This window comes from Monodelphis domestica, chromosome 2 (genome assembly GCF_027887165.1).
Source record: "Monodelphis domestica isolate mMonDom1 chromosome 2, mMonDom1.pri, whole genome shotgun sequence".
NCBI classification, from domain to species: Eukaryota; Metazoa; Chordata; class Mammalia; order Didelphimorphia; family Didelphidae; genus Monodelphis; species Monodelphis domestica.
In genome coordinates, this window is record NC_077228.1 from 541,151,620 (window position 1) to 541,289,772 (window position 138,153).

Here is a 138,153-nt window from a genome sequence, read left to right on the forward strand (position 1 = left end):
TGGGTCCCTTCCCCGCACTAGCCAGGTCTCGGGTGTCTCATGCAGGAAGCCAGGAGCCCTTCCAGTTCCAAAGACATCTCGTCCTGGGATGGTACATTCCTGCTGGGTCGCCGTCCTGTCTGTGGGATCCGAGCTGTGAGCCACCAAAGGCTTCCATGGCGGACGTGCTTCCCTGAGGGCAGCGGGGGAGATGCTCCATGCCTGAAGCGGCCTCCTCCGAGCCAAGCCTTTTCTCACCCGCTCATTTTCCGAGTCACTCTAGGGGAAGGGAGGTGGGGAAATGACCGGCACCCCCCCCAACTGGGCCTCCCCCGGGGATCCCGGTGGGACAAGCTGGGCCTGGGCCCCCTCACGTGTCTCGCCTCGGGGAGCTTTGAGAAAAGCTGGCCAGGCTCAAGGAACGGTCCACAGAGCCGTATATAGACTGTGGCTCAGGGCCCCCATCGACGTGCTGCCATTTGCACGTCACTGGGGAGGGGATTGATTTAAAGCAAAAGCGCTGCAGGACAAGCGCGCGAAACCACTTCCTGCATCCCGCCAGGCCACCTTCTCACTCCTGCCGGGCGCAGCATCGGTGGGAGCCTCCGGTGGCTTCTTGGTGGTTCTCCTCCGTGTCTTTCTCACATGGATGCCTTTTCCTGACCCAGAGACAAAACTAGCCATTTGGGCAGCATGACCCGAGGGAGAGAGCCAAGCTGGTTGGGCCACTCGCTCACTCCTTAGCCTGGAAGCTTCTGGAGGCTTCGCTGTCCCAGGCAGCTCTGGAAAAGAAGCGCCTAAGAATGCGCCTTAAGAAAAAGAAGGAAAGCCGGGAAGGAATGGCTCACTTGTGCCCAGGAAGGCTGGGAAGGCTTTCTCTGGGGGGGGGGGGGGGGAAGGGCACGACCACACTTTCTCTCACTCCTCCTGGGAGGCTCCTCAATTTCATTGCTTCCCAGGGTTGGCCGCCCTGGGGGGGGGGGGCGCGTGGCCCCCCTCCGGCTGCCTGTTACTGCAAGCCGCTAATAAAACCAACTTAGCACCAGGAATGTCTTCATGGTCCTCCAGACAGATCAGGGCAGGGCCTTCCGCAGGGGCCCACAAGGACCTGGGGGGGGGGCCCTCCTGTCTGCTTGTGCCAACCTAGGGAAGAGGGAAGCCGCTGCTGAGAGCGACTGGCTCCCAGGGAAGCCCCAAGCCTGGCAGCTCAGGAAGAACCCACCTCCCACACCCTGCTGACCCAGCGGGGCTCGGGCCCTCCACTAGCCTGATCCAGGGGGCTGCAGGGACTTCCCAGAGATCCGATTTGTAAGGCAGAAGAATGTGGCGTGGAAGATGACCCTGGGAGACATCTACACTTGCTCAAAGCATTTGCAAGGTGGCTAACTGGGGAACAGCAGCCTCTGCCGGCCCTAATCCGGCTCTGCATTTCTGGGGCCCAGATCAGCACATCTGGAATATTTCCTCTGGTGGCAGCCGAAGCTCAACGCTTCTAGAGTGGGTCGGACCATTCATGGCTCCGAGTCATGTCCAAAAGCCTGTGGACAGAAGCTTTGGCCCCGACGACACATTCTGGGGAAATCAATTCTTTAACCCTGCGCAAGGCCTCTCTCTGTGGGCCTTGTGGTCCGTGTTCTGCAAGGGGCCTGAATGGACTGGCGGGACTTCCATTTCCAACAGGATCCGCTGCTCCTCTTCCCCTCCCTCCCCCCTGTGGGTTGGGAATATTTTACCGTCAGTCTGGAGCCCCTTTGGCCAATATGGCGGCCCAGTTGTTTTCCAAGCACATTCCCAACCGGAAGGGCTTCTATTCCCAACCAGGAAGGGCTTCTATTTCCCAGAGGGAGGGTTTGCCACGATGGTCAGTCCCTCCCCCGCCCACCCACAGGCCACTTGGGAGCGGACTGGAACAGCCCAGGACGCGGCTCTCAAGGTTGGGTCCCGGAAGTTTGGTGGGGCTTGCGTAGCACCAGGGTCACCTCTCCATCAAGAAGTCTTCGGTGCGCTCACAGGTGCGTGTGCACACGCACGTGTAGGCACGGGGTCGTGTGTGACTGTCTGGCTTTCTGAGGGGAGGGAGGGGAAGCGAGAGTCGGCCTGCAGTTTCCGGGGGATGCCCCGAGGTACGGCTGAGCCAGAGGGGGATGAGCCGGTTCCCAGGGCCCGAGGGCTGAAACGGGGAGGCGGGACAGAAGACCAGGCGGGACCACGCGAGCTTTTTTTCTTTTTATTTACACCACAAGAATAACAAGTTGTCATAATGTGGTACAAAATACTGGACTCCTAAGAAAATCCCAATAGAAGTCGGTACTGTCGGAGAAAGACACCGTTGGCCAGTGGGGGCTTAACCAGAACGAACCGAGGATGAGAAAACAACAGCGAAGACCCCAAAGAAAAAAAGACCTCCAAGTGGGCTGAGCAAAGGCGAGGGCCGCGGGAGGGCCAGCCGGGAGGAGCCCGTGGGGAGAGGCTGGAAGGGCGCCACAGCTCGGGATACCACAGGTCTGGAAGAAGCGCCGCCCCTTGGCCACACCCTCCGCGTACATTGCATAGCCATCAGCGCGTCATCCCCAGAAATGAAAACTCTCGCCTCCGCTACGGAGCGCGCACGTGTGCGTGCACACGTACACACGCGCCCCCCCCCCCACGCGAGGTTCATTTCTCTTTCTTCATGGCGTACTTTGCAAAGCAGCCTCCAAGCCTCCAACCGGCCCGACTAGGGAAGGAAGCGGAAAGGTTGGGCTTCCTTTGATGCCGCTCTTCATCCCAAGGAACCCGAGGTCAATCAATAAAGTCAACTCAAAGTCACTTAAAAAAAAGCGGGGCGGGGCGGGGCGGGGCGGGGCGGGGCGAGGAGTTAACTCTTTAGGTTCCGCCTCATTTTTTCCCGCCCAAACAAAGTAGGGTCAAGAGAGGGGCGCGTGCGGCTCCTCCCCCGAAGGACACAAAGCCCCAAAGCGGCCTCCCCCAGCCCCACCCGAGGAAAAAAAAAGAAAAAAACCCTGTGAAGAGAGCCAGGCAGTTCCCATTCTGCGCTCCGCGTAGTTCCTCTAAAACACTGTTTCCACATAAATACAATAAACTCTATTATTGGTATGTCACAAGTGCTCGATAAACGGCTTCGGAAACGACAAGGCTTAAGTAGTCCTTTGATTTCTCACAAGAAAAGCACAAAGTCTTGGGACGCGCTCAGTAAGACGCGAACGCCCTCCCGCTCTCCGGCCGCCCGCCTGGGTCCCATCTGCCCGCGCGAAGGCCCCGAGAGGGGGCGGGGCTCGTCCTGGCGGCCCCCAGAGCTGCCACGCGTGGCGTGCAAAATCTGTATACAAGAGAAAGACATGCCGACCTCACAGACCATGCAACCTCAAGGTGTAGGAAACTTAAAAAAATAGATTCATATATATTTCTATATATTTATATATATATCAACGCCCGGAAAACACGGGGCCCGAAGTGTACAAAAAGCAGAATGGAATGAGTACATGACGGACGAATACAAAGGAATGTTCCACATCCAAAAGAAAAACAAGCCCCAAACGACCCCCAACGGCCCGCCCGCGTGCACCCGGCGGCTCCTGCAAAGCTGCCCCTTGCCCGGCCCGGGGCTGTGGGAGACCCCGGAAAAAAAGCAACCGCCAGCCTCCTTCTGCCGTCGGGGAGGGGCAAGAAGAGTGCAGGAACGCAAGAAAGAAAAAGGCTTTGACAGGGCGGCCCTCGGAGCCCGGGGCCCAGGAACACCTACCCCGCCGGCCCGGGGAGGGGACCCCCCCCCAGGCTGGGAGCAGCCTTGGCGCTCCTGCTGGTGGCGCTCCGGCACTTCCCGGAGGGTCCAAGATGCCGCGGCTCTGGGGGCAGGAGAAAGAAAAGGACGGGTGGGGGGTTGTGGCTACAAGCCCCCAGGGGCTCCAGGAGTGCCAACGGCAGCGCCCCCCCTCCCTGGGGCCAGTAAAGTGCTCACTCGCCGACCCTGTGGACCAACATTTGAAAAAAATGCCCCAATGGCCTCGGCAAAGGTGCAAGTGAGAAATGGGGTGAAGAAAGCATCCCCCATGGCCAGGCATGAGGAGGGAGAGCTAAAGGAAGCGCCGGCTAGAAGGGGAGCCCGGCAACCCCACAATGGGAAGGCCAAGGGTGGCCCGTCCTCACGGAAAGACGGAAACCAAAGTGAACCGAGAGAGCCTTTAAGCGGATTGTCAGGGGCGGAGGAGGCTGAGGAACCAAAGGGGGAAGATGGCACTCGACGGGTTGCTCCAACATGCAGTAAATCCCTCCGCCAGCTGGCTCGGTGGGCACAACAGTCAGAAAAGGATGGCCGGGAGCTCCCAGCTACCACCAGCATCTTGTAAAAACGACAAACCACCCCTTTTCCTGGCTACTCCCTGCGTCCAGGGCAGGGGGAAGCCTGGGCGGACTCCCTTCGCTGCCTGCCGGCACTGAGGAGCGGCTTAGAAAAGTCAGCAAAGGGGATGCAGGGGGACCCGGCCCCCTTTCAACTCTAACAGGGCAGAGGAGAAAAAACGATTCCTTCCTCTCCTCCGAGCCCTCCCAGACCACAGAAAAGGAAAACCTCAAAAGAAAACCAACAACAACCAGATCAGACATTGCGAAGGTGGGATGAGGATTAGGTTTCTGCCCCAGGAGAAGACGGGGCGCAGTCTGGAGTCCCATCCGGAGGCCCGGGCAAAGGAGGTTTCTTTCTGCACCCAAACCTTGCCCTTTTCAGTGGGCTGCATGCACATCTAAGGCTCAAGGATAAACGAAGAATTCCTCCCGTGCCGTTAGGGAAAAGCGGAATCGTAAACTCAAGACCAAGCCTCGAACATTCCTTGGCGGCCCCTTTTCTATAGAGGGGGCCCCCACCCCAAGTTTCAAATTCTTTCCACAAGTCTGAATTCAATCAATTTTGGAATGAAAATGGTGACTCCAAATGTCACAACAAAAGAAAAAGATGAGTTGTCCAGAGGAGTGAATCGTACTATTCTGTATATTTTGGGAAAAAAAGGAAGGAAGGAAGGAAGGAAAGAAAGAAAGAGGGAGAGAGGGAGAGAGACAGAGAGAGAGAGAGAGGGGGAGAGAGAGAGAGGGAGGGAGAGACAGAGAGAGAGAGAGGGGGGAAAAAGACCGAGAGAGATAGAGAGGGAGAGGGAGAGAGGGAGAGAGGGAGAGAGAGACAGAGGCAGAGAGGGGGGGAAAGAGAGAGAGAGAGATAGAGAGAGAGGGAGAGGGGGAAAAAGACAGAGAGGGATAGAGAGAGAGGGAGAGGGAGAGAAAGAGAGAGAGGGAGAGACAGAGAGAGAGAGAGAGGGAGAGACAGAGAGAGAGAGGGAGAGGGAGAGGGAGAGAGAGAGAGAGACAGAGAGAGAGACAGAGAGAGAGAGAGAGAGAGAGAGAGAGAGAGAGAGACAGAGAGACAGAGAGAGACAGAGAAGGAGACAGGGAGAGAGAGGGAGAGAGAGAGACAGAGAGAGACAGAGAAGGAGACAGAGAGGGAGAGACAGAGACAGAGAGTGGGAGAGAGAGAGGGGAAAGAGAGAGAGACAGAGAGGGAGGGAGAGAGAGAGACAGAGAGGGAGGGAGAGAGAGAGTACATGTGTCAATTGGCCTCCTGCAGCCCCATACTCCACAAATAAGCATCTGGCGCTTGACAATGAGGGTCTAAACCAGATGGCAGAATGAAAGAAGGAAAGAAAGAAAGAAAGAAAGAAAAACAAACGTGAAAAACCACCCTCCTCGGCCCGGTCAACGTTCTGGAAAGCATTTCCCCACAAAGGTCTTCGGAGAACAAAGGTTACGATTCTACGGAAGAAGTCTCGAAGTGACATCTGCTGATGTGGACGCGTCTTCCCCAGCGGAGCTCTGTGTGCCACTGCCTGGAGGGGAGGCGTGGAAGGTCCAGAGCACCGGAGCGCCTTTCAAGAACAGGCTTAGGAAGAGGGTCTTGGCTGGTGTCGCCCACACTCCTTCTCGTTCAGTGCTCCATTTGTGAAGACAAACTCCTCAGCCGGGCAGAAAGATGCCAACTGTACAAAAACCCAAAACAACCCCCAATAATAAAAAATCAAGACCGTAAAAAGTGAAAAAAATGTTCAAGCATGGACTGAGGCAAGAAAGGCCTTCGGACATCAGGAACTGCCCAATGGGAAACGAACGTCAAATCCACACAAACGAGGTTCACGACTGGGAAATATCAATAACAAAATCCACACTGAAGTTCTCTAGTTCTTGCTACCAAACCTTCCCCCACTCCAACCCTCTCAACCCCCCCCCCCAAAAACAAACCAAAACAACTCATGGTGGGTGTGTGCGGGCAGGGGCAGGCGAAGGTCCTGTCCGAAGAGAAAGCAAACCTAACAAACAGAACCGGAAACGAAAGAGCAAACATCGAGGGTAGTTGCCCAGTGGCAAATGTGTCGGCCATCTGAAACGCTTCCAATGGGCGAGCAGCAGGCGCTCGGCCGTCCCTTTCCCTAAGCACCGGTCCGGTCCGGTCCGATTCCCAAGTCAGCCATTCCTAGGGCCCTTCCAAGGTGCCTTTTCCAATCTGCACTTCTTAGTTACCTTTTCATGTCTTCTATAAATGCATTATAAATATTTTATCGAGATCTCGTAAGAATCAAGTGTCTAAGCGTGGAGTACATTTGGAATATACATTATACATACATATATATATATAGATATCTATATCTCTATTTATCCTACAATTCCAGCAAGGCTTCATGCGAGATTGCTCTCAGGGAAAAGCAACCCAATGCGAAAACTGTAAATGTGTCTATCACATGCGTCAACAACCAAATTGCTGTGTTTGACTGTTAGATAATCAAGGCCGGAAAGAAAACGCCTGGGATTCTTTTCAATTGCTCGGACTGCAGAACACCCAACGGTATTTGCCACTTTGGGGCAACTCCCTAACAACAATGAAATGAAATAGAACCACAAAGAAAGCAAACGAACAAAATCCCGAGCCGAGCGGGGCCGAGCCGAGCCCAGGCCCCCGGCGTGGGAGGCTCTGCAGGCAGGGGACGTCCACCTGCCTTCAGCCCTCAGGCGAGCCAGCAAGGACAGGCCCGAGGCTTCCACACACTCTCTCTCTCTCTCACTCGCTCCCTGGCTCCCTGGCTCTGGGCTTGCTGGCCGTTCTGGGCTCTGCTGTCAGCCAGAGGAAGTCACTCCACAGAGTCCTGCTTTTTCTTTTCTTTGAAACTTAAGGCATTGTCCTTCAAACTTCTGAAAAATCAGCCACTCCAAGTCCACCGGATCAATTTTTAAAAGGCACAAACTCTCATCTTCAGGCAGCTCTGAAAAGCTAAAGCCGCCTCCTCCCGGGTGGGCGCTCCTAACTTTGTCTGTTTGTCTTCTGTTAAAAAAGAGAGAGAGATTAGTCTCCGGGCCCCCCGCCCTCCCCATGAGAAGCACTCCTTCCACACGTCCCCACATCAGGGTTTGTCTTCTGACTCCCAGGCAGGCCGGAGTCTTAAACCCTTTTTCTCCTTTGCTTCTTCTTAAAAAACAAACAAACGAGCTACAGGATGAGTTGAGTGGTTTCAACGGAGACTGTGGAATTGTGGGTAATCAAACCTTAAGCACCAGTTTTAACAAAGTTTATTTTCTGTGTTATTAGAGTTTGGAAAACTCGGGTCTCCTTCGCGGCTACTCGGTTGTCCCTTTCCGCGCCACGCGGCCCCTCTGCCCAAAGCCACCACCGGCTGCTTCCTGCTCTTGGAGGGGCCAAAGAGAGCCTGGTTCCCCCCACGTCTCACGTGGAGCAGGCCCCTGGGTCAAGGCGGACAGGCCGTAGATGTCTGTGGGTGGGGGTGGGGGCACACCCGCCAGTGTCTCTAGATCTATGGACGTCGATATGTCTCTCTAGAGGGATGTCGATATATCTGGAGATGCAGAAAGACTCGTTGTCTGTATCCACAAAGACCAGTCCTGTGGTTGCGTCACGTCACACCTGGCTGTCCTTTTGTATTCTGGGAGAACACCCTGACAGGACGCAGGAGGAACGAGAGGAGTTTTCTTGGCAGAGCTTCAAGACAAAAGACGCACAAACGAGAGACCAGCAGATTCGTGCTGGAGGCTACAGTGGGGGCTCCTCTTCCATGGGCTCCTCGTCTGACCTGTGAGCGCATCCCAAAGCCATGGAATGGGGAGAAGAGGCAGTTAAGGAGGGGAGAGAAGCCAGAGACAGAGGAGGGAGGAGAGAGGGGAGGGGAAGAGGCAGACAGATGGGGAGGAGACAGAGAGAGACAGAGAGAGAGAGACAGAGAGAGAGAGAGAGAAAGAGAGAGAGAGAGAGAGAGAGAGAAGAGAGAGAGAGAGAGAGAGAGAGAGAGAGAGAGAGAGAGAGAGAGAGAGAGAGAGAGAGAGAGAGAGAAAGGGAGAAGGAGAAGAAGGGAGAGAGACAGAGAGAGACAGAGAGAGAGACAGAGAAAGAGGGACAGAGAGAGAGAGAGAAAGGGAGAAGGAGAAGAAGGGAGAGAGACAGAGAGAGAGACACAGAGAGAGAGAGAGAGAGAGAGAGAAAGGGAGAAGGAGAAGAAGGGAGGAGAAGAAGGGAGAGAGACAGAGAGAGAGACAGAGAGAGAGAGAGACAGAGAGAGAAAGGGAGAAGGAGAAGAAGGGAGGAGAAGAAGGGAGAGAGACAGAGAGAGAGACAGAGAGAGAGAGAGAAAGGGAGGAGAAGAAGGGAGAGAGACACAGAGAGACACAGAGAGAGAGACAGAGAGAGAGGGACAGAGAGACAGAGAGAGAGAGAGAGAGAGAGAGAAGGGAGCCGTCAGTGCAGGGTCGGGGTCACGGATCCTCTACAGGCATTGTACACGCTGCCTTTTCTGGATCAGCGACATCTCCCTCCCTCTACCACCCAGCTTGCTGGCCCTCCCCCGGCCCCCCCACCCACAAAGTCTTTCTTTTACGAAGTCAATCTGTTCTGGATTAAACGTGCTTCCACGTATTTCTGCGAGTCTGTCACAACTGGAAGCACTTAGCGCTGCCGCCCCTGCTTTCTAGAGTCCGATATTGGCCTCTGGGGTCCGCAGAGCCCAGCGGACCAGGACGGAGGCCGCTGGGCCTGCCTGCCTCCTCCTCCCGGGAGCGCGGGCCCTCGGACCATGAGGGGAGGAGGCCTGGCCAGGGAGCAGAGCAGGGACACCCACCTCTTCTCGGCGTGCTTGACCCCCACAGACAGGGAGGCGAGCGCCGTGACGGTCTCCGCTTCTTCGTTCTCACATTTCTGAGCCTCGAGGAGGGAATAGCCCACCGTGGAGGAGAAGCGCTGGAGGGATCGCCAGTACTTGCCTGCGGGACGAGGGAGGAGCGGCGTGAGGGCGGCACTCGTTCGCGTTTGCCGCCTGGCCGCTGGCACGGGGCACCGAGGCCCAGAGGTCTATCTGGAGCAGCCTCCAGGTCCCTGCGGGTCACCTGCCTGGCTTTGTCCCGTCTGTGCGCGCCGGCTCAGGGAGGGCACTCTGGGCCCGGCGGCCCCCGCAGGGTGTGCCGTGATGCCAGGCAGGGCCCAGAGGGCAGGATGATGGGAACACGTCCCAAAGCTTCAGCGGCCCTTCACTGGCCTCCTCCTGGCACTCAAGGCCCTCTGGGAAGCCGGAAGGGGCAGCAGGGAGGGCTCACAGAGCGGGCGAGGGGAGAGGTGTCATCACATACCTTTTGGGGTGTCGTCTGTCTTTGGTGGGGGCTGGGTTGGAGAGCTAACAGGGACTGCCTAGACCTGCGGCTTCGTCCTTCCAGGAAGCCTCCCTTCTTGGCCCCCCCGTTTGTACCTCTCGGCTCCCTGAGGGCAGGCTGGCCGACCCGGATGGTGGCACTGACTCAGCCCCATCCGGCCGCCCTCACCGGGCCTCCCTGATGCCGGCGCTTCCCTCCCATTTGTCCTGCCTGCAGCTCCTGCTTGTCTGCCTTTTGTCCCCACGGCCTGGCCCGGGGTCTGTGCCGGACTCCGGACCCCTGCTCTGGCTTCTGCCCAGGTGGGCAGAGCGCCCCTCCCCCGGCTGTGGGTTCACGGCTAGCCAGCAGGTACTCACTGTGGGTCTCGATGACTTTCTCCATTGAGTGGATGGCATTGATGTTTGGCCTTTGCTGCAGAACCTTGTCTGGGAGAGGATCGAGCTGGGAAGACAGAGAAACGGGCACATTAGGGTGTCTCTGAGAGTGCCAACCAAAGAGCAGGGGCAGCAGGTGGTCAGGGCGGATGTCCCGCTTCGGCGGGATAGTCACTTCCCTGCTCCTTCGGGCCTCAGTTTCCCCCTGTGTGCCCTTCTGGCTCTAAGTCTGCGGTCCTGAGCTCAGTTCCGATAAAGCTGCTCTTCCTGAATGTGCACTTGGAGAGGCAGATCCAGCAGCTGGCTGGGCACGAGGAGGACCCAAGGGGCAGCCGCCGCCCACAAGCTGGAGTGGCAACTTTTTCAAACATTCACCCATCCTGTCCCCTTCCAGGTGTTTCAAAAGCATCTCTGACACGGTCCCCTCCTAGCCTCGGAACAAGCGCGGGGGCTGGGGAGGTTATTCCCATTTTACAGACGAGAAGTCTGAGAGTCAGAAAGGCTGAGGGCGAGAAAAGACTCGTGGGTGAACCCCTGGGAAGAGAATTGGAAACGGAGGGAAATAGGTGCACGGGGAGAGAGAGAGGGAACATCATAAAGGAAGAGCCTCAGAGAGAGTCCATCGGCTCCTCTGCTGATGGTGGTGAGAGCGAGCAGCACGGCACGGCACGGCACGGCACGGCACATGTGCTCCAACTTTTCTTGGAGAATCCAGGGATGTGGAGTGGGAGGTGGCTAATAAACACGTGACATGGCCTAGGAGTTCACACTGGCTCCATCGACAACCACATGATCATGGAGGAGGAGGCTGATCCAGCAGGTGACCTTTGGACTGAAGATCTGCACACAATGATCTGGCAGCAGCACTACCCAAGCACAACATCAGGGCCTTGAGAAGATGCCGGAGGCCACAATTGCTGTCATTCGCTCCTGTCTTTCCCTCAGAGGGCTTTTCTGGTGCCCCAGGCTGGCCCCCACCAGAGGGGTCGAGTCAATGGGTGGGAAGGAGGGAGGCTTCTTCCAGATACCCCAGAGAGACTGACATGCAGGACCTGTTGGGTCTGCCTGCCCATTATTAAGCCCACTCCAAAGAGCCAACCAGTACCCACAGTCCTTGGGGATGGACACGAGGGAGGGCACGCTTCCCTGGACAGCCAAAGAAAGCGCTGGAGGGGAGCCTGCCTGGTGGAGGATGCTGGGTGAGACCCGCATGGGCACTTGTCCACACCGCCAGTCTCTCTTTTGTACTTGGCATCCCTTCTCTGCCTGCCCTGGTGCCACGGAGCACCCAGTAGAGGATGACGGGCATAAAGAATGTGAAGAAGGATCGCTCAAGTCTTCGTTGATGACATTTCCTTCCCTGGCTCCTGGGGCAGGAACGTGCCCACATCAGCCGAAACAGCCACCCGGGGGGATCACTTGGGGGCTCTAATCCACCTGCCTTTGCTCTCCCCAGCGGCCTTCATTAGCCCCTGGGGGCGCTGTCGAGCTCCAAAGTGTGTGCAGGGGGCCTTGGAAGAGTCAACTCTAGGTGGCATCTGGCGGGAAGCTGGCAGGGCTGTCTAAAGCCATTTTACTCCTGAAAATGGCGGCCTCTGGGCATCTCCTGGAGCGGGATGGGGAGGGTGTGTGCTGCGGTCACGGTGAGCTCACAGGGGCCCTGGAGGCTCCCCAGAAAGGGCATCCAGCCTGGGGCCGTGGAAGGGACTTCATATGAGGACTGTCTGCCGAGGACTCTCCGTGCAGAGCTCCAGCCCTCTGACCAGGCTCTCTGCCTCTGGATCAGAGACTGCATGCTGGGTGTGCCCTGCCCCCACCCTTACCCCACCAGGGGAGGGAGGAAGCGCTCTCATTGGGTCCTGGGCAGAGGGACGGGGGAAGTGAAGAATTTCCTTAGCCAGTGTAGAGGGGGAGGGGGTGACCAGAGTGCTCTGCCACCTGTGAGCTGCCCCTCCTCACCCCTGTGTGCTCCTATTGGCTGCTGGGCGGAGGGGAGGGGAGGGGAGCAGCTCTGCCTGAGTCCCACAGAGAGCTCTCTGCGTGCCATCTTTGGCATTCATGCCTTCAGCTTGCCATCGTGGCTCAATTCCATCCTTCACACCCCTGACAACGTTGATCCATCAGCAGAGCCTTCATTTCATGCCTCCTGTGTGCCAGGCATCGGGGAGAACACGACAAAGAACGAACGATCCCAAGGGGAGGCTTAGACGCCGAGACCTCACTCCTAATCCTCACTGGCTCCCCATGCCTCAGGGATCCAACGCCAACACCTCACGTCCACAGCTTGCTTCTCCCCTTCCAGTGCCCTCCGGTTCAGTCAAACGGACCCACCGTCTAGTGCCCAGGTGTGCACCCCATTCCCTGGGTCTGTTTTTGCCCAGAATCTCTGGCAGCTGGTGGAGAAGCCCCTCTAGACGTTCATGGGGTTGGTGCTCTCCCCCTCCATGGGACATGGGCTCCTTGGATCAAGAAGGGAGACAGGAGTTAGAATCTCATCTGGAAAAAGGAGTTTCTCGGACGTACGGCCTCTTCAAATATGTCACATGCCGCCTTGAGACTGTTTTTCCAGATGTTGGCAATCGAATGAGGTGATGGCGAGCCATCCAAGGACTAAGGCTTGTTGGGCCAAGACCCACAGACAGCCTTACGCGGCTCAGAATTCCCCAGGGCAGGCCCCGTCCTGGGGAAGGTGGCGACGGAGCTGTCATGGTGCTGCTTTACACTCCCTCATGCCAAAACACACGGCCAATCCAGTGCCTGCCAGGGCAGACTGGTTGACTAAGTGAATGAGGCTCCCTTTTCCACAACCAGTTGTAGCACTGGGTTTGGGTTGTTTTTCTTGTTAATGTGATTATGTTAATTGTTTCCTAAGGTTGAATCATCCAGGCATCCCTGGCACAAATCCGATGTGTCCCAGCAAAGTTTCCGCCTGTTACTATGGCCTTTTGGTGAGTATTTGAGGAAGAAATTCAGCATCCATCATCCGGGGAGTCACTTGTTGGATGTTCTCTTTCTTGGCTTTATCCCTCCCTGGTTTAGATGGTGGGGCCAGGGCTGCCTCGGAGAAGGTCAGGGAGTGCCCTTTCTCAGTGAGGGAGAATTGGGTGACGCTACACCATCTGACCGAATTCCCTTCTAAATTGTTGGGGAGGCCACTCTCTGCTCTCTCTTCTCCCTCCCTCCTTCCCTTCTTTCTGGCCTCCATCTCAGAATCAACGCTGCGTCTAGGCTCCAGGGCAGGAGGCAGGAAGGGCAGGGAAGGAGGATCCAAGGGACTTGCCCAGCCAGCCAGTGCCTGAGGCTAGCCTGGAACGCAGGCCTTCCCACCTCTGGGCCTGGCTCTGCATTCTCCCAGCCACCTGGCTGCTCCTGGAATCCGCTTGGAGTCCCCACTTTTTTCCTAGTTTTACTCAGAGCCAGCTCCGGGCTTTCTCCCCTTGGGAATGGGCCGATAGAAGGAAGGCCGCCTTCTGCCCTCCTGAGACTGGCAGCCCTGGCGCTCCGGATAATGCGGTCGTCCCTCTTCAGTCGGCGGCCTCCCCCTCCGGCACACAGCTGTTCCTGGCTGGCTGCCTGTGTGTGTGCGTGCGCACGCATGGAACCGTCCGGCATCAAAGGCCTGCAGGACGGAGGGGCCGCCGCCGGCCGCCAACGTTCTTGCATTAAAGAGATTTCGTAAAGTCCTGGATAAAACGAGGGTTTCCTGCTTTTTGAAGTGCGTAAGCAGAGAAACGTTTCCTCGTTTCCTCCCTAGGAGGGCAGATGCACATCCCGAGGCCTGGCAGGTCCCCTGCAAAGCTCCAGCCTCCCTCCCGGCCATCTGGATGCCATTAGTGCCCGCCATCCTAGGCCCAGATCAAAGCCTGGCTTCCTCCTGGAGGAGGCGGTTATCTCTGTTGCCCAGGGGACAGTCCAAGCCTCAGCCATCCCAGCAGGCTCCTCACCGGCTCAGAGGGAAGCGCTGCTGGCCCAGATGGGCGCCGGGGGCTGGCGGAGCCGCCCGCCCCGTCCTCTGCCCTGCCTGCTTGGGCCAACCTGGAGGTTTACAAAACACTTCGGAGTCTCATTCCCAGGGCTGAGCCCGTACGGGGGGGCCAGAAGGATGTGGCGTCCTCGAGGAGCCCCAACAGCCCACGGCCGGGAAGCGGCCCGTGCTCCAGGGCAGGCCGGAAGTGCCAGGAGAGGAGGAGGGGGAGGGGGAGGGGGGAGGGCAGCGCCTCCAGGCACGGGCTAGCCAGGGCAGAGGAGGCTGTGGGCTCGCAGGCCTCGTGGAGGTCTCCCGCGGCAGCACTGGGCCGGGCATCTGAGTGGGGGGACTTCTTGGGGAGGGGCGAGGCCGGGCAGTGATGGCCGATGTGGGGCTGCAGATGGGTAGACTGAGTCAGGCAGAGGGCGCTTCCAGGGTGGGGGGCGGCTCTTCCGGCCCTCCCACGTCCGAGTCCAGCCTGACACAAGCCAGATTTCAGAGCGAGGCCGGGCCTGGGAGAGCCGGCCACGCACACGTACGCACACACACGTGTACATTCACACACACGTGTACACACTCCCACACACGTGCCAGCCTGGTCGCAGGATGCCTGATGTGGGCCTCAAATTCTCTCCTTGTGGCTGCCTCAGTCTCCTCATCTGTAAAGTGGGGGCCGAGGGGCTGTGCCGGCCGGGGGAGGGGCACTCCCTTCTTGGGTTGGAGGTGGACGCCACCAGAAGGCCTGGGTTCGAGGCCGCCACTTGGAAATGTGAGTCCAAGGAGGGAGAGGCAGAGGAAAGAGGGCAGGGGTAGCACGCGCCCTTCCTTCCTTCACGTGGGCAGCCCCTGGCCCGGATTCGGATCCTGCCTCGGCGCTCCTCCCTCCTTTGGGTTCCTCCCCTTTCCCCTGAACCACACTCGGGCGTCTCTGCTCCAAAGGGCTCCGGTCACCCCCCGGCTTCCGGCCCCCCGGGATGCGGCTCCCTGTGAAAGCCGGGACCTGCGGCCAGATGCCCCTCCAGGGATGGGGAGCCCCTCAATGCTGGGCCTCAGGTGGCCGGGCAGGGAGGGGGTGCCTGGCTGTTGCCCCAGAATGCTGGCTCCTGAGGAAACCCTTGTGTAAACATCCTCTAGAAACGCTGGGCAAGGGGAGTCGGGCCCAACGGGGAAAGGCCTGGGGCTGGCATCAGGAAGCCCCGAGTTCAAATCTTGCCTCAGATACACAAGCTGTGTGGCCCCGGGGAGCCTTGCTTTTCTTTAATGGTGACCCCAGTGGGCCCCAAAGGGAAGAGAAGGTGCCCTGTGGAACCTCTCCCAGGCCTTCCAGAGCGCCGCCTCAATGGGAGCCGCCATCCTGATGGGCCTCCGTGCCTCAGTCTACCCAAAAGAGAGCTTGGTGTCGGCCGGCCCAGAGAGCCCGCGAGTGCTAAGAGGAGTCTGAAGAGAAGAAAAAGGCTCCACGGGCCGAGGAATGACCAGCACACGCCCCCCCGTTCCTGCCCCCCCCCCCGTACCTCGTTTCCCAGCAGAGCAGACACGCAGGCTTCGGAGGCGTCGCAGATGGCCGTCAGGTCGTGGCCTCCTTCCAGGGCCAGCACGACGCGGCCGCCCGCCAGGCCCATGAGCTGCTTCGTCAGGTACCCGAAACCTGTGGGGGCAGAGGGGGGAGGGCAGAGCCGGCTGCGGGGGGCAGCCTGGGGGCGCCCCTTTTACAGAGGCCGTGAGGGGGGCAGCCTGGGGGCGCCCCATTTACAGAGGCCGTGAGGGGGTCAGCCTGGGGACACCCCATTTACAGAGGCCGTGAGGGGGTCAGCCTGGGGGCCCCATTTACAGAGGCCGTGAGGGGGGCAGCCTGGGGGCGCCCCATTTACAGAGGCTGTGAGGGGGTCAGCCTGGGGACACCCCATTTACAGAGGCTGTGAGGGGGTCAGCCTGGGGGCGCCCCATTTACAGAGGCGGTGAGGGGGGCAGGACCAGCCATCACTCCACGCGGGCACCGCTGCAGGCGGCGCTCCTGTTTGCTTGGGCCCTGGCAGGGGTGCCACCATGGAGGCCTGCAGCCGGAGGGGCGTCCGCAGGGTGGCACCATGCATGGATGGGGCAGGCTCGGCCCCTGCCCGCGTGGAGTCCCCCAAGGCTGGGCATTGCCCCAGGGCACAGCGCCCGCTCCCTGTCTGGCGGGCTGGTGGCCGTCTCCTCTGCGCTGCCAGGCGCCCAGCAGGGACGCCGAGGCACGGGGGCGCCCCCAGGCGGCCTCCTGGCAGGGAGGGCAGGACTCCGTCGGGCCCCGGGCAGAGCCTGGCATACGGGAGGTGCCCGATGGCAGCTTCTGGTCAGACCGTCGGCGAATAGGGGCCGCCTTCTGGGGGGCCTCTCGCGGCCGGCCCTTCTCAGGCTCGAAAGCCGGGAGGCCGCGGAGCGGGCGCGGGCAGAGGGGCCCCGAGGACGGGTCAGGCTGGCCGGAGGCCCCACTTACACTTGGCCGACAGGTTGTAGCCTCCCAGCGGCGTGGGGTGGCCTTCGACGGCATCGAAGCCCGAGGACACGAGCACCACGTCGGGGGCGAACTCGTTGGCCACCGGCATGACGACGGTCCTGCAAGGCCAAGGAGAGCGTGTCAGCCCCGGGCTGCCCCCAGAGGCGCCCCACGTGGCCCCCCCATCCGCCCTGCTCCGGGGGGACAGAGGCCGCCCGGACCCGGCTGCAGCGTCAAACTCGGCCTCTGCGGTGACAGATCCTTCGGGCAGCTCCCTGGAGATGCCACCATGCACGGAGCCCCTGAAGGGAATCGGAAGCCCTGGGTTCGAGTCCTGTCTCTGTGACCCTCAGGCGGCGTTCTCGGCAGCTGAGGGTGTTCCGATGCCCTCCTCAGGGTGGGGTGGATAAGGAGTCGCCTCGGAGCCAGCGGGCCCTGAATTCGAGTCCTGCCTCAGTCACATAGTGCCGCATGACCGGGGAAGAGGCCCCGACCACGTGCTCTGGGGCTGCCGCATGCAGGACGAGGACCGGCGAGCCTCGGCAGAGGGGACTCCCGTGCCGGGAATCACCCGTGAAGCCGAGGCCAGCCTCCACGGCTCGGAGAAAGCGGAGGCCAGAAGCCGGGGCCCGAGCCAGCCAGGGGGCCCCTCGGCGGCCCCACAGCCCCGGGCTGGGCGCAGAGAGCCAGGCGGGGCGCCCCGGGCGGAGCACCAGAGGCAGGCGGCGCGCAGGGGCACCTTCAGGAGGGCTCTCGGGGGCGTCGAAGGCCACTGCCGAGGGTCCGGCCCCGCCGGAGACGGCTCATTCCGAAGCGTCCCTTTCAGGACGGCCCCGGGAGGCCGGCAAGAGCTCGGCCTTCGGGCCCGGCCGCTGCCGCTTTGCTCTGCGGCTGCTGTGTCCGGAGCGAGCGGGGAGGTGGCGGCTCCTGCTCAGGCTTGGGCCATGCCGGGGGCCTTCGCGGCCACGTTCGGAGCCTGGCCAGGGCCGGCCGGACACACAGACGGCCAACCTCTCCGTCCCCGCTTTGGCTGCCCGAGGCCCGGCCTGCCCAGGGCGCCGGGAGGAGGCCTCCGTGCGGCCTTCCGGCCTGCCCCGGCGTCAGCCATTCCGACTCTCCCAGAGCCCGTCTGGGCTTTCTTGGCTCCCACGGAGCGGAGGCAGAGCAAAGCGTCCGGCCCAGCGGGACGGGGCAAAGCAGGGCTCCAGGGCACCGACGGGGGCGGGGATCAGCTACGGGATGTCCGGGCCGAGGCCGGCTTGTGGCTGGACATGCAGATCGGCACCCGCAGAGGGAGGACCATTGACTCGAGGGAGGGAGGGAGGGAGGGAGAGAAGGAAGGAAGGAAGGAAGGAGGGAGGGAGGGAGGGAGGGAGGAAGGAAGGAAGGAGGGAAGGAAGGAAGGAAGGAAGGAGGGAAGGAAGGAAGGAATGAAGGAAGGAAGGAAGGAAGGAAGGAAGGAAGGAAGGAAGGAAGGAAGGAAGGAAGGGAGGGAGGAAGGGAGGGAGGGAGGAAGGGAGGAAGGAAGGGAGGGAAGGAGAGGGAGGGAGGAAGGAAGGAAGGAAGGAGGGAAGGAGGGAAGGAAGGAAGGAAGGAAGGAGGGAGGGAGGGAGGGAGGGAGGAAGGAAGGGAGGAAGGAAGGAAGGAAGGGAGGGACGTAGGGAGGAAGGGAGGGAGGAAGGAAGGAAGGAGGGAAGGAAGGAAGGAGGGAAGGAAGGAAGGAAGGAAGGAGGGAAGGAAGGAAGGAAGGAAGGAGGGAGGGAAGGAAGGAAGGAAGGAAGGAAGGAAGGAAGGAAGGAAGGAAGGAAGGAAGGAAGGAAGGAAGGAAGGAAGGAAGGAAGGAAGGAAGGAAGGAAGGAAGGAAGGAGGGAAGGAAGGAAGGAAGGAGGGAGGGAAGGAAGGAAGGAAGGAGGGAAGGAAGGAAGGAAGGAGGGAGGGAAGGAAGGAAGGAAGGAGGGAGGGAGGGAAGGAAGGAAGGAAGGAAGGAAGGAAGGAAGGAAGGAAGGAAGGAAGGAAGGAAGGAAGGAAGGAAGGAAGGAAGGAAGGAAGGAAGGAAGGAAGGAAGGAAGGAAGGAAGGAAGGAAGGAAGGAAGGGAGGGAAGGAGAGGGAGGGAGGAAGGAAGGAAGGAAGGAGGGAAGGAGGGAAGGAAGGAAGGAAGGAAGGAGGGAGGGAGGGAGGGAGGGAGGAAGGAAGGGAGGAAGGAAGGAAGGAAGGAAGGGAGGGACGTAGGGAGGAAGGGAGGGAGGAAGGGAGGAAGAAAGGAAGGAAGGAAGGAGGGAAGGAAGGAAGGAAGGAGGGAAGGAAGGAAGGAAGGAAGGAGGGAGGGAGAGGGAGAGACAGAGACAGAGAGAGACAGAGATGGCGAGACAGAGCAAGGGACGAGGGAGAGCTCGGGGTCAAAGCCGCCCCTTCTAGGAAACGGCCCGAATGAGGCTGAGCCTCTGTGTGGACGGCTCGGGGGGCCTCGGCTCTGCCTTGGCACACACGGCCGGGCTGCTCGGGGGTCCCGGGGGGGCCTCGGTTGGAGCCAGGGACGTCGTGGACTGGCGTTCCTGGGGCGGCCGGCGGACAAGGGGTTAACCCGGCCGTCTGTCCATCACTTCAAAGTGTGGGCGGCTGTCGGGGATGCTTTGAATTAGAGGCGGCCAGGCCGGGGCTGGGGGGGTCCCATGAGCCGATTTGAGTTAGAGGCGCCTCTGGATCCCATTAGCCGCCTCTCTTGGATTCTCTTATCTTGGCCTCGTCTCGGCGCGCTCCCGGCAAATGCGACGTGGCAGCCGTGGGTGCGCATAACAAGGTGCAGCCTGGGCTCGGCCCGCCGCCTCTGGGGCTCCCCAAAGGGGGGTTCGGGCAGCCCCTTCTCCCCCCGGCCATAAATCGTGGACATCAAAGGCCGTCTTCCATTCCAGTCCACAGAGGGCGGAGGAGCCTCGTCTTCAAAGAAGCCGCTGGCCGGCCGCGGTGCGCTCGGGGGGGCAGGGGGTGTCCCTGACACCGGCGGGGGGGCGGAGCCGAGGCTGCCCCCCCGGGATGGGGGCTCGGGACTCGCATCTGAGTCCCACATGCCAAGGAAGGGCTGCCAGACGGAGGAGGGGCCTGCGGGGCGCCTCCGGCCCTCTCTAGGGCTGCCTGTCCACACGCCTAGAAGCCTCTCTGTGTCCAGGACGGCCTGAGACTCAGACCCGGCTGCTCAATGGCCGGCGTCCGTCCCCACCGGGCCAGTCGGGCCCTCTCAGGGACCCCGCAATTCCCCGAGGCCTGAGCCGTGGCCAGCACTGGGAGACAGAAGCCCTCCTGGGGATCCCCGGCTCAGAGGCTCTCCCATCCCCCCCCCCCCCCCGGGCCCGGGACAGCTGGGGGTGTGCAGGGGCCGCCAGGAGACAACGGGGGGCAGGGAGGGAGGGGCTGGGGGGCGCCTGGCTTTGGGCAGAACGAACCCCCAAGAGGAGGTGGCCGGGGCCAGGGAGGGTCAGGCGATTGCCGGGCCTGCCCTTCCCTCCTCCCCAGCACCCCCTATTCCCGGAGCTCCCAGAGATGAAGAGCCTTAGCCAGGGCCAGCCGGGCCTGCGCCTGAACCTCCACGCCATCCCCCCGTCTCTCCCGGCTCTCCCGTCCATGCCCGGGGCCTTGCCTGTGTTCCAAAGGCCTCCTTCCCCACCCGAAGGGCTGAGGCAGCGGGCGGGCGCTCACCTGAAGGCCGTCAGATACTCCGTGTCTCCCATGGGTGGGTCCAGGCCGCCGGTGAACGCCATGTTCACGTTGAAGCCGACGCCGGGCCCCGTGCCAACCTAGGACGAGGAGGGGCCACGGTGAGCCGAGCCTCTGCCAAGGCCGCCCCGGGAAGGAGCCGGGCGGGCGGGCAGAGGTCGGGGCCCCCCTCACCTCGTCGGGGGCTCCGCTGCCCGGGAAGAAGTTGCCGTCGTCGTAGCGGTGCAGCGACACGTAGAGGACGCCGGGGTCGCCGTAGAAGGCCTGCTGGGTCCCGTTGCCGTGATGCACGTCCTGGAGGGAGAGACGAGGTGACGAGGCCGACCCCGAGAAGCCCCCGAAGCGCAGGGGCGCCATGGCCCTGCTGGGGCTCCAGGAGAAGGCGCCTTCTCGAGACCGCCCCAGAGACCGCCGGCACCGTGTTCGAGGGGATGCCCAGGGCAGAGCGGCCACCGGGGGGGTGGGTACGCGGGCGTGCTTGGCACCAGGCAAGGGGGGGGCTGCTGAAAATGGGCTCACAGGGTCTGACAGGGAAGGAGTCCTTCCGACGAGGCCCCGGGGACCCCCGAGACCCAAGGGGGGCCCCAACCCCGGCTGCTGAGCCTCTGGGGAGCGCGCGTCGAGGCTGGTCACCCCTGAAGGGATGAGCTGGATTCTCTGCTGCGCCAGGCGCACAAGGAGCCTTCCTGAGGCAGAGTCTCCCCCCGGCAGGCCTTTAGCGTGCCCAGGGCCGGGGGGCTCTCTCAGGATCACGCTCATCTCCAGGCACCTGGCATTTGTCTCTCTGCCCCACTGTGCCCCCAACGGAACCCTGGGCTCCCAAGGGTGGCACCTTTGCTCCCAATGCTGCCCTGGAATGCGGTGGGTGCCCACGCCAGGCCGCTGGCTCTGAACCACCCTGCTCTGGCAGAGGCTCCCCAAGATGCCCGGCCTGTGCCCGGCTCTGCTCCACTCACCCAGTCCACAATGAGGATCTTCTTCACATTCAGCCTTTGCTGGAGCAGCTTGGCCGCGATGGCCACGGAGTTAAAGTAGCAAAAGCCCCTGGAGGAGAGGAGAAACGGGGTGCACGGTGTCAGCCCCCCCAGACACACCCACAGGGGCAGCCCGCAGGCTCCCTCCGAAGCCTGTCCCATCACCAAACCCCGGAACCTGCCTTCCTGTAGGGGCCACGGCCGACTAGGACAGAGGCCGGGGGAACTCCCACTCTCCTGCCTCCCCACCTTGGCACCAGCTGCCCCCTGCGCCTGGCATGCTCTCTCCCCACCCACACCCCACATTTCTTAGCCCCCCTGCTGGGGCTGCCCTTCTTCTGGCCCCAGAGCCTGGCACATGGATCGCCACTCTACTCCGAGGGCCAATGGTGCCCGAGGCAGAGGGCACCAAGACAGCCGTGTGCCAGCCGGGCCCTGTCAGGGCTCTGGGTGGAACCTGCTGGCAGCTCTCAGGTGCCACAGACCCCCCCCCCCCCGGCTCCCCTAACGTGCTGCCAGAGGGGGCACCAGTAAGTGGGCCCGGCGTGAGCCACCTCAGGCTCACTCCTACAGCTACACGAGCACAGGCCCCAGGCATTGGGCACCTCAGGGGGCCCATCCCGCTCCCCAGGGACAGCCCAGAGCCTCGACAGGGCCGGCTTCAGCATCTTCATGTCTGGGGGCGCCTCCCGGCAGGGTTCCCTCCCAGCCCTTCCTGCCACGTGGCTGAGGCAGGCCGTGGTCCCGGGCCCAGACCTCTGACGGGCACCACGGCTGCCTGGAGGGGAGGGCGGCCAAGTCTGCCTTCTGGACTCTGTTCCTGGCTACAGCCCAGCCCTGCTCAGCCTGCTGGCCGGGAGGTTCTCACGTGATCTCCAGGTGGTCTTCGTGGGACCAGTGGGACCTCTGCATGACCTCCACAGGACCATGTGGCCTCTACACAACCGTCACGTGACCAGTGTGACCTCTACACAACCATCACATGACCAGTGGGACCTCTGCATGACCTCCACAGGACCATGTGGCCTCTACACAACCGTCACGTGACCGGTGTGACCTCTGCATGACCTCCACTGGACCATGCGCCATGGAGGAGCCCCAGAGAAGAGGGGAGCTGTGGGGGGCCAGAGCCGGGCGGACGGTACTCACATGGGGGTGCTCTCCTCGGCGTGGTGGCCCGGGGGCCGTACGACAGCAAAGCCGTTCTGTAAAGGAAACCAGAGCGAAGTGGCTCAGTGGATAGAGGCAGGCCTGGAGACAGGGTGTTCTGGGTTCAAGTCTGCCTCAGAGGCTGCTTGGCTCGGTGACCCTGGGCAAGTCCCTTAACTCCTCTTGCCCAGCCTGGACGCTCCTCTGTCCTGGAGCCGATTCTTAGTATCGATTCCAGTGTTGGGGGGCGGGGGAGGGTTAAAACAAGGAAGAAAGGAAAGTGGGGAGCCGGGCCTGCACCCCGACATGCGCTGGGGTGGCCCAGGGAGGCTCTGTAGCCCCAGTGGCGGCAGCGGGTCCGGCCCGAGGAGATGTCTCGGGGGAGGGAGAGGGCCGGAGGAAGGCGGAAAGCTGCGCGAGAGGTGGGGCGCCGTCTACACGGCCGGCCGGGCCCACCTTGAGCTCTCCGGTGGCCACTTTGAAGACCAGCTCCACGACGCAGCCCACGGCCAGGCGGGCGGCCCCGGACGAATGCACCTCGTTCCAGATGGTGTCGCTGTCCACCTGCGGAGACAGAACGGGCCTCGGGTGGGTCTGGCTCGCACGCCCGGCCCCCGCCCCTGCGCCCCCCCGGCCCCTCCCCCTCGGGCGGGCAGCCCCTCGCCGGGGCCCGACGACGCCATTTCCAGGCTCCAGCCGGGCCTCGGACGGACACTCCGTCTCGTGAGTCCACACTTGGGCCAGCCTCTGGCCGCTTCGGCCCTGCCCAGGGTGGGTCTCAAGAGGGAGCCGGGGGATGGCGATGGGCCACTCCGGGAGGCTCCGGCCGCTTGGACCCGCCGGTCCCCGTCCATTTGGGCCCATATCCGAGATGCACGCTCAGAGGAGGGATGAGGGGGGCGGCTTTGCCATGGCCACGTCGGTGCTGAGTGCGAGGATCACCCCCGCCTCAAACCCCGGGCCGGCCCTCTGACTGCCGAGAACACCCCGGACACGCGGGCTGCTCGCTGCCTGCATCATCTTCCAGGCTCCGCCAGAGGCAGGCGATGGGCCTCCTCTGCGCTTACAGACCAGGAAGCTGAGGCTCCGGCCTTGGGGAGGGGTCTGAGGTCCTTCGGGGCTCCCAGGGGGCTCAGCTGGGGACGGCCGGGCCGGGTCCACAGCGGGGGCCTCCGATGGTCAAATGCCAAGTGCGCTTCGGGCCGAGCACACACGCGCACGGGGGACGCCCCACACGGCTGCTGGCCCAGGATCACAGCCGCCAGGATGGAGGAAGAGCAACATGGCGGCGTCCGGCTGAGGGGGAAAACCTTCCGGGCTCCCAGAAGACGAGCACCCAGCTCTGGGGCTGAGGCCCTGAGTTCGAATCTCGCCTTTGCTCCTTTCCACATGCATTAGTCCTTCTCCTGGGTTCTTCCTCCATCCCCTTCGGCTCAAACCTTGGAGCCCGCGGCCCGGCACCCTCTCTCCAGGAAGGGCGCGAGGCAGATGGGCGAGCTCGCTCCGAGGACGCCACACAGAAAGGGACCGAGCGAGGCCTCCGGTCAGCTCTGTGGTGCTGCCCCTTGTCCGTGGGGCGCAGCCCCGTGAAGGCCGACCCCCCCCCCCGTCCACTCTGCGGTGTTTGAAGCCTGAAGTAAAGGGGCCCGTGTGCCTCGGTTTACCCCCGGTGCCCCTCGTCCCCATTCTGTCTGCGTGTGAAAATCGGAGACGCGGCTCTGGGCTAAGCCCGGAACGGAGGCTGGGGGGAGGCTGGGGCGCTCCCGGGGCGCCTGCCGACGGATGAAGCTCGAAGCAGCGACGTTGCCTCATTTCTTGATGGCATCCGGACGTCGGGCCTCGCCGGTCACATGACAGTCTTTGCGGGGGTGCTCGGACCGAGGCGCCTGGCGGGAGCGATCCGGGCCGACTGGCGCTGACGAGGGGCGGCGTCCCCCCTTCTGGGACGTGGCAGTGCCCGCAGAGCCCGCTCTGTGCAGAGACCCCCCTGCCCCGTGCCCAGGGGCAGAGATCCACCCTGGCATCCCGGGTGACCTCCGGGCAACCGTGCCAGGTCCGAAGCGGCCCGGTGGAGAGGACGTCCACGCTGGAAGCTCCCCACACCAGGGCAGGACCGCCGGCCGGCCCAGAGCAGGGGGGTCCCCGAGGCCGGGAGGGCCGCTGCCCCCCCGAAGCAGAGCCGCGAAGGAGCCGACACTTACCCCGACGCCGCCGCAGGGCAGCCGGACGAACATGGACGTCAAGGAGCCTGCGGGGAAACAGGAGCGAGTCAGCCGCGATGCCAGCCGGCCAGGGAGCCTCCGCGCCCACCGAGCGGGCAGATCCCGGGCAGCCTCTCCCTGGCCTGCTGGGGGGCCCCGACCTCGCCACGCTCTCGCCCACCCGGGGGGACATCGAACTCCCCGGCAGAGCCCAGCCTCAACCAGACTGACCGCTGACCACGACCGGCCCGGGGAGGGCAACTCCTGCCCCCCTCCAGGAAGCCGGAGCCCAGAGCCGCCAGCGCCCTCCGGGAAGAAAGCTCCGGCCTTTTGGAGCAGGCGGACGGCGCCGGACGCCCGGCTCTTGCCCGGCCAGTGGGGTGGTCAGTGGGCATTCCGGGCCAAGCACGATCCCCAGGATGCAGACGCCAGCGGGGCAGGACTGGGCCGGCGGCGGCCCGTCTCCTGAGGGGGGACGCCCAAACTGGCCAGCGTCGCCAGCTGCCCGGCCTCCGAGCCTCCGCGCCCTGGCAGTGAGGGCCCGGCTAGGATTAGCCCCATTTTATGGATGAGGAAACGGAAGCCGAGAAGGAAGGGTCCAGGTCAGGATCTGAACTCGGGTCTTCTCGGCTCCAAGCCCGGGGCTGCTGGGGCCGCGACCCTCTTTGGCAGGAGCCAGAGGAAGGCTCCGGCCAGGCCCGGGGGGTCAGAACGCGGCCTCCTCGGGGACTGGGCCTTCTCGTTTTCCACCCTGGCCTTCTGCAGAAGTGGCAGAGCCAAGGGACTCGCCAGGGTCACCCGGGCAGCAGGTGCCTGAGGCCAGACTGGAACCCAGGACCTCCGGCTGCCTTGGGCCCCCTCAGTAAAAGCGGGGCGGGGCTCTGGGAGTGTCTAAGAAGTGCTTCCGGGCCTGCTGACTCTCCTGAATCCAGAACCGGCCCGGGAAGGAAGTGCGGTCGGCGTCTTGCGCCCGAGACCCCAAGGGGGCACCATGTGGTCCCCTGGGCTCCTTCTCTGCCCTGCCAAGAGCCCAGCTAAAGGGGGTCGGGAGGGGGGGCAGAGCCAGGCCTGGAGGCGGGAGGTCCCGGGTTCCAATGCAGCCTGGCACCCTTCCTAGTCGGGGGAGCGCACCGCCGGGCCCTCGCCTCACTTCGCTCTTGGAACACAGTGCGGATTCCAAGGGGGAAGGGAGCGGGCCGAGAGCCACAGGATGAGCTCGGGGGGCGGCGGCTGGGCCACAGGACTTGGGTGGCAGGAAGGCCCGAATTCAAATCCAGCCTCAAACATTCATGAGCCACGGGACCCTGCTGGCGCCTCCCAGGGCTGCAGTGAGGACGAAGGGAGGAGAGGCTGCCTGTAAAAGCGCCTGGCACACAGCCGGCGCTCCATAAATGCTCATCCCCTCCATCTGCTACTGTTCATTTATTCCCAAGGAAAACATCCTCACGGGTCTGCGGTGTGCCCACACGGGGGCAGTGATGGAAGGCCATAGGCACGGGCGGCCAAGGACCCAGGAGAAAGTGCTGGGCTCCGGACGTTCCCGAGGAGGGCAGTGACGGGGAGCTCACTCCTCCTCGTCGCCTCCCCATCTGGGCTTTCTCTACTCTGTCCATCCAGGAGCGAGCGCCGTCACAGAGCGCCTCGTGCGACCCCGGGGCGGGAGTGAGCGAGCAAACGGGGCCCCACAGCTGCCCAGGGGCTGGGCGTCCGGCAATAAATACCTAGAAGTTTCTTACTGTCCAATTTCTGTCTGTTCAGGGGGTTGGTGCCATAAAGCAGGGCGTGCGCCTCCGAGTGGACCGTCTGCAGCTCCTCCAGGGTGGCCTTCCGGCCCCGAATGCACTGGAAAGGAGCAGGGGAGGGAGGGTTAGTGCCAGCGGCCCCGACTCCAGGGTCTCTCCAATCGGCCAGCTTCAGGGGATGGAGTCTGCTGGACCCTTAGGAGAATGTGCAACAAGAAAGCCCCAAGGCCAGGGGGGGTAGACCATGGCAGACCCCTGTCCCACCAAGGGTCTGGAAGGAATCCTCCAAGGGCTGCTGTCCATCTGTCCACCCATCTGTCCATTCTTCCAACCATCCATCTGTCTGTCTATTCCATCCATCCATCCATCCATCCATCCATCCACTCATTCATTTGTCTGTCTTCATCCACCCATCCATGTCTCCATCTGTCCATCCGTCCATCCATCCATCCATCCATCCATCCATCCATCCATCCATATCTCTATCTGTCCATTTGTCCATCCATCCATCCATCCATCCATCCATCCATCCATCCATCCATCCACCCACCCACCCATCCATCCTTCCATCCATCCATCCATCCATCCATCCATCCATCCATCCACTCATCCGTTTGTCTGTCTTCATCCAGCCATCCACCTATCCATCTGTCCAACTGTCCATCCATCCATCCATCCACCCATCCATCCACCCACCCATCCATCCTTCCATCCATCCATCCATCCATCCATCCATCCATCCATCCACTCATCTGTTTGTCTGTCTTCATCCAGCCATCCATCTATCCATCTGTCCAACTGTCCATCCATCCATCCACCCATCCATGTATCCATCCATCCATCCACTCATCCGTTTGTCTGTCTTCATCCATCCATCCACCTATCCATCCATCTATCCATCCATCCATCCATCCATCCATATCTCTATCTGTCCATTTGTCCATCCATCCATCCATCCATCCATCCATATCTCTATCTGTCCATTTGTCCATCCATCCATCCATCCATCCATCCACCCATCCATCCATCCATCCATCCATCCACTCATCTGTTTGTCTGTCTTCATCCAGCCATCCATCTATCCATCTGTCCAACTGTCCATCCATCCATCCATTCATCCATCCACCCATCCATGTATCCATCCATCCATCCACTCATCCGTTTGTCTGTCTTCATCCATCCATCCACCTATCCATCCATCTATCCATCCATCCATCCATCCATCCATCCATATCTCTATCTGTCCATTTGTCCATCCATCCATCCATCCATCCACTCATCTGTTTGTCTGTCTTCATCCAGCCATCCATCTATCCATCTGTCCAACTGTCCATCCATCCATCCATTCATCCATCCACCCATCCACTCATCCGTTTGTCTGTCTTCATCCATCCATCCACCTATCCATCCACCTATCCATCCATCCATCCATCCATCCATCCATATCTCTATCTGTCCATTTGTCCATCCATCCATCCATCCACCTATCCATCCATCCATCCATCCACTCATCTGTTTGTCTGTCTTCATCCAGCCATCCATCTATCCATCTGTCCAACTGTCCATCCATCCATCCATTCATCCATCCACCCATCCATGTATCCATCCATCCATCCACTCATCCGTTTGTCTGTCTTCATCCAGCCATCCACCTATCCATCCATCTATCCATCCATCCATCCATCCATCCATCCGTCCATCCATCCATATCTGTTTGTCTATCCACCCATTCACTCATCCATTTGTCAGTCTTCATCCAGCCATCACCTGTCTGTTCAACTGTCCACCCATGCACCCATCCATGTCTCTGTCTGTCTGTCCATTCACCCATCTGTCCTGACAGCCAGCAGGGCTGAGCTCTGGGAGGGGGATGCCCTGCTCTCCAAGGCAAAGTGGGTTTTCCTCAGTCAAAGTCTCGTTCTAGCCCTTGAACCCCTGCCGCCCCACCATCCCCCCAACTCCAGCAGAAAACCGCTCGGTGCCCTCCATGATGTCAGTTCTGGTCACCTAGGGGCCAGGCACCCTTTACTTCTCCTGGGGGGCCCTCTGGGATCCCTCCCTTCCAATTCCACAGCCTGGGGAATGGTGGGGCCGCCAGGGGACCAGAGCAGGACAGGCTGGGCACGGCGGTCCAGGGCTGGCTGTCCCGTGTAAAGGCCCAAGTTCAATCCCAGTGCTGGTGCTCCTGGCCGGACGGTGCAAGGCCTCCCCCCCCCCCCCTCCAGGCTCTGGATCTGGGTGCCTCCCAGACCGCACAGAAGGAGGCCGGAGGCAGAAGGCTGCGTGCTGTCGGATCAGTCTGGAGTTTCTTCTTGGACCCTCCCCTTCCCTCTTAGCATCCATGCTGGGATTGCTTCCAGGGCAGAAGAGCTGTTGGGGCCAGCTGGTGGCGGGTAAGTGACTTGCACCCAGGACGTCCCATCTCGAGCTGGCTCTTCTCTCCATCCACTGAGCCACCTGGCTGCTGCCAGGATTTTTCTTTCTAAGCAGTGGCGAGAATTCTGGGCAGGGAGTCAGAGGACCTGGGTGTGAATCCAGACTCTCTGGGCCAGGCCAAGGCTCTTTCGGTCTCTTGGCGGCAGTCGTGTGCTCTGTCCGGAGGGGGCCCCCGAGGGAAGCAGCTCTCGCTGGTGGGGTGGGGGGTCCGAACCCCTCTGGTGACAGGACGGGTAACAAAGAAAACGGGTTCCAGAGGAGGGAGTTCCCTCAAAGGCTCCCCTGGGAAAGGAGCGCCGGAAGGCAACAAAGATGCTTTTACGCGCAGCTTCCCCTGGCCCTGTGGGCCCAGGAGGGCGGGACGGTCCGAGTGGGGGGCGGAGCATGTGGCCAGGGGCCAGGACCCCCTATAAACAGCAACAGGCCCCCTCGGAGGGGTTGTTTCAGTGGGGAAGGGGGGACGGTGGAAAGGCTTCTGAGATCCCCTGGAAGTTGGGGAGAGCGTCTGGACGGCGGCCATCCTGAATCCCAATTCCCTCCTGTGGCCGAGAAGCTCGGGTTGGGCCTGACCAGCAACAGGCCGCCACTGAAGCTTCTAGGAGCAGCCGAGGGCCTAGCGGGTCCCCAGGCCGGGCCCTCATCCCTCAGGTGGGAAGACTGAGGCGCCCCAAGGGGATGGGTTCGGGCTCCTGGCTCCCAGCCGGGCACATCGTCCACCTCTGACCACGAGGACCCTCAATCCACTTCGCCCTTTTCCTCCATCCTTGGATGCAGCAGAAGACAGACTTCTGGAGGAATTGACGTCGGCAACAGGGCCCGATTCACACACGCAACGACTGGCCGCTCCCGTTCAAGAAAGCTGTGATGGAACCCTAGACCCTCCTCCTCCTCCTCGCTCGCTGCTCCAGCCCCACGGAGGCAAGTCAGCAAGAGCTTCCAGGCACCACCAGAATCCCAGGAAGGAGGCCCGAGGGCTCTGGACACGCCGTAGATGCCCAGGCTGGGCTGAGCCATTGCTGGCTCCCCGGCTGGGCATCAGACCTTGCCTGCCCCAAAGGGAAAGCCTGGATGAGGCCAGGGTGTGAGCGTCTACTGTCCTTGTGGTGCCCCAGGAGGGTGCCTGGGGGCACATGTGGTCCTCCAGGGCTCGTGGCTTCACGACCTGCTCCTGGCATGGTGAGTCCCCACCAATGGGACAGCTGCTTGTCTCTGCAAAAGGCAGAAAGACATCAGACTGGGCCTCAGTCTCCTCATCTGTAAAACGCAGGTCACAGGGCCACTGACCGAGGAGACACACGCCAGGTGCTCTGCAAGTCTTGAAGTGCTCCATGGACGTCTCGGGGCAGAAGGGACCCCGGGGCTTCCTGCCAGGCGGGGTTCGGTCCTGAGTGCCTCTGCCAAGGTAACCATGAGCAAAGGGCAGGGAGGCTCCTTTGGGAGGACAGTCTGCCTATCTCAGCAAGATGGGGGCCATGGATTGGGGGTTCCCGAGGTGCAGCGGTCGAGGCTGTGGCCTACAGCCATGATGATCGATGAATAGCCAAGACCACGCTGTGCCCTCACCATTGGACCGAGCCTGGCATCTGCGCCCTCTCAGACGGCTGACCATGTCCCTCCTTTCTCTGGGCGAGTCACAGATAGGGGCTCGGGGCCTTCAGGCCCCAAGAACGTCAGCAGCCCAGGACCTCAGACGGAGAGCTAGCAGGGAGGCCCAGTGCCAGCTGGTTCCACCTCCCCCTGAGGAGTGGGGAAACTGAGGCATGGGCCAGGGAGGCGCTTGCCCAAAGCCACTCTGGCCCTGAGCTCCTCTGGCTTCGTACCTTTCCTCCTGGCAGGATGAAGCGGGGGACACCTGGCCCTGACCATGCAGTGAGAACAGGCCTGCCCAGGTGCCGGGGGAGGGCACAGAGCAGGGTGCTGAAAGGCTGCTTGGAAGCTCCTTTGGGCTGGTTGGGATTCCACCATGTGGGCAGCAGGGACAGCTGGAAAGCTCAATCCCGGACCAATGCTGCCCTCCAGTGGCCACAGCCAGCAGAGGCTCTGGCTCAGCTTCCTGGGGAAACCTTGGGGTGTCTTGGGGGCCCTCAGGGCCCCACTGGAGGGGGGACCAGCCACCCCAGACTGGTCCGGCCCCAGCCAGATTTTGGTCTTTCTTGTCCCAAGGAGACATTGGGAAGAAGGAAAGAGGGAGGGAGGAAGGAAGGAAGGAAGGAAGGAAGGGAGGGAGGGAGGGAGGGAGGGAGGGAGGGGGGTAGTTGCTCTCCAGTCCTGTCTGCTCAGACGTTCAGGCCCACAAACTGTCCCCCTGGCCAGGGGCCTTTGGCCAGCCCTGACACAAAAGCTCGGGGGGAAGGGCAGAGGCACTACGGGGGTGGGGGGGGCAGAATCACATTTTATGCCCCAGAAAATCATCTGAGCTTTGAAGAGCTAGAAGGGGCCTCGGAGGCCAACTGCTCCCAGAGCCTGGTTTTATGGAAAAGGAAACCAAAACCAAGTTGAAGCCTCTTCCGAGATACTGAAGGCAGGACGTGGTGGGGGCAGGATTTGAACCCTGACGGAATTCTTGGGCTCCTCAACACTTTAGTGCCCCCAGGTCAGTGGACTGAGGACGGCAGGCAGGAGGCTGCCCATGGTTCGAGGACAGACCTGGGGCGGGTGGTCAGGGTGGGCCGAGGCCTACTCCACACATTCCTTCTGGCCTCTCCTGGGAGGTTTCTTTCTTCAGGTTATTTTTTGGGTGTGGAGAGAGGCAGGAGTGGGCGAGGCTGGGTCTCCTTCAGTCAAGTTAATGTTGACTTTGGAAGCTGAAGGGAGAACTGTCTGGGCTCAGAATGACCCAGCTTCGGGCTCCCCCTGGGCTCTTGGGGTTTCCTCTATGAAGGGGCACTGCTGCCGACCTTTGCCTTCCCTGGCTGCCTTCTCAGGCCCTCTCCTGCCTCCTTGTCCTTGTCCTGGCTGTGCCTCACACCCGACGTGCCCTCCCTCCTCCCCTCCACTTTGTATAAGCCCTGGCTCAGGCGCTGCCCCTCGCAGTGTTGTCTGAACAATCGTCCTGACCATAAGAGTCACCGCTTCTCCTGCCACTGCGCTAGCCATGGATGGACAGAGCAACTTCGCAACATCTGGGCAATGGACGCGACAGCAGACCCCCCAGGTGGAGGTGGGAGGGGGGGCCGGTCTTGGCACTGTCGTGTCGACACCAGAGAAGGGTCATGGCGTCCTCTGCCTCACAAGGCCCTTTGGCCCAGGTGCCTCGCCCCCCCGCCCGTGTGCCCCGCCGCCGTACCTCACACTTGCCCCTCAGGCCGGTCTCCTGCAGCCGTGACCAGATGCTCTGGATGCGGCCGGCGTGCTCGGGGTGGCTGTTGGTGTTGCCGCACGTGCACTGGTGCTTCAGCATCAGAGTGTCGTATACAAGGCCTGCAGAGGGGGAGCGGCTTCGTGGAGCCCGGGGCCCGGCTCTCCTCTGCAGCCCCTCTTGAGGGGCTCCTCCTGTCCACTCTGCCCTATCTGTGCCCACTCCACCCCCCCTTCTCCCCTGCCAAGCAGCTCCCACTGCCCCTGGGATAAAGCCCAAAGGGCCCAGGGTGGCCTCGAGGCTGACCTCCTCCTCCAGGGAGCCCTCCCGCCTTCCTCAGATGTCTCAAGTGTCCATCATGGTTTTCTGAGCCTGTCCCAGGCTCCCTGACAGGATGGAGGCTCTCAGAGGGCAAGGCCTGGCATGTGTCCTTGATGTGGTCAGTCCCAGGGCCTTGCATGGACTGGGTGCTCCTGGGTGTCTGCCTGACCAAATCCCTTTTCTAGGGAGGAGGTCAGTCCCAGGGAAGAAGAGGCCACCCCCAGCCCTCCCTCCAGTGCCCGCCCTGGGCCCTGTACCTGTTGTGAATCGGGGCTTGGCGGGCGGCTCCTGCACGGACATGGGGAAAGTGGCCGAAGCAGGCGACGACTGGGCCCGGGACAGGGGCCGGTGGCCGCCGAAGGAGACGGGGATGCCCGCAGCCTCCATGGAGGCCTGGTAGTTTCTCAGCTGATGGATTCGCTGCTGCTCGAGCAGGAGGGCTTGCTGCAGGCGGGAGAAAGGCCGGAGAGGGCCTGGTCAGGCAGGGCTGCTGCCTTGGGGGGCTCTGAAGGGCCCCCATTCTGATAGGGTGCCATGAGGATGCTGTGAGGGGGGACGCTGGCAATGCTGGGACCAAGACAAGAGGGGCCTCCATCCGCGGGCACTCACTGCCCAGGAGCCCAGGGGCTCAGGAGCTGGGCAGGGGCTGGCTGGTACCCGGAGAGCCTGAGGCCGGCCTGTGGAGGGTCCTCGCCCTGGAGCCCACAGGAAGTCGGGGCCACATAGGCCAAACCCCTCATTTGACAAAGGAGGAAACAGGCCTAGAGAGACCAGCGAGCCCCAAGGCAGTAAGCTGGGATTCGCACTCAAGGCCTCGGACTCCATTCCTCTGTCCAGACCCCCCAGCCCAAGTGGCACCCTTCTGCCTGACGGGGGGGGGGGGGGTCAGGCCGGCCCCGGAGGGTCCCAGCCAGCGTCTCCGCACCTGGCGGAAGAGCAGCTCCTGCTCGGCCTGTCGCTGGCCCGGCTCGGCCTCGTGGGCGGCCGCCTCGGCCTCCTCGCCATCACTCTCGATGGGCTCCTGCTTCACCTGGACGGCCTCCTTCTGGCCGCCGGCGCCGGGGAGCCGCTCGGGGTAAGGCTCGTCCAGGAGCGCCTGGTGCTCCCGCAGCTCCTCCTCCGTCTCCTCGGGGTGGCTCTCGTGCTGGCGGGCCGGCTCGGCGGGCTTGGGGAGCATCTGCGGGCACGAGGGCGCGGGGAGAGGTGACGGGCGGGCGGGCGCCCACGGGCACGAGCGCCACCCTGAGCCACAGGGCGGGGGGGGGGGCAGAGCGCCTGGTTCGGGTCAACTCTGGCCTCCATCTGACACATCCTCGCCGTGTGACCCTGGCCCAGTCACCTAACCCCGGCCGGGCCTCTCTGCTGCCTTAGAGCCAGCGTGGAGTCAGAAGGGCTGAGAGGAAGTGACGAGGCCCACAGGGGGCATCGCCAAGCTTTTGCCAGGCCAGAGAAGGTGTCCAAAACAGAGTGGGCGCTTCAAGGCTGCATGCCGGCACCTTCCCGACAAGGTTCTGTGCCACCTTTCACCCCCATCTGCCCTGGGGAGGTGTCTCTGGTGAGAAGGCCATTGTGGGTGATGGGTGACCACCCAAGACGCCCATTCGCTGCCCCTCAAACCCTGCTGCCTCCCTCGCTGCCCCCCCCGGCCCCGCTGCCCCCCCGCTGCCCCCCAGGCCCCGCTGCCCCCCCGCTGGCCCCAGGCCCCGCTGCCCCCCAGACCCCGCTGCCCCCCAGGCCCCGCTGCCCCCCCGCTGGCCCCCAGGCCCCACTGCCCCCCCGCTGCCCCCCAGGCCCCGCTGCCCCCCCGCTGCCCCCCAGGCCCCGCTGCCCCCCCACTGCCCCCCAGACCCCGCTGCCCTCCTCTCTGCCCCCAGACCCCGCTGCCCCCCAGACCCCACTGCCCCCCTGCTGGCCCCCAGACCCCGCTGCCCCCCTCTCTGCCCCCAGGCCCTGCTGCCCCCCAGACCCCGCTGCCCCCCCGCTGCCCCCCAGACCCCGCTGCCCTCCTCTCTGCCCCCAGACCTCGCTGCCCCCCAGACCCCGCTGCCCCCCAGGCCCCGCTGCCCCCCCGCTGCCCCCCAGACCCCGCTGCCCTCCTCTCTGCCCCCAGACCCCGCTGCCCCCCAGACCCCACTGCCCCCCCGCTGCCCCCCAGACCCCGCTGCCCTCCTCTCTGCCCCCAGACCCCGCTGCCCCCCAGACCCCGCTGCCCCCCAGGCCCCGCTGCCCCCCCGCTGCCCCCCAGACCCCGCTGCCCTCCTCTCTGCCCCCAGACCCCGCTGCCCCCCAGACCCCACTGCCCCCCTGCTGGCCCCCAGACCCCGCTGCCCTCCTCTCTGCCCCCAGACCCCGCTGCCCCCCAGACCCCGCTGCCCCCCAGGCCCCGCTGCCCCCCCGCTGCCCCCCAGACCCCGCTGCCCTCCTCTCTGCCCCCAGACCCCGCTGCCCCCCAGACCCCGCTGCCCCCCAGGCCCCGCTGCCCCCCCGCTGCCCCCCAGACCCCGCTGCCCTCCTCTCTGCCCCCAGACCCCGCTGCCCCCCAGACCCCACTGCCCCCCTGCTGGCCCCCAGACCCCGCTGCCCCCCTCTCTGCCCCCCCGGCCCCGCTGGCCCACCTTATTAAGGTGCATTTGGTGCTGCTGGAACTGCTGCTTGTGTTTCTCCAGGAACTGCTGGTGCTGCTGCTGGATGACCAGCTGCTGCAGGGCCTGCGTGCTCTGGGGCAGGGGGGCCGACTGCGTGCGCCCCAGGGGCCGGTGCTGCCGCAGCTTGTGGATGGAGGGCGACAGCCGGTCTGCGCCCACCAGGGACTGGGCGTGCAGGGGCAGCGCCCCGAGGCCTGAAAGACAGCGGCTCGCGGGTGAGGAGGCCGGGGCCGCTGACCGCCGCTGACCGCCACAGTGGGCCTGGCGAGTGCCCAGGAGTCAGGGGGCCGGGCGGCCCTGAGCGCAGCCCCAGGGGGTGAGCAGGGGCCCCGGGCCCCCATCCCTCCAGGGCGCGGGGCCAGTTCAGCGTCCCTCAGACGCTGGAGGGCCGGACTCTAAAAGGCTGACCCTGGCCGGGCAGCCGGATACCCGGCGCGGAATCCCCTCCCGCGGCTGACGGCTTCCCGGTGCAGCCCCAGAATCCTGGGCGCGGCGCCTCCTTCTCCTTCAGTGACTCAGAACGAGGCGCCGCGCCCAGGATGACGTCGCCGGAAGCAGGGCCGTGCGGGGGCTCCTCACCGACCAATGAGACGGGCCCTTCGGGAAGGGCGGAGGGGCCTCGGCCTCTCGAACCCAGAGCAGGTGGCCCCTGGCCAGCCGGGAACGCCTGCACCCCGCGCTGCTTCCCGTCCCCCCGAGAGCCCTCCCCCCGTGCCTGCGTCCCCGCGCCGCCTCCTCGGCGAGCTCGTTGCGACTTTCGTCATCATGAACAAGTCAGCACCAGTGACTCGAGTGACTGAATGTGAACTTGACGCCCCCCCCCCCCCGCCAGAGGAGCGAAGCCTCGGAGTGTCGGGGGGGGGCCTACGGGCCTCCCCGCTGCTGCAGGGGCGTCGCCCCGAATCCCCGGCTCTGCCTCCCCCATTTCTCGGGGGAAGAAGGTAGCTGACCAGGGCCCAAGCGGACATGGGGGGAGCCCAGTGCCAGGCTTTGGCCCAATGGCGGCCCCAGCTCTAGAACGTACAGAGACCGGCAGCACCGAACAGAAGGGAGAGGAGACCGCGGGCAGCGCCCCAGCCTTATCTGTGCCGGCGCCATCTGGGCGGGCCACGAGGTGGTTCTAACCGGACAGCCTGGAGGCCGGGAGAACCCGAGCTCTGGGAGGGCGGGCATCTCCCTTGTGCCCACCATGCCTGGCACGGGGTTGCCAAGGATTCCAGGGGCTGGCACTCCGAGGGCCTACGTGAGCCTGGGAAGGTCGCTGGGCCCCGAGGGCACTGGCTCAGGCGGGCACAAGTTGGCCTCTGTGGAGGGGGAGAGAAGTTCTCTCTAAAGGTGAAAGTTGGAGGCAAGAGTGCGGTGGTGGGTTGGGAACCTGCGGGAGGAGCCAGGAGTCCCCCAACACCTGCTGCCCAATAGTGCTGGCCCCAGTCCATGCCAAGCTCCATTCGGAATGCCCTTCTGCCCTGGCTGGGAGCCAGCTTTGCCAGGTGGGCCTGGGGACAGGGGCAAAGGCCTCGAGTCCCACTTTCAGGCTTCTGCTCTGCATGGCGGGGCACGTTCACTCGGCTCTCAGAGATGCCCACTGTGCATGGAGGGAAATCAGGCATTTTTGTTCCTGGAAACGAGGTCCATGATGGGAGGGCAGTGAGCAGCGCCAGAATGGGAGAAAGATTAGGGCAATGGCGGGCATCAGCCTGAACTGAATCAAAGTGCCTGGCTCCCAAACCAGCAAAGACTTCAGGCCCAGACATTCCAACGGTCCACATCGATGCCAAGGCAGAGGGAACAGCGGTGACGTCTTTATTGGTCAAAACCAGGCAGAGAATTCTCACCAAAGAAAAGCCCACGATCTCCGAGCCAGACGTGGCTCCAGGATGATGGATGGGCACTACACTGGCACTGTGCCACCCTCCCTGGCCAACAGTGCGGCCACAGAAGACAGAAACCAGGGCACAGGCAGGAAAAGGCTGTGTCCCAAAGGGCATTATCCAGAGAAGCTGCCCCTCCTCCTTCTCCTTCGGCAGATGAATTTAGAACAGAAACTGGCCCTGGGATAGCGGCCCGAAGCCTCTGTTGGCCCGGATTCCACGGCTCTCTCCCCAGATGCCCCAGTACATCCATGGGCACCTGCAGCATCCCTACAAGGCTCCAGGTAGGCACTCTCAGAGCTGGGAGGAAGATTCAGACTGTGCCAGTCACGGGCACCTGCAGGGTTCATCCGATCGCCTTCAAGACTGGAAATGCCAGTGGAGCCTCCCCATAGCCTCAGCTCCAGCCATTCTGCTTTTCCTGACCCATCCAGCCTCCACCAGCCTCTGGGCAACAGCTGCCCACGGCTACTCATTCTGGGCTCCAATGAAAGGAAGTCCATTCACAGCCTTCCTCCTTAGTGTCAATGCTGAGTGCCAGCGCCAAGGCAGCAGGCAGGGTGGGCCAGGCCCAGGTCTGCGGCTGGACAGGAACAGAGGGTGGGTGGCTGCGGGCCTGACGGGCTCCATCCACTGTGCACCACATTTAGAAAAAGAGCTCAGGGAGAGAATGCCCAGAAGCAAAACGGCAGGCGCTTCCCTGAGGCCTGGGGGTTCAGGGGGCCGGCTGGTCACTGGGCCTGAGACTTAGAGCAGGAACAGCCTTGCAGACCACTTAGCCCAATGCTCCCATTTTACAGATCGGGCTATGGAGCTCCATTGCACAACTAAGGAATGGTGTGAGCAGGATCCCGGGCTGGTCCTGCTGACCCCAGGGCTGTGCTCCTTCAGAGCGACCCCTGTTATCTAGACACTCCTAGAGCCAGTCTCTAGGGAGCTGCCTTTCTCCTTTGTCTCTCCAGAGCCTGGCACGGTGCCTGGAATCCAGTAGGCATTCCTCGAGGGTTGGGTGTCGGGGGCTGTGGCACATCCGGAACACTCTGGAACGTGGGATCCTTCGGCAGGGCTGGGGACTAAGTGGTGCTGGAGGACAGCCTTAAGGGCCAGGAGAAGAGAGGGGGATGGGGGGCCGGGCCAGAAGGAAGAGCAGCGGCTAGCCTGGGGATGGTAGGGGAGGGGCAGCTGTCCTGTGACAGGCTGGACTCCAGGCCTCTGAGCCCCCTTCAGACAGATCATCTGTGGCTGGGCTGGGCTCGGGGGAGATCTTCAGGAGTCAGGGTCACTGGTGGCAGTGGGTGACCCCCCACCCACGTCGAGAAGGCGCGCGGAGATTTTCAGAGCTCTCTGAGGCAACGGGAAGCATCTACAGACATCACTCCCATTTTCCAGGGAGGGAAACTGAGGTACGGAGCACTATGGGATGTGGGCAAGGAGTCATTTCAAAGCCAGGATTCACACCCAGCATCAAAGCACAAAAGTGATCAAGGCCAGGGCCAGACAGAGATGGGCATCGCCCTGGGGGTAAATGAACGGGGACTGTAGGGAAGGCCTTCATGGGGACACACAACAAAAGCCACATTCACCCACTCCTCAGCCTCAGTTTCCTTATCTGTAAAAAAGGGGAGAAGCATAGCAGCTGCCTCTCAGTGCTGTTGTGAGGATCTAGAGACAATTAATCTATGGAAAGTACTCCAAGCTGCTAATACTTAATTCTTTCTCTAGTTATGCAATTTCTCCTGTATATTAAAGAACATCCCAATGCCAAAGGCCAAGCCCGTCTTGGTATTAGAGTAGAAGCCTCTGAGGCTAAGAGGCCTCCTCTGTCTTCTCTGTTCATGTGCAACAAGTCTGGGACAACAGCTGACCTCAGGCACCAAGAGGGAGCCCCGGCCCATCTGGGTTGCCAAGATGGGACACCAGCCCACCTGGGGCACCTAGACAGTACACAGGACTGCCTGGGGCGCCAAGACAGAAAACCGACCTACTCGGGGCGCCAAGACGGGACACAGGCCTGCCTGGGCCACCAAGAAAGAAAACTGGCCCACCTGGGGCGCCAAGATGGGACACAGGCCTGCCTGGGCCACCAAGAAAGAAAACTGGCCCACCTGGGGCGCCAAGATGGGACACAGGCCTGCCTGGGGCGCCAAGAAAGAAAACTGGCCCGCCTGGGGCACCAAGATGGGACACAGGCCTGCCTGGGGCGCCAAGACAGAGAACCGACCTACTCAGGGCGCCAAGATGGGACACAGGCCCACCTGGGGTGCCAAGATGGGACACAGGCCCACCTGGGGCGCCAAGAAAGAAAACTGGCCCACCTGGGGTGCCAAGATGGGACACAGGCCCACCTGGGGAGCCCAGACAGAAAACAGGCCCGCCTGGGGTGCCAAGATAGAAAACTGGCCCACCTCAGGCGCCAAGATGGGACACAGGCCCGCCCGGGGTGCCAAGATGGGACACAGGCCCGCCCGGGGCGCCAAGATGGGACACAGGCCCGCCCGGGGCGCCAAGATGGGACACAGGCCCGCCCGGGGCGCCAAGATGGGACACAGGCCCGCCCGGGGCGCCAAGATGGGACACAGGCCCGCCCGGGGCGCCAAGATGGGACACAGGCCCGCCTGGGGCGCCAAGATGGGACACAGGCCCGCCTGGGGCGCCAAGATGGGACACAGGCCCGCCTGGGGCGCCAAGATGGGACACAGGCCCGCCTGGGGCGCCAAGATGGGACACAGGCCCGCCTGGGGCGCCAAGATGGGACACAGGCCCGCCTGGGGAGCCCAGACAGAACACAGGCCCGCCTGGGGTGCCAAGATAGAAAACCGTCCTCCGTGGGGCTCCAAGACGGGACTTGGGCCCCTGACCTCAGTGGAGGACAGCATCCCACGCACCTGTGACTAAGGGTGTTTGGGCGGCCGGCTGCTCTAGGAGGACCATGTGCTGCAGAAGGGGGTTGTGGGTGCTACTTCCGTCCCTGTCCAGTGCTGCGGCCGTAGTGCTCAAGTAGGGAGTGAGGTGGGTGCTGGGAAAGAGGGAGATGCGCTGCTGGAGGGCCGGGATGGCGAGTCTCTCGGCGTCCTGCTGTGCGGACGTCCCCTGGGAGGGAGAGAGGAGGGGACGCTCGATGAGCTACTCACGGGGAGGACACCACGGCGGGCTCACCCCGCCCCTGACCCGGGGGCCTTACGCTGGCGGGGCCGGTGGCAGGCAGGCCGAGCGTGATGTTGGGCAGGGAAGGCGACGTGTAAAGGGGCAGCTGCGTCACGGAGCCTTCGCGGGTCACCAGTCGATGGGCCAGGTTGGTCTGAAAACGAGACAACAATCAGGCAGCAGACAGAGGGAGGAGCTAGAGCCCGCCCACGAGCCGACCACGTGACCACTCCTTGTCGAGGACCAAACCTGCAGCTGTCCCAGAAAGCCGCACTCAGGTCCCCAAAGGACGCGGGTTGGGCCTGCTCTCCTCTGCCCCCAGTGCAGCAGGGACCCCAAAGCCCTTCAGCGTGACGTCGTCTATTTGCATCGACCATCCCTGGTGAGGGAGGCTCTGTGGTGAGCCCCATTTTACAGATGAGAACACTGAGGCTGAGAACAGCTAAGGGCGCGGCTAGGGGTCATCTAGCCCATAAGGGATGCATCAATGGATGGAGCCTGAGGCGTGGGCGGACCCTCACAAGGACATGGAGGGAGGCCCCAGGACAGCCCTTTGGGGAGTGCCTGCAAAAGGCCTGACTGGAGGCCGGGAGGGCTCTGCCTCTCCTTTTCCTGGTGCTCCTCTTCCCATTCCCCCCTTCCTTCCTCCAAGCCGGGCCTGCGGGCCTCTTCCCAGAATGCCATTCCCCATGGCGAGAGGGAAGCCGATTCCCTGAAGTGCGGCGCGCCACGGTCCGTAAGAGCGCCCAGGGAGGCGTCTCGGCCCGGCCCCAAAGGACCCCGAGGACCAGCCCTGCCCGCCCACGTGCCCACGGGCGGGAGCCCCCTCCCCAGCCGGGGGCAGACACCCACCTCCGCCTGGATGCCGGCCACGGAGCCGGCGATGCCGTTCTCGGCGCTGACGTTGTTGGAGCTGTTGTTGGGGGAGCTGGGCCCGGAGCCGGGCGCGCTGCTGCACGCGGAATCTGAGGACAGAGCACGAGCGTTAGACGTGGGCTGCACGCACGCACACGCACGCGCAGTCTCCACCCGGCGGGCTCTTTCTCGGCATTCAGGGCCCCTGAAGAAAGGCTCTCTGGGCCACGTGGGGGTCCCCCCCAAGCGGCCCCAAGCTCAGCGGGCACCACACCCGGGGCCAGCGGGCAGAGAGGGGGGGAAGGGCCTCGCTGGTGACCCTGGCCAAGGCCGCATGGCCCTCCACTGCTCTGCTTCAGGGAAGCCCCCCCAAGCTCACCAAGCCCGAGCGAGGGGGCCCGGCGGCCCTTAGAGCGGCGCTCCTGTTCCCCTCCCCCCAGCCTCCTGCCTCTGCGCCCACAAAGGCCGGAGCTCTTCCGGATGCGCGAGGAGGCTCCCAGGAAGGGGAGGCCCGTTCTGGCGGGCTGAGGCCCCGAGGCCCAGCCTCACCCGGACCGAGCACGCCAGGAGCAGCAGACAAGCCTTCTGGGAGGAGCCATCTGGGAGCCTCCCCACAGCTGCCCGGCCACCTCCTGGAGGCCTCTAAGCCCTGGTGGGCTCCCTCAGGCCAGCTTCTGGAAGCGCCTGCAGCCGCCCTCCCGGGCCGGGCCATCCCGGCACACTTCTGCGCCTCTGCTGGTGTGGGGGACACCCCGGCCCCCGCTAGCCCGGCCTGGCTCCCCTCCACCGTTCAGGAGTCTCAGGAGGGCTGCCTGGAGCCTTGGGGGGCGGGGGGGGCCGGTCAGTCAGCGGGTGTCCAGGCCAGCCCCACCCCCACCCCCGCCAAGGAGTCCTCGTGGGGCGTCTCCCGCTTCCCCTCTCCGGCCCTCCCTCCGTCTTCCACTGTGGATGGGGTCTTCGGGCCTCCACCCCAGGCTGCGGCGGCCTCCGGTGCCCCGGATCGCCCTCCAAAGCGGAGTTGTCCCCACGGGGCCTGGGATTCTCCTCGGCCTTCAAGGCCCTGCAGCCTCCCCGCCATCTTGTCAGGCGTCCTGCTCTTCCTCACACCTTCCTCTGGATGATCCTGGCCCCAAGCAAGGCCTCCAGGGCCGGCCGGCTGCCTCTGATCGGCTCCGTCTCTCTTCAAATCGGAGCCTCCCTCCCTGCTCCAGGACCAGGCACAGCGCGGGTCTTGCTCCACCCAGTGGTGCCCAGGCCCAAGGCCACCTGGACAATGGCCTCGGCTGTCCATCTGGCCTCAGAGGCTGGGACAGGTCAGCGGCACCAGAGCTTCGGCCTTCTGCGGCCCCCAGCTCAGTCTCACAAGAGGCAGGTTCTCCTCGAACTCAGGGCTGACCTCTGAGACCTTCTTGCCCCAGTGGAGGCCTGGGGAGGTGAAGGGTTGGGATTTGAATCCGGATCCTTTGAGTCAAGGCACTGGGGAATCCGCCCACTCTTAAGCATGTCGCAGAACCTTCCCCGAGATAGACGGGACCGGACAGATTCGGGCTCTGTGGCCACGAGCCACAGCTTCTCGCCTGTGCTTGTGCCACAGGGACGATGCTCTGTCATGCCAACGACAGGGATTCCCCAGAATTCCCTGCGGCGGGGCGGGCTCCCGAAAACCCCCGGATGCCCCCAAACCCTGAGTCCCCCGAGAATGGCTCTCACCAGTGGCAGAAACCTGGCCTGGTGCCCTGCACGCACCAAGGACACCAGAGAAGCACCAGGTGGTCACAGCGGCACCCCAGGAACGCCACCCTGCCCTTCCGACACCATCCTCAGGCCAGCCACTGAAATCACAGAGGCTGAGAGGAGGAAGCCTGGGAGGGGTCAGCTGGTGCGGGGTGCTTGCCCACCTTGGCTCCCGGCCTTCCCTGGGCTTCCAAAGCAAAGCTGTAGGTGGTGCCCCACACTAAGACGTCCAGCAGCCAGGCCGAGCAAAAGAGGCCTAGAGAGAGAGGCCTAGAGAGAGGCCTAGAGAGAGAGGCCTAGAGAGAAGCCTAGAGAGAGAGGCCTAGAGAGAGAGGCCTAGAGAGAGAGGCCTAGAGAGAGGCCTAGAGAGAGAGGACTAGAGAGAAACCTAGAGAGAAGCCAAAGAGAGAGGCCTAGAGAGAGAGGTCTAGAGAGAGGCTTAGAGAGAGAGGCCTAGAGAGAGAGGCCTAGAGAGAGGCCTAGAGAGGCCTAGAGAGAGAGGCCTAGAGAGAGAAGCCTAGAGAGAGAGGCCTAGAGAGAGAAGCCTAGAGAGAAGCCTAGAGAGAGAGGCCTAGAGAGAGAGGCCTAGAGAGAGGCCTAGAGAGAGAGGCCTAGAGAGAGAGGCCTAGAGAGAGGCCTAGAGAGAGAGGACTAGAGAGAAACCTAGAGAGAAGCCAAAGAGAGAGGCCTAGAGAGAGAGGTCTAGAGAGAGGCTTAGAGAGAGAGGCCTAGAGAGAGAGGCCTAGAGAGAGGCCTAGAGAGGCCTAGAGAGAGAGGCCTAGAGAGAGAAGCCTAGAGAGAGAGGCCTAGAGAGAGAAGCCTAGAGAGAGAGGCCTAGAGAGAGAAGCCTAGAGAGAAGCCTAGAGAGAGAGGCCTAGAGAGAGAGGCCTAGAGAGAGGCCTAGAGAGAGAAGCCTAGAGAGAGAGGCCTAGAGAGAGAGGCCTAGAGAGAGGCCTAGAGAGAGAAGCCTAGAGAGAGAGGCCTAGAGAGAGAAGCCTAGAGAGAAGCCTAGAGAGAGAGGCCTAGAGAGAGAGGCCTAGAGAGAGGCTTAGAGAGGCCTAGAGAGAGAGGCCTAGAGAGAGAAGCCTAGAGAGAGAGGCCTAGAGAGAGAAGCCTAGAGAGAAGCCTAGAGAGAGAGGCCTAGAGAGAGAGGCCTAGAGAGAGGCCTAGAGAGAGAAGCCTAGAGAGAGAGGCCTAGAGAGAGAAGCCTAGAGAGAAGCCTAGAGAGAGAGGCCTAGAGAGAGAGGCCTAGAGAGAGGCCTAGAGAGGCCTAGAGAGAGAGGCCTAGAGAGAGGCCTAGAGAGAGAGGCCTAGAGAGAGAAGCCTAGAGAGAGAGGCCTAGAGAGAAGCCTAGAGAGAGAGGCCTAGAGAGAGAAGCCTAGAGAGAGAGGCCTAGAGAGAGGCCTAGAGAGAGAGGCCTAGAGAGAGGCCTAGAGAGAGAGCCTAGAGAGAGGCCTAGAGAGGCCTAGAGAGAGGGGCCTAGAGAGAGAGGCCTAGAGAGAGAAGCCTAGAGAGAGGCCTAGAGAGGCCTAGAGAGAGAGGCCTAGAGAGAGGCCTAGAGGGGCCTAGAGAGAGGGGCCTAGAGAGAGAGGCCTAGAGAGAGAAGCCTAGAGAGAGAGGCCTAGAGAGAGGCCTAGAGAGAGAGGCCTAGAGAGAGGCCTAGAGAGAGGCCTAGAGAGAGAGGCCTAGAGAGAGGCCTAGAGAGAGAGGCCTAGAGAGAGAGCCTAGAGAGAGGCCTAGAGAGGCCTAGAGAGAGAAGCCTAGAGAGAGAGGCCTAGAGAGGGGCCTAGAGAGAGAGGCCTAGAGAGAGAAGCCTAGAGAGAGAGGCCTAGAGAGAGGCCTAGAGAGAGAAGCCTAGAGAGAGAGGCCTAGAGAGGGGCCTAGAGAGAGGGGCCTAGAGAGAGAGGCCTAGAGAGAGAAGCCTAGAGAGAGAGGCCTAGAGAGAGGCCTAGAGAGAGAGGCCTAGAGAGAGAGCCTAGAGAGAGGCCTAGAGAGGCCTAGAGAGAGGGGCCTAGAGAGAGAGGCCTAGAGAGAGAAGCCTAGAGAGAGAGGCCTAGAGAGAGGCCTAGAGAGAGAGGCCTAGAGAGAGAGCCTAGAGAGAGGCCTAGAGAGGCCTAGAGAGAGGCCTAGAGAAAGAGGCCTAGAGAGAGAAGCCTAGAGAGAGAGGCCTAGAGAGAGAAGCCTAGAGAGAGAGGCCTAGAGAGAGAAGCCTAGAGAGAGAGGCCTAGAGAGGGGCCTAGAGAGAGGGGCCTAGAGAGAGAGGCCTAGAGAGAGAAGCCTAGAGAGAGAGACCTAGAGAGAGGCCTAGAGAGAGGCCTAGAGAGAGAGGCCTAGAGAGAGAGGCCTAGAGAGAGGCCTAGAGAGAGAGGCCTAGAGAGAGAGGCCTAGAGAGAGAGGCCTAGAGAGAGGCCTAGAGAGAGGCCTAGAGAGAGAGGCCTAGAGAGAGAGGCCTAGAGAGAGGCCTAGAGAGAGAGGCCTAGAGAGAGGCCTAGAGAGAGAGGCCTAGAGAGAGAGGCCTAGAGAGAGAAGCCTAGAGAGAGAGGCCTAGAGAGAAGCCTAGAGAGAGAGGCCTAGAGAGAGGCCTAGAGAGAGAGGCCTAGAGAGAGGCCTAGAGAGAGAGGCCTAGAGAGAGAGGCCTAGAGAGAGAGGCCTAGAGAGAGGCCTAGAGAGAGGCCTAGAGAGAGAGGCCTAGAGAGAGAGGCCTAGAGAGAGGCCTAGAGAGAGAGGCCTAGAGAGAGGCCTAGAGAGAGAGGCCTAGAGAGAGAGGCCTAGAGAGAGAAGCCTAGAGAGAGAGGCCTAGAGAGAAGCCTAGAGAGAGAGGCCTAGAGAGAGGCCTAGAGAGAGAGGCCTAGAGAGAGGCCTAGAGAGAGAGGCCTAGAGAGAGGCCTAGAGAGAGAGGCCTAGAGAGAGGCCTAGAGAGAGAGGCCTAGAGAGAGGCCTAGAGAGAGAGGCCTAGAGAGAGAAGCCTAGAGAGAGAGGCCTAGAGAGAGGCCTAGAGAGAGAAGCCTAGAGAGAGAGGCCTAGAGAGAGGCCTAGAGAGAGAGGCCTAGAGAGAGAAGCCTAGAGAGAGAGAGGCCTAGAGAGAGGCCTAGAGAGAGAAGCCTAGAGAGAGAGGCCTAGAGAGAGGCCTAGAGAGAGAGGCCTAGAGAGAGAAGCCTAGAGAGAGAGGCCTAGAGAGAAGCCTAGAGAGAGAGGCCTAGAGAGGGGCCTAGAGAGAGGGGCCTAGAGAGAGAGGCCTAGAGAGAGAAGCCTAGAGAGAGAGGCCTAGAGAGAGGCCTAGAGAGAGAGGCCTAGAGAGAGAGCCTAGAGAGAGGCCTAGAGAGGCCTAGAGAGAGGGGCCTAGAGAGAGAGGCCTAGAGAGAGAAGCCTAGAGAGAGAGGCCTAGAGAGAGGCCTAGAGAGAGAAGCCTAGAGAGAGAGGCCTAGAGAGAGGCCTAGAGAGAGAGGCCTAGAGAGAGAAGCCTAGAGAGAGAGGCCTAGAGAGAAGCCTAGAGAGAGAGGCCTAGAGAGAGGCCTAGAGAGGCCTAGAGAGAGAGGCCTAGAGAGAGGCCTAGAGAGAGAGCCTAGAGAGAGGCCTAGAGAGGCCTAGAGAGAGAGCCTAGAGAGAGGCCTAGAGAGGCCTAGAGAGAGAGGCCTAGAGAGAGGCCTAGAGAGAGAGGCCTAGAGAGAGAGCCTAGAGAGAGGCCTAGAGAGGCCTAGAGAGAGGGGCCTAGAGAGAGAGGCCTAGAGAGAGAAGCCTAGAGAGAGAGGCCTAGAGAGAGGCCTAGAGAGAGAAGCCTAGAGAGAGAGGCCTAGAGAGAGAAGCCTAGAGAGAGAGGCCTAGAGAGAGGCCTAGAGAGAGGCCTAGAGAGAGAGGCCTAGAGAGAGGCCTAGAGAGGCCTAGAGAGAGAGGCCTAGAGAGAGGCCTAGAGAGAGAGCCTAGAGAGAGGCCTAGAGAGGCCTAGAGAGAGAGCCTAGAGAGAGGCCTAGAGAGGCCTAGAGAGAGAGGCCTAGAGAGAGGCCTAGAGAGAGAGGCCTAGAGAGAGAGCCTAGAGAGAGGCCTAGAGAGGCCTAGAGAGAGGGGCCTAGAGAGAGAGGCCTAGAGAGAGAAGCCTAGAGAGAGAGGCCTAGAGAGAGAAGCCTAGAGAGAGAGGCCTAGAGAGAGAAGCCTAGAGAGAAGCCTAGAGAGAGAGGCCTAGAGAGAGAGGCCTAGAGAGAGGCCTAGAGAGGCCTAGAGAGAGAGGCCTAGAGAGAGGCCTAGAGAGAGAGGCCTAGAGAGAGAAGCCTAGAGAGAGAGGCCTAGAGAGAAGCCTAGAGAGAGAGGCCTAGAGAGAGAAGCCTAGAGAGAGAGGCCTAGAGAGAGGCCTAGAGAGAGAGGCCTAGAGAGAGGCCTAGAGAGGCCTAGAGAGAGGGGCCTAGAGAGAGAGGCCTAGAGAGAGAAGCCTAGAGAGAGAGGCCTAGAGAGAGGCCTAGAGAGAGAGGCCTAGAGAGAGGCCTAGAGAGAGAGCCTAGAGAGAGGCCTAGAGAGGCCTAGAGAGAGGGGCCTAGAGAGAGAGGCCTAGAGAGAGAAGCCTAGAGAGAGAGGCCTAGAGAGAGGCCTAGAGAGAGAGGCCTAGAGAGAGGCCTAGAGAGAGAGGCCTAGAGAGAGAGCCTAGAGAGAGGCCTAGAGAGGCCTAGAGAGAGGGGCCTAGAGAGAGAGGCCTAGAGAGAGAAGCCTAGAGAGAGAGGCCTAGAGAGAGGCCTAGAGAGAGAAGCCTAGAGAGAGAGGCCTAGAGAGGGGCCTAGAGAGAGGGGCCTAGAGAGAGAGGCCTAGAGAGAGAAGCCTAGAGAGAGAGGCCTAGAGAGAGGCCTAGAGAGAGAGGCCTAGAGAGAGAGCCTAGAGAGAGGCCTAGAGAGGCCTAGAGAGAGGGGCCTAGAGAGAGAAGCCTAGAGAGAGAGGCCTAGAGAGAGAGGCCTAGAGAGAGGCCTAGAGAGAGAGGCCTAGAGAGAGGCCTAGAGAGAGAGGCCTAGAGAGAGAGCCTAGAGAGAGGCCTAGAGAGGCCTAGAGAGAGGGGCCTAGAGAGAGAGGCCTAGAGAGAGAAGCCTAGAGAGAGAGGCCTAGAGAGAGGCCTAGAGAGAGAAGCCTAGAGAGAGAGGCCTAGAGAGGGGCCTAGAGAGAGGGGCCTAGAGAGAGAGGCCTAGAGAGAGAAGCCTAGAGAGAGAGGCCTAGAGAGAGGCCTAGAGAGAGAGGCCTAGAGAGAGGCCTAGAGAGAGAGGCCTAGAGAGAGAGCCTAGAGAGAGGCCTAGAGAGGCCTAGAGAGAGGGGCCTAGAGAGAGAGGCCTAGAGAGAGAAGCCTAGAGAGAGAGGCCTAGAGAGAGGCCTAGAGAGAGAAGCCTAGAGAGAGAGGCCTAGAGAGGGGCCTAGAGAGAGGGGCCTAGAGAGAGAGGCCTAGAGAGAGAAGCCTAGAGAGAGAGGCCTAGAGAGAGGCCTAGAGAGAGAGGCCTAGAGAGAGAGCCTAGAGAGAGGCCTAGAGAGGCCTAGAGAGAGGGGCCTAGAGAGAGAAGCCTAGAGAGAGAGGCCTAGAGAGAGAGGCCTAGAGAGAGAGGCCTAGAGAGGGGCCTAGAGAGAGGCCTAGAGAGAGAGGCCTAGAGAGGGGCCTAGAGAGAGGGGCCTAGAGAGAGAGGCCTAGAGAGAGAAGCCTAGAGAGAGAGGCCTAGAGAGAGGCCTAGAGAGAGAGGCCTAGAGAGGGGCCTAGAGAGAGGGGCCTAGAGAGAGAGGCCTAGAGAGAGAAGCCTAGAGAGAGAGGCCTAGAGAGAGGCCTAGAGAGAGAAGCCTAGAGAGAGAGGCCTAGAGAGGGGCCTAGAGAGAGGGGCCTAGAGAGAGAGGCCTAGAGAGAGAAGCCTAGAGAGAGAGGCCTAGAGAGAGGCCTAGAGAGAGAGGCCTAGAGAGAGAGCCTAGAGAGAGGCCTAGAGAGGCCTAGAGAGGGGCCTAGAGAGAGAGGCCTAGAGAGAGAAGCCTAGAGAGAGAGGCCTAGAGAGAGGCCTAGAGAGAGAAGCCTAGAGAGAGAGGCCTAGAGAGAGGCCTAGAGAGAGAAGCCTAGAGAGAGAGGCCTAGAGAGGGGCCTAGAGAGAGAGGCCTAGAGAGAGAAGCCTAGAGAGAGAGGCCTAGAGAGAGGCCTAGAGAGAGAAGCCTAGAGAGAGAGGCCTAGAGAGAGGCCTAGAGAGAGGGGCCTAGAGAGAGAGGCCTAGAGAGAGAGCCTAGAGAGAGGCCTAGAGAGGCCTAGAGAGAGGGGCCTAGAGAGAGAGGCCTAGAGAGAGGCCTAGAGAGAGAAGCCTAGAGAGAGAGGCCTAGAGAGAGGCCTAGAGAGAGAGGCCTAGAGAGAGGCCTAGAGAGAGGCCTAGAGAGAGAAGCCTAGAGAGAGAAGCCTAGAGAGAAGCCTAGAGAGAGGCCTAGAGAGAGAGGCCTAGAGAGAGGCCTAGAGAGAGAGGCCTAGAGAGAGGCCTAGAGAGAGAGGCCTAGAGAGAGAAGCCTAGAGAGAGAGGCCTAGAGAGAGAGCCTAGAGAGAGGCCTAGAGAGGCCTAGAGAGAGGGGCCTAGAGAGAGAGGCCTAGAGAGAAGCCTAGAGAGAGGCCTAGAGAGAGGCCTAGAGAGAGGCCTAGAGAGAGAGCCTAGAGAGAGGCCTAGAGAGGCCTAGAGAGAGAAGCCTAGAGAGAGAAGCCTAGAGAGAAGCCTAGAGAGAGGCCTAGAGAGAGGCCTAGAGAGAGAGGCCTAGAGAGAGAGCCTAGAGAGAGGCCTAGAGAGGCCTAGAGAGAGAGGCCTAGAGAGAGGCCTAGAGAGGCCTAGAGAGAGACCTAGAGAGAGGCCTAGAGAGAGGGGCCTAGAGAGAGAGGCCTAGAGAGAGGCCTAGAGAGAGAAGCCTAGAGAGAGAGGCCTAGAGAGAGAGCCTAGAGAGAGGCCTAGAGAGGCCTAGAGAGAGAGGCCTAGAGAGAGGCCTAGAGAGAGGCCTAGAGAGAGAGCCTAGAGAGAGGCCTAGAGAGGCCTAGAGAGAGGGGCCTAGAGAGAGAGGCCTAGAGAGAGAAGCCTAGAGAGAGAGGCCTAGAGAGAGGCCTAGAGAGAGAAGCCTAGAGAGAGAGGCCTAGAGAGGGGCCTAGAGAGAGGGGCCTAGAGAGAGAGGCCTAGAGAGAGAAGCCTAGAGAGAGAGGCCTAGAGAGAGGCCTAGAGAGAGGCCTAGAGAGAGAGGCCTAGAGAGAGAGGCCTAGAGAGAGGCCTAGAGAGAGAGGCCTAGAGAGAGGCCTAGAGAGAGAGGCCTAGAGAGAGAGGCCTAGAGAGAGAAGCCTAGAGAGAGAGGCCTAGAGAGAGAAGCCTAGAGAGAGAGGCCTAGAGAGGGGCCTAGAGAGAGAGGCCTAGAGAGAGGCCTAGAGAGAGAGGCCTAGAGAGAGAGGCCTAGAGAGAGAAGCCTAGAGAGAGAGGCCTAGAGAGAGGCCTAGAGAGAGAGGCCTAGAGAGAGGCCTAGAGAGAGAGGCCTAGAGAGAGGCCTAGAGAGAGAGGCCTAGAGAGAGGCCTAGAGAGAGAGGCCTAGAGAGAGGCCTAGAGAGAGAGGCCTAGAGAGAGAGGCCTAGAGAGAGGCCTAGAGAGAGAGGCCTAGAGAGAGGCCTAGAGAGAGAGGCCTAGAGAGAGGCCTAGAGAGAGAGGCCTAGAGAGAGAGGCCTAGAGAGAGAAGCCTAGAGAGAGAGGCCTAGAGAGAAGCCTAGAGAGAGGGGCCTAGAGAGAGAGGCCTAGAGAGAGAAGCCTAGAGAGAGAGGCCTAGAGAGAGGCCTAGAGAGAAGCCTAGAGAGAGGGGCCTAGAGAGAGAGGCCTAGAGAGAGAGGCCTAGAGAGAGAAGCCTAGAGAGAGGCCTAGAGAGAGAGGCCTAGAGAGAGAGGCCTAGAGAGAAGCCTAGAGAGAGGGGCCTAGAGAGAGAGGCCTAGAGAGAGAGGCCTAGAGAGAAGCCTAGAGAGAGGCCTAGAGAGAGAGGCCTAGAGAGAGAGGCCTAGAGAGAAGCCTAGAGAGAGGCCTAGAGAGAGAGGCCTAGAGAGAAGCCTAGAGAGAGGGGCCTAGAGAGAGAGGCCTAGAGAGAGAGGCCTAGAGAGAAGCCTAGAGAGAAGCCTAGAGAGAGGGGCCTAGAGAGAGAGGCCTAGAGAGAGAGGCCTAGAGAGAAGCCTAGAGAGAGGCCTAGAGAGAGAGGCCTAGAGAGAAGCCTAGAGAGAGGGGCCTAGAGAGAGGGGCCTAGAGAGAGAGGCCTAGAGAGAGAGGCCTAGAGAGAAGCCTAGAGAGAGGGGCCTAGAGAGAGAGGCCTAGAGAGAGAGGCCTAGAGAGAAGCCTAGAGAGAGAGGCCTAGAGAGAGGCCTAGAGAGAGAGGCCTAGAGAGAGGCCTAGAGAGAGAGGCCTAGAGAGAGGCCTAGAGAGAGAGGCCTAGAGAGAGGCCTAGAGAGAGAGGCCTAGAGAGAGGCCTAGAGAGAGAGACCTAGAGAGAGGCCTAGAGAGGCCTAGAGAGAGGGGCCTAGAGAGAGAGGCCTAGAGAGAGAAGCCTAGAGAGAGAGGCCTAGAGAGAGGCCTAGAGAGAGGCCTAGAGAGAAGCCTAGAGAGAAGCCTAGAGAGAGAGGCCTAGAGAGAGGCCTAGAGAGAAGCCTAGAGAGAAGCCTAGAGAGAGAGGCCTAGAGAGAGGCCTAGAGAGAGGCCTAGAGAGAGGCCTAGAGAGAAGCCTAGAGAGAAGCCTAGAGAGAGAGGCCTAGAGAGAGGCCTAGAGAGAAGCCTAGAGAGAAGCCTAGAGAGAGAGGCCTAGAGAGAGGCCTAGAGAGAAGCCTAGAGAGAAGCCTAGAGAGAGAGGCCTAGAGAGAGAGGCCTAGAGAGAGAGGCCTAGAGAGAAGCCTAGAGAGAGGCCTAGAGAGAGAGGCCTAGAGAGAAGCCTAGAGAGAGGGGCCTAGAGAGAGGGGCCTAGAGAGAGAGGCCTAGAGAGAGAGGCCTAGAGAGAAGCCTAGAGAGAGGGGCCTAGAGAGAGAGGCCTAGAGAGAGAGGCCTAGAGAGAAGCCTAGAGAGAGAGGCCTAGAGAGAGGCCTAGAGAGAGAGGCCTAGAGAGAGGCCTAGAGAGAGAGGCCTAGAGAGAGGCCTAGAGAGAGAGGCCTAGAGAGAGGCCTAGAGAGAGAGGCCTAGAGAGAGGCCTAGAGAGAGAGACCTAGAGAGAGGCCTAGAGAGGCCTAGAGAGAGGGGCCTAGAGAGAGAGGCCTAGAGAGAGAAGCCTAGAGAGAGAGGCCTAGAGAGAGGCCTAGAGAGAGGCCTAGAGAGAAGCCTAGAGAGAAGCCTAGAGAGAGAGGCCTAGAGAGAGGCCTAGAGAGAAGCCTAGAGAGAAGCCTAGAGAGAGAGGCCTAGAGAGAGGCCTAGAGAGAGGCCTAGAGAGAAGCCTAGAGAGAAGCCTAGAGAGAGAGGCCTAGAGAGAGGCCTAGAGAGAAGCCTAGAGAGAAGCCTAGAGAGAGAGGCCTAGAGAGAGGCCTAGAGAGAAGCCTAGAGAGAAGCCTAGAGAGAGGCCTAGAGAGAGGCCTAGAGAGAGAGGCCTAGAGAGGGGCCTAGAGAGAGGCCTAGAGAGAGGCCTAGAGAGAGACCTAGAGAGAAACCTAGAGAGAAGCCAAAGAGAGAGAGGCCTAGAGAGAGGCCTAGAGAGAAGCCTAGAGAGAGAGGCCTAGAGAGAGAGGCCTAGAGAGCCTCAGGACGCCCTCGTGAAGGTCTTTGGGTCACAGAGCCAGAGAGTCCCAGAAGGGTCAAGGGCCTACAGCGGGACCTCCTGTGGACCCCCAGTGGATTGGTCCAGGCATCTTGCATGTCTGGGACAGGACTTGCTTTTCCAGGGTGCCTGGAGGCAGGATCCTCCCTGGCTGGAGTCCCCGGGCCCTTGGGGGAGAAGCCCGGCTGGCTCACCCCCCCCCCCCCCCCCGGTAGTCAAGGGCACATGCTAAGATGTAGCCGGCAGGGGCCTAGACAGGGTGAAGAGAGAACAAGGGGCAGTGGCGGCCTCCTCCGGGAAGCCCTCCTGGGAGAGCAGTAACTCCCTCTCATACCTGTGACATCCAAAGGACGCTTTTTCAGAGCGGTCACCACTGGGCCGTCCTTCCTGCGGAGGAGGGGGCTGCTCCGTCTCTCGGCCACTTTCTGCTTTAGCCGGGACCGTAATTTCAGGTTGGGTTCAGAGGCTGCAGGGAAAGGAGACGGCGTTACGGCCAGGCAAACACGGGCAACAGCATCTCGCCAGCGCATCGGTTAGGGATAAAGCGGGGGGCTGCCGGAAAGGGGGACGCACGGACGCAGCCAGCCGTGACCTGTGGCCCCCCCCGCGCACCACGACGGCCCTTCCTGTCCTCTGGGCCTGGACTCCTGTGCGGCCCCTCCCCGGCCCTCGGGCCTCAGTCGTCCTGCCTGTAAAATGGGAGGTGGCCGGTCAGCGTGGACTCCCTGGGCCTGGACCAGGAAGGCCATTTCCCACGGACAGGCCTCAGTTTACTTCTCTGGGGAAAGGCCGGAGTGAGAGCAGGTTATCTAAGAATTGGCCCAACCCGGGCTCCTGACCGACAGCCACAGGACGGCCACGTCTGCCTTTGGGCCTGCTCCGGGAGCAAGCCTTGGCCTGTGCCACGGTCCTGGACCCGGAGGGGCTGAGCCTGCCCTTCCGGTCTGCCCTGGACAGAGAAAGGCCGGCCTCGAGACGGGAGGAGCCGAGTTCAACCTGGCCTCACACGCTCTGTCAGGAGCTGTATGACCCTGGGCAAGTCACAAGCCCAGTTTGCCTCTGTTTCCTCCTCTGTAAACAGAGCCAGAGAAGGAACAGGCGACCCTGTCTGGTATCAGCCAAGAAAACCCCAAACGAGTCAGGTGTGACCGACAAAGAAGGAACAGCCGGAGGGCAGACACGCCGAGGCTGTCCTCGAAGGGAACCCCAGCATTGGGGGGCCCCGCGGAGCACCCCCTCTTGCAGAGGGGACAGGGCGCTGGTCCGTTTCCTGACCGCTCTGGCCCCCCGGGGGTCCCCCGAGCCGGGCACACTCAAACCCAACGTGGGCTCCCTCGGACCGGGGCGGCTCCGGGGGCCCGTCGGAAGCCCCTCTGGGCGGGAGCAGGCCGGGGAGCTGCGGCTGCTGCCCTGAAGGCCCTCCGGGCGCCGAGCGCGGTGACGCCTCCCCTCGGGGCCCCTCCCTTCGGGGTCCGCCCAGGGAGCCGTGAAGACTCCGGGCCGGCGCGGGGCCCGGCAGGCCGCCGGCACTCGGGTGGCTTCGGGGGAGGCCCTCGGACAGGCCCATCCCGCCGGGCTCCTCCAGAGATGGACCCGAGCGGGCAGTCCCGGCCTCTCCGGGGGAACTGGACGTCCGGAGCGCCGGCCCGACTGCTCCAGGCCGCGCCTCGCACAGGCCTAGGCACCGCGGGGGGCTCAGAACTCGGTCAGCGTCTGCGGCCGTCGCTCTCCCTCCGGGTCCCTCCAGGGCCGAGGCTGCCTGGAGCCGCTTCCTGAGCGGCCGCATTGGACAGCCGAGGGGAGCCGAGACCACCGGAGGTCGTCGGCTTCGAGAGTGACCGACGGTCAGCAGGGCCAGCCCGGCCCACATCGGGGACGCCGAGTCCGAAGGGCGGACGTGCGGCCAGCCCCCTCCCCCTCCCCCCGGCTTCGGAAGCGCCCAAGAGAGCGGCCGAGACCAGCAATCGCCGCGTTCTGCCCATTTGACAGGCCGGACGGGCTCTGGGGAGGCAGAGCCTCCCACAGACAAGGCCGCACTGCCCCACCGGACGCCCGGAGGCCCAGCCTCCACTCCGACGCGACAGGGACGGCCTCCGCGGCCAGGAAAGAGCCGCTGCTGGACAAACGCCCGGCGGCCGCCCGCTCTGCCTAGGCTGCAGCAGGAGGAGGCAGCCGCTCCGCCGTGAAGGCCTGACAAACTCCGCGCCAGCCCCAGGCCCGGCCTCCAAGCGCCTTCCCAGCCATTGTGCCCCCAACAGCACGGAGCCCCCGGGGTACGCGGAGGCCGAGCCTCAGCCCAGACAGGCCCGGCACCCCGCTGCTTCCTGGGCCTCCAGGGCCGGGATCCGATGGGCTCTGGCGAGGGTGGCTGAGCGCCCGCTGCGTCCAGCCTCTGCGCTCCATTCAGCTCTCCAAAGTCTGTCCAATGTGGTCAAGGGCGGCGCCGCAGCCTCCCTGCCTCTATGGGGGAGGGGCCCCCTTAGGGAGCCGAGGCGCCCCATGCTGCCTCCGTAGCTTCCTCTCAAGCCCTCCCCCTTCTCTGGCTTCGCCGTCTGCCCCACCGCCATCCCTCTGGTCACCTCCACCTGGGCTTTGGTGGCGTCTCTGGCCTCCCTGCCTCCCTCTAGGCCTGGAGTCAGGAAGAGCGAGGGAAGGCCTGGCCTCAGTCACTGCGCAGCCATGAGTCCCTGGGCAAGTCATGCCACCCTGTATGCCTCAGTTTTCCCATCTGTAAGATGGCCAGCACCTCTGCCTGGGCACAGAGTCAGACAGGATGAAGCGACGACCCCACCCCAGGGCTCTCCTGTGATTTTTCTGAATTCAAATCTGACCCCAAAACAGCACGGCTCTCCTTTGCCTCCAGCTTGCCAGCCGTGGGTGGAAGGCCCAACCCCTGAGCCAGACCCTGGGGGCGCCCCGAGAGGGTGCAGTCTGGCCCCAGATGCTTCCTGACTGTGTGACCCTGGGCGAGTCCCTTAACCCCAAACAGCCAGATCCGAGCACGCTGCTGCCCTGAAGCTGGAGCCAGAGCCTAAGGCAGAAGGAAAGGGCCAAAAAAGACCGACTTCCCCGAATCTCATCCACCAGGGTCAGCCCCGACTCACGGCCCCATGCACTGAGCGGAGCCCTAACAGGCGCCGAGGCACACATGGGGAGGCTGGAGATGAAGGGCTGTGTTTGGTGACGAGTGAAGGGGATAAAACCTGAGACTGGGGGTGGGAAGCTCTGATTTTAAATCCAGCCTCGACAGTAATCCGACTTCCAAGCAATGTGACCCCGGCCAAGTCACAGAGCCCCTCTTTGCCTCAGTTTCCTCATCGGCAAAATAGGGACGATAAGAGCTGCAACCTCTCAAGGCTGCTGGGAGGACAGAAGAAGACCATCCTCTGCCACTTGGCACTGCATACAGTAGGTGCTCCATAAATGTTAGCCACTAATCCGTCTAGAAGGGAGGTGGGAGCCAGCTTGGGGAGCGCCTCCAGGGGCAAGAAGAGCAGCCAGGGCTCCCCCATTCCCTGGGGAAAGGGACCCGGTTGGCCCTGGGCTTTGGGGCTGATGTTGCCCCACAGGGAGGCCCAAACCCTTTCTGGACCGTCCAGAGAGGGCAAGGAGAATGTGGCTGGAGGCCGCGTGTCTCCTTCTGGGAAAGGAGAGCACCGCGTGGCGCCACTCCCCTCATGTGAGCGGGACGTGAAGGGGGCGAGAGCCGGGCACAGGCGACGGCCCACTCTCCGCGCACGTGAGCCACACAGGCGCTGAGCAGCAGAAACAGAGCGCGTGGCCAGAGGGGGCCGGAAGGGGCGCCACTGGGAGAAGGCCCAGCGAAGGAGGCGGCTCCTGAGGGGGTGAAGGACGAGCATCCTGCAAATTGTGACGGCGTCTTTCCTTCGTGTCTGACCCTGATTCCGAGACAGTGAAATGAACCAAGGCAAATGCATCGAGATGCGTGTCACGTGCATCCGCACAATCATGTGGAAGCCGGCTCACCGAATCCCCCAGAATCCTCTCTTTCCACTGACTGAGAGTCTGAGGGTCACGTGACCGTGTCAGGCATCCTGAGGCCCAAGCTGTCCTCCACACACACGCAAGCAGACCAGGGCTGGGGACAAAGCGGCCTCCCCTGGGGAGACCCTCAAACCGAGGGAAACGTGTGCAAAATGACCAGGACGATGGGGTGGTGACGGATCTGGGGTTCGAGACAAAGGAGGCTGAGGAGACGTCCGCCGGGCTCTCGTTCTGCTCTTGGAAGCCCCCTCGATCTTCTGTCGTGTTGGCTGTCTGGGAGAATGACATCTAGATGGACGGGAGCCACCGGCCACCCGCGGGGGTGGACAGAGTTGCCAGCTCTCATCTGGGCTCAGCACCGGGCCAGGAGCCCCTGAGGACAAGGGGTGATGGGAGCATGATGAAGGGAGGAAGGAAGACCTCTGAGCCACAGACTGGGGGACGGAGCGATGACACGGAGGCAGCTGAGGCCTGCAGATGTGGGGATCCGAGGACCCTCCCGGGCTGCCCCGGACACAGAAGGATCTGCCGTCGGCTGGACGTGACTGTAGCCTTGTTGCACCCAAAGGCAGGGCTTGGAACAGGGAAGTTTGGATGCCGCCTGGGACGCTTCTTAGCCTCGTGACTGTGGGCGAGTCACTTCCCGTTTGCCTCGGTTTCTTCATCTATCCATAGAACGAAGGAGCAGGTCCGGAGGGCCTCCAAGGACCTGCGATCGAAGCCAATGACTGAGCTGAAGATGTGTGGCTAACGCAAACCTGGAAGGACACCCTGACGGCGATCAGTGCCCGTCGGACAGCAGAGTCCGTCCACGTCAGCGAGGATGCCCGGGAAGGCCTGGCGGAAGAGCCCTCAGAAGAGGGTCCAGCAGAGAGCCAGGCCGGCGGCACCCGCAGACAACACGGAGAAAGTGGCCCATCAGAAGGGCTGGGAGCTTCTGCCTGGAGCCCCCCAAAGGGAGACACGCTGGACGGACTCCAGACAGGGGCCCGGGCGTTGTCGCAGGAGTGGTCAGGGTGTCCGGCCGCTCTGGACAGCGGTGGGGACCAGCCTGGGCCGGACAGGATACGGGAAGGAGCCGAGCGGGCAGACGTGGTCAAGGAGGAAGCCGGCCTGCTCGAGGGGGGGGGGGGGACACAGAAGGGGGTCTCCATTGTGATGTTCAAAGAGTAAACGGAACTGGATTTAAAGCAAATCAGGAGTTGGAGTGGAGGAGTGTCGGCTGGGCCGCGGCAGCTGATGCGGGGGAACCCACACCCCGTGAGTGGCGGGTGGGGGCCGCTGGGGGCCTGCGAGGTTTGGGGGTGACAGAACAGAGGAGGCGTCCGGACAAGGGAGGCCCCGGCCCAGCTTCCCAGAGCGGTCAGCCGCGGGCACCTGCAGCGCTGCTCAGGCTGGGGAACGAGCCAACACGGAGGCCGTGGCCGGGGGGCTTCTCGAGCGGCGGGAAGGGGGGCCGGGGAAGGCCTGCAGCATTTCTTGGTGTGTCCAGAGGAAGAGCCACGAGGGAGACGACGGTCGGAGGCAGAACTCGTTCTCGAGGACAAAGAGGGGGCTTGTGTGTCCGGAGGGCTCTGGCCAGCTCCACGCGGACTCGGCTGGCCCCTGCGGGAGCGAGGACGCAGCCTGCAGGCTCGAAGGGCCGAGGTGAGCCGGGATCTTTCCGGCTTCTGTTTCCCCTCCGTGGCAGAGTGGACAGGAGAGGAGTCGCGCAAGGAGGGGCCGAATACACGAAGAAAACCACCTTCCCCCTCCGAGCAATGGCTGTCCCTCCTCTCCCTCCGGGTGAGCCTCGTCCATGTGTCTGTCCATCAGTGGTGGGGATGCAGGAACCAGTCAGGGGTCTGAGCAGAGGGAGGTGCGGAAGCGCGTCAAGGCCCGCCTGCGGCCTGACCCATGAACGTTGTCTCGCGTCCTTCTGAGAGCCCGCAGGAGGCAGTGATGGGCGCGACGCGAAGCCCTTGACGCCCTCGGGGGTGCTTGGAGTCTGCGCCGCACAGGGAAGGGGCTGCCGGGGCCTGGCAGTGGCTCCCAAAGGTGGCATTTCCCAGGAATACTCTGAAGGCGTCCCTGGAGTCTGGCTCACACGCCCGCCCTGAAAGAGGCCAGGAGCCACGCGGGCAGACGACGGGCCCTCTTCTCACCCTCTTTTCCTTTAAAGCTGCCATGAGCCGGGCACTGGCGCTCACCAGGGAAGCAGCGACTCTCCCAGGCCGGGAACGTTTCACAACCAGCCTGGCAAGGGCAGCTGCTTTGGAGCCCCCAGCTGATGGGTGAGGCGGAGTGCTCAGGGGCTCCTGGGCCTCCTTGGGTCCCTCCAGGCCACATCTGACCTTCCCAAGTGCCCCCAGCCCCCATCGCTGCCAGGACTACCCAGCCTGTTGCCACCTGCCCAGGCCTCTCAGACTTGTCCCCCTTCTCAGGGATCTGGGGCTCCCGACTCAGGGTCTGGGTGCTGACGGTGCCCCATGCCCGACTCTCTCTCCTCATCTTCCCTCGCTCCCTTCCAGGCAAAGACAAAACCTGACTTCTACAATAGTAGTTTTTGATCCTCCTTTAGGTGAGCGGGCAGCTAGGGGGCAGCAGTGGATGGGGTACTCAGTCTGGAGTCACAAAGACCTGAGTTCAAATGTGACCTGAGATCCTTACTGGGTGATCCTGAGCAAGTCACTTTGCCTCTGTTTGCCTCAGTTTCCTCATCTGTAAAATGGAGATGAGAAGCATCTCCTTCCCTCCCAGAATTGTTGAAAAGATCAACTGCTATTTGTAAAGCATTTAGCCCAGTGACTGGCACAAACACCAGTTATTAGTATTATTCTTAAAGCAGCAGGTAGGCAGCTCAGTAGACAAAGCCCTGAGCCAAGAGATGGAAAGACCTGAATTTAAATCCCGCCTCAGACATTTAGTGGCTGTGTGACCCTGGTTAAGTCCCTTCACCTGTTTGCCTTGATGAGCTCGAGAAGGAATCTTTGGGCAGACTGAGGAGCACGGGCAATGGGGAAAAAGTCCCGGGTAGAGAAGAGGTGAGCACTCCATCTCAAGCAGAGCCTGGATAGCCATGGTGTCAGGGATGCTCCCGAGGGGATTCTGTCTTTTTGTCTTTCTTTGTGCCAGGCACAATGTAGATGCTTAAATGTTTATTTGAACCAGCTCTTGCCTGGTATACAGAAGGTGCTTAATAAATGCCTAATGCACTCAAGTCAGTTGAAAGACTGGCAGTAGCTTCACTCTCTCAAGTGGTTCCCTGGTGGTGTGGAGCCTGTCCCAGTCCAGCCCAGCTTGTCCCTGAGTTCCTTCCTCATTTACAACTTACAGCTTTGGACAGGCAAATGGCTTGGGCCCCTGAGCGAGAGAAAGGCACCTGGATCCCTCCACTAGGATGGGCTGGAGGCCCCATTCAAATGCAGGCCTTCCTGCCTCAAGGCTACCTCTCCGTCCATTAGGGCCTCTGCCTCAGTCTTGCTGTTGAAAGAGATCTGGTTCCCTCTGCTTAATCAGTGAGTGTCTGCCCTTGGGAAGGGGGATGGAGGAGGACCCTTCCTCCACCTGGCTTCAGAGGCAAATGATGACGACATGCTTGGCCAAGAGGCCACACCACGCCAAGAGAAGCCTTGTGGAGGATGGAGTGTCCCAGAGGCTCCCCTGCAAAGCCACTGCCTGTCTACACCTGAGTCACCAAAGGGGACATCACTTCCAGGCTTCCATTTGCTGGCTTTTCCTCCTACACCACATGCCCTGGCAGGCTGACACACAGCCCCTCGATGGCATTGGGCCAGGAAGCTTGTTTTAGGTCTGACATTTATTCATGAGCTGCCTTGTCACTCCTCCGTTATAGAAAGCTGTGCACCACAACACCCAACCACCTCCCCGTGCCATTCCACCCCATCTCCCAGCACCACTCCACCCTGCCATCTTCCTGCACCAACCATCTCCCAGCACCACTCCACCCTGCCATCTTCCTGCACCAACCATCTCCCAGCACCACTCCACCCTGCCATCTTCCTGCACCAACCATCTCCCAGCACCACTCCACCCTGCCATCTTCCTGCACCAACCATCTCCATGTACCACTCCACCCTGCCATCTTCCTGCACCAACCATCTCCCAGCACCACTCCACCCTGCCATCTTCCTGCACCAACCATCTCCATGTACCACTCCACCCTGCCATCTTCCTGCACCAACCATCTCCATGTACCACTCCACCCTGCCATCTTCCTGCACCAACCATCTCCCAGCACCACTCCACCCTGCCATCTTCCTGCACCAACCATCTCCCAGCACCACTCCACCCTGCCATCTTCCTGCACCAACCATCTCCATGTACCACTCCACCCTGCCATCTTCCTGCACCAACCATCTCCCAGCACCACTCCACCCTGCCATCTTCCTGCACCAACCATCTCCATGTACCACTCCACCCTGCCATCTTCCTGCACCAACCATCTCCATGTACCACTCCACCCTGCCATCTTCCTGCACCAACCATCTCCCAGCACCACTCCACCCTGCCATCTTCCTGCACCAACCATCTCCCAGCACCACTCCACCCTGCCATCTTCCTGCACCAACCATCTCCATGTACCACTCCACCCTGCCATCTTCCTGCACCAACCATCTCCATGTACCACTCCACCCTGCCATCTTCCTGCACCAACCATCTCCATGTACCACTCCACCCTGCCATCTTCCTGCACCACTCCACCTCATCTCCTGGCACCACTCCACCCTGCCATCTTCCTGCGCCAACCATCTCCATGTACCACTCCACCCTGCCATCTTCCTGCACCAACCATCTCCATGTACCACTCCACCCTGCCATCTTCCTGCACCAACCATCTCCATGTATCACTCCACCCTGCCATCTTCCTGCGCCAACCATCTCCATGTACCACTCCACCCTGCCATCTTCCTGCGCCAACCATCTCCATGTACCACTCCACCCTGCCATCTTCCTGCGCCACTCCACCTCATCTCCTGGCACCACTCCACCCTGCCATCTTCCTGCGCCAACCATCTCCATGTACCACTCCACCCTGCCATCTTCCTGCACCAACCATCTCCATGTACCACTCCACCCTGCCATCTTCCTGCACCAACCATCTCCATGTATCACTCCACCCTGCCATCTTCCTGCACCAACCATCTCCATGTACCACTCCACCCTGCCATCTTCCTGCACCAACCATCTCCATGTACCACTCCACCCTGCCATCTTCCTGCACCAACCATCTCCATGTATCACTCCACCCTGCCATCTTCCTGCGCCAACCATCTCCATGTACCACTCCACCCTGCCATCTTCCTTGCGCCAACCATCTCCATGTACCACTCCACCCTGCCATCTTCCTGCGCCACTCCACCTCATCTCCTGGCACCACTCCACCCTGCCATCTTCCTGCACCAACCATCTCCATGTATCACTCCACCCTGCCATCTTCCTGCGCCAACCATCTCCATGTACCACTCCACCCTGCCATCTTCCTGCGCCAACCATCTCCATGTACCACTCCACCCTGCCATCTTCCTGCGCCACTCCACCTCATCTCCTGGCACCACTCCACCCTGCCATCTTCCTGCGCCACTCTGTATCTGCCCACATGTGACACTTCCTCTTCTAAGATTGTCCATCCCCTTCCCTTCTTTTTGGGCTTCTCCTGCCACTTTCTGCTAAGTTGGTGTCCAGTCACTGGCCCAGGAGGGGATGGGGAAAAGGACTAAGGAGAATTAGGAGGACACTGAGCTAGGGTTGGCAGTCGAAGGCGAGACCCTGAACTCGGTGGGGAGGTACTTCAGTATGCTTCCATGGCTTCATTCTGAATGGCAGGATAGAATGGTGGAGAGAGCACTGGGCTTTGAGTCAGCACAACCTGGGTTCAAATCCTACTATACAACTTTGAGCAAGTCTCCTAATCTATCTGAGCCTCAGTTTCCTCATCTGTGAAATGATACTGATTACAGAAGCAGCTTCCTCCCAGAATGTACCATGGATCCAATGAGATGATCTATTAAAATCCTTTTGCAGATCTCAAAGCTCTGTAGGAATGGGAGTTATTAGAAGCCATTCCCAGAAGAAGCAGGGCCTGCCCTCACTCCTAATTACCTTGATTTATTTTGTGCCTTTAATTCTACATGCATATGTTACTGCCCATTAGAATGTAAGCCCCCTCTAGGGTAGGGACTGTGTCACTGCTGTCTTTGTATCCCAAAGGGCCTAGCACTATGCACAACACATAGTAGGTTAACAAACAGTTATTTCATAAATGCTTGTTGATGGAGTCTGAGCCTTGGATTCAAATCCTGCCCCAGTCCCTTATTCCCTGGGTGGCCTTGGGCAAGGCTGGCCCTTTCATCTCAGGGTTAACATCTATAATACATCTATAAAATGTTACAGGCTAGCCTTGAAGGCTGCTTCTGGACAGTGGTATCAATGCACTGGGTTCAAACCTTGGCCCTTCCATTTCCTAATTGTGAGGTTCTAGATCAGTCAGGTGATGTCTCTAGGCCTCAGTTTATTCATCTGTAAGATGAGGGAGAAGAGTTAGATGACCTCTGTGGTCCTGTCCAGAGTTCATGGCCTGATGGTCATTTTGGATGAGGCTACACCCCTTAACCCATATGCAGGCTCCTCCAAGGCACATGTGTTTGAGGGGAGCCCCACATGGCACCCCTCACTCTTACTGCTGTAGCTCAGGGCCAGACCGAGGATCCTCCAGCAAAAGAAGCACCAGTGACACGACCGAGTGTGTGTCTGACCCCCCGAGCCAGTTCAATGATAAACAATTCATTGTTCTTTTATTGGGGTGGAGGTTTGGGGCCCCATCTCAGTCACCCTTGCTCTAGGCTCCGGCCAAGAGCTCCACGTTTGGCGCCCCAGAAGGGGCGGGACACTGACCTGTTTTTCTAAGTGGAAAGTCATCTTTGGAGTCGTACATTCCCAGCACGGGGTGATTGTAGGCCGCAGGACCCCCGCTTTGAGGGGGCGAACTCTGGTCAAGGGAGCTGTGCTGAGTTTTCCTGCAGAGGGGGAGAAAGAGGAAGGAGTGCTTAGCTCACGCTAAGAATGCGGTGGGCGCAAGACCAAAGACACACAGGAGAGACCGACAGGCGAGTCCCATCTCCTGGGACCTACGTCTAGATCTCAGAGTCCCCGGCTCTCCCCTTCCTTCTCGGCTGAGGCCCCAGGAAAGAGCGCTGGGGTCTGGGGTTGCCCAACTGGGGTCAGCTCCTCCCTTGCGGCCATTCCTCCCGCCGGGCGAGCTGTGCCCTCCTCTCTGCCTCAAGGAACCGCTCTCGTGGCAGCCTGAGGGCAAGCGCCGTCCTTTGAGCCATCCCCAGGACCCCGGATGTGGGGGTCCCCCTAAGTGCCTGGTGCTGGCACACCTGCCCTTTCCAGGAGGCTCCTCCCAGTGAGAACAGGAGCCCCTGGAGGTAGCCTCTGTCGGATGTGTGGCTAAGAAATTCCTGTGACCCAGGAGGGGAAATCCTGCGGGCAGGGAGAAGGGCCCGACAGGAAGCAGCTGGCAACGTCGTCCCCTTGGGCTGGCCCGGAAGGAATGCGGAGGCTGCAGTTCTCATTCCTGGGAGCAACAGCCTGTGGAAAGCCCAGAGACACATGTCTGCACGCACGCTCCCATGCACGTCCTGGCTCATTGAAAAGCGGGTGCAGCCCACAGGGCCTCAGGCACATCCTCACTGTGGGGTCCCGGGCAAGCCCCTTCACCCCGCTCCCCCCAGAGCCGACTGAGGCCTGATTCCAAGATGGAAAGTCGGGGCTTAAAACTACAGAGGAGGGAGAGAAGGGCTGAGGCCAAGTGTGCCTGGGCAAGTCTCCCTCAGCCTCAGTTTCCTTATCTGTAAAATGAGGGGCTGGACTCGGCCATTGGGGGCCCTCTCCCCCGAGGCCTGCCACCCCAATCCTCCCGGAGTGACCCTTTCCGGTGATCCTCCTCTACAATGAGGGGCTGGACAAGATGATGTCCGAGGGTCACCCGGGCCCACAAAGACTTGCGTGCCAGGGGGCAGCGGCCACGGAGGCAGGCAGAGGGCACACATGGAGGACTCTGCCAACTGTTGCTTCTGCCAGCACTTTAAATGTATTTTGATGAACCTCGTCTGCTTAGTGGCCTGAAACAAACACCCCAATTTGCTAGTGCGAGCACACAGGACAACGTCTCAGAAGACGCAGATGCCCATACCTGCGGGCACCAGCGATGAAAACGAGGGCAACCCTGTGCCAGCTGTAGATGCCCAGGGAGATGCCAGAGCAGGGATGCAGGGGCTCCCCCACCCCCGTCATGGCTGCCAGGGGGAAAGTCTGGCCAGGGGTCTTGGGATAAGCAGGGGCCACTTTTCGGGCCTTGAAGGGTGGCTCAGGGCAGGTGGCTGCGATCTTGTCTCGGAGCCCCAGTGGCCCCATTTCCAGAAGAGGGCACTGAGGCCCGGGGGGAGGCCTGCCTCACTCTCACTCCACGTCAAGGGAAGGAGCGGCAGAAGCTGGACGCGCCTGTCTGACAGGGTTAAAAGCCCCCCTTGTCCTCCAGCGGACCCCAAGCCACGGCACTCTCCTCCTTCCCTCAGCCTGTCTGGTGTGGGTCTGCCTGCCTGTCTGTCTGTCTGTCTGTCTATCTCTCTGTCTGTCGAACTGTGTCTCTGTCTGACTGGCTATCACTCTGGCTGTCAGTCTGTCCATCTCTCTGACTGTCTAGCTGTCTGTCTGTCTAGCTGTCTGTCCTTCTGGTTGTCTGACTATCTCTCTGTCTGTCTGGTTGGTTGGCTGTCTATCTCTCTATGTTTGGCTGTCTGGCTGTCCATCTCTCTGGCTGGCTGTCCGTCTGTCTATCCCTCTGTCTGACTGTGTGTCTGTCTATCTCTCTGGCTGGCTGTCCATCTGTCTATCCCTCTGTCTGTCTGACTGTGTGTCTGTCTGTCTGATCTCTCTGTCTGACTGTGTGTCTGTCTATCCCTCTGTCTGACTGTGTGTCTGTCTTATTTCTCTGGCTGGCTGGCTGTCCGTCTGTCTATCCCTTTGTCTGTCTGACTGTGTGTCTGTCTGATCTCTCTGTCTGACTGTGTGTCTGTCTATCCCTCTGTCTGACTGTGTGTCTGTCTTATCTCTTTGGCTGGCTGGCTGTCCGTCTGTCTATCCCTCTGTCTGTCTGACTGTGTGTCTGTCTGTCTATCTCTGGCTGGCTGTCCATCTGTCTGTCTATCTCTCTGGCTGGCTGGCTGTCCATCTGTCTATCCCTCTGTCTGTCTGACTGTGTGTCTGTCTATCTCTCTGTCTGTCTGGCTCTCCGTCTGTCTGGCTGTCTATCTCTCTGTCTGGCTGTCCATCCGTCTCTCTGGCTGGCTGTCCATCTGTCTGGCTGTCTATCTCTCTGGCTGGCTGTCCATCCGTCTCTCTGGCTGTCTGGCTGTCTCTCTGTCTGTCTGTGTCTTGGTCTGGCTATCTCTCTGTCTGGCTCTCCGTCTGTCTGGCTGTCTATCTCTCTGTCTGGCTGTCCATCCGTCTCTGGCTGGCTGTCTGTCCATCTGTCTGGCTGTCTCTCTGTCTGTCTGTGTCTTGGTCTGTGTATCTCTTTGTCCATTTCTCTGGCTGGTTGGCTGTCCGCCTGTCTGGCTGTCTCTGTCTATCTCTCTGTCTGACTGTGTCTCTGGCTATCTTGCTGTCTGGTTGTCTGTCTGTCTATCTCTCTGGCTGGCTGATTATCCATCTGTCTGTCTATCTCTTTGTCCGTTTCTCTGGCTGGCTGGCTGTCCATCTGTCTGTCTGTACGTCTGTCCATCTCTCTGTCTCTGTCCATCTGTCTATTTCTCTGTCTTGTCTACCTTTCTGGCTGTCTTTCTGTCTGACTGTGTCTGTCTGTCTGTCTGGTTGTCTATCTCTTTGGCTGTCTGTCAGTCTGTCTGTCTGTTTATCTCTCTGTCCGTCTGTCTAGCTGTCTATCTCTCTGCCTATCTGTTTATCTCTCTGCCTATCTGTCTATTTCTCTGGCTTTTTGGCTGTCTCTCTGTCTGTCTATCTCTATGACTGTCTGTCCATCTGTCTATTTCTCTGTCTGGCTGTTCGTCTCTCTGGCTGGCTGGCTGTCCATCTGTCTTTCTATCTCTCTGGCTATCTATTTCTCTGTCCATCCATCTGTCTATCTCTCTGGATGGTTGGCAGTCTGTCTCGCTGTCTGTCTGGCTGTCCATCTCTCTGGCTGGCTGTCCGTCCGTCTGTCTGTCTGTCTGTCTCTTTGGCTGGCTGTCCATCTATCTGTCTGTCTGTCTGTCACCTCGGGGAAAATAAGTCAGGCAAAATCCTGTTCTTAGGAAGACCAGGGACAGAGGAAGCTGCGGGAGTGGCTCGTGCCGGGCCCTCCTCCATGGAGAGCCCAAACACCGACTGCCTCATGGGGATCCTCGCCGGACTGATCGGGGCAGCATTTCCCCTCTCAGGACGTCCGGATGACTACTTGGGTGGCCTCTTGGGCTCTGCTGGGCCTCTCGGGGGGGGTTATTTCTCACGGGCTGAGGCGAGACCTCAAGAACTTCAAGGCCTGGCCAGCAACATGCAATCGTGCCTCTACCGGGACGGCGAGCGCAGCGAGCGAGCCTCCATCTGCTTTTGTATCTTAAAACTTGGGGACGATTTTCATAACGAGAAACTTTACTATGAAGAACAAAGTCTGTCTGTCTGTCTGTCCTCCTTTCGGGGGTCCCTGAGAACAGGGCGGCCAGGGGGTCCCCTGGGTCCTCGGCTCCTTGCAGCCTCCCTCGGGAGGACAGAGTCCGACCTGGGGATTCCAACCCGGCTCCCGACACTGCCTCGCGGGTGAGCCTGGCTGACGGTCCCCACTGTGCCAGGCGCGGGCTCTGCCCCGCAGGAGGTGTCCGGGGAGACAGGCCAGACGTGTGCCCTCTGCCCCGTCCAGCTCTTGCTGCGGTCCTCCCAGTGTGGCAGGCCCGTTCTCTTCCTCCAATGCTGCCTGACCTGGGTCTCCTCCCTCTGAAGTCAGCCTGGGCTGGGCCTGACTCTGGGCGGACGGTCTCTGTGGTCTGGCTCCACAAGGCTGTGGCCAGGCAGGGAAGCCCCTAGACCACGGCCCTGGAGTCAGAAAGAGCCGAGTTCAAGTCCTACCTCAGACCCTTTTTTACAGGATGACCCCGGGCTGCCCCTTGGCCTCTCCCAGTTTCTCCATCTGTAAAATGGGGGTCACTGTCCCCACCTCCTGGGGTTGGGAGGACCGAATGAGATGACGCCCGCTGGGGCTCTGCACCCTTCACCCCCCTCATCCCCAAGGGCCCCCCCTTCTGCCCTGTATAAATGGAGATGCTGAACCCTAGACTTTGGCATTTCCCAGAATTCCCCACGATCTCTCCGGAGTCTCCCGTTGTCGAGATCACGTGATCGGTACTGAGCGCCTCGTCCGTGGCAGGGCGGGCGTTACTTTGTATCCTGCGGGGCTTCCTCGCTAGACCTCTCCAGCAGAACGTCTGATCGCTCGCTACAGCCTTGGGCTGCCCTGGGAGAGCCTGGAGCCGGCTCAGGGGCGCCCCCTCCCCGACAGATCGATCCGTCCAGGGGCTGCCAGGCGGGCCCTGCTCTCTCCTCGGCACCTCCACCTCCAGGAAGCCCTCGCGGGTTTCCTTGCGGGCGGGGGGCGGCACTTACCCGTACCAGTAGCGGGGGTCGCTGGAGATGCAGTGGTTGAGGTTGCGATGCGCCAGCGCCTTCTTCTTGTTCAGGACGAACTCCTGCAGCTTCATCTTGACCTCGGTGCTCGCCACGGCGCCTGGGGAGAGCCGGGAAGCCGGTCAGGCGTCACCGCACGGGGTCTGGCCATGGGGGGGGGGGGGCGGAGAGGAGGACAGGATGGACGGACAGACGGGGGGGGGCACATTCCTGGGGCGCCTCTCAGAAGGGCCCGAGCACGTCCCCGGCTCTGGGGGACACGTCGGGGACCGCTCGAGCCCGGCCCCCTCCGGCCCCGGCGGCCACTCACTCTCTTTGCCCTTCTCCTTGTTCTTCAGCTGCTGCAGCTTCTGCTCGCGGTGCTGCTTCTCGAGCTCCTGCTCCTGGCGGTGCTGCTCCAGCTTGCGCTGATGCTCCAGGAGCTCCTGCTGGTGCTTCATGGCCAGCATCTCCTGCTGCTGCTGCGGGGCGAGACACGGCGTCAGCGAGGCAGGGGAAGACCCCCGCCCCGACCCCACAGGCTCCCCGGGTGCCCCCGTCCTGCCCCCAGAGGCTCCCCCGGGTGCCCCCGTCCTGTCCCCCAGAGGCTCCCCCGGGTGCCCCCGTCCCGACCCCCAGAGGCTCCCCCGGGTGCCCCCATCCTGTCCCCCAGAGGCTCCCCCGGGTGCCCCCGTCCCGACCCCCAGAGGCTCCCCCGGGTGCCCCCATCCTGTCCCCAGAGGCTCCCCGGGTGCCCCTGTCCTGCCCCCAGAGGCTCCCCCGGGTGTCCCCATACTGTCCCCCAGAGGCTCCCCCGGGTGCCCCCATCCTGTCCCCAGAGGCTCCCCGGGTGCCCCTGTCCTGCCCCCAGAGGCTCCCCCGGGTGTCCCCATACTGTCCCCCAGAGGCTCCCCCGGGTGCCCCCATCCCGACCCCCAGAGGCTCCCCTGGGGTCAGACAGCGGCGGGTCGGGGAGGCTCCCCCGGGTGCCCCCATCCTGTCCCCCAGAGGCTCCCCCGGGGTCAGACAGTGGCGGGTCAGGCCCTGCCCTCGGGGAGGCTCCCCCTTGGCCTGCGTCTGTGGGGCTCCGGCCCGGAGCTGCCCGAGTTTGCCGCTCTGCCAAAGGAGGCCCCGCGCCGCGTGCCCCAGGTCCCTTCCCTCTCCCGGCCCCGGGTCCGAGGTGCCAGCCTCGCCCTGCATGGGGAGACCCCCCCCCCCCCGTGCCTCCTGTGCCAGGTGAGGCCAGCCGGGACAGCCGTGCCCGGCACGTGGGGGGCTTCTCAGGCACAGCTGAGCGACGGGGCCTTGGGAAGGGCATCGGCGCCATCACGGTGTCAGGAGCGCCTGGAGCCCAGACGGGCCCAGAGACCCTGGCGGCACCCTGGGGGCTGCAGGGGGCCCTCATCTCTGCCCCGGGACCCTGGCGGGCGCTGCCAGCCTCCTCGACCCCTTTGTTCAATTGTTAACTGAGGCCTCCTGAGCAGGGAAGAGCCCTGGGCTGGGAGTCCGGAAGACCCGAGTTCCAATCCTGCCCCAGACCTCGCCAGCGGTGCTGCTGGGCCTTGGTGTGCACGACTGTAAAACGGGGACCACGAAAGGCCTGCCTCGGCCCATCGACGGAGCGGAGCAGAGGAAAGCCCCGAGTGTGCGGCGGGCAAAGCCTTCCCTCGCAGGCCCGGAGGGGGCTTCTGCCAGGCCGCCAGCCACGAGGCCGTCTCCACGGCAGACTCAGCCGCTCTGGGGGCTCGCGAGGTGACGGCTGTTGGAGTACGACACCGAGCAGCGACGAAACCCATCCAGGAGAGGCACCCGCTGCTGGGCGGTGCTTAGAGGTCCTTGGGATGGAGTGCCCACTGCACAAGGCCCCCTGCTTCATCCGACACCTGACCCAGGGCACAGGGCCAAGCTGCCTGTTGATGCCTGGCACTGCCCATCTCTGTCTGGTGCTGCCTGGCACTGCCCATCACTGCCTGGCCTTGCCCATCTCTTCCTGGCACTGCCCATCACTGTCTGGCACTGCCTGTCTGTCTGGCACTGCCCATCTCTGTCTGGCGCTGCCTGGCACTGCCCATCACTGCCTGGCATTGCCCATCACTTCCTGGCACTGCCCATCGCTGTCTGGCACTGCCTGTTGCTGTTTGGCGCTGCCTGTCTGGTGCTGCCTGTCTCTGTCTGGTGCTGCCCATCTCTGTCTGGCACTGCCCATCTCTGGCACTGCCCGTCTCTGCCTGGCACTGCCCATCTCTGTCTGGCACTGCCCATCTCTGTCTGGTGCTGCCTGGCACTGCCCATCTCTTCCTGGCATTGCCCATTGCTGTCTGGCACTGCCTGTTGCTGTTTGGCGCTGCCTGTCTCTGTCTGGCTCTGCCCATCTGTCTGGTGCTGCCCGTCTGTCTGGTGCTGCCCATCTCTGTCTGGCACTGCCCATCTGTCTGGCACTGCCTGTTGCTGTTTGGCGCTGCCCGTCTCTGGTGCCGCCCGTCTGTCTGGCGCTGCCCGTCTGTCTGGTGCTGCCCGTCTCTGTCTGGCACTGCCTATCACTGTCTGGCACTGCCCCTCGCTGTCCATTGCTGCCCGGGCCCCTCCTTACTCCTCAAGGATCCGGCCAATCTTGGGGGGGCCCCCAAAGGACAGTTCTGAGTGTGCTGGGGATGGGTCTCAGGGCTCCCCCAAGCCTGGCTTCTACCCCACAGCAGACACCCCGGGGGAGGAGGCAATGATGGACAGAGGGGGTGCTCTGGAGGAGGGGGGCTGGCCCGAAAACAGGGTGCCCCTGGGAGGGTCAAAGGTGAAACTGGACGAGTAAAGGCCCGGGGCCACAGGAACCATCTTCGGATTTCGGGGGGCCTCCTGTCAAGGTCCCCGTGGGGAGCTGTCAGTCAGACGACTGCTTGTCGGGGACCAAGAATTCGCCTGCGAGGACCTCCTTGGCACTGAGTGCCGGGCAGAGGATGCAAAGGCAGAGCGGGCACAGCCCTGCCCCCGGGGGCTTCCGGGCAAGCCTCCATCACGCGGTGCCCCTCCAGAGCTGCCAGGCCCGCGGGGGGCCATCCTGGAGCGAAGACGACGTCAGCCGCCTCCAGGCCGGGCACGGGGCGCGCGCTGGTACCCGAGCCCGCGGATGCCCAAGGCCGGGCGGAACGCCCACAGCCTCTGAGGCCACGACGGACACCCTGGGCGGACGGAGGGGTGGCGGTCACTGCGCCAGTGCTGTCGCCGGACAGGATCCCTCCCGGGGGGCGGCTGGGCCATATCTTCAATGATCATCAAGGGTTGGGGCGGGAGGTGGAGGGACAGACGGAGACAGACAGACAGCACAAGAGCCCCCCCCCAGGGGGGCGTGAGGAGGAGGCCCTGCAGGTGGTGTGCACTAGGGAGGCGGGAGGGCTAGAGGCCTGTCTGAGGAGTCGGTGCCTCGGTTTCCTCCGATGGCTCTGCCCAAACCCCCTCAGGGCCCAGGCACGGGCTGCTCAGTTTCCATTTCTGTCAATGGTCAGCTCTGCCCCCCCATGACGCCCCGCCCCCACGCAGATTGCAGCCCCGCCCCCTCTGCCCCACGACGCCCCGCCCCCTCGTAGATGTGCGGCCCCGCCCCCTCGTAGATGTGCAGCCCCGCCCCCTCTGCGCCCCTTGAAGCCCCGAGCTCACCTTGATGTGCTCGTGCAGCTGCGCCTCGTGCTGCCGCGACAGCTGCTCGTGCTGCCTCTGGAACTCGGCGATGAGGATCTGCCGCTGGATCTGCTGCTTCTGCTTGAGGGCCAGAAGCTCCTGCTGCAGCTGCTGCTCGCGCAGGGCCGGCTCGGCCACCGGCAGGGAGAACTGGTGGTCCAGGCGCAGGTCCATGGGCACGGCGGGCGGGGCCACCGGGAGGGGCAGCGCCGGGGTCACGTCCACTGCAGGGACGAGAAGAGACGGCCGGGTCACGTGACTGGGAGGAGGGGCGCCTCTGCGGGGGGTCTCCAGAGCCCTGCGGCACAGCACCTGGCCTGGAGCGGGCAGGGGGACGGCAGGGGACCACCGGGAGAGGCTTCCAGGAAATGGAGAGCCCGGCCTGGGCACCGGCCCGCCCCCTGCCCCGCCCCTGTCCCAAGGCCAATGAGAGGCCGAGCAAACAGTCAGGAGGCCCCAGTCCCACCCCACGCTGCATGACCCTGGACAAGTCCCTTCCCTCATCCCCTTCCCCCAGGGGCCACAGAGAGTGGGGGAGGGGGCGCAGGGCGCCAACCCCGCCCATTGGCATTTCCAGGCTTTCTCGTGGCACGGCAGCTTCGTCCCAGTTTCTGTCTCCTCCAGCTGCCCAGTGGCACCAGGTGCCAAGCTGAGGGCACCCAGGAAGAAGCCGGCGCCCTCGGCTGCCCATGCTGGGTCAGGCGGGCACTCTGAAGCTCGCCCTCGATTCCGGGCCCTGCTGTGGGCACTGAGCCAGCCGTGCGGCGAGCCGGGCAGCTCCCCAACAGCCCAGAGTCGCCCCCATCCGTGCCCGCCAGGGGCACAGCAGGAGCTTCAGGAAGGCGTCCGCCCGTCACCAGACATCGCCGTCAGCCCTTCCCGGGTAGCGGGCCAGGCCGGGCAGCCCCAGACCTGGACGCGCCGGCTGACCCTGGGCCAGTCACGGCGGTGCGTTTGCCTGGGTCGCAGGAGCGCCTCCAGGGAGAGAGGGAGGGGCCGCTGGGGGGCCAGGAGGTGCTGGGTTCAAATGCGGCCGCAGACACACTGCCTGGCCTCGGACACAAGGGGAGGAGCTTGCCAGGGGGCAGAGGGAGGCCAGGCCAGGGCGGGGAGGCCGGGGAAGGGGACCGCAGAGCCTTCCCCGGCCCAAGGCAGACCCGATGCCCCATCGGCCAGCCGGTGGGCACCCAACCAAGCCGGGCCAGGGCTGGTGGCGAGGGGCGCCACGTCCTTCCGGGGGCGTCTGTGCACCCCGACCTGCCCGAGGAAGGCTCCCCCGTGTGGCCGGCCTCCGACCCCCCAGGCTGGCGCCGGCCCCCGCCCTCCCGGCCTGGGGCGCCACACGGCCTCGCCGGGGTCGGGGCAACCCCACAGAAGGGGCCTCTGTTCCCCCGAGGCTGCCCGGCCGTGACGTCAGCGGCCACAAAGACCCCATTCAGGGCCCTGCGGCGGGGGGAGCCCCGTGCGCAGACGAGGAGGCGGGGGGGGGGGGCGCCCCGGCAGCCTCGGGCGGTTCTGGGGGCCCCTCCAGGCCCCTCCCAGCCTCTTCTACCTGGGAGAAGGGGGGGCCCTTAGGATACTGCTGGGGCACCCCGGGGCTGCCGGGGGAAGGGCACGAACCCCAAAAGAATCACTGTGACCTCCGGAAGCCCCCCGCCTGCACTGGGCTTCTCTGGGTCCCCCTTAGAGTCAAGTAGCCAGCAGAGCGCCACGGAGGGGGAGGGGGAGGGGCCGGATGCCGCTTCCTCGGTGCCCGCCTCGACCTCCCTCAGCCACTGCCGGGGCTGCGCTCAATGCGCCCTGGGGGCGGGGACCCCCTTCCTGCCCTTCCCCAGGCCCCCCCCCCGTCATGCCAGGGAGGTGGCGCCCACCGAGTCACGGGCCCCAGACACGGGGGCCCTCCCGGCCCTGTGCCAGGCAAAGCTGTTCCAGAGGGCTCCCCGTGCGAGCCCGGCCAGGGCAGGAGGAGCTCCGGCCCCCAGACCCACCCCTGGCTGGGCGTCCCAAAGGCTCCTGGGGGGCAGGTCTGGGGGCCGGACGTCTGTCCCGGCCAGCCTTCCTCCCTGGTGCCCTGCAGACAGAAGAGGGGGAGGGAGTGTGCCCGGCCTGCAGGCTCCCCCAAACCCCAGGAAGGGCTGATCTCCCATCTCCAGCCTCCAGGCATTTACCTGGCTGTCCCCCAATGCCAAGAAATCTTCCCTGATTCCCCCAGTCTGGGGCCTCCTTCCCTGGGGGATTCCCAGTCACGTGACCACCCCTGCCCAGCGCCAGGCCGCAGCTCCCGGAGCGGGCACACGAGGGTGCTTCGTACACGTCTGCTGGCCCAACCTGGCCGCCTCGAGCCTCGGAGACCGGCCGGGGCCCTCCAGGCACCCGGAAATGACCCACAGAGGGGCTGCCCAGACGGGCACCAGCAGGCAGACAGAGACCCGCCCTAAGGAGGGCTGAAAAAGGTGGCTGGCGGGCACCGAGCACACGCAGACGGGCACAGGTCATACCACGCACGGACACACACACAGCCTGGGTGAGGGAGCGTCCTGGCACTGGGCAGCCTGGCAGCCCCGAGCTCACGAGGGTCCGCAGGGCGAGGGGAGACGAGGCTTCGCTCTGCAGGGGGCTCCGCGGGACCTTTTCCTAGGCATGGGGCGGGGCTCGGGCCTCCCCAAGCTCAAGGACCAAACCGCGACGGGCGGCCCGCCTGCCCCTTCTGTGCCACCCTGACCCACGGTGCCAGGCTGGGAGCAGCAGGCAGAGGCCACCCCCCTCATTTTCTGGGCACTTCAGTGGCTTGGACCTACAGGAGGGAAATGAGTGAGCCAAGGTCTCAGAGAGCCGCCTGGGTAAAGGGAGTGGGAAGCCGGGGCTGCTTCTTCAGCTCGGGTTCAAGCCGGCTACAGAGCCCTCGCTCCAGGGCGCCCTCTCGGCCCCTCCCCCAGCCATGCCCAGCCCCCCCCCCCCCCACTTACCGGCGCTGGGCATGTGGTTGACTCTGGGCGGGTTGAGCAGCTCCACCGGCTGGTCTCGGCCAGAAAGTCCGTCTGGAGAAAAGGAACAGAGGAGAGCATCGTCACGCGCCGCCCAGCCCGGGTCCGAGGGACGCCAGTGGCCCCTGGTGCCTGCCCGCTCCCAGGGAGGCCAAGGAAGGCCGGCGGGCCAGGAGCGGCCGGGGCAGGGCCCTCCCGGTGTGGAGACCCTCTCTCCCGACCGCCCAGGCCCGAAAGCCCGAGGGAGCGGCCCGCTCGCAGGAAGGGAGCCTTGGGCAGGCCTCGGTTTCCCTGTCGGTAAAATGGAGGAGCAGAGCTGGACGGCCCAGAGGGCCCCCCTCTCCTCCCCCATGCCGTGGGCCCCAAGAGGGCCGGCAGGCGCCGCCGCTCCTGCTCCGCGGCCTCCCCTCCAGGCAGGGCCCGGCTCCCTCGGCCTCTCTGGAGCGTCCCAGGCCTTCGGCCCCAACGCTGCCCCCTGCCAGCCACGGCGCCTCCTTTTCTTCCCCTTCATCGGTACAAGAAGCGCCCCCAGCTGAGCCCTGGCAGAGCAGACGGACGCACAGACGACTCTCCGAGGAGGCCGTGCTCCGGAGCTACCCCGTTCTCTGCCCGCCAGCCCTGGGCGGACCGGAAGGAGGCGAGAGCCGAGGATGTCCGGCGGCCCAGCGCTGCCTTAGGCCACCCGTGTCGCAGCAGGCGGGAAACCAAGCGCCGCCTGCCTCCGGCGACAGACTCACTCCCAGAAAAAGAAAGACGCGGCCGAGCAGCAGAAACAGATCTGCATCCACCAGGGGAGCTCGTGGATTCCCCAAACTGTCAACAGCCCCCCCGAAATGCTGGGTGCTCCAGGCCACGCGGCATCCCCACCTGGCAGGCCCCAGGTCACGCTGGGAAAAGGCCGAGAGTCACCTTCGGCTCCCCACGACGTCGGGGCAGGGTGGCCGGGCAGGCCAGAGAAAGGAGGGGAGGAGCGCGTGCGCCGGCCTCCACGCGCCACATCCGCGTCCCAAAGGGCTGAAGGGCTGCGGTTTCCTCTCCGTGGTCCTGGGGCCCTTTTCCAGGCATCACATGGCAGGCGCTGCTGCCACGAAGGGGTCCCGCTGGGCTCCAGGCCAAAGCAGAGGCTCCTCTGGAGTCATTCCCATTTAAAGGAGGCCAATGGAGGCCGGCTCCTCCCCTCTGCCGCTGCCTGGAAGGAAAGTACCATGCAAGGCCAGGCAGGCGGGCAGGTCTAGAAGGCGCAGAAGGCCAGTCGGGTAGGCAGGCAGGCCTATGTATAAATGGAGATTTTGAACCTTAGACTTCATTCCCCAGAAGTCCTTGGTATTTCCCAGAATTCTCCATAATCTCTCCTGTATCTCCACATTGGCAAGATCACATTATTGGTATTTAACTGGCAGTAACACCTCCCACGTGTGCACTTTCTTTGCAATGATGCAGCAAGTGCGGTGGTAAGGTGGGGATGGCTGAAATGGCTCTCCAGCCCTGGGCACATGGTTTTTATTTGTATGCTCTTTATTCCTTGATTTCTAACGATCCTTAATAAACCTCATAAAATATAATATATAAATTTAATTTTTACAGTTTTGGCAACCACTAGTCAGATGAGAACTTCTCAATGTTTTTTAAGATAGCCTAGATAATTTTTTTTTTAAGCCACATTTCTCCTGCCAAGGCTTTTTGCCTACCCTCTCAAAGCCGCTTCTCCTGATTCAGTTCGCTCCTGCTCCTGCTCCTGCTTCCAGCCATCCACTCCTGACCTTCTTGACCCAGATCACTCACCCAGCCTGGCCCCGGCCCCAGCAACTCTATTCCTGATCTCCCGCCTCTGACCCAGAGTCCTCATCCAACCCCAGGCCCAGGCCCCAGGCTGCTGGTAGCTGGTACTGTCTTCAGAATCATAAACCAACTGGTAAAAAACTGGGGTGTTCTTTCCTTAGGCAACAATTAGTCTCCTAACTCCCTCTAGGGTACTAGTGCTTTACCTCAGGGGGCACAAGGAGAAGGAAGAGACTTCCAAACAGGAAGCTGATTGCAAGCATGGCATATTCTATGAGAGAGCAGGGCATTGTCTATTTTGAACAGCTTCCAGCTTTAGGATATTTTTTCATCAGTGCACTGAACCTTTTACTTATCTTGCCTGGGATTCAGAAGAGAAATTCATCTCCCTACAACAGCCCTTTGCCATTTGGGCCTGCCCAGTTTGGGATTCCCCAAACCTATGTTCTCCCTCACTATGGGAGATTCCACAGTGATGACAACTGGGATCTGAATGGATAAAAAAAGGAACTTTAAAGAGACCAGAGGTGAAATTTTTAAGCCTTTTCAGATTCCAATATTTTATAAAAGTCTCTGTATCTTACTGTATTTTGCTGATTGTTTTGTTTAAGATTTAATTTTGTGGGTTTAAGTTCACATATTAATGTGTTCAATACTATTCTGTTACACTGAATCAGTTTAATGTACTGGGTTTTAACTATTATATTCTGTTATTTTTTCCCTATAACTATACTGAACAAATAATATTGAATAAGCCCATATAAAAAAAGTTTCCCCCCCCTCCCTATTTTGGCCTTGTAAATTGTCATATAGAGGATGGATGGACTTCATCAAAAACTGGTTACAATTGTATAACAACCTTTGGAAAATTTAATGAGCTAAATATCTCAAATTAATTTTAAGGGGTCTTTAGATGTGATTTTTACATTTTTTTCAACAACTGATCATTTTGCCTGCCTCTAATAGGAAGTAAGGTCCATTTTAGTAGCTGAAGTGAAGTACATTATAAAAATATGAATGGATGGGACATCACAGTCTCATACCAGAGGAGCTGGGAAGTTGATCCCAGGGCATGGTACCCCTGGATGGCTCCCAAGAGGGAACATCTCCTATTTGTAACTCTTCAGCTCACTCTACCCTTCCACCAGAATGATCTAGATTTTTGGTGACATTTTTAGACCCAGCATTAACAGTGCAGAGGTTTGGTCTTTTCTAGACTCAATAGATTTTTTAAAAAATATCTCAGCCAAGGTTGAAACATTGCTATACCTGAAAACGTGTGACAAGGATCCATTTTCTTTAAATGTCGTAGAGCAGACTCATGAAAAATATGATAATGGGTTTGTCTGCAATTGTCATTAAATGGGCTATTGCGAATTTTGGGGACGTTGGTACTTGTTTGAATGTGCATTATCTACTGTGTTACTGTTTTATTCTAAAAATCATTTTGTATTCACTCATAGCTGACACAGTGTGTCAATGATTATAAGCTATATTTTTATTTTTAAAACTATTTTATTATTGCTTTTGCTTGCATGTGCAATATACTATTTCAGTTTTATTTTTTCTCTCCTGCTTGTATTTGAAGCACACGTCACCAGTATTGAGAAGATTTTCTTTAACTTTTTTGATTTTACAGAACTATAAGTTTAAAATATATTTGCTATAATGTCAATGCTTGCCCCCAAAAGCTTTAGACTATAAAAATGATGCCATTTATTGTTTTAAAAAATCTATGGAACTTTGCTTAATGATTCTGTCTGATTCCAGGACAAGAGAATGCAAAAAGGGCCATTGCACAGGGCCAAAGAAGCACAAAGCTAAGCTGCATAGTGCCAATTGAGCACAAGGTCAAAGAGACCCACCAATCCCGATGGGATTGATGAAAATTCTGAGCCAAGACAAGAGGACTTGAACTTGTTTGGGGTTCGAGGTTGCGGCTATTTAACGTGTTAAAGGCAGGTCTTCCTTGCCCCACATTCTACCAAGTATCTCAAATTTGGCTCCTATAATCTAGTCCCTTTTCTGTCTTTCATCATGTGGCACCTTTCTGTAGTCCTGGCTACTGACTGGGGGAATGCATCATTGCTTAAATGATTTAATTGGACCCTGATTCAAGGACCTGTTATGGATTTATTTTCCTTTACTTATTTTATGTAATTTTTACACAAAAGACTTGACAGTCTAGATTTCATCCAGGACTTATTTTTTATTTGAATTTTTAAAATACTTTTGATTTCTCTGCCAATTGATTCACACACCTCGTACCTCAGCCATGCATCCGAGCGATCCCTGGGTTTTTCAACACCCTCTTCAGGGGGGATGTACGACCATTCTAAAATACACCGTTTAAATTCTTTTTGAGAGTAATTATGGGATAAGAAACTTGCTGCCTCCCCAAATCCAGAAAGTGACTGTTTGGAGAAGCCGCCATGAAGATGCCTCCACAGGCCGCGGGCTGCCCCAGAAGACCCAGAGCCCTTCGGCATGTGGTGGTGTGAACTGTGTGGGGTTGAGCGCACTTGTTTTGTCGGTACAGTCTTGTGCCGATAGGGGCTGCCCCCTGGCTGGCTTTTTGTCCACGCGCCCAGCAATCGTGCGTGTGTTCTTTTTCCCTTTTATGCCCAAATGACTGTCATTTCATAGCTGGGAGGTCTTCCGCGGGTCTCGGGGAATGTGTAAGTGGAGATTTTGAACCTCAGACTTCATTGCCCACAAGCCCTTGGATTTCCCAGAATTCCCTATAATCTCCCCTGCCTCTCCATCATGCTACTGGTATTTAGCTGGCGGGAGCGCCTCCCAGTCTCTCTTCTTTGCATGATGTAGCCATCAGCGGTGATGCTGGTAAGGGGGGAGACTTGAAAACGGCTCAGCAGCCACGGCACGTGGTTTTATTTGTATCCTCTTTATTCCTTGATTTCTAACGATCCTTCATAAACCTCCTAACACAGTCATCTTATTATTGGAGATCAACGTAATGCTAACCCCTAGAGGGCGCACAGGCCCACAGGACCCATCCAAGGGCCCGGGAGGTCAGGCCCCAACTGGCCGCCTCCTGCCCCAGCCTCGGCTCGGGCGCAGCTCAGGGAGGACGGGCAGCCTCTCCGAGTCCGCCAGCCCGGGCTCCCGGCCGTCGTCTCTGAAGGGCAGCCAGGGCCCCCCCCCCACTCCTAGAGACACCCTGCAAGAACCCGGAATCTGCGTAGACGGGCGTCTGCCTGCAGGCAGGGGAGGCTTCATCAGGCCTCGTGCCAATGGAAAAGCGGCCCAAATGCCACAGCTCTGAAGCCAGGGGACAGCAGAGAAGAGACGGGGGTGACTTTGAAGTCTGTTTCTTGCTCTAACGGGGACTGCGAAGGGTCCCGAGTGGCCACAAGGGGCCGTGGGTGCCGGCTGGTGCCTGGGCACAGCCGGAGGGCCGCTGCTCGGCCTCAGCCGCCTTCTTCACGACGTCTTGCCAGGCGACGCTGCCGTCAGAATCGGGCCCCGGTTTGTGGCACTTGCCAGCTTTTGAGGGTCCCCAAAGGCTCGCCCGGACAGCTGGACAGTCAGGCCAGAGAGAGATCCCAGCAAGGACCCTCGGGGGTCAGCCGGGGAGAGGGGAGCCTCGAGTGAGAGGCTGAGCGCCTCCCCTGTAACGGGGACGTCGTGGACGCCGGGCTGAAGATGCCCTCTCCTGGGCCCAGGACCGGGCAGATGGCCGGAGGGACACTCGAGGGTCCGAGGCTGCCTCTGGACGCTGCGGCCTCCTCCTGGAGGTCTCCAAGCCAAAGGCAGACAGAGGCCCGCCGCTGGGGAAGGCCCTCGCAGAGCTCTGGAGACTCCATTGGGTCGGCCGACATCCGAGCCTCCAGCCACGAGGGCGAGGACCCCGCTCGCGCCACAGGCACTGGGAGAAGCCGGACCCTTCTTGAAGGAGAAAACAGGAGGGTTCGATCCGACTGTCCACGACTGAACGCCGGCAGCCCCAGAGGCGTCTCGGCCCAGGGGGCGCCACGGGGTTTGCTGTTCCGCTCCGCGGGGAGGACCCTTTGGACTGGCACCAAAGCCTCCCCTGCCCCAGCAGGCTCGAGGCGGGCAGAGCCTGGCCCCTCCGTGGAGACCGAGGCCGAGATCAGGCCTCGGAAGGGCTCCCTGGTAGGAGGAGGCTTCTCCGGCTTCCGTCCGGGCCAACAGGCAGAACAGAGGACGAGCCTGGACGCCCACTTCCTCCCGCTCAGGGTCATCCTCGGGCAAAACGGGCAGCCTCGGGACGAGCGACCAGAAACCCGACCGTCTGGGCAGCTGCCCGGGCACTGGGTGCCGACCAGCCTCTGGCTTCTGGCTTGGCAGTGGGGTGACACTCGGCACCAAGGCCCGTCCACAGGCAGGCCCGGAGCTTGCTGAGCTGCCCTCGCTCCGTTCCATGCCTTGGGGTCAGGGCCGAGATGCGAGAGGCGGGCAGTGAAGTCGGGGGTGAAGGCAGGAGGCGACGGAGGGGGCCCCGAGCTCCCCACAAAGCCTTCAAGAACACAGTCCATGCCCACTTCCTCTCCAAGTCCCTGGACGGCGCAGCAGTGTCCTGGGCATCCGAATGGCGTTTTAATTAGCCGGGGGGCCAGAGGACGAGCCCACAGCGTGATGGACAGGCCCCGGCATCCAGGAGCACCGCTCAGACTCTGTCCGGCTCCTCATCTCCTGTCTCTTCCTCTCTCTCCGTCTGTCTGTCTGCTGCCCCCGCCTGTCTCTGTAAGGCTCAGAGCTCTGTCTCTCCTCCTTCCTCGGTACAAGGCGGGGGGGGAGGGGGGCGGCTATGTCCTTTGTCGTAATCGACCCTGGCACAGGTTGGAATGAGGAGCAGTTGGGTGGCACCATGGGTAGTGCCAGGCCTGGAGTCAGGAAGGCTCTTCTTTCTGAGTGTTCAAGTCCAGGCTCAGACGCTGACCGCTGGTGGCCTAGCCTGCCTCAGTTTCCTCCTCTGTCTCTGGCTGGAGAAGGAGGTGGCCATCCACTCTGGAATCTCAGCCAAAAGCACCCGCAGAGTTTGGCTCCTGGGCTCTTGTGGGTCAGGCATGGACGCTGCTGAGTAACCAGTATCATCTGCACGACTTTCCTCCTTGGCCCTTGGGGGAGCCTGGCTGCTCCTTGGGGCCCACGGTGTCCGGAGGACCCGGCATTCTGGGAGAAGTCCATGGGCCCACAAAGATAAGGGGGGGCCAGAGGGAGGGACGGGCTCACGGCTATGGGAACGGCGGACTGAATGAGCCATTTCTGCCCACATGGAAGGGGGTGCCCCTCGGCCTTTTATCCCAAACCCCTCATTTGGCAAAGCAAGAAACAGGGGTCCACGGAGATAAGGAGACTTTCCCACCATCACCATTCTGCCAGGAGAAAGGGGGGAGCCCCACCCCACACACCTCTCCCTTACTGACACCTGCAGGCGGCATACATCCTGCCACCACCACCCCCGCCCTACTTGGAAAATCAAACAAGCACCACTTGGACCACCAGGGAGGCCCTGTCTCTATCGAGGGTGAGCAGGGGGATGTGAACAGGTCAGGGGGAGCAGGCATCCAGTGTGGGAGGCCGAGAGGGTCTTCAGAAATTAGAGGGGCTTTGGGGAGCTGGCACTGACATGGAGGGGGAAGAGTCATAAGTGAGCATCTGATGAGGGGTATGGGTGAAAGGGGGACAGGGTGGCACCTGAGGAGGCACAGAGGCTGGCATTGAGAGAAGGGGGGTAAAGGGACTGGCAAGGGAGAGGGAGACGGCATAATTCAGAGCCCACCCTCCTGTATCAATGCCTGGATTCCATGTCCCTTTCTGAAAGTGGCCTTGGGACCCCATGCCAGAAGCCCAAGCCCCACACAAATAGCATCTCCCTGAGGGTGCCACCCTCCTGTGATGGACTAAGCTTAAGGCCCCGTTTGGTCCAGACCTCTGCTGCCTGGTCCTGGAGCACCCCCAGAAGGCAGATACCTGCCCTGGAAGGAGGTGACCTCAGAGGGGAAGGCACCTAGGCAAGCATCCTCCTCTCCTCCAACTCACCCAACTGAGCTGGGGCCAGGGAGGATGCCCCCAAAGAAGCCCCTTGGATCCCCAATCTTCTAAGAAAGGACCAGCACATCCTTGGGGATCACTGCATTCCCTTCTAGAGTACAGAGGAAGAGGGGGCTGGAGCAAGCAGATGCCCTTTAAAAATTGGCATTGAGGCTCCCCCTCCCCCTTCACCTCATCCCCAGGCACCACTGCCCAGCTCAACCCTTCCCTCAGTGCCTTGCTCCAGGACTGCCAGATGCCAGCCTTCTGCCTGCCCTCTGACAGCAGCTGCTAAAGTGGCAAGCCCATTGGGATGGGGAAGGAGGGGCCTGATTATATTCTGTGGAGACCAGATCGATTCTGCAAGGGGTGAGGGGTGGGGACAGCAGCAGCAGCACACCTTGAACCGGTTGGCACTATAAATAGAAAATGAGGCCTGCCTCCTCCCCCTTCCCCACCAGGCGGACATTCAGGAAGCAGGAGGAGCCAGGGAATCGTCCTACCCTGGGCCTGCAAGCACAAGCACAGGAAGAGAGACTCCTGCCTGGGGGATGAGGATGGCCAGGCCGGAGGCTCAGGTTTCAGTCCACACCTCAGTGCCAGCCAGGCACAGGGCACCCTCCATGCTCTGTCCCCAGAGAGGAGAAGGCCAAGATCTTCCATTATACCCGGCCCCCTGGTCACTGTTCCATGACAACACTCCAATAGCTCTGGAGTTCCCCAAGGCCTTTTCTGAAAGTAACACTGGGTGGTGCACACCAGTGCAGCCACAGTGAAGGTGCAGAGCTGGCCAAGTCCAGGCCTTTTGGGGCTTCCCATCTCTCCCCACTCCCTCGGACTGCACTTTAAGAGGAAAAGGCCACAGGCTCCCTCCCCCCCCCCCCACCTTGCTGCAGGGTCAGGCCCACAAATGGCAAAGAGGAGATGGAACATCCAATTTCTTTCGGTATGGTCAGTGGTTTTACTGGGTGGCGGAGGGAAACGTGAACGGCTCTTTTTCAGTCTTTGTTCTAAGGCACGGTTCTCTGGGAAGGAGAAGATGATGCAGGGAAATCCAGGGGATTAGAAACAAGACAGGACCAAAAGCTGGAGTCACAGAAGGAAATGGCTAACCACTCGAGGTCCTTTGCTGAGAAGACCCTGGAAGGGGTCACAGAGAACAGGATGTGATTGAAATGGCCGAACCACAACAAGCAGTGAGCAGCTCAAATCGATGTTCTCTTCCCCCGGGGCAGCCCAAGCAATGGTCTGAGGTACTGGAGTGATGGGCAAAGTTGGTTACAGAACTGGAAACCAAGGGTACCCCTGACCCTGCATGGAGAGTTGGCTTCTCCTGGCCACAAAGGCCACTCACAAAGCAGCAAGTGTGGTTGGATGACCACAAAGGAACTTGGAGAAACACAACTTGAGCCCTGACTGAGCCCGCTGTGGGGCAAGCTCGAGGGCCATCCTAGAGAGGTGGTGCTTCTTGCCTCTCCACCTCTCCCATCCAGCTGACTGAGGCAATTCCCCAAAGGCTTTGGGAGGGCCCTGGACAGAAGTGCCCATTTTAGCTCTTCTGGGAAACAAAGCTGGAGGGCACCCCGGAACTAAGCAGGAAGAAGGTCTCCCAGTCTAGTGGAGGAAAAGGCGTGACATCCCAGGGGATCCTTCAAAGCTTTGTTTTCTGACTAAAATTGAGGGCCAGAGAGGACAAAGGCCTTGGCCACGGTTACCCTGAAAGAACCATTCATTAGCAGAGGCAGGAGGGTCCAGTCTGAAGCCCCAATGCAGCCCTCCCCTTTGGTCTAATCCTGAGAAGCTGTATTTGCAGCTGTGAACAAACCAAGGAGGGGGCAAACAGGGGGTCACTTCTTTTTGAACCCTTCCCCTCTGTTGTATATTTGCTGTTCTGAGGCAGAGGAGCGACAAGGGTTAGGCAGTAGGGGTTAAGTGACCTGCCCAGGGTCCCACTGAGCCACCTGGCTGCCCCAGGCAGTCCCTGTTTTTAAAAATAATGCTAGAAATCTTCCTGTTTCTCAAGAAGAAACCTCCAGAGAACAACTCCTCCAGGCATGGAGAAGTACACCAAGGCCAAAGGAGAACATGGAACATGTGCTTGCTGCAAGGAATGTTCCTGACAGGGAAGGAAGGCAGGCAGGCAGGCATTGGTTCCAAATTCTGGAGGCAGCATTTCTAGAAAGCCCGGGGCCAGCTGGGAGGCACCCTAGAGAAGCACTCTGAACCCCAAAGGCAGGCATTTCAAACAGTTCATTTCAGGTCAAATCGTGCCCCACATCTAGTCTCGGGGTCCAGAGCCTGGTCTGGCAGGGGTCCTCCCAGGATGACCACAGCACACCTGAGCCCATCTGATGTGGCCCAGGGAGTATCTATGCTCCTCCAAGCTTCTCTAGGATGACCAACAGTGGGCACCACCTTCTTTCAGACACACAAGCTGGTCCTAGAAGGGCCTGGGCCTGGCATGGCTGGGAATCCTTGGTCAGAAGTGGAACCCTGAGTCCTAACATCAGCCCCAATTCACTTTAGAATCCCCTGGTTACATGGCCCCACCCTGGCCAAAGCAGGAAGGACTAAAGGGCAGGGAGTAGGGGAGAGGGTCCCATCTGAAAAAATGACTGGCGAGAGACATGGACATCTTCCAAAGAGAGCCTCGAATGCTACCCCATTAACTGTCCCCATCTGGATTCCTCGAGTCACACAAGCCTGGTGTTTCCTTCTGCCCCCAAAGGTCCATCTCTTTCTCAGCCGTCCCAATGCCTCCTTTCTCTCTTTTCCACATGCTACAAGGACAACCCCCAGACCAAAGGGGACGGGTCCCTAAGGACACCCACACTAGGGAGAAAGAATCCCTGTTTTCAAGGAGCTTCCTTCCATAGAGACGCCGGGTCCATCAGTCAGCACAAAACACAAACCCAATTTAACTTGGGAGAACAGAAACAATGATGTCTCGCCTGGGTAAGAGCCAGGGGCACCCCCCTCCCCACAGAGCACAAGAAGAGAAGGGCAATAAAACTATCCCAAAGGGCGAGGGGCTGAGGGTCAAGGATGCTGGGGGAAGGGGGAGACAAGAGCTCCCTGAGGTCCCTCTGGCAAAGAAAAAGCTGTGGGGAAACCCCCTCCCCCCATGGCAGCTTCTCTGGAGTCGGGAACCCAACAGTCCAGTCCATGACCAACACCAGACCCCGTGCTAACTGCACTGGTGTCTCTGGCCCTTTGCCCATCAGAGAAGAGCAGAGCAGCCTGGTGCAGGCCCAGCCAGCATTACCGGACTCCGCCATGCCCTGTCTGGCTCCTCGATCTCATCACCTTCTACAGCAACCCCTCCTGCCCCCCTCTGTTCTAACCCTTCACCCAGACCTAGTTCAGCCAATATGAAGCGTTGGGCTGCCTGGTCCTTCATGTCCCAGATGCTTCTTCCCCCAACTCTGGAGTGCATTTCCTTCTTCCTATCTGCCTGCCTGTTTGTCCATCCATCCAGCCATCCATCCTTCTATTCGACTGTCAGTCTGCCCGTCCACCCATCCATCCACCTGTCCGTCATCCACCTACCTAACCTGGGTCTCAGAGATCTCTTTATGCTCCCTTTTTTCTGTGCCAGTCAAGGCTGCTCTGAGCCCCAGAAATGCCTTTCCCAGATGCCAATTAGCAATTGGTCTCGACTCTTCCTTCTGCCACTTGGGTGCAAACTGCGACTGTGGTTTCCCCCCAGATTGTCCTCCAACAGAGGCGAGAAGCTCCTTCATGAAAGAATGAATCAAACACGACTCTGGGACGTGGTTGCACCTCTGTGCCGACGTGGGAAGACGACGACGGTCGGTTTCGGCCCTGGTCAGCAGCAAAGCCCGGCCGGGGTCGATGGGCCATCCCAACCTCTCTGAGTTCCGCCCTGCTTGTCTCCCCAAAGCCGCCGAGCTCGGAGGAGCCTGCACGGAGGGCCAGAAGGGCAGCGAGAGCTCGCCGGCCGGGCCTTCGCTGTAAAGACGAAGCCGTCCAAGGTCATGAAGCAGCCTGCAGCACCGAGAGGATTCGAACGCGGGTCCCCAGACTCTCTCCACAGCCCCTTCCTCTCTGCCACGGAGAATAAAGTAAATGTGCCGATGAAGGAGGCAGCGAGGCCAGAGAAGTAACAGAAAAAGAGTCACTTCAGGCCTGGTTAAGGGAAATGCACTCTAGAGAGTCTCTGAGGGCATTTGGGGGTGTTTCTGCCCCCCCCCACGCCTCCCCCCTGTGACTCTGGTTCTTCCTCCTCCTGGGAATGTGGACCACACCCGGTTCTGGGTGAACATCCGGCCGACCCTTCCACAAGCCCAATTCCTTCTGGAACATCCCGACGGGACCCCCTGGCTTTCCCCAAGCTCAAGGCTGTCTTCTGACAGGCGGAGCAGGCCGGGGCCCTGCAGTCTCCTGCAGTCATGTGCCCGGGCGGGATCAGTCACGTGTCTGGGCTGGAGCAGTCACATGCAGGGCGGAGCAGCGCATCTGCTAACAGGACTGAAGGGACTGCTGAGGTCAGAGGTCAGAGCCGCCTCCACCTGGGAAAGAGGGCGTGTCTGGGCCTCCAGAGATGGGGCCCCCAGAGGCGTGGCCGGTGCCCGCCTGGCCTCTCCTCAGGGCTCACTCACTGCTTCTTCCCTCAAAGCCGAGCTTGCCCAGCAAGAAGCCTGCCAGGGCCCCGGGCACCGCGGGCACCAGCCGGAAACAGCCACTCCTGGGCCTTCCTGGAGAGGGGGTGCCCCGTGCCCGGGCGGCTCCTCGGGCCGCAGCGGGGGAGGGGCATCGCCCCGGAACCACCGGAAGCCAGGCTTTGGCTCGGGACAAATGCCTGCTGAGTCAGGCCGGAGCCTGGGAAGAGGAGCACCCCGAAAATAAAGCCCCCCAACCCTGAAGGCCACGGAGCCCCCAGACACTCACGCAGGAAAGCGGGGCCACCCCATGACGCAGCCCCAGCTCTCACCCTCTGGGGCTCCGGGGGAGCAACACCAGGAAGTCCCGAGGTCAGGAGACCCTCCCGACCCCCATCCTGGGGGGGAGGGGAGGCACCGTCTTGGGGGATCTAAAGACCTGGGTTCAAATCTTGGTGCGGGCATTTGCTGGCTGACCCTCCCTGGGCCCCTCCACCTCTCTGAGCCTCCGTGTGCTCCGTCCATGGCCTGTCCCGGGCTCCGCCTCCACTGAGCCAGACCCCCCCAGGGCAAGCTCAGGTGCTAATTCCTGTCCGTGTGTACACATGCACATGGGCACACACACGGGCACATGTACACACACACGGGCACATGCACAATGCACACACATGGGCACATACATGCACACACAGGCACACACACGGGCACATGTACACACACACGGGCACATGCACAATGCACACACACGGGCACATACACGCACACACGGGCACACAGGCACATGTACACACACACGGGCACATGCACAATGCACACACATGGGCACATACACGCACACACGGGCACACACACGGGCACATGTACACACACACGGGCACATGCACAATGCACACACACGGCACGTACACGCACACACGGGCACACAGGCACATGTACACACACACAGGCACATGCACAATGCACACACATGGGCGCGTACATGCACACACGGGCACACAGGAACATGTACACACACATGGGCACATGCACAATGCACACACATGGGCACGTACACGGGCACACAGGCACATGTACACACACGGGCACATGCACAATGCACACACATGGGCACGTACACACACACGGGCACACAGGCACATGTACACACACATGGGCACATACACAATGCACACACATGGGCACGTACACACAGGCGCACACGCACACACGGGCACATACACACATGCGCACATACACACATGCGCACACAGGCATGTACACGCACACGGGCACATACACACATGGGCACACACGCACATGCGGGCACATACACACTGCACGCACACGAACATACACACATGCACACACGGGCACGTACACACACACGGGCACACAGGCACATGTACACACACATGGGCACATACACAATGCACACCCATGGGCACGTACACACAGGCGCACACGCACACACATGCACACATACACACACGGGCACACACGCACATCTGGGCACATACACACATGCACACACGCACACACACAGGCACGTACACACCAGCACATACACGGGCACACATGTGCACATACATGCACACGGGCACACACGCACATACATGCACAGGAGCACAGCTCAGTCTCTCCCAAAAGGGCGTCTCTCGTGGTTAAGCAGCAGCCCCCCAGAGCCGGGCACCGCCAGGGCGAAGCAGCCCCGCCGGCACACGGCCTCAGCGTCCGCCCCCCCCCCCGGCCCCGGGACGCCCAGACCTCCGGCTGTTGGCTGCCCCCCACCTGCCACCCGCCCCGTCTGGGCCCTCTTCACGGGGGACACTCGCGGCCCCTTCTCAGGGGCCTCCCTGGGACCCGGCGGGGACCCTCCACCCGCCCTACCCCAGCCCGGCCGAGTCCAGGGTGAGCGACGGGTAAAAGCAAGATGGAGCCGGACGGCCGAGGGGTGGCTGCGGCACCCCAGGAGGCCCCCCCGGCCCAACTGCCGGCCATCCCGTTCCACGGCCCGGCCAAGCGCAGGCGGCCACCCCCCCCCCCAGCAGCCACAGAGTGTGTTGGGGCGTCTCCTCACTGGGGGGCTGTCGGGGGGCTCCGGAGTGGGTTGGGGCGTCTCCTCACTGGGGGGCTGTCGGGGGGGCTCCGGAGCGGGTTGGGGCGTCTCCTCACTGGGGGGCCGCCACCGGCGCAGGAGCAGGAAGCGAAGCCAGGGGAGGAGAGGCCGATGGCTCAGCCGGCACCCGGTCCGGCCTCTCCACTTTACAGAGAGGGAAACTGAGGCTGGAGGGTGCAGGCGCTGCGCGAGGTCGCCGCAGGGGGTCCAGGTTTGTGTCCGGCGCCTGCGCGGGGTCAGGAAGGCTCAGCTGAACAGGGCAGGAGGCGGCGCGGGGCCTCCCCTCCCCCGCGGGGGTCTCTAGAGGCCCGGAGAGTCCCAGCGGCCGGGCTGTCGGGTCAGCGTCCTGCGGGCAGTCAGGGCCCCTCCCCCTCCCCTGGCTGGCCAGAGACGCTGGACAGCTCCGAGGGCAGGTAGAGGCCAACCAGGGGACTCGGCACCACCCTGAGGAGAAACAATGGGAGGAAAGGGCCGGAGGGGCCAAGTTCCTGCTTGCTGGCCTGAGGCCAGGCTCAGTGCTGGCAGGGTGAAGGCTGGGGGGGGGGGCAGGGGGGGGCAGAGAGGCCGGGACGGCGGGCAGCAGCTGTCTGGGGGATGCCCGAGGAGGTGAGGAAGATGGGGGCCCCCTCAGAGAGGCAGTCAGGAGGGAGAGGCCGGGGGAGGTGGGGGTGATGGAGCCTTCTGAAGGGGTCCTTCCCAAGGGGGAAGGCTGGGGCTCGGCCCTGACGCCTGAGCACACAGACTGCCCCACAGGGATGGCGGGTCTGGCAAGCAGCGTGAAACAGCAGCGCCTGGAGGGCTGCCTCCCCTCGGGGGGCCCCCTCCCCCTCCCCCTGGCCCGGCCCATCCTGATGCCAAAGCAACGCACACTCGGGCGGGGTCTGGCTCAGTGGCTGGCCATGTACGGAGGACTCAGGCCGGCGGGGGCGGCCCCGACAGAGCCAAAGACCGGTCTGGGATGAAGCCAACGGAGCCCCCCCTTGTCGTCCCCTCCCCCCCCCGCACGCCTGGGGCCGAGGCAATGAGCCTTCTTGGGGTGCCTCCCCAGCCCGGGCCTGGGGCCAAGTGGAGCAGGTGTAGATGGGCTGGGACAGGTGGAGACCCCGGAACGCAGGCCCTCCAGGGGGGTCTCTGTGGTTTGAGCCCCCAGACTGTCCGGCACCGCCTCTCCATGCACAGGACGCAGGGACTGTCCGAGCCCACCACGGGGGCCTCCAAAATGAAGCCCCCCCGGAAAAGCTGGGACCTGGGTTCAAATGCTGCCTCCCCACCGTGCCTCAGTGTCCCAGTCTGTAGAATGGAGCGGCCCCTCGCAGAGGCCCGAGCTGGAGGAGGGAAGGACGCGGCTGCTCTGGAAAGGGAGTCCCCAGAGGCCAACGGGGTGACCGCGTGCCCCGAGAGTCCCCAGGAGCACCCCAATGCTGAGGTGCAGCTCCCACGGCCGGGGTCACATGGGGAGGTGGGTGTGGCCTCAGGAAGACCCGAGTTTGAGTCCCGCCTCCAGCCCTGGGATCGCCGGAGCCGCCGCATGGGAGCCCCCCTCGCTTTGCCCGAGGAGGCGGCGGGCACGTGAGCAGGATCCGAACCTGGGTCTGCGGGCACAGAACGTTAGCAAGCGGCCTCAGGGCGGGCAGACGCGCCGCCTCCTCCGGCCTCTCCCTCTGCTGGGCGCAGATGCCAGGCTCTACGCGGACGGGCGTCGCGATGGCTCCGCCCTGCCGGGGGCCTCCTTCAGCAGCCCGGGCAGCAGCGGGCACACATGGGGCACATGCAGGCACACGGGCACACATGTGAGTACACAGTGAGCACACGCAGACATGGCAGGGCACACAAGTGAGCACATGGGCACACGCAGGTGCACGCGAGCACACATGAGCACACGCAGACACGGCAGGGCACACATGGGGCACACGCGTGAGCACACACATGAGCACACGCAGACACGGCAGGGCACACAAGTGAGCACATGGGCACATGCAGGTGCACGCGAGCACACATGAGCACACGCAGACACGGCAGGGCACACATGGGGCACACGCGTGAGTACACAATGAGCACACACATACACGGCAGGGCACACATGGGGCACATGTGTGAGTATACAATGAGCACACGCAGACATGGCAGGGCACACGTGGGGCACACACAGGCACACGGGTACACACGTGAGTACACACATGAGCACACGCAGACATGGCAGGGCACACGTGGGGCACACAGTCACACACGCGAGTACACACATGAGCACACGCAGGCATGGCAGGGCACACATGGGGCACATGCAGGCACACACGAGCACACATGGGCACATGCAGACACAGCAGGGCACATGCAGACACATGTAGGCACACGGGCACACATGAGCACACTGAGTACATGCATGGACACACGGCCACACACGTGTGTCGAGGCCCACAGATGGGACCCTCCGCGAGACATCCTGGGCACGAGCCAGCCTGCGGGCGGCCGGAAGGTGCTGACACGCCCGCCCGGAGCCCCCCTGAGCCGCGGCAGCTGTTCCACGGCCGTCGGGGACGTCTGTGGCCGGAACCTCCAAGCCGGACGGCCGCCATTTCCTGGCTCGGAGGGGCTGCGAGGGGCGGACGCCGGTCCTGGCCGACCTCCCAGCCGCCCCTCTGCCCATCCAGGTCCTCCGCGAACCCCGGGGGAGCATTCGTGGAGGCTGGGCGGAGGGAGCCGGGTTCGAAGGGTGCCTCTCGCCCTCCCCGCCCAAGTCCTCCACGTGAACCTCCCTGAAGGCCCCCCCAAGTGCCTCCTCCGTTCTGGGGTCCCCAAGGCCAGCGGGGGCTCCGGGGGAGTGGCTGACGGGGCCGCGGCCGGTGGTAAAGGCGAGGAGGAGGAGGAGGCCAGGAGAGGCCGAAGGCCACATCCGGAGCCGGAGGCCCAAAGGCACGGAGGCCATGCGCGGGTGCGAGCTCAGGAACGAGAGCCGGGAGGCGGCCAGAGTTGGGGACGGGGCAAACCTGTCCCCCAGTGAGGCGCCCCCAGAACAGGGATTGAGCAGAAACCGCCGAGGACACCGAGGCAAAGACCTGAGTGCGAGAGCTGCCACCTTCCAGGCGCTCCCTTCCAGCTCTGTGAGGCAGGCTGGGGCGAGGGTGCTCCAAGTGGGAAGGATGGGCAAAGGCCTGGCGGCGGGAGATGGAGCACTGCACATCCTGGACATGGCTAGACCCAGTCTAGCTGCCTTACAAGGGGCCCCCCGTTTCTCTGCCAGGGTGGGACTGGAACCCGCGACTCTCAGCTCCGAGGCCAGCAGCCTCTGTTCCACGATGGGTAGCCGGGCAGAGTGGCTGGCCCCGGCCTGGCACCACGTGAAGGGCCAGAGCCAGCAGGAGCCCCGTCGGACCTGCCTTCACCTCGTCTCCTGGCTCAGAAGCGGCTCTGGCGTGGGGGGCTCCCTGCGCCCCGCGTGGCCCCCACAGGCCGGGCCACAGTCAGGAGGACGCAGGAGCCCCGCCGGAGCAAAGAGGCCCAGGCAGGGGCCGGCAGGGGGGTCTCGCGCGCTGCCCCCCCGACCAGGGGCCCCCCTGAGGGTGCCCGGCAGCCCCTCGCTCAGGCCGGAAGGCGGGTGACAAGCCGGACGCAGCAGCGACGGGCACTGACGGGGTCCGACACACCCGCAGCCTCCCCTCATTTGGGGCTCTTCAGCGTGACGACAGGGGAGACAGACGGACAGACAGGTGGGGAGGACAGTGCTTCAGAACCGGACTGATGGGCTAAAAACAGGGTCAGCAGAACCTCAGGCCTGCTGGCCCGTCCGGGCTGTTCCTGGCAGCGCCCACTGCTGCTGGGAGCGAGAGGGAGGGAGGTCGGGCCAAGGCCACAGGGAGGCTCTGGGCCGGCGCTGCCGGGGCCCCTCTTTTGGGGGTGCTGATGGCCCTGAGCCTGGCGAGGAGAGACTGAGGCTGGGAAGGAAGGAAGGAGGGAGGGAGGGAGGGAGGGAGGGAGGGAGGGAGGAAGGAAGGAAGGAAGGAAGGAAGGAAGGAAGGAAGGAAGGAAGGAAGGAAGGAAGGAAGGAAGGAAGGAAGGAAGGAAGGAAGGAAGGAAGGAAGGAAGGAAGGAAGGAAGGAAGGAGGGAAGGAGGGAGGGAGGGAGGGAGGGAGGGAGGGAGGGAGGGAGGGAGGAAGGAAGGAAGGAAGGAAGGAAGGAAGGAAGGAAGGAAGGAAGGAAGGAAGGAAGGAAGGAAGGAAGGAAGGAAGGAAGGGAGGGAGGGAGGGAGGGAGGAAGGAAGGAAGGAAGGGAAGGGAGGGATGGAGGGAGGAAGGAAAGAAAGAAAGACGAGAAGGAGGGAGAGAAAGGAAGGAAGGAAGGAAGGAAGGAAGGAGGGAGGGAGGGAGGGAGGGAAGGAAGGAAGGAAGGAAGGAAGGAAGGAAGGAAGGAAGGGAAGGGAGGGAGGAAGGAAAGAAAGAAAGACGGGAAGGAGGGAGAGAAAGGAAGGAAGGAAGGAAGGAAGGAAGGAGGGAGGGAGGGAGGGAGGAAGGAAGGAAGGAAGGAAGGAAGGAAGGAAGGAAGGAAGGAAGGGAGGAAGGGAAGGGAGGGAGGGAGGAAGGAAAGAAAGAAAGACGGGAAGGAGGGAGAGAAAGGAAGGAGGGAGGGAAGGAGGGGGAGGAACAAATGAATGAACGAATGCACAAAGGAATGGATGAATGAATGAAGCACCCCCCCCCCCGGCTTTGGGGGGACTCAGGCGGGTCCCTGAAGCGGTCAGTCGGGTCAGGGAGGGAGGCCAGGAGGGAATCTGGGTTCTAGCTGAGGATACGTGGAGGCGCCGTCCATGGGGGTCTCCAACAGGCCCGCATGGAAGCTCGTTCCTGGGGACGATCCGTGCCGTGGATGCTGCCGATTCCTGGAAGGTCCCTTCGGGCGACGGTTGTGCCAGGCGGGGTCGCGAGTGCCCGTGGGGCACCCCCGAGGGTGCTGGCTGCCAACACGCTGCTCCAGACGCTCCCGGCTGGCCCCGAGTGGGAGGAGGGCCCCCCCCCCCCCGTACCGAGAGTCCAACGGAGGCCCGGAGGAGGCGCGGGGGCCAGATGTGGGGGGTCGAGGAGGGGGCGGGGCAGGCCCCCCAAGTCCCCTCACTGGACCCCACTCTGGGAGGCTGCCAGGGGTTCTTGGCCTCTGGCTTCTGCAGCTCATTTCAGAGAAGGAAACGGGGGCCGATGGGGCAGTGACTTGCCCAGGGTCACCTGGCTGGGAAGGCGAGGGGGGGTGGGGGGGCTGCACGGGGGCACCCAAGGGCCAGGCTTTGAGGCCCCCCTGGATGAAGGCCCCTCTGCAGCCAGCTTCCCCCAGAGGAGGAGCAGCTGCAGGGAGGGAGCCAGCCATCCCCCAGGGATCCCTGAGCAGAGCCCGCAGGGGGCCGGCGGAGGGGCAGGAAAAGCCACTCTTGAAGAGGGGCCACGAGGGGGCATCGGCACACCCGAGGGCTGGCGAGGGAGGGGCTCTGAAGGCCGCTCCAAAGGCTCCGGCTGGGCTGCCGACCAACCTCTGCCCAAAGGGCCCCACAGGCTCCCCAGGACCCCTGGCACAAGTGGGGAGACCGAGGCAAGTGGCCTCCCCTCCCCCCCCAGATGCAGCCCCCCCCCCGGCGGCTCTCACGCCCCCCCCCAGAGGGGCACCAGATTCCTTCCAGTGTGGAAATGAAGTCAGCATGTGGGGCCCCCCCGCCCCGCCCCGCCTCGTGGGGGGCACCGAGATGTTTGCCACAAGAAAGAGGGCGGCCCCGGGCTGAGCCGAGACCGCACAGAGCTGGCGGAGGCCAGGCCGAGGGTCCAGGCCCAGCGACACGTCCCGCCGCACAGGGAGCCTCAGGCTGTCCTGCCCCCCCCATGGGCCCCCCAGGCCGGGCTGCCTCCTCCCTGGCTCTGGGCTGCCCCAGGCCGGGGTCAGGCCGGCTGTTTGTGTCTGAGCCAGGCCGGCAGGGCTGACGCTGCATTGACGTCAGAGTGGCCCCAGCGGCGTGCCAGAGCCTGAGCCGAGGAATTCCTCTCGGCGGCCCCCTCCCCCCTCTGTGTAAGCTGAGCCGAGGCGGGCTGGCCTGGGGGAGGGGCTCCAGGACAGACTGGGCGCCTCCCTGAGGGCGGGGGCCACCGGCACCTTCTGGCCCCCCCCCAAAGAGGGGAACCGGGACAGCTGGTCGGTCCACTTCTTTGCCAGCATCACAGATCCCCAGGGGACAGCCCCCCCCCCGACCCCCGACCCCGTCCGTCTGCACAGAGAACGGCCTCCACAGACTTCGCACCCCATACGAGGGCGGCTCTTTGGGTGAGATCATGGGGCCCCCGGGGGGGCCAAGGCTGGGCCGAACGAGGGGCTCTGGGGGCCCCAGGATCCCCAGGAGTGCTCCTGGGCACCCCAAAGGCACTCAGGCACATTCATCTGAGGCCCCAAAGGATTCTGGGACATCACAGAGCTATCTGGGGGGGAAGGAGGGAGAGACAGACAGAGAGACAAGCAGACAGACAGGCAGACACAGAGACAGGCAGAGACAAACAGAGGTGTTTCTGTCTAGAGAGAGACAGACAGGCAGTCAGACACAGTCAGACAGACCCAGATAGGCAGAGAGACAGGGAGACAGACAGACACAGACAGACAGAAAGACAAAGAGACAGGGAGACAGAGACGCAGGCAGACAGGCAGACACAGACAGACAGGGAGACAGACACAGACAGGCAGAAAGACAAAGACACAGGCAGACACAGACAGGGAGATACAGACAGGGAAACAGAGACACAGGTAGGCAGGCAGGTAGAGACAGACAGACACAGACAGACAGAAAGACAAACAGACAGGGAGACAGAGACACAGGTAGACAGACAGGCAGGCAGAGAGACAGGGAGACAGAGACGCAGGCAGACAGGCAGACACAGACAGACAGGGAGACAGACACAGACAGGCAGAAAGACAAAGACACAGGCAGACACAGACAGGGAGATAGACAGGGAAACAGAGACACAGGTAGGCAGGCAGGTAGAGACAGACAGACAGGGAGACAGAGACGCAGGCAAACAGACAGGCAGAAACAGTCAGACAGACAGGGAGACAGAGACACAGGCAGACACACAGACAGGCAGGCAGAGACAGGCAGACAGGGAGATAGACACAGGCAGACAGACACAGACAGGCAGACAGACAGGCAGATACAGACAGACAGGGAGACAGACACAGGCAGACAGACACAGGAAGACACAGACGGACAGGCAGACACAGACAGGGAGACAGAGACATAGGCAGGCAGACAGACAGGCAGATACAGACAGACAGGGAGATAGACACAGGCAGGCAGATAGACGCAGACAGGCAGAGGCTCTCGTGCTCTGGATTGCGGGTTCTCTCTCTATTGGGAGGCAAATGCCTTTTGTGCCAGGCGGCGGGCGTCTCCCCTGGGAGCAGGATGCCCTGTGTGGGCATCGTCCCTCGCAGGGCATCCCCAAGCCGCGGGCTCCAGCCTCCGGCCTCCCGGGCGGCCTTTCTTACTTTCACACAGGAAGCTCTCCGTGTCGGGGCCGGCCGAGGGTGCTCTGGCAGGCCTGCCGGCCCTTTTGCAGATGGAGGCGGCACCAGTCTGTGCCCTGTTCCTCCCGGGGGTCCCCTGGGCACGGCTGTCCCCCTCATGCCTCCCAGCGGGCATCTCCAGCCTCTGCAGTCCCGGGGCGCCGGACTCCCCTGCCACAGCCGGGGCCCCCGCAGTGCCCGCTCAGAGCACCCCAGACCCGAGGCCGGGCACTGGGCAGGCAGGGAGCCCATGGAGGAGCCTTTCTTACGGGCCTGCTCCGGGCCGGGCTCCACGCTGGGGGCCACATACAGGAAGGGGCAAAAGGCAGCCTCTGCCCTCGGGGCCCCAAGCTAAGGGACGGAGGGGGCTGCAGGAGGGCTTCCCGGAGGAGGTGGGATTTGGGCTGGAGGAAGGCGAGCGCTCGGGGCGCACGGCCGACCGGACGAAGGCCGGAGCCGAGATGGGCACCGTCTGGGGGCCGCGTCGCCGGGTCCGAGAGTACGTTTGGTAGAAGGCGGGCGCCACGGGAGGCTCCAGAAACAGACCAAAAGGACGACGGAGGCCACCATGGACCCCCCCACGTGAGTCTGCAGCCTCCGGCCGGCCTCAGGTGCCCACACGGCGGCAGCTCTCCAGGCTTGAACCCTTTTTTGTCCCCCCCCCCAGGCCACCTCGAGACCCTCCCGGGAGCCCTTCAGGCATCCCCAGGCCGCGCCCCGGCCCCCTCCCCGGCCTCCCCGGCCTCCTCTAACCACGGCCGGGCACACGGCCCAGAGGGAGGCTAAAGGCCGCCGCACGAGCTTACCTGGATGGCTTTGGGCGCTCATCGCGGGCGGCGCGGCTCCGGGGGCGCTTCGGGGGATCACGAGGCCCGGGGCGGCAGCGGCGCCAGAGAGAGCCAACGCGCCACCATCCCACGCGGGCACCGACGGGCACGGCCGAGGGCCTCGGCGGCTTTCAGCACCGGCACCTGCGGGCAGAAGGGCGAGAAGAACGTCAGAGCCAGGAGCTTCGGCCTCGCCACCGCTCACTCGGCCAATCAACAAACAGCCAGGAGGCCACGAGGGCCCAAACGAGACGGGCCGCAGCGTGAGATGGGGGAGCCGAGCCCGCCTGCCTCCCGCCAGGATCCTCCCTCGGGAAGTCTTCCTGGCTGCCTTTGTACGTCTGGAGTTGACCACAGCATCAGCTGGAGGCCCGGGGGGCCTGCCTGGAGGAGGAGGCCGGCCCCGTGGTATAGGGGGGAAACCGAGGCCCAGGAAGGGCATGCATGGGAGGACCTTGCAGTCAGCAGCTTAGAAAGGCGGCTTCTGGCCTCTCCTCGATCTCAGCTTCCCCCGCGTGGGCGACCCCACACAAGACTTTCTTCTCTTCAAGGAAGGATTGTCTGGACTCGGGTGCGAGAGGCAGCAAACCTGCTCGGGTTCAAGCAGAGGCCGCCCCATGGTTGAGGCCCAACCCGGCATCTAAAGGGGGTCTGAGGCTGGATTTGAATCTGGGACAGACACCCCCCCACTGATGGTCAGCACTGGGCGTCCTGGGACCGCCCTCAGGCCAGGAAAAAGGAAGGGAGCGGACAGGCAGCTGGGGCTTGAGTCAGCAAGTCCTGGGTTCAAATCCAGCCTCGGAGATCTCAGGGCAAGTTGCTGACCAGAGAAGCGACTGTTTCCTCCCTCCCTTCCCCCCCCCCCCGCCCCCCGTCTGTCCATCCACCCTTCCCTTTGATCCATCTGTCTGTCTCTCCCTCTGATGAGCCCCGGTGCCCGGCCGGCCTCCCCTCCCCCTCCTCGGACCCTCCATGCCCACCTCAGGGCCCCCCCAGCCTGCCACTGACCTCCCTGGAGGCCTGGGTGGTGTCAGCTGGGGAGGCCCCCCATTGTGCCTGGGGTTCGAGGCACCCAGAGACATTCTCCAGCAGCAATGAGTAGTGCCAGGCCTGGCGGGAGACGGGAAGCCCCGGGTTCAAATCCTCCCTCAGTCAGTGATGCGGTGAGCCTGAACAAGTGGCCCCGGCACCCCGAACCCCACGTCCCATGCCGGGACCCTTGGAGGAGGGGCAAACGCCGCGGAAACCCTGCTGAGCCTGGAGGCTGCTGGGAAGCCCCCCTCCCCCGCAGGCCACGGATGGCCCAACCCCGACAGGACGGGGCAGATGCCAACAGGAGACCTTGGCCAAGTCCCTTCCCCTCCGGGCCTCAGTTTCCTCCTCATCCCGGCCCAGCCGGCTCCAGGAGTTTGTGGAAAACGGCGCCGTGGGGAGGAGGCAGCCGTCTACAGCGGCCCAGGCACGTCTACACCCGCCGCCGCGGCCCCATCCGTGGGCCCACCAGGAGATCCTGCAGCCAGGCTGGCCGCCGGCCGCGCCCATTCCTCAGCGACGGCCCCTCTGCGGCGCGGCCGGACCTTCAGGAGACAAACGGCCCAGAGGAAGGCCCGGCCCTGGCCAGCCGCTGCCCGACGACGGACCCTCAGCTCAGGGCCCCGGAGCAGGAGAGGGAGGGGAGGGGGGAGGGGAGGGGGGAGGGGCACCCCCTCAAGCCAGGGCGCCCCCGGGGGCTCCAGGAAGGCCCCTCCAGCATTGCCGCGCGGTTGGCACCACTATCAGGCAGGAAGCCGCTGCGGGCTGGGCCCTGCGGTCGCCTTCCAGACCCTCTGCGGGCACAGAGACGTCGACAGGGAGAAAGACCGACGACTGGCCAACGGCCGGCGGGCACGGCCACCGTGCTATGGCAGACTTCCGCGCGGGCAGCTCCTGCCAATGGGCCAGAGAGGCCGGAGCCCCTGGGGTGCCCCTCGTGCCCGGGCAGTGCCCGCCCCTCTCCCCACCCGATTCCTCAGGTGCCAACTCGATGGTCCGTGACGTCCCGCTCCCGGCAGGAACGCGGCCCTCCCCCCTCTGCTCTTCCCTAGCACACTTGGTAGAGCCATAAGTCACCGCCGGCCATGCAGAGAAGCAGCGCGGGGGCTCGGCATGGAGGGCCGGGCCTAGAGACCAGAGGTCCTGGGTTCAAATCCAGGCAAGGCCCTTGAACGCCCTGCCCAGCCCTTCTGTCTTGGCATCCATCCTCGGTGTGGCCTCTAAGACACCGGCTGGGCACATCTGAGTCTTCCTCTACAGAGACCGACTCAAAGACGGCGTACGAGAGGCAGGAAGCCTTCGGGGAGCAGCAGCAGGAGTGTGGGGGAGCCCCAGGGCCCCCGCCCGGAGGGACGAGGAAGCCGGCCGCACCGCAGGACGGATGGCAGGTCCGTGGGCTGGGCATTCCGAGCCGGGGAGTACTCAAGGGAGCGCCGAGGCCCAGCTCTGGTCAGCCTCCTCACATCCGCCTGCTGTGCCCGCGATTCTGCTCTCATGGCGGGCCCCTTCTGGAGAAGGAAAAGAGCCGCAGCCATCCGTCCATCCGTCCATCGCTCCCTCAGTCTATCCCTCCATCCGGGTCCCAGCAGCCCTACGCCCGCAGCAGAGGCTTCCCCGAGGCCGGCCCTTCTCTCTGCTTTACAGACAGCCAAGCGTTGCCGGGGGGCGGCCCAGGTCACATGTCAGTGGTGAGAAAAGTGAGCTGGGGGGCTTCTGCCCAGAGGCTGTGCCAAGGGATGGCGGCCCCACCCTGATGGGACTTTACTGGTGCCCCCTGCCCCATCCCTTTACAGCTGGCCATGGGATCTAGCAAGATCACGGCAGGCACCACAGGACAGTGGAAAAGCCCCAGCTTTGGAGTCAGAGGGTTTGGGTTCCAATCCCACCTCTGATACTACCTGGGTGGCCTGGCCAAGTCCCTTTCCCTCCTTGGGCTTTAATTTCCTTCTCTGTAAATTCTAAGATTTGGGCTAGAAGCCTCTCAGTGTATATTCCTAGGATATGAAATCACTTTATCTCCTGAGGCCTCAGTTTCTTCCTTTGTAGAATGAGAGGCTAAATGAGACCGAGGGTGCCTTCTAGCTCCAGGATACATACATACAGTATCTATAATCCCGCTGGGTCAACAGTCTCTAAAGCCCTGTAGGAATGTCAGCTGGCACCTCATTTCCCAGAGCACCAACCCTGCCCATCCTCTCAAGAGTCCAGCTCCTTTGGGGCAGCCTCCTTGGTGCCTCTTGCACTCTCCCCAGCTGTCCCGACTCTCTTTTCCACATAGAATCTTCCCTGACCTTCAGGGCCAGCCTTAGCCCTCTGCCTCCCTCAGAGGACCCATCCCAACTGCCCTCCGCCCTACCACCTGGACAGGTGCCCATGGCCCAGCTCCAAGGCTGGATCTCAAGGCCCTGGTTAATCGGTGCTTTGGGTCCCATCTCTCCAACAAAACGGAGAGTCTTCAGGGCTCACAGGCTGGGTTGTGGGCTGCTGGGTACCAGGGGAGGCCAAGGAGCCATTAAAAGAAAAGAAAATGATTTTAAATTCTTCAACAGAGCTGCCAGGGCACACAGGAGGTGAATTCTTTAAAAATAATTCTTGTAAAATGGAGGGACTCCATGTGAACTGGGATGACCTCCAGGAATTGACGCGGAGTGAAAGGAGCAGAACCAGGAGGTTGTACACAGAGACGGATACATTGTAGCCCAATCAAATGTAACTGACGGCTACTAGCAGCAATGCAATGACCTGCGCCAGACAATCCCGAGGGACTTAGCAGAAAGAATGTATCTACCTCCAGAGAAAGAACTGTGGGAGCAGAAACCCAGAAGACAAACTTATCACTCATCACTTGTTTATATGGGTATAATATGGGGTGTCAGCTCTAGGATAAAAATGAATAATGTGGAAACAGGTACCAAGTGACAGCGTTTGTACAGCTCTGTAGAATTGCTTATTGGCTCCGGGAGGGGGAAGGGAAGAGGAGAGGGGAAAGAAAATGAATCATGGAAACATGGAAAAATATTTTTAAAAATAAAATAAAGTAATTCTTATATACTTGTAACCTATCAACACATCTTCAAAGTTGCTAATGAGAATTCAAAAACTTATATTAGAGGGTAGCTGAGTAGCTCAATGGTCTAAGAGTTGTGCCTGGAGATGGGAGGTCCTGGGTTCAAATGTGACCTCAGATGCTTCCTAGCTGGGTGACCCTGGGCAAGTCACTTCACCCTCATTGCCCAGGCCTAACTGCCCTTCTGCCTTGGAACTGACACACAGTAGTAATTCTAAGATGAAAGGTCAAGGCATAAAAACAAAATTGTGTAAGAAAATGGAAACAGAATCCTTTTCAATGCCATTAAATATTAAAAAATAAAACTGCCATTCCCTTTGGCCAGCCTGGTTCTGGGCTCCTCCTGCAACGCTCTCCCCATCTGATGCATGAGGCCAAGGGGTCTATCCACCTGCCCAGCCTCGGTCAGTGGGCTGGGGAGGCGGCCTGTGGTCAGCATCGGCACACAGAATTCTTCCCTCTCTCAGTGTATTAGACAGCAATGCTGCCAGCTACAACACGGACTCGGCCCTCCTGGGTGTACCCAGGGAGGCTGCAAGGACCTCTCTGCCCCAGTAGGCCCTGCTTCCTCAGGCAGGGCCGGTGCCAGGCCAGGATCGCCGCATCCCAGAGGAAGGACAGGCAGGATCCCAGGAAGAAACGCGACTTACTGAGACCCTGAAAAGCTGGTCAGGTCTGCCAGGACTCAGGGAATCACAAGTTAATGCAACTCTGGAAGGGCTGATTTAATGCACATATAATCAGTTCTGCTGAATGGTGGCAGGGCTGGGGCCGGCAGAGCCAGGAGCTGGAGTGGGCAGGGTTCGAGTCCCTCCTGTGAAAAACCACATCAACAGAAAAAGGAAAATGGCCTGAGCAGAAGTCAGAGACCAAATACGAAGGCCATCCGGACCACGTCACCACGACAACCACGACGGACGGGGCCGAGCTCAGGCCCCACCGTGCCCGCAATAATGATAGTGGCAGCCCACAGGGTCAGACGCCACGGCAGAACGTCATAACCTCAGGAGGATGACCTCGTCTGGCCTTAATCTTCAGGGGAGGAAACAGAGGCCAACGGGTAAGGGACTGGCCCCGGGTCACACAGGAGGCCTGGAATCCTCATCAATGTCGGTGACTGGCTGAGCAGGTTATCACAGATGGCCCCGGATGCTAATCAACACTGTCATTAAAAATGGTTTTTAAAAAAGTAATGTAGAGTAATTCCCCAAAATGTAGAACCATTTCTAAGGAAAGCAAAGAAAGAACAAGGAGGAGGAGCGAAGGGAGGGGAGGGGAGGGAGGGGAGGGGGGAGGGGGGGAAGAAGGGAGGAGAGGGGAGGGAGGGAGGGGGAGGGGAGGGGAGGGGAGCGAAGGGAGGGGAGGGGAGGGAGGGGAGGGGAGGGGGGGAAGAAGGGAGGAGAGGGGAGGGAGGGAGGGAGGGGGAGGGGAGGGGATGGGAGGGAGGGGAGGGGGGAGGAGGGGAGAGAAGAGAGGGGAGGAGAGGGGAGGGGGAAGGAGGGGAGAGGAGAGGAGGGGAGGGGGGGAAGAAGGGAGAGGGGAGGGAGGGAGGAGGAGGGGGAGGGGAGGGGAGGGGAGGGGAGGGGAGGGGAGGGAGGGGAGGGGAGGGGGGGAAGAAGGGAGGAGAGGGGAGGGAGGGAGGGAGGGGGAGGGGAGGGGATGGGAGGGAGGGGAGGGGGAGGGGAGGGGATGGGAGGGAGGGGAGGGGGGAGGAGGGGAGAGAAGAGAGGGGAGGAGAGGGGAGGGGGAAGGAGGGGAGAGGAGAGGAGGGGAGGGAGGGGAGGGGGGGAAGAAGGGAGAGGGGAGGGAGGGAGGAGGAGGGGGAGGGGAGGGGGGAAGAAAGGAGGAGAGGGGAGGGAGGGAGGGGGAGGGGAGGGAGGGGAGGGAGGGGAGGGGAGGGAGGAGGAGGGGAGGGAGGGGAGGGGGGAGGAGGGGAGAGAAGAGAGGGGAGGAGAGGGGAGGGGGAAGGAGGGGAGGGGAGGAGGGAAGGGAGGGGAGGGAAGGGAGAGAGAAGGAGGGAGGGAGGGAGGAGGAAATCCAGAGCTAGACAGTGGAGCCAGCACACATGCGCACATGCTGACAAGAAGGACATGAAGGGAGAAACAGCACCAAAACCAGAAAGGAAGGAATCCAGCAGGTGCCCGAGGCTGCCACAAGCACACTCCAAACAGAAAGACTGCCGCTAACTCGCCAGGGCCGCCCTGCTGTGACTCTGCCCACCCTGGTGCCGTCCCTTCCACTCATCTGATGGCCTTGTCGGTGAGAACAGAGAATGTCTAGGCTGGGCAGCCTAGTGGGGAGCGCACAGCTGGGGGGCCTCAGGAAGCTCACGGCATCCACAAAGGAGAACCCCTGGCGGGGTCTCCCCGACATCGGCTCTCTCAGCATCAGTCCACCCCCCGCTCTGGCCCCAAACTCTGGCTTCATTTTCCCAAGACACAAAACTCCCTGCGAGGGGCTGGCAGGCTCAGGCCAATGAGCAAAATCAGCCAAATCGGTTCAGGCCTCTGGTTCCGGTTCCGGTTCCGGTTCCGGTTCTGGTTCTGGTGGCGATTAGCCTGCCCATGGCTGCTGGGTGGGGGCTCCCCAGTCCTCACTCCAGGCCTGCTGGGGGGCTCGAAGCCGCCATCTTGGGAGAAGCCACCAATCAGGCCCCCCCTCGCTGCCCGGCTCACGAGGAGCTCACGGGGGAGAACATGTGCCAAGGGCTCCGTCCATGCAATGCTCAGACAGGATAAACTGAAAGGAAGTCCCAGAGGGAAGACCGGAGCATCGAGGGGGATCAGGGGAGGCTTCCTGGAGGCGGAGACGAGGAGGGATGGTGAGCAGGCCCGGCTGGCGTGCCGCTCTCACTGCGGGTGATGCTCGGACCCGTCCGAGGCCGTGTCCTGCTGCGGCCTCCCTCTCTGGCCACGGAAGGGGTCTCGGGCTGTGGACGGCCCGACGTGTCCTCGAGTCTAAGTCGGTCCACGACGCTCCACAAGGAGCGGCTTCCCGAGAAGACGAGTCCAGACGGGAGCAGCCGGGCCCCTGCACGACCCTCCATCCACCTGGATTTGGGGGACGGGGCGCCCTGAGAAAGGCTCCCACTCGTGTGTCTCCCGGCCCCCTCGGGCAGCTTTGGAGCCTCTCCTGGCCGGGAGGCTGGCAGGGACGGGCCGAGCTTCGTCGAGTCGGGCCTCCGGAACTGTGATGGACGAAGCTGCCGCGAGGCCTTGGCCGGGCTCCGGGGCAGGGAAATGGGCCTGCGGTCACTCGGCGGCCCGAGCCAGGGCCGGGGAGGCTCCAGATGGCGGCACCGCCTTGGTTCTGCCCCCACTCCGCGGGCCGGGCCCTCGGGACGCTTGGCCGCTTCTAGGGAAAGGGACGGGAGGCCGGCAGTCCGCAGGGCCGCGGCGCCCCCCGATGGCTCTTTACCCGGCAGGACCTGCCGCTCCGGGATCCGGAGCCCCACAGCCGGGCCGTCTGAGCCGCTGCGGACCCCAGAGTCGCCCCGAGCTGTCCGTGCGTGGCCGAAGTGGCTGCCCCTCGGGACCGGCCAGGCGTCCCTCCACGGCCCACGGCCACCCGATAATAGCGCTCGCAGCCATTCGGTCTGGCCGCCCAAAACCTCCCCCTCTGCACTGCCCCGGAAGGTCGGGACACGAGGCCTTAGACCAGTCCCTTCCCTGCCTAGAGCCAAGAAGAGGGGCCCGACCTCCCTCACGGCTGCCCCCAGCCCCCAGCGTTATTGTCGCCCGGGCGGCCCCTCCGCCTCCATCCACGGGGCGCCCTGAGGCCACGGGGGCCGCGGGGAGGCGAGTTCTAGAGCTCCAGGAGCTCAAGGCAAGAGTGGGAAGCAGAAGGGAAAGGAAGGACTGGACTGAGCCCCCTCTGAGGGCCCCTCCAGGCTTGGGGACCCCAAGAGCGTATTTGGGGGCCCTGTAGGGCCCGGCCAGAACCAGAGCCACAGGAAGGGGGGAGGAGCAGGGAGCCAACATTAACAGGGGGCGGGGGGCACGCAAGCATCTTTCCCTCCACAAGAGCAGGCCTATGGCTCCCCCAGACAGCACCCGCTGAGCAATGGATGTCCTGGGTGTGATTCTCTTGCTGACCTTCACCTGCCTGCTGGGGAAGAGCCCCCTCCCCCGCCGTGAGCCCCCGCAGGCTCGTGGGGCTCCACTAAGCGTCTGGCCCGGCCCCCAAAGGGCTAGAAGCTCCCACTGTGGAGCCTGTGACTTGCCAGCTCTGCGGGTGTCTGCCGGCCTCTGCTTGGCCTTCCAAAGGCCTTTCAGAAATGGAGCCCCCAAGCGAGGCCCCCCGGGCAGCCGCCATCACTGCCTTTGCCCGAGTGGCGAGCCTCCAGGGGGCTGCCCGGGGCTCCGACGTTTGGGCCGCCACCCTTCCCAGCACGATCACAGCAGACGCCGGCCTTTGTTCTCTGCAGCGTCTGCCTGCGAAGCAGGCTCCCCGGCACTGCGCAAAGGCGAGCTGGGGGAGTCGGCAGGGGGGCTCCAGGCCTCCACACACCCAAAGGCCCCCCTCGGCAGGCGGGTGAGCCTCGAGGATGTGGCCGCTCCGTCCAAGCGAGTGCGATTCTCCCAAAGCAGGGACGAAGCTCCGGCCGGCCCTCAGCTCTGATTGGCCGTCAAAGGCCCCAAGAGGCGGTGGGTGGCCACCCCCGGCAGACCATGGGCCCAGGAGGCGGCCACATCTGATCTGGGGCCTGCAAGGTCACCCCCGACATCAGCAGCCCCGGCACGGGAGCACAGCAGCAGCCTGCACCCACGTAGCAGATTAAAATTAGGCACCCTCATTATTAAACTGTCAGGGTGAAATCGGGAATACCGCCGGAAAGGCAAGCGGGAGAACTGCCGCATCTCGCATCTCGGCACTCGCTCTCTTCTCCGGACTCTGCCAGCCCAAGAGGGCCATTGAAATGCGCCATTCGCTCCGCTCCCAATCAAGAGAGGCCTCAGCACCCACCGACGGGGAGACGGAGGAGCCCCCACCCGAGGCTCTCCTTCCTGGGCTCTCCAAGACCCAGCAGACAGCCTAACTGGCATCCCTGGGGCACCGTAGGACCCCAGACCTGAGGGCCGGCTGCCCGGCTTCCTTCATTCTAGACCTGCTGAGGTCAGCCAGGCAGAGGCCTCACAAGGGAAACTTTCCCCCTCTGACTGTGGAGAGGGAGCCCCCTTCTCTCCGTCTGCAGGGGGCAGTGTCAGCCACACAGGGGGAAGGAAAGATGCTCCTGCCTAAGGGGCATGAAGAGTCCTCCAGAAATCCCTCATTCAGAAGCGCTTCTTCAAAGGCCAAGCAATGTGGAGCACCTCCCACAGATGGGGGGGCCCTAGCCATGAGGGAATCCCACACTCCCACGCTCCAGAGAAACTCTGTTCTACAAGGCGGAGGAACCCCAGATCACCTGCAGCACTAGGCCAGGCCGGCCCCAGGGCTGCCCAAGGGGATGGGACTCCAGCTGGGGCTTCACATAGTCAAAAGCATTTTCACAATAATTCAAAGATGTTTCATTTACTAATAGCTAGGAATTGGCTGAGGCTGGATTTGAACTCAGGTCTTCTGGACTCCAGGCCCAGTATTCTATCTAGTGTGCTAGCTAGCTGCCCCCTGACTTGTGAAGTTCTCTAATAAAGTGGTTGGTGATCTTCAATTCTTCCTCTGTGAGTGAACTTTCCACCCTCTGCCTGAAGCATCCTACCTGAAATGGGAGTCACAGGATCTGATGGCCCACAAGTGTCTCTGGAACATGACCCTCCCTCTCTGGGTCTCAGCTGACCCCAAAGGCTACCTTTCAGCTCTTTATCAGTGCTCCTCACCCTGCATGACCCCACTCAAAGGCAGACTCCATGCACCATCCCCTTCCTCCCCAGGCTCACTCCAGGCCTGGCTAGCCTGGACTTTCCTGGCATCACCAAGTCCTGTGGAAGCAATACTTGCCTCCTGAACTCCCCAACAAACTTCTACACTCCTGAGAATGCCCTTCCTTCCTCAACCCCTCCACTCCCTATTCCCCAAAAGTCCAGGAGAAAAGGTTAGGACCCTCCCATACTCTCCCCTTTGCCAAGAGCACTGCCAGGCTAGACTTGGAAGACTATGGCACATGTATGCCAGTTAGAGAGTCAAGACTGGGGAAGAGAGTCAGGTGAGGGAAGGCTGGAAGTGTGGCAGATGCTCATCAGCTCCCAGGGTTATTATTTAAGCCTATCCCGGGATTCTCAAATCCACTTTTCCAGCCCCAACCTCTATTCTGACCTCTGAGCTCTCATTTGAAATTGGTGTCTTAACAACTGAACTTGTTCTCTTTACCCTCAAGCCCTCTCCCCTTGTTAACTACCTGTCAAAGGCATCCCCATCCTACCTGAAATGTCACCCACACAGCCAAACCCAGCTATTAGCCTGGTCTACTCACTCTTACCTCTAGAGGTGAGCTGTTGCCAAGGCCTGTGGACTTCAGGGCTGCTACATGGCTGATCAATTTCACCTCTTCACCATCTCTTGTCTGTTTCACCTCTCCACTACCATGGGTGTTTCATCTCTAATTCTCTCTTATTTGTTTGACCTCTACACCACCATCACTTGTCTGTTTCACCTCTTCACCATCACTTGTCTGTTTCACCTCTTCACCATCTCTTGCCAGTTTCATCTCTGGCATATGAATACAGCCTCTCTCACCTCCTTCCTGAACTAGGCAATAGCTGCTGGGGGTCTGCTGTCTCCAGGCCACTGTCATTCGGAGCCCAAATTGATTTTCCTAAAGCCTAGATCTGCCTAAGTAGCCCCCCTACTCAGTAAACTCCAGGAGCTCCCTAGTACCTTCCAGATCAAATAAAAAATACTTTCAGAAGAGTGTAAAACCCTTCGCAGCATGTCCCCCCACTAGCCCCTTCCATCTTGTCCTGTTCTCTTCATTCCAATGATGCCAGCTCCCTGACCATGCCTTGTACAAGATAGTCTTGTCTCTTGACCCCAGGCATTCTCCCCAGCCAACTCCTATGCCTGGAACTCTTTCAATGTCACCAGACTTCTAGAGCCCAGCACAGGGACTATCTCTGGCTAGAAGTTGCAAGGCATGACATTTCACTCCAAGCTTCACCAGCCCTCTCACAATCCTGAGCCCGATTATTTCCTATATGCTAGAAGCCGCAGGACTCTGGCCTCCTGTAAGCTTCATGAGGACGGACACCAAGCATCCCACACTGGATGGACCATCAGAACCAGCATCTGGCCCAGGGACTGGCAAATAGGAAGCCCTTAAAAAGGCTGACTGAAGAACACCTTCTGTCCCAAAGCTCTTTGCTCTACAGTGAAAAGTATATACAGGCATGCAGTTACTCCTCCTCAAAGCTGTCCCAAAGTGCAGTGAGCTCCCCCTCCTTGCAAGCCTTTCACCAAAGGTCAGGTAAGGGATTCTTGTTCAGCTACAAGTCAGACTTCAGAGTCCCAGAAGCTCATTCGAACCTTGGGAGTCTGGAATGGCAATGCCCTACTCTTGCCCTTGCAAGGTGGCACAGTAGATACAGCACTGGGCAGGAGTCAGGAAGACCCGAGTTCAAATCTGGCCTCCAACACTTCCTAGGCAAGTCACTTCGCCCTCTTTGTCTCAATCTTCTCATCCGTAAAACGAGCTGTAGAAGGAAATGGCCAAATGCACCGGCATGTCTGCCAAGAAACCCCCCGTGGGTCAGAGTCAGACAGGGCTGAAATGGCCAACCAACACAGGGAGATCCCCACACACGCCTCCCCCCCCCAAGGAAAGCCTTCCCTGCAGCCGGTCTAAGCGTCCATCTCCTATCTGCGACTCCCGGAAGGACGGCCTCCAAGCTCTCCCCAGGCCGCAGGAATTTAAACATTGATAAGACCGCCAGTGAAAGGCAACAGTTTCCTTAAGGGAAAGCTTGGAGCATGCCAGGTGAGCTTCCCAGCCAGAACTGCTCTGCTTTTGTAAGAAAAATATTTACCTTTTAAAAGGGAGAAGTGAGGCCTCGTGTGGCAACAGGCCCCGGAGTCCCCGGTGACCCCTGGCAGGCTCCTTCCCCCACCCCCAGCATTCCCTCCTCGGAGAGCCCCGCTCAGAGCTTCCCTGGCCCCAAAGACTACAGGGCTGGAGCCCCCAATCCCGCCTCGGTCGGGCGCAGCGCCTCTCCCTGAGCAAGCAGAGATGAGGGACCCGGCTAGAATTGCACAGGGAGGAGGAGGGATTTCATCATCACTCACTGCCGTCATCCCAAAGCCGGCCAGGGCAGGAGGGGAGGGAGGAAGGGGGCGGCACTTCTTCCTTCAGGGAGCGCCTGCAGGAGCCTCGGGCTTTCCCACTACCACCCCTCGGACCAGAGGAAGGCCACCTCCTCCAGGAAGCCTCCCGGGGTTCATGGCCACATTCCCATCATTCTGTGGTGACTTGTTGCCCTGAGAGCCTCCACATAGGAGGCCTGCACAAGGAAGGCAAAGAGACGTAGAACGAGAAGGGAAGCCAGAGGCCGTGCGGTCCCATTTCACAGATGAAAGCACTGAGGCCCAGAGGACCGCAGAGACCCTCCAAAGCTTCAGTGGAATCCAGGCCCTCTGACGAGCGGCCTCTGCAGGGACCATCCAGAGAGTGACCGTGCAGGGAAGCGGACGGGGCCCTCGGACCCCGGCAGCGCCTCGAAGCCCGGCCTCCTCCCTGGGAGACGCCACAGAGCCCTCCATCGGACGTCCTGGCCGCGGCCCCTGGGGCTCCCCGCAGCCCCGCCTAGGAGCCTCCCCTCTGCCTCCTGCACCCGCAGCCTGACCAGGGAGCCCCCAGCACGGCCGCCTCCTCCATGGCTCTCCCACACCTCAGGTGGGCCCCTCGGGTCACTCTCTGGGGGTCCTGTGCCGATACGCTGTCGTCCGGCCGGTCTTCCGTCGATTCCCAGGATGGGGGTGTCCCCTCTTGGTCCTGCCCCCCCCCCAAGCAAGCACGACCCAGGGTACCATCCAGGCCCCGAGACTCCTCAGAGCACTGGCGATGGAGTCGGAGGTTCTGGGTTCAAATTCCACGTTGGACGCTGACTACCTGTGCCACGCTGGGCAGGTTGCCTTGAAGGGCCTCCATTTCCCATTCTGTAAAATGGGGAGGGCCAGGGGGCTCCTGGCTCGAGGCTGCACCCGAGGGTGCCTCCCTCACTCCCCCGAGGCCTCTGAGGAAACAAAACAAGCCCACAAGAAACTCCCCACATCACGGGAGAACCAACCGGAGGCCCAACGCGGGGACGGGCTTGCGAAACGCCGGCCAGCTGGGAAAAGGGAACCAAGAATCGGGGCGGGAGCCCCCATGGGAGAGCGGGGGAAGGCGAGGCCCAGGGAGGGGCGGGGCCCCCAGAGCACCCGGGGTCTCCCCCAGCCAGAGAAGCCTTCCGGGGGGGATGGAGGAGGCGCCACCCCTCAGGCGTCCCAGCCGCTCGCCCGCAGAGCCTCCCTTCCCAGCTCCCTCCCCGGGCCCTGCTGGGCCCCGGCTGGGGGTCCTGCGGCCCCTGGAGAGCCCCTTCCCCACCTCCTTCAGGGCCGCCAGCAGAGGCGCCGAGACAGGCACCTCGTAAGCCTTCCCACCAGAGCGGGCGGCGGGCGAGCGGCCCAGGCCGGCCGGACCGGCCTCTGCTCCCAGGCAGCCTCCCGAGCCCCGGGGGCCGCGCAGGGCCGGCAGGCAGGGCCGGGCTCCGGATCGGGCCTGGGCCAGTCATTGCACCTCTTGGGGCCTCGGTTTCTTCCTCTGTCAAATGGGGACCCCCAGAGCTCCAACTCGTGCTCTCAGAGGCCCCACAAAGCCTCCCCTCGATCCGGCCCCCCAGAAATCCCCCCAAGGGCCCCCCTTCCCTCTTTCTCCTCCCCCAACTCGCCGGCGTCGCTCCTGGCCTGACCTCGCGGCTCTTCTCCATCCGGCCCGGCCGAGGGAGGTTCCGAAGGGAAGGTCTCGGGTCCACCAGAACCAAGCGGCGGCGAGCCGTCGGGGAAGCCCCCCGACCACCTCCGGCCCGAGGATGCTGCCCCGAGCCGCGGGCCCTCCACACGCTCCTCCCGGCTCTGGCGCCGCGGCCTCCCCCCATTGGTGTCCCCGAAGGGCCGGCCTGGCTCTGTGGCTCCTGGGCGTCGGGCCAGTGTCTGGAGGGCAGCAGGACCCCCACGTGGCCACAGGCCCGGGTCCGAGGCTGCTCTCTCCCCGGCCGGCCCCCCTGCGCCCCCCAACTCCCGGGCACAGCCTCCTTCATGGACTGTCCTAGACGCGGCCCATTTTCGGGGTGCAGGCCGGTGCCCCCCAGAACACGAGCCCATCTCCTTCCTGGCCCTCCCCTCCTAAATGCCCGATGATGGGCAGAGGCTTCCTGAAGGCCCAGAAGCCCTGGGGGAGGGGGCCAAACGGGCTGGGAGGGGGGGCTGGCGTGCTCAGGCCTGCCCTTTCACACCAGCAGGTTAGAAGGACTTTGCCCGACACTGGCTTCATGCCCCGGCTGGGCCAAGCTTCCCGAGCTCAGGCTCCTCCTCGAATCCAGAACCCCTCCCTCTGCCCATGCCATGGGGGGCCAGCGCTGGGCCCAGAGCCCCAAGACTGCGGTCTAACCCGGCTTCAACCTCTTCCTGGGGGACTGCCTCAGTGTTCGCATCTGTGGAATGGGGATAACAACAGCACCGACTTCTCCATTGTAGAAAATCCGATGAGAAGAAATCTAAAAGGAGCTGCACAGGGACGGAGGGATGCTTCCTTCCTGACCCCCGAGCCCTGCCCCGGAGGAGCCACCCCCGCCTGGCACCAATCGTGTGCCCACTGCGGCTCTCATCCTGGGCCCGCCTGGCCCCCCACTGCTCAGCAGCCCTGACCACACACAAGGACGGCTCTGTCCGGCCTGCACGGTGGGGACTGAATAACCAGGGGGGCACCAGACCCCAGGCAACCCGGGAGCCCCCCAAGCCAGCCCCAACCATGCTCTGGTCTTCTCCCAGCAGCAGCCGCTCTACCAGGCCCCTGCCAGGCCCGTGCCACGCAAAGGGCACCAGGGCCATTCACCATTGCGGGAACTCCTCCATACCTCTGCCAGTCCTGAGGCCTCAGCGAGCTCAGCGGTTGGCACACATGAAACACTGCAAATGCCTCTGCCTTCCCTCTTCATCCATTCCTTCCTTCCTTCCTTCCTTCCTTCCTTCCTTCCTTCCTTCCTTCCTTCCTTCCTTCCTTCCTTCCCTTCCTTCCTTCCTCCCTCCTTTCCTTCCTTTCTCCTTCCCTCCTTTTTTCCCTCCCTCCCTCCCTCCCTCCCTCCCTCCCTCCCTTCCTTCCTCCCTCCCTTCTTTCCTTCCTTCCTCCCTCCATCCCTTCCTCCTTTCCTCCCTCCTTTCCTTCCTCCCTCCTTTCCTTCCTTCCTCCCTTCCTCCCTCCCTCCCTTCCTTCTTTCCTTCCTTCCTTCCTTCCTCCCTCCCTCCCTTCCTCCTTTCCTCCCTCCTTTCCTTCCTCCCTCCTTTCCTTCCTTCCTCCCTTCCTTCCTTCCTTCCTCCTTTCCTTCCTTCCTTCCTTCCTTCCTTCCTTCCTTCCTTCCTTCCTTCCTTCCTTCCTTCCTTCCTTCCTTCCTTCCTTCCTCCCTCCCTTCCTTCCTTCCTTCCTCCCTTCCTTCCTTCCTTTCCTTCCTTACTCCCTCCCTTCCTTCTTTCCTTCCTTCCTCCCTCCCTCCCTTTCTCCTTTCCTCCCTCCTTTCCTTCCTTCCTTCCTTCCTTCCTTCCTTCCTTCCTTCCTTCCTTCCTTCCTTCCTTCCTTCCTTCCTTCCTTCCTTCCTTCCTTCCCTTCTCCCTTCCTTCCTTTCTTCAAACTCTGGGAGCACACGAGCTCCCCTGAAGCAGACTAGTACTGATTTGGGGAAGAACTTCCCTGGGATTTCCCCAGTTTAGGGAATCAGAACCTGAACCCAGAACTCTGGGGTTCCCAGAAAGCCAGCCTTGCCTTGTTGTAAGGGCTCCCATTTCCAGAGTCTTCCAGGGTTTGAGACCTCAGGTTCTGCCCTCCTGGCCAGTTGCCCCCTCCTTCCTCCCTAGCACACAGCCTCTTGGGGTTCGGGCACCCTCCCAACTCACGCCCACATGTGCCTGTCTGACCTGGGAAACAGCAGGGCCTGGGGGGGGGCTCCAGGCCTAAAGAGGAGCCCCCCCAAAGCACTACAGAAACAGCTAGACCAGGAGCCAGCAGGACGGGGGGAGGGCAGCTTCCTCCTCTCCGAGGAACTCAGAAGGCCCCTCCTGACCCTACAGTCTGGGGTTCTACTTCCCAGCTGGCCCAGAGACAAAGGGATGCCAGACGCCTTCAGGACCCTGGATGGGCAGCTTACGTCCCTGGCACAGCAGAAAAAAGATGACTCCACTAGGCTAACGGTCTGCCACAAAGGTAGTGAGCTCACCATTTCTGGAAGCATTCAAGCAGAGTGCAAGAGGGATCGCCGAGGCTCAGTGAGGAGGACGAGAAGCCGCAGGTTCTGCCAGCTGAAGCTGCGACCCCCCGGCCAGGTGCTTGCCAGCTCCATTTGACAGATGCAGACACAGAGGTCCAAAGAGGTCAGGCGTGGGTCCGGTGGACGCGGGCAACAAGTAGATGGAGGATTTGAACTCAGAGCCCGTGACTCAGGACAGTTTCCCCACACCACAGCATCTCCACGGCTCAGGCGGTCGGTGCTCTGCTGACCGCAGGGTCGAGTCCCTTGTGCCAGGACCTCGGGGTGCCAGGCTCTGGAGCAGCCCTTCACCCACGTCACCGGCCTGACTGTCTTGAGGAAGGCCCAGGAGGAAGAGGAAAGGCTCCAGGAATGACCCTAAAACACCGGGTGCCTGCGCCCCCATGAACACCCCAGAATGGGCAGACCTTGGGGTACCCCCGCCCCGCCTCCTCAGAGCACCCCGCACGGAGAGAAGCTGCTCCCAGGCAAGCAGCCAGGCTGGGGGTGGGGGTGGCCGCTCCCCGCTCCCACATAGTAGAGCTGCCCCAGCTCTGTGCCTCCCCGCTTGGGGCTCCCGCGTGGCCTCGGTTTCCCTTTCTGTCCAATATGCCCGGGGAACAGAGCTGGTCCCTAACAAAGGCTGGTTTGGGGATCGACTCCTGATCTCGGATCCTCTGCGGTGCTGCCAGACGGGCCTCCATCCCGAGCGCCCCCAGAGGCAGCCGGAGGGGCCCCTGCTTTGGAAGGCGGAGATGAAGGCCCCACGGCTCAGCCTCCCCTCGTACCCGGGCCGAGGCCGGCGCCCGCTCGCCTCTCCCTTCCGGCCTCCCCGGCTGGAAACAGTCTGGAGGCTCCCACACGGGCGACAACATGCTTCTCCTGTTGTGGAAACGAACCACGAGCCGGCATCAAAGGGCTGCATTCAAAGCCTCCCAGAAGGAGGCCAGCGTTCCCGTCGGCCTCTCTCAGCTGGCCTCTGCCCGCTCTCAGGAGCACGACATGCTCAGAGCGTATTCAGCGTGGCTGTCCTCCTGCTGACCAGACACAATGACCTCCCGCTTAGGCATGGTGGGCCACATCTGCTTCCTGTTCCAGCCCACACGGGCACGGCCAGTCCCTCCCTCCACCTGGCGCCGTTGCAGGTCCTGTGTCCAGCTGGGCCATTATCTGACAGGGCCTGAGATCCTGGGGTCCCACATCCAGATTTTGGGGTCCCCTGTCCAGATCCTGAAGTTCCACATGCAGATCTCAGGGTTCCACATCCAGATTTTGGGGTCCCCTGTCCAGATCCTGAAGTTCCACATGCAGATCTCAGGGTTCCACATCCAGATTTTGGGGTTCCCTGTCCAGATCCTGAATTTCCACATGCAGATCTCAGGGTTCCACATCCAGATTTTGGGGTCCCCTGTCCAGATCCTGAAGTTCCACATGCAGATCTCAGGGTTCCACATCCAGATTTTGGGGTCCCCTGTCCAGATCCTGAAGTTCCACATGCAGATCTCAGGGTTCCACATCTAGATGTTGGGGTCCCATGTCCAGATCTCGGAGTTCCACATCCACATCCTGGGGTCCCTCACTCAGTCAGGTCATTATCTGACAGGGTTTGAGATCTTGGGGTCCCACATCCAGATTTTGGGGTCCCCTGTCCAGAGCCTGAAGTTCCACCTCCAAATCCTGGGGTCCCCCGTCCAGGCCCCCCTCGCCTGAGGCCAGAAGGGGGGGCTCTTTAGAACAAAAGCCTGGAGCATCGATGGGAGTCTTTAAAAAGCACCAGGCATGAAAATACTTCCTTCCCTCCCACACACGCTGAGCTCCCCGGTGCTGTGGCGGCTCCAGCTCCGCATGTGATGGAGCCCCGAGTTGGGAAAGAGTTCCAGGAGGGAGATGCCCGGAGGATGCCCGGAGCCTGGGGTGGCTCTGGGGGAGGAGGGGGGAGGGCAGGGCCTGCCCCTTCCACAACTGCCAAAAGTTCTGACTGGGTGGCATTTTGCATTTCCAATTATAATCGAGTAACCGTGTTGCCATAGTTACGGCAAAATGCTGCCATAACTTTTGTTGCCTCGTAATTGCCTCGGTGACTATTTGCACACACGCAGCTGAGTTTTCTCCATTCCAGCCCCCCGCCGCCCCCCCAGGAAGTTGGAGGCTCCGCAGCCCCAGCGGCGCCCCGAAAGAAGGCCCGGAATCGGGGAAGATGGAGAGAGGGGTGGCGGCAGCAGCAGGGCGGGGGCAGGGGCAGCAGCAGCAGCAGCGGCAGCGGGCAGCGATCCCGTTATGGGGGAGGGGGAGCTGCCCCTGGACACACACCGGGCACAGGCACCCGCGCGCACACTCTGACAGGCAGGGCGGGCTGGCTCGCTTGTTTGTTTACTTCGGATGCACACTGGGCTCTCCCAGGCCCCGCTCCCTTCCCTCCAATGCTTCCCCGAGCCCCAGGTCTGCCCAGCGGGCCATCCCAGCTCCCTGCCTCAGGCGGCCCCAGCTTGGGGGCAAGGCGGCAGGGCTGCTGTCCGCGGTCGGGAGGAGGCTGGGGCGCCCCAAATCCCGAGTTTAGCACAAGTTGCATTCCTGGGCAGCTCCCCCGGAAAACTGGGTCCTGGCGGGGAGGCCGGCAGGAGGCTGCCTCAGCCGCGCAGGGCTGGGGCTAGCCAAAGGGCCTTCCCCGGGCAGGCCTTGGGGGGCACCCACAAGGGCCAGGCTCGGGCCTCCGACTGCCCGGAGGGTTTCTGCCAAGCCAAACGAGCCCAGCTCCATGATGGGAAGCAGCCCCATCCCTGGCAGTATGAGAGCACCCGGCCCTCTGCCACCCGGGGCAATGCTGCCTCTTCTATGGCCACGGCAGCGACGGTGGTATGGGGAGGGCCCTGCCCCAGGCCTCAGTTTCCCGGGGAGGGGGGGCCTGGATGCCCGGCCCTGGCACAGGGCTGGATCCTGCTGCAGCGCCCTGGGCGGGCGGTGGCTCCCCTTTCCCTAGCGACCCCGCTGCAGCTCCCCCGCAAGAGCCCGACTCCCCCTCCAGAGGCCCCCAGTTGGTCCGGACTCTGCCCCCCAAAAGGGCTCCCCTCTCAGTGCTCCGCAGCAGCGCAGCCAGGCCTCCCCGCGGCAGCCTGGGCTGGCCTGGCGCCCCCCGTCGCGCTCACACACACTCACACGCACTCACACCCCAAACCGGTTTGGGGAGCCCGGGCCGGGCCGCCACGGCTCCCTATCTCCGGCCTCATCTGACCGGCCCCGGTCGCCCCCGGCAGACTGCTCCTCTCCAAGATGCTAGCGAAGCGGGACCGCCGCGGCGGCGGGGAGAGGCCGGCTGGGCTGGGCAGGGGCAGGGGCAGGGGTAGATCCATCCCTCCCCCTCCCCCCCACCAGGCGCGGCGGGAGGGAGGGGAGGAGAAGGAAGGGAGGGAGGAGGTGACAAGCCCAGTGGGGGGGCAGGGGGATGACAAGTGGGGAGACGAGGATGGAAGGACCCGCGGCAGGGGACCGGGAGGCCGCCCGGAGGAGGGGGCGCGGACCCCGGGGTCCTGCAGGGGCGCGGGGGGGGGGGTCTCTGTCCCAGGCCAGGCTCTGTCCGTCAGTCAGTCTGTCCCTCTCAGCCCAAGGACAGCAGCGCGGGCCCGGCCCGGCGAGGGCACGGGGCGGAGGCGGACAATGGCCGGGGCGGCTGCCCTGCACTTACCGGGGCGGGCTCCGGGGCGGCGGCCGCGGCTCGGGCATCGCCTCCCTCTGGGGCCGCATCTCCCCGGGCGGGCCGGGCCCGGGGCGGCGCTCGGAGCGGCGGCGGCGGCGGCGGCGACGGCGACGGCTCTGGGCTCGGGGCTCCGAGCGGGCCGGGCTGGTCTGCGGAGGCGGCGACGGAGGGGCTCGGGCGCTTGGGCACTGGCTCGCTCCCCACCACGGCGGCGACGGCGGCCCCACAACCTCCCTCCTCATTCACAAAAAATTGACCCACGTTGAACCAAGAGGCTCGGGCCCCCACCACCACGCCGCACTCCCATAGGTCGCCCGCGCTGTCAATTAGTGGTCGCGGCCCCGCCCCCGCCGCCCGCAGCCCGCTGTTTATTGGTCTGTCTGAAGTTGCGTCACCTCCCCCTTGCCGCCCCTCCCTCCGCCCGGACTCCTAAGGAAGCGCTCGTCAATTACGGTTCGGCCCCGCCCCTCCAAGGGCACCTCTCCGCCCTCCCATTGGTCAGCTCGGGGAAGCGGGGCACCGCCCAGGTCGCTCCCGCCCCTCTCCCGAAAGGCAAAGGACCCGACGCGAAGACGGTGCGTCGAAGAGCCCCGCCTCCGAAAGGAACGTCCGGGAGTGGATTGGCTAGGGCGGCTGCCTGTCTTGAGCGCGGCGCGCTGGCCCCGCCTCCAAGCGCCGACCCGAGAAGTCTGGGCGAGGGGGCGCGCGCGAGCTCAGGACGAATGGGAAAAGCGGGAGAGGACACGTCGTGCCAAGCCTCAATGCTGGACTCACACCCGGAGTGGGAACAAGGGGCGGAGTAAAAGGGGTCCCACGGGCCCGGGGCTCGAGCTCTAAGGAACCGTTAAACCGGCCTCGGCCGCCATCTTGGGGCAGGGCCTGAGGGTCACGTGGCTTGGCCATGCGCGCGACCCCCGCGTGCGTTTGCGGCGGCAGGGGTAGAGGGGGGCGGAGCGGGGAAACGGGAATAGGGAGGGTGAGATGGGCGCTGCTCAGTGCGCAGGTGCAACTGGGCTCGGCGCATAGCAGCGCCCCCTCCTGGGCCGGCCCTCCTCCTCGCCCCGCCTCCTTGCTCAGCTATTACTGCCCGGCCCAGAGAGGATGCGGGGCTTGCGGAGGGTTACCCAGCGCCGCTGAGTCTGAGAACCCTACAAGTCTGGGGGCAGCACAAGCGGTCCCTGCTGGCTGTCTCTCCTTGTGACCCTGGCGGGAGGCTGTAGAACTCTTCAGAGAGGGACTCGCCCCCAGGTTTTAGAGAGGGGGAGGGAAGGGACTTGCCCACGGTCGCACAGCCAGGCTTGGTGCCCATCCCTTCCCAGAGCATGGATTCGGCTGCAGAAGCCGGTAGCCCGCATTTATTGGGCACCCACTGTATGCCCCGCAGGCCACGGAGGAGGCCGTAAAGGTGGGAGAGAGGGGTCTCCTCCGGAAGAAGGCCTGGAGGCAGGAGATGGCTGCCTGGGGCTTGAGGCCACGCCCAGAGATGCCCAAAGGCTCTTCCGCTGGGACTGAAGATCCGGGGGTGGGGAGGGAGCTATCGGGGTGCCGCCTGCCCTCTAGGAGCTTCCAAGCCAGGACTGCTGCTCCAGGGTCTTCTGCCTCCATTCTACAGATGAACAAACTGAGGCCACACAGGCACACGGCCCCTCTGGCCAGATCCCTCCATTCCTATCCCAGCTTCCTCCCAGGAGCCCACCGGGACAAAGACATTTCCTGCTAGTCAGCCCCTGGCTGAGAGTCCCCCTTCCTCTGCGCCCCCATCAGCTCCCCGTCCAGCTTCCTGCTGCTCCAGGGCGGGCGGGCAGAAGATGTGACTTCCTCAGGGAGCCTCCCCTGCCTCCCCTTTCACCTGGGCCTTCACGGAGGCTGGAACCCTCGGAGGGTCCCAGAGATCTCTGGCCTCAGGGCCCCCAGAACCCTCCCCAGCGGCACATCCCGAGCCTCAGACTCTCTCGGGGGCTCCACATCCCCATGGAACCAGCTGGGGTGTGTGACCTGGAGGCGAAGCCTCCCGAGGGGCCGAGGGCTGTGCTGGTGCCCCCCAAGAGGTAGCAATGGAGCTCCAGACCAGCCTCAGTCCAGAGCTTCGGGGTGGCTGGTCCCGGCCCAGATCCCGGGAGTTCTGGGACCAGGAGGGGAGGCCCAGGCAGGCCAGGCCCCCGGGGTCTAGCGGCCTCTTCCACTGTGTGGCTTCTCCGTTCTGACAAAGTTGGGGCTGGATGGAGCCCCGTGGGGAGGGGCTCTCTAGTCCAGCTTCCCCCTGCCTCAAGGACCAGTCCTGGAGCAGCCCCCCATGGGGGGTCCCCTGCCTACCGCGGCACATCCCAGCCCCCCGCTGGGCCTGGCTCTCCCCTTGGGGCCCCACAAAATAGCCCTCCGCATGAAGCCTCCCTCACCTCCCCCAGGCTCAGGGCATGGGCTGGGCTCGGGTCCTCCGTGTTTAGCTCCAGCCGGGCCCAGGAGGGAGGCCTTCCCAGCCCAGGGGAGTCTCCTAGTCAGCGCGGCCCGGGCCAAGGAGAGGCGGCCGCGTTTCCAGAGGACACCTTCGGCTGCTTCTTGTCGCCGGCAGCACCCAGAATCGGGCCAGGCCGGTGACTGCCGTGCTCCGCAGCAAGGCCGGAGCCCCCCTGGGCCTGGCCAGGGAAGAAGGGCGGCCCGCAGAGCCGGAGGCCATTCCAGACGCCCCCAGCGGCCTCCAGCCCTGAGCCGGCCTCTGTGGCAGAGCCTGCCTGCTTCCCTTCGCTTCCTGGCTCAGCCTCTGGTGGGAAAAGGAGTCCCCAAGACAGGAGGCAGCTTCGCCCGGAAGTCTAATGGCGTCCCTGGGCCGCCCTGGCTCACCTTTGACCCCGCCAGCTTGAAGGAAAGGGTCCTCCAGACCGAGGATGTCCGTCCGGTGGGGAAGGGCTGAAGGAGGCCGGACTGCGCTTGCCACGGAACATGGCGACAGAAACGAGCACGAGATGGTCCCCGCCGGCCTGGGCGGCCTTCGGCGAGCCGACGCAGAGCGGAAGCAGGGACGAGGGGCCCCTCGGAGCGCCATCCTGGCTTCCCCCCCTCCTCCGGGGGTCGCCTGGCCAGGAGGAAACAGGCTGGCAGCGGCGGCGGCCTCTGGGACCTAGAGAGGCCCGACGGACACTGCGGCACCTTCCCTCCCGCAGCTCTTCCTGTTGTCCTGTCCACGGCCTGCCTTGGATCGCTTTCGGGCTCGCTGCGAGCTTCTGGAGGGCAGCGGCTGCGTTTTCCATGCTTGTACGCCCAGCTCTCAGCACCGTGCCGGACACACAGGAGGTGCATGATAATGCGCACGAGCCACCGTGGATTTTCACAACCACCCTGGGAGGTGGGGGCTCTGATTATCCCTAGAATAAGTCTGAGCATAAATGACTCGTCCAGAGTCACATAACTAAGAAGTCTCAGGTAAGATTTGACCTCGGGTCTTCCTCATCCCAAGACCCCCAGGGCTCTCTGGCCAGATTGCCTGGGCCCCAGGCTTCTCTCCTCTGGGCGCTCTCTTTTGGAAGTGCTGCCATTTAGGGAATCCAGAACCAGCTCTAGAAGGGATCTCACAGGTTGAGCCCAACCCCCTTATTTTACAGATGAGGAAACTGAGGCACCCAACCTCACAGAGCTGGGAAGCCTGGGAGGTAGGATTTGGACCTCTGCAAGCACCATTCTTCTTCCTTTCCCAGGCAGTCCGTCCTCTGTGGCTAGAGGGCTCTTCCTCTCGCCTCTGAAGCACCCCATCGGCCCTCTGGCCCTTCCTGGCTTTGAGCTTCCTTCTGGGTCTTCTCTCCCCACTCAGTTGTAAGCTCCGTTGGCTTTGCCCGTCTTCGCAGTGCCTGGCACAGAGTTGGCACTTAAGCAGTGATCGTCAGTGGACTGCCTGAGCTCTGGGTCCCTGCCTTGCTCTACGCCTCTGCAGAAGGCCTTTCCTCCTTCCTGAGGTGATCTGGGATCTGCCTAGCTGCTGGCCGACTCCCCACTAGATATGGGGCTCTTTGCGGGCAGGGACGGCACCCACTTTTCTTTGCCTCTCCAGGGGTCAGCCCAGAGCCTGGCACCCAGAGTGGGTGCCGAGGCAACGCCAGCTGCAGCTGGATCTCTCGAGTTCCCTTTTTGGTGCCGATGGAGGCCCTCCCCAGCTGGGCTGCCGGGCAGGCTGTGCCCAGGGGCCTTGGCGGCTCCTTCGGGATCTCTCGCTTTGGCTTTTCTGGCTTTCGATGGAGGATGTTGGAGGAAGACGACCTGGAGGCCTGGCAGAGGCTGAGAGAACCCCAGAGGTCAAGCCCAGGAAGGAGCCGGCCCGACGTGGCCTGCAGACAGAGGAGCACCGTGTGCCCTGACCTGCCCCATCCAGAAGGGAAGCTTTGAAGGGTGCCTTGTTGGGGGCCGAAGGCACGGCCACTTGGGGCTGCCTCAGCCTCCATCCTTGGAGGTCTTTTCAGGAAACAGCCCTTTGCGAAAGCGAATCTGCTCTCCAGGAGATGGCAACGGTGAAGCGACAGGGAACGGCTGACAACGGGCAGAGGGGAGACTGGGGCAGCAGCAGTAGGGGAGCTCACTGTCCTTGGGGGCACCCCAGAACCTGAGGGAGACGCGGAGCCCAGCAGACGGCCACGGGGCCTGGAGGAGGGCTGGTCCAGAGGCTCCACAGAGCCAGGAAGCCCTTATCCGAAGCGACGCCCAGAATGGGCAGCCACCAGTTCGGATCCGATCAGGGCAAAGAACGGGCCAGCTCAGGCCTCCCGGAGTCCAGGCCTTTCTGGCTGCCGCCTGGAGCACCACTGGCTTTCTGAGCTCTCCCTCGGAGGGGCTGGTTCAGGCCAATTCGAGCTGATGTGACCAAAGGCGGCAGCCAGTGGCAACAAGGAGACGCGTTGTTGGCATTGATGGAGCCCAACACAAGATGGTGGCATGAGTGGGAAACTAGACCTCTGGGAGCAGCTTCCTGCTTCTCTGGCCTGTCCCGTTAGCGGTGCTTCCCCGACGCTCGCTCACAGAATCAAACTCCCCGCCTGGATCGGCTGAAGCGCTCTTCCTCGGAGCCTTCCGGTCCCTAGGCAGAATCAGGCCTGATCAAGGAAGCAGGAGGAGAAAGGGCTGCCTGCCTTCAAGGGGGACCCACCACCCAGCCACCCACCCGCCTGCCCAGGTGCCCTCCGAGGGAGAGCCAGCTTTCAGCTCCCCTTCTTCCTCCTGGAAAATGACTTCGGCCCAGGACCCTTGGAAGTACCAAGCCCTGCCCCAGACCCTTCAGCTTGGGAGGGTGCCCTGGCCAGCTACCTCCATTCCCTCTGGGCTCTGCTCCGTCCATCCTGGCCCTGTGCTCCCTCCCCTCTCCGGCTGCCTCGCGTGTGCCATCTCCTCCAGTAGCCAGGGAGCTCCACAAGGGCAGGGTCCTCGCATCCTCCGCTCTTAGCTGACTGGCCGACAACCTGTTTCCAGCACATTCGTTCCCATAGGCCATTGGATAGAGGGGGCAGCAGCGGAGAGCATATCTGCACTGTCCATCCCCCGAGGACCAGGAGAAGACGCACTGGAGGTGCCCAGAGGCCCCCTTCCGGCCGGGCGCTTCCCGGATAGCCGAGGGAGGGATGAAGGGCAGGTTCTTGGACGGCGCGCTTCTCTTCTAAGACCTGGCAGGAAAGAGGAGCCGCCTGGGGACTGCTCTGCATTTCCACCAGCTTTTCTTGTCCTCCCATCCAAATTCACTGCTGGGCCCCTGTGACCTAGAACTCCTGGCTCCGGCCCTTTCATTAAGCCCCCTTCCTCAGGACAGCCTTTTGGGCCTCGAAGGTGGCTCTGGGGTCTGCTCTGAACATCTCCTCTCCAGGCTGACCATCTCCAGGCCCTCTGCAGATGCTTCTGGGGCAGGCATGGAGGCCAGGCCTTCCCCTGTCCTCTGGATGGTCTCCAGATGTGGTCTGACCTGGGCAGAGGATTCTGGGACTGCAGCCTCCTGGTTCCTGGAAGCTCAGCCTCCCGGCGCAGCCCAGATCACATTAGCTTCTCAGCTGCCATATCACATTCCCTATTTTGAGGGAGATTGCAGTCCACGAGAGCTTTACATTTACCCCTTTCAAAGGCCTCTGATTCAGTTCAGCGGCTCAAGATCTCTTTGGGCCTTCTCTCGGCCACCCATCGCCTTGGCAGAGCCTCCCAGCAAGTGCCCGCAGAGGCAGGATGCGGCCATTGCAAGAGCCCCGGGCTTAGTCACAGGGTTCGAGTTGGAATCCCAGCTGCACCTGCCACCTCCTCATCCACCCAGGCGACTTTGGGCGAGACTCTGAACCTCTCTGGTGGAGGAAGTGAAGGGGCTGTACTCGGTGCCCCCACCAAGATCCCCTCCAACTCCAGGTCTGCCATCCCATGAATGGCTGGAGGAGGGTTCCATCATTGCCTTCGATCCCAGGCACGGACAAACGTGTCACACAGCACAGGGAGTCGGGGCCAAGCACCGATCGCTGTGGCTTCCTACTGGCGAGGTGACGTTAAGCAGAATCCATCAATCTTTTAGTGAAGCCACTGGGCCAGTGCAGAATCTGGCGCTCCCAGTCATCTTCGGCACAGGGCAGGAGATGCTTCTTCCAAGGCTTTGCTCCGATCTAGACCACCTTTGTCAACAATACTCTCCCGGCTTACCAGCTGAGCAGCCCCATCCCAAAAGGACCTGCGGTCAGGCTGGCACGACCTGGTCTCAATGACGTCACACAGGCCCTTGGCCCTCCCCGTTCCCTTTTCTGCATGGCCACTCGCCATCCTTTCAACGTCTGCTGGAGCATTTGCTGGCCTGGGGCTTGCAGCCTCCCCTCTCTTCCTCCTTGTGAAAGTTGGGCTGCCCAGTGCCCTGCTCCCATCTGTCCTGCCACACCTGCCTCTGCTATTGTCCAAGAGCTTTGAGCTGGCACTAACAGAAGCTCGGGCCTCCCGTGGGCCAGTTCTGTGGGTGCTGGGCTCACTGGGGCCAGGTGACTTCAACTCCAAAGCTCTTTGTAAACAAGCCTCTAGAAACGTCACCTACAATTGTCTCGGAGAAGCAGCCTTGGCTGCCATTTCTTCTCCCAGCTTCTCTCCAGCTCCATCTGATAAATTGAATTGGATAGTTAAAGGCTTCTTGTTGAGGCTGCTGGAAGCCACAGACCTCCCCTGGAGACTGGCCTTTGGTGAAATCCAGCACGCCCAGGATCCCCAAAGACCTCAGCATTGGGGATGGGGCTGGGGAGCGGACAGGGAGGAGGCCAGAAAAATAGGAAGAGAAAGGCCGTGGGGGGAAGCCTTCAGAGGGTGAGGCTCTGCCCATCGAGTCAGCAATCCCTCAGACGAATATGCTAAGAAGTGGCAAGACCAGAGGACAGAGGAATTCAGAGAAGCATCACAGAAGAGAGATAGAGCGAGACTTGGAATCGGGAAGTCCTGGGTTCAGTGACCACAGTGGATGCCAAGCCTCAGTTTCTCCTTCCATCTTTGTGTCCCTAGTGCCTAACACAGTGCCTTGAACTTGGGAACTTCCTCAATTCTTGTCGATTGGTTGTTTGCCCGCCTGACTGATTGGATAAGATGGCTTTAATGCTGGCGGCCTTTGAAGGGTGTTAGGAGGCCCAAATGAGGCAGTGTCTGCAATACTCTTGGCAAACCACATCAAAGCTGGCCGAGCATGAGTAGGACAATCTCCAATGGACCTCCAATGCCAGAGTCGTTTGGAAGACAGTTCAGATGTCCTCACAGGAGTGCTCGTGTGCCGCGCGCATTCCCTGCATGTACTGCACCCACTCGCAGTCCCCAGATCGTGAGCTCCCACAGGGGAGGCACGGCTAAAGGTGCCACAGAAGCTGAGATACTTCAGAGAGCCCGCGCCTTTCCTGGGGGGGATGAAGGGGGCATCCACTGCCCCAGAGGCTCAGCCTGCCCTATCCAAAGGTCCCCTGGGCCGTGCTGCCATTCTCTCTTCTCTGGGCTTTGGGCCAAGTCACTGGGGGAGAGGGGCTCGTTCCTCAAGGCTTGCTCTGTTCCCTGGGCTCCCTTTTCCGTTCATCTGCTCTTGGCTGGACCTCCCCAGCAGCCCGCCCATTTTCCCAGGTCATTTCCTCAGACTAATCATTAGGAGCCTCCGCCCAGAGCTCCTCTTGCTTCCCAAGAACTACATGGGACCCAACCAGCAATGGCAGAAATTCGCTTGCCAGAGGCAATGCATTTCAGGGCTTTCATTGAGTCCCACTGCATTCCCTAGCTTGGGATGTTGCCCAGGGCACTTCCCCTCCTCAAGAAGCCAGCATGGCTCCTTATGGAAACTCTTCTGTTTAGCCCGTATCACAGGCCACAACCTGGCCCCATTCTACCTTTCTAGGCTCTCTCTTTAATAAATATAAAGACTACTAGGTGGGGCCACAGCACACCAAGCACTGGATCTGGAGTGGGGAACCGAGTTCAAATCCAGCTTGAGACACTTACCGTCTCTGTGACCCTGGGCAAGTTGCTTAACCTCTTTTTGGCCTCAGTTTCTTCATCTGTAAGATGGAAACCTCAACCCTAAGCTTGAGCTGACTGTGCAGATGGAAACCTCCCGGGACTGTTGTGGGGATCAAAAGAGATCGTACTGGCACAACGAGCCATAAATGTAAATACGAATCATTGGCATTGTTACGCTACGGTTTGGCCCAGCTGGCCTTCTCTTTCCGTGAATGCCCACCAAGGTGGCAGAGGCTCCTTCAAGGCTCAGTTCAAGCCTTCTTGAGCTCCGGGTCGGTCCCTCAGGCCTCCTCCCCCCCTCCCTTTGTGCCATCACACATAGGCACGGCTGCCTTCCCGGGTCTGCGCCTGGAACCCGGCAGTCGCTGGGCAAAGGCTGGTCCATTGGCTCATTGACGGATTAAAGGGCCGTCTTCCCCAGCTCTCTCTTGCGCTGCTTGCACCCCGCCTGCACGCGCCGCCCTGACGCTGTGAGAGGGAGAACGTTTTCTAGGCTGCGACTTGCAGACGCGGGAGCTCGGCCCGCTCGTGTGACGCCCCAGTTGTGGCAGGCAGCCACAAGCCCCCCGTATCAGGTCAGCAGCGAGACACGGCTGGGGCTGTGACTGGCCGGGAGCGGATCTGCCAGAAGCTCTTGCCCGAGGCCTGGCCCACGCTCCGCCGGCGCTCTTCGTCCAGTCCCATTCCTTCCCCTGCAATCGTGGTCCTGAAGTCCGTTGGACCTTCATTGGAGGGAAACTGAGGAAGGAACCTGGGCGTGAGAGCCGGGAAAGGAAGCCAGAGCCAGATTAGGAAATCACCTGAGGACGATGTGCCAAGAGCCGGGATGAGGCTTTGTGGGCGTCTCTGCCCAGACTTGGGGCACCCTTAGCCTGGCCAGGCTGCTGGAGACTAGACGCCCCTCGGGGCAGGGCTCGCCTTATTTTTGCCTTTGTGCCTGCAGCTCCCGGCACAGTGCCCCGTGCACAGGAGCTTCACGTGGAAATGCATTGGCTTGGGATGGTCCCATTTCCAATACTGTGGGCCTCCCGTCCCTCCCTTTGGAAGCCCCGTGGAAGATGGCCTGGGAAGAGGCACGCCAAGCCCGGCACCCGGCCTGTCGACGGGGATCCGGAACCGCAAACGGTTCACAGCCAAAGCAGGGTGTGTTTCCGGCATCCTAGACCTGGGCCTTGAAGGCCCCCCAAAGCAAGCAGCCGGGGACAATGAGGCGCAGAGATGGGCGAACTCGGCCCGGGTCACTGGGGCAGGGAGAGCAGAGCCTGGCCTGGAACTCGGCTCTTTCGCCTCTCCGTTGTGACCACGTGCTTCTACCACCTAACGGTGGGTTTCGGCAGCAAACAAAGCAGCAAAGAGCAGATCCCAGATGATGAGGCCAATCCGGAAGGTCTTCCAAGGCCCTGGCAGCGGGTCCGACAACGCCAACGGGCCGAGGCGAGGCGGAAGGCCCAGGCACGGACCGCGGCGGGCAGCCCTCGCGGTGGGGAATGGACTGGCGACCTGGGAAGGAGCACGTCCAGTTTGTCTTGGGGACAGAGGCCGAAGGACAACCGCAGACGCCGGATCCCACCTCGGAAGGGCTTCGGGCCAGACTGGAGAGCAGCCGCTCCGGAGCCGGGCAGTCGCTGTTTCATGGTGGAGGCCAACAGGCAGTCCTGGGGAGGCTCTCGAGGGCGAGAGGACGTGGAGAGGCCGGGAAGGCCGCGGAGGGAGGAGATGGGCAAATGGAGGCAGCTCTGTCGGAGTCAGCCGTGAATGAGAAGAGCTCAAGCACATGAGCTGAAGCGAGGCCTGGTCCAGAGGAGGATGCGAAGACGGCGCCTGTTTGGAGGCAGCAGAGTGGGGACACGAGCAGGAGGAGCCGGTAAAGCGGGAGCTCCCCGTGATCGGACACGGGCCCGGCCCGGCCCTCCACTCAGAATCTGTCTAGAGGACATCCAAACCCATCTGTCACCCTTGTGAGCCTCGATCCGATGGAGATCTTGGCACGTGGGGTGGCTCGGTCCTTCGGAGCCAGAAGGAGAGCATCTCGGGCTGTGGAGGGGCCTCAGGAGGCGCCTGTTCCAGCAATCGGAGCGCTCTGCGGCCCCCCAGGGAGGAGGAAGCCCTTCTCCACTGCCGACATCGAGCCTCGGCCGGCCTCCCTCCGGCCTGGGCTCTCCTCTCCAGGACAAGCCGGCAGACCCTCGAGAGCAGTCATCCAGCGCCTCTTCTGGAGGCCGAATCTCTAGCGTTCTCCCAAATGCTTTTTAGGGGACAGGAAGCAAAGCGGCTTCCCCCTCTTGGTCACTCTTCTCCGGACACTGCCCAGTCGAGCGACGGCCTTCCGAGAGGGGGATGCCAGGACGGAGCTCCAACGTCCAGATCTTTAGTGTGAAGCCTGCAGGACTTCCTTGTCGAGGCCAGGCGGGCCACTCCTTGGATGCCCATCGGTGCTTTGGACTTCCAGAGCTGCCGGGGGGCTCTAGGGCTTAAGTGACCTGGCCAGAGACACGAGAAGGGATACTTGGAGCCTCCCCAGCGTGTCTGCCCTCCTTTGGAGCTCCCCCAGAGCCGGATGGAGCTCTGTGTCCCAGCCAGGCAGGCTGTAGCTCCCTCCGACTGCCCTCCACCCTGCTCGGTCCGCCTTCCCATAATAAACGGCTGCTCCTCTGGAATTTCGTCTTCCCTTAGTAAATCGAATCGGGGTGCCCTGGGGATTTGCAAGGGTATTCCTAGAGCCCTGGGCACCCAGCAGGAGCTCGAGGCGTGCCTCGGCGTGTCTTTGGTCCACTCAGAACCCGGGCTTCTATGCACGGCCAAGCCACGCGCCTCATTTCTCAAGAAAGTCAAGATACAGGAACGCAGCCAGCGACCGAGGTCCATCCCGCGGCCTGAAAGAAGCGCCCGAGGCCCCGGGGAGCGCAGGCCACAGAACACCCACTGGCATCAGTCTCGGGGCAGGGGAGACGCTAGCCCCGGCCTCCGAGGCCCCTCGAGACGCGGCCCAGCCTTCCCTTCTGGGAGGACAACCCCTCCCTCGGGCGACCGTTCTGGGAGCCCCCCGTTAAACTCCCCTCAGCCGCCTCCTCCCATCTTTCAGGAACCACCCCCTGAAGATACGAAGCCTGGGGAGGCCCCGACACCCTGGACTTCCCTTGTGCTTCGGAGGTTCTGCGCCCGTCCTGTTCCCTAGAAGGCCAACTCCGGGGCCAGGGCGCAGCGGACGCTTCTCCGGCCCGTGTTCGGCTCCGTTCTCTAGAGGCTCCGAGAAGCCATCCGGGGCGTAGATCTATCAGCGAGTCGTCTTATTGCTGATTCTTGGCAGGCCGAGGAGGCCCCGGCGCAGAAGCGCGCACGCTCAGCGGCCACCTCTGGATTCCTCCAAGGGGGTGCAGGAAGACCTTGGGGGGTGCAGGAAGACCTCGGGGGGTGCAGGAAGACCTCGGGGGGTACAGGAAGACCTCGGGGGTGCAGGAAGACCTCGGGGGGTGCAGGAAGACCTCGGGGGGTGCAGGAAGACCTCGGGGGGTGCAGGAAGACCTCGGGGGGTGCAGGAAGATCTCGGGAGGTATAGGAAGACCTTGGGGGGTACAGGAAGACCTCGGGGGGTGCTGGCCCCAGGGGGGGTTGCTGGCCCCGGGGGGGCCCCGCTCTCCCCCTCTGGACCGCCGTCATCTTGGGCCGGATGAGGCCTCTCGCGTGGTTCTCGGACCCGTTTTCTGGCGGGTGAAAAGTCGCTCTTTGAAATGAAGACGTCGATCTTGTCCTGGAAGTGGCTCAGCGAGAGCCGAAGCGGGCGAGGTTGGCCCTTTGACTCCACGGCGCCCCGACCCCTCGCCATCCTCGCCAGCGCTGCACAAGGCGCCTATTGGGTCGAGGGCAGGTGGCTCGGGGCTGGGATTCCGGGCCTGGACGGGGGACGTCCTGGGTTCAGATGGGGCCTCGGATGCTCCCTGGCGAGTCACGTCCGCCCGATGGCCCGGCCTCGCCGCTCCTCGAATCTGACCCTTCGCAGACTCTGAGACAGAAGGTGAAGGCTAAGATGGTTCTAGTCAGACCCTTCTGAGGACGAAGGAAGCCGGCTCTTCCGGCCTTCTGTTTCAGCCTCCCCGCCATGGCGGCCGAGGGCCACGCTGGGCCCGTGGACGGGGAAGACGAGGACCGGTGGAAGTGAGGACGCAAGCGAGGCATGGCCTTCCTGCTTCTGGCGCTGGGAGGACGGCTCGCTGGGAGTGGTCGACACTCGCACCCACAATCCACCAACTGCAGAGGAAAGACTGATCCACCACAGGAGATGCGACAGGGTGAGACCACGCCGAGCTGCCCCGTCCCCGGGCGCCGTCTGCTTTTTACTCTGCTTCTTCCTCCCCCCTCCCCTCCCCTCCAGGCTCTTGGGAGGCAGCCAAAGGACTCAGGTCCGTGTTGCCAGGACCAACTGGGCTTCCTCTGTGTGGTGCCTCCCCAGAGAGGGCGGCTGGATTTGGAGTCCGGAAGACCCGAGTCTTGCCTTAGACACTTACTGCGTGACCCTGAGCAAGTCATATAACCTCGGTCTGCCTCAGTTTCCTCATCCGTAAAGTAGGGACAAACACTACTAGCCTTGATCTCCCAGCTTGTCACCCTTGATGAAACGGGGAGGGACGCCGGCCGGCCGCGAGAGCCCTGCGGCCATCATGGGGGCTCCGCGCTGCCCTTCCTCAGCCCTGCCCGTGGCCGCCAGGCACTGTTGTCTGGGGATAAGAGCACCACCAGCACCACCATTATTCATATAGTGCCCAGTGTGGGCCAGCATGGGGCTAAAGACTAAAGCCTCTTTTGTTGCCCAGGATAACCCTGAGGCACCATTATCAGCCCATTTGATAGAGGATGAAGCTGAGGCCAACAATCACACAGGAAGGTCCTGAGGCTGCTTTTTTCATTTGCGTGTCTCCGACTCCAGGTCCAGTGCTGGGGCGCCAATGAGAGCCCCCCCACCCTTGCAGCCTCTCCAGGTTCCCCAGGCCACCTCGATCAATGCCCTGGATGGGGGGCTTCTCTAGGGGTGTCGGAGGCTCGTTCCCAGCTCCAGAGGATGGATTTAATTGAGAAGTCGGGTCCTCTGTAGGAGTGGGGCCGCGAGGCTATCGCAGCCTCTTCTAGCGATGGCTTTTTAAGCTCGAACCTTCCGTCTTGGAGTCGATCCGAAGGTTCCAAGGCTGGGCCAGGGCTGTCTTTGGCCTCTTTCTGTATGCCCAGAGCTTAGCAAGGTGCTTGGCATGCAGAAGGTGCTTCATACGTGCTCACTGGACCAGATAGAGGGGAAGCCGGGGAAGCAGACTCCCCAAGACTTAACAAGGGATTCGATGCAGGGAAGAGGCGAGCGTGAAGTCAAGGCTGCACCCTGGAGCTCCTGCGAAGGAGCCCCGGACAGAGATGGGGTCGTTGGGAAGACCGAAGGCTGCGCGTTTTGTCCAGTTGGAACAGGCGGAATCCGAGGTGCCTGTGGGCTGCTCGGCTTTAAATGTCCGGCGGCACCTACTGACACAGGACTGATGCTCAGAGATGGGGCTGAGTGCAGAGGGGTTGTCTGCAGAGGGAGGGAAAGCTGGCGAGACCCCAAGGCAGGGCTGTGGAGAGAGCAGAGGAGGTTCCCAGAGCTTTGACACGCACCCACGGCGAGGAGGGGGAAGTCAGAGGATCGGGGCCACCTATGACAGGGGAAAAACCAAAGACTCTGGAGTCAGGAGCCCTGGGTTCAAATCCCCGTTCTGTCATTTGTTCCCTTTTTCGTCCTTAGGAAGTCATGTCAGCTCTCTAGGGTTTAGTTTTCTCATCTACAAAATGGGCTGGACTCCATGAGCTCCAATTCTCTCCATCATTAAGTCTAGGCGTGTATGAGTGCGTGACTAATCCAAGGCCAGGTGGGAGGAGTGGTCCCCTCAGAAGGAGGAGAACTAAGAGCGAGCGGTGCTTGGCAGATGTGGTGTCGGATGCAGGGGAGCCATCCAGGAGGATGAGCCGAAGCAATCAGACGGACCATTAGCCCTTCCCAAACTCGTGCTTCTGTTTGCCTGGGAGAGGAGCCTTCAAAGACCCAAGATCCGACGGAAGCTGTGCCGTGGGAAGCATGAGAAGAGGGCTGCACGGAGGACACACACAGAGCCCAGACTGTGCCGCTTCCGCTTTTGTTTGATTGGTAAATCATGGCAAGGCAACAGTTTCGCCCATAGTGGACTCCTAGCGTTTAGCCAACAGCTGCTGTGTGCTGGGCCCCGTGCTGAGGCAAAGGAGAGTCCCTGCTCCGTAGGGAGCCCCAAACTTCTCCCACTAGAACTTCATCGGTGAACTTTTTTTTGCATACACGTTCATTACGGAGGCAAAACGAGCATGGCGGCCATTGGTTTGGACTCTCATAGTTTGCTCCCCAAATCTATCTTCTGTGTTTCTGGAAGCTGGGAGGCCCAGTCCCTCCTGCTCATTCAGTCTCACTTCAGATCAATACGAAAAATCCAGGTTACACCCAGCAGCTGGGGAAGGTATGTGTGTGCATGCGCGTGTGCATGTATGTGCATGTATGTGCGTGTGTGGAGGGGGAGACACAGAAAATATTGCCACTTTTTTTTTTAAATAATCATCAACCCCCTGTTGCAATGCAGAAACAACGAAGGCCCTGAGAAGGGAAACCTGCAGAAGGCCTCTCCGCGCTTGCAATCGGGCCCCTGGCCTGGCGTTGGTTTTAAGTGAAGATGCTGACTTCCGGCTGAATGACGAGTCAAACTTGTCTCTGCTGCAGCATCGATGGCGGCACACTTCACGGCAGCGCAGGTTCCTCCGCAGAGCTCAGCCTAATGGTATTTGCCTTCCTGGGATGACGGCAGCCTTCAGGCTCTGATGGCTTCCTTCCGTCTGGGGGAAAAACTTCTTACTGTCCGGCCAAATGAACTTGTCAGACGGCTTCCACTTGGGAAGCTTTACAGCTGGACCCCGCTATTCTTCGGGACTGGAAGAGCCTGCGAAGAGGCTGCAGGGAAAGGCTTACCTTTTGTTCAGGGGGTAGATCTTCCTGGCAGAGGATCCCGAGGGCTTGCTTGTGTCTGTGCCCTTGGGCTTGGCCTCCAGGACATGCTCCTCCGTGGCCTGGATGATCATTCATGCCTCCTGCAGAAGGGGGTCGGGAGGGAACAAAACTGGCCACTTGGAAGGCCCCGAGTTGTTTTCCAGCATGTCATGCTTTCAAAAGCTTCACAAGGGGCCGATCGCCCACTGCAGCTCCCACACCCAAGCCTCGGTTCTGGGGCGTCAGGTGTCCGGTGTCATGGGGGGAGGGGCAGAAAGGAATGGTGGGAAAGGGATGAGGCGGCTGGCGAGCCTCCTCTCTGCACACAGCGGGGCTGGCGGGGGGGAGGGGGGGGCAGGCCCGAGGTACGTTGGAATTTCTGCCAATGTTCCTGTCTGCCGGGGTGGGTAGCGGGTCGCTGGTCTGCCAACTTCGCTAAACCGCCTGTTCAACGAGAGCTGGGATGTCGGCCATATTGATGTTGGGGGCCCAGTGAAGTTAGCCTGGCAACAAGCATGATGAAGTGCCTTCTGGGAGCCGGGAGCTCCCCTATGAACTGGGTGTGTGAAGAAAGGCAAGAATACAGTTCCTGCCCCAAAGAACTCCCCAGCAGAGTGGGGGTGACCCGTGAACAGCCCTAGACCTGCCAGACAGATACAAGGGAAGAAGGACGCTTCCTGGTGGTGTCACCAAATCTCCTAAGTACGGAAAAACCAAAGGGCGAAGCCTGGGGGGGCGGGCTTCCAATCCCCTTAGCTTGAAGCTCCTGGCTCGGTCACACATGAGCTGGCACGTGTTGGTCTTCGTAGCCCCAGTGACTCCGGAACAGAGCAGTCTGTTAATGAAGACTTCTTGCCAAAGGGACAGAGGCTGACGGTCACATAGTCACTCGCAGACCGGCCCTGGAGAAGACAAGACCCACATTGCTGTTGGGGGCCTTCCAACATCGAGGGAGGGGCTGTCATGCGCAGGGAGGATCCACCTTGTTCTTCACGAGGAGGGATTTGGAGTGAGCCCACCAGAAGAATGGGCCACGTCCTGACAAAGTACATGCAAAATGGAGACGACCATTTGTCAGGGGAATGGAGTTATTGTAATGGACAGATTGGACCAGATGGTCCCTGTGGTCCCTCGCAAGCCTGACATGCTGGGATTCTGTAAAGTCAGGCAGGAAGAAAGGATGACACTTCCCAAGCTCATGGCACCCTAGCTCTAGAGCTGTCAGGGACCTTGGAGGGCGTTGAGCTCGCCCCACCTATTATTTTACAAGGAAGGAAACTGAGTACAAAAAAGTGAAGTGACTTTCCCAGGGTCATGTGGCTTGCCCTGTCTGGGGTTTTCTGAAAGTACGTCTGTCAGGAGTACATTCCCCAGTTGTGTGTCTTCTGTTGGGCAGTAGGGTTGTCTTAGCCTAGCCAGATGATGAGCTAATGATCAGCTTTGGAAGACCAGGTTACTGCTTAATCCATTATCCCAATCATTTAACTGATACTTATTGAACAGCTTTCTAGGAGTAAGGCCCTCGGACAGGGATGGCAGGAAGTGGCCTTGGGTGGGGGCTGGGGAGGCTATTTTCAGGCCGTTAAGAGCGTCTCATCCTAAGTTCAACAGGATTTCTTTTCTGTCCATTGATATTTAGCACATGGGAAATTATGGCAGCCAGCAATGATGGGCCCAAGAGATGGAAGGGACCTCGCCAGTCATCTCCTTTATAGATGAGGAAACGGAGGCCCACAGACGTTTGTGACTTGCCCATGGTCACACAGCTAGAAAATTCAAGTGAAAGAAAGAATGGGTTGTTACTTACTGTGAGGAGGAAAAATTCAGGCTTGATATGTGGAAAGAAATTGATGGTTCATCTTGGGGATGAAAGGATATTTGATCAGCAATTGGCTGGGGAAACCTGCAGCATAATGGAAAGGGTGAGAAAAGATGGTCTCAGGCAGAGCCAGCACTGCTGCTGACCTTTTCCAAAAAGAAGCAAGAGGGAAAAAAGAAACCAAACAAATGTCCATCCCCAAAGTGAACCCTGCGAGGCAGGCAGGGCTACAGTCAGAATCAGAAAAGGATTGACTGGCAGCCAAAACGCTGAGAAACGCGTTGGCCCTTTCCGTTCTCCCAGGACTACATGCTTTCTTTTAAGTAGCCAACCACGGAGCCAACACAATGCCACGAGACATGGCTGCTGAAGGAACACCATGTTCTCCGGACATTTGCCGAGTGACTTCCCGAGCAATAATTGCGGGGCTGAAAGGTATCGGGTGGAACAATCCTTGTTTTGCTAAATACGTCCGCCATTTTGTCAAGGCTAGAGAACTCCCAACTAGCTACAGCCGCAGGACGAGTTGCTGAGACACGGGAATCAGGAGGGCTGCTTCCTGAGGCTCCATTTATCATCAGCTCAGGATGTTCAGAACAACAGCTGGCCCACCAGGGCCACGCCAGCCAAGCAGATGCTGTGGGAACGCCAACTATCATGTTGGTTGCCTTTGTCTACTCAGAGATTTTTAGGTTTGGGAAATTCTTTCTGATAATTGCTCACTTAACGTTGACGGTAAATGCCAATAAACAGATAGACCAAACATGAAAGAACTATGTAGATCAAACCCTCAAATGTAAACTGCTCACATTGTTGGCTTAAAGCTCTGCCAAATCGAGCAGCATAGAGTAACAAGCTCTCCTCTGCTCTGGGTCTCTGTTCAGATCCACCGAGTGCCCACCTCTGAAGCTCCCTTTGGATGTTGTCTGGACGGCAGTCGTCACACGGCTTCCGGCACGCTCCCGATCGCCTCCGTGCAGCTTCGTGTAAACCTTTCTGTATTTCCTCGTGTTCCCCTTGTTTGTCAGCCTTCTCAGTGCCCTCACTGTCCATTATGCTAATGGAGCAATGTTTATTCAGCGATTCCCCAACTACTGGGCAGAGCGGGTATGGCCCACGTTTCACTACTACCAGGACGCAAGCAATGGATGTCTGTTTGCTTCATTTTGTTGGGTGCAGACAAGTCCTTTATCCCGCTTAACAATATCTTAGCAGGGCGACTGTTCAACAGACCTGAGCCAAGAGAGCCTGGCTGGCCTCAGGAGGGTGTGTTGCCATGTTGTTCTCCAAAGGCTTTGCCCCAGTCCTTATTGTCAGTGACCACACCATGAAGTTTGTGTTTCTCTGCATCTCTGGCACTCCCGTGGATCTGAGTCCTCATCCCATGTGCCTCTTGTTCATGCCCTCCCATAAGGATGCTGCTGGGGAGGACTTCCTTCCTTTCTCCTGCCTTCACTAGGACCCTTCCCCATGGGGCCACCTCCCTGTTCTTTGACCATCTGAAGTCTTCCTCGTCACATTTCCCTGAAGCCAGCCTTCCTTTGGTCTTCTTCCAAGCTCCTTATTGGTGGCTCTCTCATGCTATTAGTCTTTTCTCCAGGTATCCTCGGTTGGATCCAGCTGCCTTCCCTTTATTCTCCTGGATGCCATTTCTGCCCCTAGAAATGAAGGGCTCGGATGCTTTGGTGCCCTCGTCATGGTTCTTGTCCTCTTTGTGGGTGCTTGAGTTGTGCCTCTCAAGCATACAGCAGCACTACGAGCTGTAAACGTTCCGCTGAATATTGGGGTAAAACAATGAGTCTAAAGGTGGGGCACGCAAGGAGCTTCCCAGTCTCTAGCAGGCCATTCAGTGCACTTGTCCTCCTCTGCTCACGTGTGGCTTCAGCTCACGTGGCCATCTCTATTCTCCTGAGAGGTTTTACAGATCAGATGGAACACACGCTCCACTAAGGAAGCTCTACAGATGTTCTGTCTAATGCATGTCATCATTTGTCCAAGAGCCACCCTTTAGCCATCCCAGTTCTTCCTCTGCCTTTGGAGCAGTTTCATGTCTTTGTACTATCCCGAGTTGGATGCCACCAGCATAGTGTCAGCCATAAGAAGGAGCACCTGGAGGCCATCTGTGGCCACAGAGAAGCTCTTTCCAATTTTAACCTTGTGCAGAATCTCTACCATCATTGTGGCAAAAACAGCAAGCTGGATAATCGTGATCCACAGCTTACTGTGTGATCGCCTCAGTGTAGACTCCTGAGTGACTTGGCTGTATGTTGGGGAGCCAGCTTGTCAGAAGAGATTCAAGAAAATATGCTGTTTTGTAGTGCAGGCTTGCGTCTTCTGCATCTCTCAGGCAACGTGTGTCATTAAGGATATGGTCTAATGCAGAAGACCAACGTCAATCTATTTCCTTCTGATCCCCTCACAGAAGATACTTTTCATGCCCGAGGGAAAGTAGGGCTCTGAGCCAGTCATTGTTAATATCCTCGCAGCTCCTTTTTGGAGATATTAATAGACTTTGAGATTTTTCATGCCTTTGGTATCTTCCTCTCTGGGAACCTGAGCCCTCCAGACCCTCATAATTGTGTGGCCTTCAGTATAGAGCGCCTCCATGTCTCCAATCCGTGGTCTTTAATGCCATCTCTTTTCTAAGCATATTCAGGCTGTGGTGTTTGAGTCTGAGTGTGATATTCTACAGTTTTTGATGAAAAAAAAAACATTTTGGGATAAAGATATTTGTAGGGCTTAGCAGTTTTTTCTATTGGTTTTCTTCCATTTTATTTTTAAATGCTTTCAACATAATCACTTTGCTTAGTGGGATCTCTTGATAAGCTTTTAAAACTCGGTTTTACTTTCAGTAGTTTCTCTCTGCTTTATTAGGCTTATACTCTTCTCTCTGTATATTTATATGATATATCTATACCCATATATACTATAATATGTTACAAATGAATATGTATCCTAAACTAGTATTGCTTTTGGCTACCATCTTGGTCTGCTTGTCAGGTAAATCAAACATGTACTCACTAAGGAACATTTAATGACTTTCCAGTCTCCTTCATTATGGAAATTTCTTGCCATTAAACTTGAGCATGAAATGATTACGTTCTATATCAATGTCCTTTCTTCCATCCATTACACATTTTTCATTATCATTTGTTTGAATAGGTCAGGACTGAGTTGTTTCAGTTCCAAGCTG

General features: G+C 61.3%; 1 protein-coding gene across 6 annotated transcripts; it reads right to left on the minus strand.

The window, feature by feature from the left end:
* Window positions 1–2,192: 2,192 nt before the first annotated feature.
* On the minus strand, window positions 2,193–117,927 carry HDAC4 (histone deacetylase 4). 6 transcript variants are annotated; one of them, XM_056820128.1, is made up of 27 exons: window positions 117,646–117,927; window positions 97,422–97,586; window positions 74,566–74,637; window positions 71,579–71,823; window positions 68,262–68,409; window positions 67,937–68,051; window positions 63,167–63,288; window positions 52,602–52,733; window positions 40,820–40,932; window positions 40,005–40,121; window positions 39,709–39,913; window positions 34,923–35,146; window positions 33,233–33,484; window positions 32,565–32,751; window positions 31,975–32,108; window positions 26,232–26,352; window positions 24,511–24,557; window positions 22,766–22,873; window positions 22,310–22,365; window positions 21,143–21,230; window positions 20,361–20,480; window positions 20,169–20,266; window positions 16,478–16,596; window positions 15,516–15,649; window positions 10,017–10,101; window positions 9,135–9,276; window positions 2,193–8,096 (listed from the first exon to the last, which is right to left on the minus strand). In XM_056820128.1, the coding sequence occupies exons 2-27, from the start codon at window positions 97,441–97,443 to the stop codon at window positions 8,057–8,059; spliced, it is 3,246 nt and encodes a 1,081-aa protein (XP_056676106.1). In that variant the 5' UTR covers window positions 97,444–97,586; window positions 117,646–117,927; the 3' UTR covers window positions 2,193–8,056. The 6 variants fall into 6 exon arrangements, with proteins under 6 accessions (XP_056676106.1, XP_056676105.1, XP_056676104.1 ...); XM_056820127.1 differs by having other exon boundaries at window positions 68,262–68,412; window positions 117,646–117,926; XM_056820126.1 differs by having other exon boundaries at window positions 67,931–68,051; window positions 117,646–117,925.
* Window positions 117,928–138,153: the final 20,226 nt, after the last annotated feature.

What these genes read in the sequence shown, in the direction of transcription:
- HDAC4 (XM_056820125.1), bottom strand. Translation starts at nt 97,443, where the DNA reads ATGAGCGCCCAAAGCCATCCAG. An exon ending in AGCTGCACGAGCACATCAAG is followed by an intron (nt 68,413 to 71,578) that starts GTGAGCTCGGGG and finishes CTCGCCCCGCAG; the next exon opens with CAGCAGCAGGAGATGCTGGC. An exon ending in AGATCCTCATTGTGGACTGG is followed by an intron (nt 20,481 to 21,142) that starts GTGAGTGGAGCA and finishes CTCTCCCTCCAG; the next exon opens with GACGTGCATCACGGCAACGG.